Below are 126,064 nucleotides of genomic sequence, written 5' to 3' on the forward strand. Positions count from 1 at the left end.
AACTGGAAGAGACTTTGGAGGCCATCTGCTTCAGCCTCTTGTTTTACAGATGAGAAAACTGAGACCTCTGCAGGTGTGATTAGAAATGCTCTCACTTGGGAGTGAAGGTGGTGTTTGGGGAAGAAACAGCGTCGGTTATGGTCTGACCAGGGGTTCGGTGCCATCAGGGGAGTGGTGATCTGGCCCTCCCCCTCTGGTGGGTTGAGCAGTAAGAAAGGGGATGCTGGGGAATGATAATTGGGCGTGGCAGTCCAGATCCAAGTGCCCCCCAAACATGTTGTTGCCTTGAGGTGAAGACCCGATCTTACACCCTAGTTATGTCTGTGAAAACGATCTTTGTGTTTTCTATCTTGTCGAGTCACACATAGGACCACAGACTTAGAAATGGATGGGACCTTAGAGGTCAATGGGTCCAATCCCTTTCTTTTTATAGTTCAAGAATTGGAAGTCCACGGTGAGAAGCTTGCCTAAGGTCACAGAGAGGAAGTAGCAAAATCTAGACTCAGACCGGGGTCTTCTGGTCATGGCTTCGGCCCTCTTTCCATCACCTCAAGATACCTTCCATTTGGGAAGAAAATTGCATTATGATGATATATTAAAAGTTTGAGAAACACAATTTATGTGTAATTACTTTATTAATCATGCTAGTTGAAAATTAATAAAAGAGTCAGGGACATTCTCGATTGCCAAAGACTCCTCAGGAACCCATTCAAGATCTAGATGCCTTTGGAAGAATGGGTATTTTTGAGGGTGGCATTCAACTCCGATTAACAATGAATCAGGATGAATGAAGGGTTGGGGTGTGTGACTGAGCACTCTTCCTCCCAGATCACCCCCAGCCTGGACAATCTGGGCAATGGATCTACCTGCACTCAAGCCTGAATAGAACACAAAGGGTCAGAATGGCCTCAGATTAAATTTTGTAAGGTTCTCTAATTGGGTGGCTCCTCGGGATTGGGGCAATCTTATGCATCAACAACGTCCTTCAGTTCAAAGTCCTGAATGACTTACAGGTTTCTGAAGAAGTCTTGGTCCTAATTCAGTCATAATATACAAATAATTGTTTCTCTTATTACGGAAACGTGAGTCACTCTTTTTATTGTTTTCCATCGCCTCCACCTTCTTCTTGTTCTCTTTCCTCTCTGATCTCTCTTCTCAATCTTCTTCGATCATCACCCAAGACCTGCCTCCCAAGGACTTTGTCATGGACCCACTTCTGTCTTTGTGGATCTCATCAAAACTCGGTCTTGAAGCAGCTGAATCTCAGATTTATGTATTCTCCTTATAGGCTCCACCAGATGTACTCTCCCAGCTCTCATCAGACCCGATAGGCTGGATTTCCAGAAGGGCTGAGGCTCCCTCTGGTTCTGTCCATTCCTAACACTGCAGCTCATGGCCCCCACCAATCAGCTCTTGCTGGATAGGTAGTTCAGGTACTTGGGTGCACGGAGTATTCGAGAATTAGCACCTCTAGTGTAAGGACTGTGGGGGGGGGGAGGAGAAACTGTGTGGGTCAGAAACCATTAATAAAACAACTGGATAGATCTCTAGAAGCAAAGCAAAGTTTATTTACGTTCTCGAGAACTGGGGTCCCACCAATCGAGCAGACAATCGAAGGGAGGAGGCCCCATAGGGGGTAGGGTCGGCGCTTTTATCCCTGACGCAAATTCCCCCTCCCACCACTGACCCTCATCCTTATTGGCTGAGGATCTTACATTCTAAACGCGGGAACTATCCAAGAAATTGAACTTGGTCAACAAGTTGCCCATATTTGGCTGAAATAGGGAGGATAACAAGAAGGGGACTTAAGTATGCCCTTAGGGGGCTAACAGGGAGAGGATAGCAGGAAGACTTTAAGTATGTCCTTAAGATAGCAGGGAGGAGACACTTTGCAGGGAGGAGACACTAAGTATGCCCTTGACCTTAAAGTCCTTCAGGCCTACTCAAACTTTGAAATAGATGAAGCCTTACTCGATTTTCACAACTGTCTTGAAAGATCTCATTTTATCTCGTTCAAAAATGAGTAGAATGGTGTGTGAAGGGGTCAGATTTCCAAGTGGCATTTCCATGAGGCAGCAGAAATATGGAGTCCAACAACATTGAATTTAATCAAAAAATACTTGGGCTAGAACCCTCTGTTATTTGTGGCTGCCCAACTTTGAGCAAGCTGGGTCTTTCCAAAGCCTCAGTTTCCTTCTGTGTAGAATGAGGGTATTGGACGAGGTAGTTTTAAAGTTCCAAATCCTATGTTCCTCTGACTCCTTTCTGTGGCTTGAGATATTTCTATCTTGTTTTAAATTGTAATAATACAATTTAAAGCCTTTTCTTTTTCTAAATTTAATTTTTACCTTGAGAAATTCCCCTATACTCTTCTTGTACACACACACACACACACACACACACACACACACACACACACACACACTCTCCCATACATATACACATTCATACACGTACACACACGATTTAAAAAAAAGAGAGACTATAAAAACGGCCAAAAGGCCTTTTGCCTGGAACAACAAAGAGTCGGCGATCCACGTAGTGCATGTCCCATCTCAACTTGGGAAACTCCCTCCCTGCTCGGAAAGTTGTTGGCTCTCCCCCTTGGCCATCTCTCTTCGATGAGACCTTGCTCTCGGGCCTTTGTTACTTCAGGATGGGAGGAAAGATCCTGGCTTCCAGGGGGAAGATTCTCTTGGTGTTTTGGCAGAGTTCAGTCTATCGGCCTTGGATACTCCCCTGCAGGCAAGGATCAAGGTCTGTGTTAAGAAGGTCCCTCAATCATCCTTCAGGAATAGAATGGGTACACTCATGGACTTCTGGGAGGAATGCATCTGAAATCACAGGGCCTCCAAGCTGAAAGGTCCCACCCTTCCCTGACCAGGAGTCCCTTCTCTACATCCCCTACCACTGGCCAGCCAGCCTCTGCCTGAAGCCCATTAGTGAGGGAGAGCTCACGGCCTCCGAGGACAGCCCACCCTACTCTTGGATCGTTTTGTTAATAAGTCCCTTCTCCCCCCCATCAAGCTTAAATGTGACTGTAACTGATTCCTACCCATTCTCCCATGATCTCCCAACTCCAAGCCTTTGCTCAGTGTTCATTTCTACTTCCTGGCTTGCCAGGCTCCTTTCAAGGGTCTCCTGCAGCTTTCCCCCCCTCCTTCTCCACCCCCCCTTAGTTCTAGATCAGGGGTCCTCAAACTACGGCCCGCGGGCCAGATGCGGCAGCTGAGGACGTTTATCCCCCTCCCCCAGGGCTATGAAGTTTCTTTATTTAAAGGCCCACAAAACAAAGTTTTTGTTTTTACTCTAGTCCGGCCCTCCAACAGTCTGAGGGACAGTGAACTGGCCCCTTATTTAAAAAGTTTGAGAGCCTTTCCTCTAGCTAATCTCCAATTTATCTTGTCTTTATCTTGTTTATACTGAGTTACTTGCCCATCCTCTTCTGATGAGATTGCCGACTTCCGGAGGGAAGGAACTGCTTCTTGCCTCTCTTTACAATTCTTAAGGCACTAACTGGCTCCTAGTAGGTGCTTACTGCTTGTTGATAGGGTTTGAATTTAACGATGATCTCATTTGGGTCTAAAACTACAGGTGATCCTCGAAGGAAATGCATGATCTCAGGCCCTTTGAAACCCTCACTGGCTCTGGTTGGAAGCTCTCCCAGTTCATCAGGATCTCTCCCCAAAGGAGGCACCCCGACCTGAAACGGGCAACGATAACATCATGGCAAACCTTCCTGGATATCACTGCTCCCGGTCCAGTGGGATGAATTGTGGGACTTCAGCGCTTGTTATTGTTTAAGTCAGTTGGATGCCAGACAATACAAAATGAATTCGTTTACATTTCGAAGGTTATCTCTAGCACCAGAAGGGCCAGAAATCTCCTGGGTGGAGGGAGGTGGTGAGAGGGCCCGGGGGTAGCCAGCGCTGGGAGAACTCTGGGAGTCGGCAGCTTTGGAGATTTCTCACACAGATGGATTTCTGTTCGCCCCAAATGCCTTTCTGGACCTGTCCCCCACGTTTTTAAGTTCAGTATTTTCTCGGGATGGGGACAAGTGATCTGAATGAGACGGAGAGGTTATTTTAGTCCTTATTGAAAGGGACAGCAGCCGGAAGGAAATGGAAGACTGGGCTTTTTCCTGATATGCTAAGAGACAGAAGGATGAGAGGATACCTACCTCTTTGTAGATGTTTGCCAAGATCGTTTTTCCCCTCGTAGAGAAATTACTGTTCTCATTTATCTGAAACTTTTAAAAACTGAGGACATTAGTGATATATAATTAAATCGGTATCAAAATTAAACGCACCATCTTGGAGGGGAAGAAAGATTTACAGGAATCTTATAAATTCATTCATTTGTTCAAATATTTACAGATCACCTAACTGTGATCTCTCTCTCCTTTGGTTCTTAATGCTCAGGAACGATTTCCCACTGGTCCATAGCCACGTATCTTCTGCTCCTCACGGTGTGCACGTGGAACAAGCCCAGTTAATTCCATTTGTCCTGACCTGGAATGCCCCTTTCCTCTTCCATCCGCCGGATAAAAGTAAACCTGTCTTTAAAGTCTCCCCAACCTGCTCTCCCACCCCGATCCCTAGAAGTCAGTCAATAATTATCAAGCTCTACAAGGCCCATAGAAGTCAGTCCCTGACCTCAAGAAGCTTATATTTTAAAGGGGAAGACAACAAAAGGGAGCAGAGAGGATTATCTGCTTGCGAGTTAGATGAAGTCTGGAGCCGTGAATACCCTGGTGGGGTATGGGGACCGTGACATCTTTCAATGGAGCTTCTGGGGGGAGCCCTCCACTCCCCAATCAGAGGGAGGGGCTCTGGGATAGAGGGGACAAGTTTATTCCAAGTATGGAATTGTGGGAAGAATTCTGATGCAGACAGGAAGAGTCTGTGGGTTTGACAAGGCAAAAACACACAAATTATGCCTCAGTTTCTTCATCTGTAAAATGGCGGTTGTACTTAAGCTCCCTACCATATATTTGTAATATTGAGAACTGAATGTGACCTTACAGATCCTCATTAATCATCCCACTTTACAAAGGAGGAAACTGAGGCATTTTACAAAAGAGGAAACCGCCTTGCCCTTGCCCAACCCTTTCAATGATTGGCTTGGTGATTATATGACTTAATGTGCCAAGATAGATTTATATTCCTCTCTTCCCTCTCCCTCCCAGATTAAGTAAACAAGTGAGAAGTTCCTTCCTGGCTTCCGGACTTCGGAAAGAAGGAGGCTGGGTCCTAAACTTCCCAGATACCTTTGGGCCAGGGCCACTGGCCCCTCAATGGAGGGACTGGTGGGGGAGCGGGGCAGGGCAATGCTCAGTACTGGGAGGCACACTGCAGAGCAGCAAGAGATGTAGAGGAATTCAACACTCTGGCCATTTAAAAATGGTATTTGTTTGAGGGTCATTTTGGAAACTGCCCCAATATACTTTGTACAGATGAGTTGGAGGCATCCTGTCACTGGACTCTGGTGACTGGAGGAGTGAAGCTGGTGATTTTTCAGTCAGATGTACACCCACCCCTTTCTCTTTCCTCTCTTCAATTTTATTTAATTTTTAAAGTTTTCTGTTTTCAAAACATATGCCTAGATAATATTCAACATTCACCCTTTTGTTTTTTTTTAATAACTTTTTATTGACAGAATCCATGCCAGGGTAATTTTTTTTACAGCATTATCCCTTGCACTCACTCCTGTTCCGATTTTTCCCCTCCCTCCCTCCACCCCCTCCCCCAGATGGCAAGCAATCCTATACATGTGAAATAGGTTACAGTATATCCTAGATACAATCTATGTGTGCAGAACCGAGCAGTTCTGTTGTTGCACAGGGAGAATTGGATTCAGAAGGTAGAAATAACCCGGGAAGAAAAACAAAAATGCAAGCAGTTTCTATTCATTTCCCAGTGTTCTTTCTCTGGGTGTAGCTGCTTCTGTCCATTCTTGATCAATTGAAACTGAATTCGCTCTCTTTATCGAAGAGATCCACTTCCATCAGAATACATCCTCATACAGTATCGTTGTTGAGGTATATAATGATCTCCTGGTTCTGCTCATTTCACTCAGCATCAGTTCATGTAAGTCTCCCCAAGCCTCTCTGTATTCATCCTGCTGATCATTTCTTACAGAACAATAATATTCCATAATGTTCATATATTGATATATGGTGTATGAACATTACCACAATTTACCCAGCCATTCTCCAATGGATGGGCATCCATTCATTTTCCAGCTTCTAGCCATTACAAACAGGGCTGCCACAAACATTTTGGCACATACAGGTCCCTTTCCCTTCTTTAGTATCTCTTTGGGGTATAAGCCCAGTAGAAACACTGCTGGATCAAAGGGGATGCAGAGTTTGATAACTCTTTGAGCATAGTTCCAAATCGCTTTCCAGAATGGCTAGATGTGTTCACAATTCCACCCACAATGCATCAGTGTCCCTGTTTTCCCACATCCCTCCAACATTCATCATTATCTTTCCCTGTCATTCTAGTCAGTCTGACAGGTGTGTAGTGGTATCTCAGAGCTGTCTTAATTTGCATTTCTCTGATTAATAATGATTTGGAGCATATTTTCATGTGTCTATAATTTCAATTTCTTCATCTGAGAATTGTCTGTTCATATCCTATTCAACATTCACCTTGCAAAACTGTGTGTCCAAATATTTCTCCCTCCCTTCCTCCCCACCCTCCCCCCTAAATGACAAGTAATCCAATATAGGTTAACCATGTGCAACTCTTCTATATATATTTCCACAATTATGTTGCACAAGAAAAATCAGCTCAAAAAGGGAAAAAAAATGAAAAAGAAAATAAAATGCAAGTAAACAACAACAAAAAGAGTGAAAATGCTATGTTGTGCTCCACACTCAGTCCCCACAGTCTCCTCTGGGTGCAGACGGCTCTCTCCATCACAGAACCATTGGAACTGGCCTCAATCACCTCGCTGTGGAAAAGAACCCAGCCTATGGGAATTGATCATTGTATCATCTTCTTGTTGCTATGTGTAGTGTTCTGGCACTGCCTACTTCCCTCAGCATTAGTTCATGTCAGTCTCTCCAGGTCTCTCTGGAATCAGCCTGCTGCTCCTTTTTCTTTCTTTCTTTTTTTTTTTAATTAAATGATCATTTCCTAGAGAACAATAATATTCCATCACGTTCTACATCACACCTTATTCAGCCATTCCCCAGCTGCGGGGCAGCCGCTCAGTTCCCAGTTTCTGGTCACTACTGTGAGGAAAGGTGAAGAACTTACAGATGAAGCACATATGGATCAGAGACTGTGAACTAAAGCAGATCAGGCCTCTAGGCCCCAGTCACCTGATTTTAGAGGAGACCTGGACTGCATTCCATTGTCCAAAGAAGGAATTAAGTGGCCGAAGCTGTAGATCACCTTTTTCCCTACATTCCACTGATGGAATAGGGAGATAAAGGTTTATGTAGCCAATCACAGCCTGTACAGGGTGGGATTTGGGGGGTTCTTTGTCTGAAATGTAGAAAAGTTGTCAGAATCTTCAAGTGAATGACCCTCCTCCTGTAGGTATCCTTGCTGTCCTTTCGGGCCCACAGGCCAGGACCGGCCCCTTCTCCAGATTCTAATAAATTCTTTGTGTACATCATTTGGAGCGACTCCCCAGTAGTGGGTTTGGGGAGGTGCAATTGCCCCAAACACTACAAAAAGGGTTTGCACGAGGGTCCTTTCCCCTTTTTTATGATCTTTGCCATCCTCCCTTTTTTCTCTCCCCCTCCTCCTTCCTGCTCTCTCCTTTCCTTTTCCTCTTCTTCCTTCCTCCCCCTCCCCCCTTTCTTCTCTCTCTCCAGCATTTATTATTTACTGTATGCAAACTCTGGGGATGCGATGGAAAAGTCAACCGGTCTTTGTGGTCTTGGGGTTTTCACTCTTTTAAAGCATTAAAAAAAACTCTGCCCTTGTCAAACACCCACCCAAGTGGGGGCGGATAAAGAGGCTTGAGGACGTGGGGAAATGGCCGACTGCCTGGAGCTGGATGGTTTTACACGGACCATCCCCCCAGGAGTCCCCGGGCCTTCCCCGAGGCCCGGACTCCGCCTGGTCCCCGTTCTCTCTTGTCCCTGCTTGTCTCTCCATCTCTGGCCTCATGGACAGAGGGAGAAGCTGAGGAAGGGGCAGGGGCTCCAAACCTGGAGGCGACCCCCTGGCCCTGGGCTGGAGGGGTGGATACCTGCTCCAGTGAGGTGCTGAGAGGCTGTGGAGGGCCATGAGGGACGGTCCGGGCCCCTTCGGGGTCAGGGGTTTGCGGCTTTGGCTCCGGACCTGCCTCAGTTTCCCCGATGCCCATCACTCTGGGCACTTCCTCACCCCCCGCGGCTGGAGGTAAAACACCCTCAGTTTCCCCAGCAGCTGAGGGAGGGGCTGGGCTAACGGTCTGTCCCCTTCCCCCAGCTCCGAGAGTCCGGGGGGACTTCTGGGAGCAGGATGCACGGGCGGGGCGGGAGCTCCGGGCATCCGAGGGCCAGAGAAGGGGACGTGAGGCGCTGAGAGGGATGAGGGGAATGGGGGCGGGGGTCGTAGGTGAGCGGGGCCCTAGGGAGGAGCCACCGCCCGGACTGCCCGGCGCTTTGCCGAGGCGGGGGCGAGGCCGGGCGGCACGTGACGGGTTCTGGCGCAGGCGCTAGGCCGGCGCGTGCCCGACCGCTGTGGGGAGCGTGCGCGTGCGCGCTGCGAGGGCCGGCCGGGGAATTTGGCCCGGGTGCGCGCGGTGCTCTGTGGGAAGTTGGAGGAGCGGGCGGGCAGAGGGAGGCGCGGACTCCGGAGCCACCGCCCCCTGAGGAGCCGCAGCGGAGCCGAGAGAGGTGAGCTCCGGGGGGCAGGCGAGGGCGGCGTGGCGAGGCCTGGGCGGGCGCCGCTGTCCGGGGGGAGGGCCGCCGCCTGCGGGAAGGGGGTCCGGGCGCTCGCTGCCCCCCAGTAGCTCCCCGCCCCTTCCATCCCGGTTCCCGGCGGGGCGGGGCTCCGAGCGCCAGGTGAGCGCGAGGACGCACGAGGGCGGGGATGGGGGCACGGCCCGGGCAAAGGCGCGGCGGGCGGCTCCGAGCGGGCCCGGGACGAGGCTGCCCGTCCTCTCCTTGTTCCAGACGTGCGCCTCCCAGGCTGCCTCCGGCTGCGGGCTCCTGTGCCCAGCGCCGTGGGCCAGCTGTGTGCCCACCTCCCCCTCCTTCCTCCCTGCTCTATCCCCCTTTTGGTAACGCCTGGAGGTGGGCAGGGGCCAAGGGGCCCTTTCTCCCACATCCTGGGACCCAGAAGTTGCCACAGAGGGTCCTGAGACCCTTGCACCACTTGCTGCCCTCGTGGGTGGAAAAAGAGACTAGGGAAGCGGAACTGGGAGCTGCCCGTGCCTGTCGCCCTTGGGAGCCACTGACTCATGGAGTCCTGGCGTCAGGAGCAGCCCTTCTCTAGGATCATCCCCTGTGAAGGGGGGGAGGGGGCTGCCCCACCTCTGGATCCTGCCCCTTCCCTTGGCGCAGCTGCCCCAGCCCGATAACCTGGGGTCAGCAGGGGCAGGCCCCTCCCCCACGCCTTGGCCCATGAGGGTCCCATGAGGAGCCTGGGCCCCAGAGTGAGGCAGGCCCTGGCTGTTTGAGGGGCGCCGCCCCCCCTCAGTGCTTCTCCTGGGCTCAGTTTCCTTCTGTCTTAGAGGAAGAGTGATCAGAGGTGGTAGGCTCAGATAAATGGTGGCCTCTCACTTTAGTTGGGGGAAACTGAGGGTCATCGGCGACCCCAGGGTCATGCTTGCAGGGATGGCAAAGGTGAGAGTTGAATCTCGGTTGTCCTAAGAAACCGGGTTTCGATAAAGTGTTTGTCTTTGGGTTAAAAGAGATGCCAGATGACGGTTCTTTTTGAACGGTCTTGTTCTTGGCCTCGTTAATAAAATGATTAAATTGCTGAAAGAAAAAATATGGTATAATGAGAGGGTTTGACCGGGGTCTCTGGGGTCCCTTCCATTCCTCCCTCCCTCCCTCCTTTCCTTCCTTGGCAATTGGGGTTAAATGACTTGGCCAGGGTCACACAGCTAGAACATGTTAAGTGTCTGGGGTCATATTTGAACTCGGGTCTTCCTGACTTGAGGGCTGGTACTCTCTATTCACTGCGCCCCCTAGCTGCCCCCAGTCCCTTCCATTTCTAAAGCTCTCGGCTGTGCTCATTGCCTGGGCCAATAATGTCATTTCAGCGTGTCCCCTCTGGCTACAAACAAGCTTGGGTCTCCCCAGGCCTGTGTCCAGCCCCCCACCCATTCTGTCCTCAGCTCCTGCCTCTGCTGAGAAGCAGATCTCCCCCAAAGCCGCCGCCCGCCGCTCTGCACACAGCCAGTGCCTAATAAGTGTTTGGGGAGCAGCGCTGGCACGGGCGCCCACGGAAAGCCCGGGCCCGCAGGGGCTCGGCACAGCCGGGCGTGGTGGAAGCGCCGAGGACGCCTTACCTTCCTCCCCTGGCCGCCCTTTGTGCCAGTCAGCTGTTGTCTCAATCTTCCCTTATCAAGATGTGGCCTGGACACACCCACGTCCACATTCTGCCGCTGACCAGATCCAATTTCTCTTTAAAAACAATTTTGTCGCCAGCCTCTCTGTTTACATCAGCACCTCCATTTCCGAGCGTACCCTTCCCCCCTTCTCAGATTCTTATTGTTCGGTCACGTCTGTGCCCCCATTTGGTGTTTTCTGGGCAGAGATGCTAGAAGGGTTGGCTCATTTTACAGATGAGGAAACTGAGGCAGACTAGGCGAAGTGACCTGCGACTAATCATATAGCTAGTGGGGATCTGAGGCTGGATTTGAACTCCTGGCTTCCTGACTCTACATCTGGTGCTCTGTCCACTATACCACCAGCTGCCTGAGACTCAGACCTCACAGCAAAGCATCAAAAGGAGGGAGTGGAATCCACGCTACCTAGTGCGACAAGGTGTGCAGGGCCCCCGGGTGGGGCTGGGGAGTTGGAGAAAGAAAGCTGATTTTTAGGGACAGAAAAGAATGACAAGAAAATTTAGAAAAGTTTGTCTGTTTGTTTGGTTTTCTTGGTAGGGCTACTGCAGTGTTTCACCATTTTCTTCCCCGGGTCATTTTACAGATGAGGAAACTGAGGCAGACAGGGTGAAGTGACTTGTTCAGAATCACATGGGCTATATCCCTTGGCTCCTTTTCCCTAATTCTCATTCCTATAGAGCCTGGGAGGAAGGAGCCTCCAGGCCTACAGGGTAGATCCTTCCTGGGTCACAATCCTTTCTTTAGCACCTGGACATGTGGTGTCCGGCGTGGATGGGCATAAGGAGGTGCCAGCACCCCGGGCTGGTTCATCTGACCTCTTCATGGCTCTCAGCAGTAGCTGTACATCTCATTGAGCCCTTCTTGTTCTGTCCACTGGGGCAAAGAAACAAAAGACCAGAGTCTCGATGAACTGGGACCACAGCATCCTTCTCTCCCTGTTACATCCCTCTACATCCCTCAGAAAGAAAAGGAAGAGAAGCTGTTTGCCCAAGCTGGGTTGCTTCTTGGTAGTGGTCTCCTCTCTGTGTACCCGGTGATCCACTATCTCTCACCATCCACTCCAGGATTTCCCAGGAGAATCACTGGCTCACTGGCTCGGTGTTTTCCCTTTTTTGAAAATTGGAGCATTTGACCCCCAGTCTAGAGGCCCTGCCTCTTTTCCTCCGGGGTCTTTTCAGTAGCGTGGTAGTGTTTTGCCATCACATTGGCTCCATTTTCAATAGTCCAGGGTATGATTCATCCAGGCCAGGGGATATGACTTTAATAATCAGGCATTTTACAAGTGAGTCACTGAGGACAGCACAAAGACAAAAAGGAAAATAGTCCCTTTTCTGAAGAAATGTTATTTTTTTTAAATCCCTAATTAAAAACCTTTTTTGCAGTTGCATGAAAAAGTTTTTAATATTTGGTTTGAAGTTTTTGAGTTCCAAATTCTCTCCCTCCTTCATCCTCTCTCTACCTTCCTGAGAGGGGGAGCCATCCAATGTAGATTATATGTGTGCCATCATGCAGAACAGGTTGTGAAAGAAAATGCAGACCAAAAAAAACATGAAAAATGAAAAATTGCACGTTTCAACCTGCATTGAGATTTTCTCAATTCTTCCTAAGGAGGTGGATGGCTATTTTTCACCATGAGTTCTTTGGAATTTTCATTGCGTTGCAAACTTAATTCATTCATGGTTGATCACTTGTCGATCATGCCCATATATAACCCGATGATACAGTGTTTAACATTGTCCTGGGCTAATGATACAGTGTATAACATTCTCCTGGGCTGATACAGTGTGTAACATTGTCCTGGGCAGATACAGTGTATAAAACACTCTTCTGTGCCGATACATTGTATAAAACACTCTTCTGTGCTGATACAGTGTATAACATCGTCCTGGGATGATACAGAGTATAACACCCCTGGGCCAATACAGTATATAACACCCTTCTGTGCCGATACAGTGTATAACATTGTCCCAGGATGATACAGTGTAACACTCTTGGGCCCATATAATATATGACATTCTCCTGGACCAATAAGGTGTGTACCATTCTCCCAGGCCGATGATATAATGTATAACACTCTCCTGGTTCTGCTCACTTCAGTTCATCATGCAAGTCCTTCCATCACAGCAATCTGCCACGGCTTGTTCAGCTGTTTCCCAATTGGTGGACATCCCCTCAATTTCCAGTTGTTTGTTACCAAAAAGAGCTTCTGTAAATGTTTTTATACAAGTAGGTCCTTTTCCTTTGTTGGGTTCTCTTTAGGATACAGACCTAGAAGTGGTGTTGATGGGTCAAAGGTCATGCACAGTGCCAAACTCTCCTTTGCACACCGTTTCAAATTGCTTTCCACAAAGGTTGAAGCTAGAGATTCTAAGAGTTAGGGGGGAAGAGTCATAGACGGGGAGGCTTGTTTAACTGCACAGTCAATTGTGTGTTGGGGAGTATTGTGTAATGGGTCTGGGAAAGTAGGTGGAGGCCAAATGGGAGAGGTTAGGCCCTGGAATGATAGGGAGACTTTGTGTGTCTGAGCGACAGGACCAGACTTAGCTTTAGGAGAATCACTTGGGGGGCTATGTGGGGGAGGCCTTGGAGAGCTTAGAGGGCCGAAGACACGGGAGGAAGCGGGAGGTGGAGAGGGTGTGGGAGCATGGACTCAGGCATTTTGTGGGTTTGCTTGCTGTCTCCCCCTTTAAATTATAAGCTCCTTGAGGGGAGGGAGTGTGGCTTTTGTATCCCCAGGGCTTTGCAGTAGCCCAGATCCTAGCATAGAAGGTCCTTCATAAATCTTGATTAATGAATGAATGAATGTACTTTGGGCTGAGTCCCAGCCGGGTGCTGGGATACTAGAGAAAGGAAGCCTCAGCCTCGGCTTGCGGGGAATTTAGAGTCTCCTGAGAAAGCAGAGTTTGGTTGATGGATGTTGGAGGTGAGTGAGTGAGGAGGAAAGGACAGAGCTGAGATTGTTGATGTGGAAGGCTGAGGGATGGCAGTGCCAGTTAAATGAAGTGGTAGAAAAGGCGCCATCACAGAAGTGATGAAGAAAGGGGAGCTGGACGCCACCTGACTGAGGAAGAACTGGCCAGCCGTGGGTACCACTGGGACCATTACAGTGTCCAAAAGAAACAAAGGGGGTGGCACTGGAGGGTTCTCTTATTGAGATCACAGCCCATCCGACTCTGTGAAGGAAGAGGAGATGGCAGTCTGGGCTGGGGGAGAGTACTAGGGTTTGAGCTGGGGTGAAGCATCACAAATCCTGAGAGCATCCAAGACGGTGAAAGGCCTCATGTAATTCTCTCTAAATTGTAATCTTTTTGGGGAGCAGGTTTCTTGGGGGGGCTTCTGGGGGCAACCTTCCTTTCAGTTCAATAATTACCCCAAACGCAGCCAGGGATTAAGGTCCAAATCTTTTATTGTCTCTTTCCAAGTCTTATCTCCTTTCTGGGGGCCCTGTTAGCTTTCTTAGAGGCCTCTCTCTCCTTGGTTCCGAGAGCTTGAGCTCCCCGCCTGCCTTCTCTGGCTTCTGAATCTCCCCAACTGAATCCTGGCTGAGACTCCAAGAGCTTCTAGTTGGCGTGTCCTTTCTGGCCCTGAGAGCTTCTTGCTTATATGCCCCACACTGAGTACACACCACTCCTTATATCACTAGGAAACCATTCTTTGTTGTAGGATTAAATCAGTGCTAAACTAGATTTGACCATTATCTCCTCAATTCCACTTAGTGTCTTGTTTCAAGTTCTGGCCCCAAACATCTCCTTGTAGGATTAAATCGATCCTACTGAGCCTTGCTAAGTTAGGTAACTATTGTCTCTATCAATCCCACTGACTTAGTACCTTGTTTCAAGTTCTGGCCCCTAACAGCCTCAGGTTCACATCCTAGGAGCATTTTCTCCCAGAGAAGAGGTTTTTGTGGGGACAGAGGTGGCTTCATGTTCTTCTGAGGCCGTCATCGTGGGCAAGAGGGCTTAGACTTGGTCATCTTAGTGCCTGAGGACAGAATTAGGAGGGAGAGACAGAACTTCCAGAGAGGCAGATCTGGGCTCCCTTTGAGGAAAAACTCCCTGGCCGGAGAAGGTGGCCACGAGGGGAGGGGGTTGCTGGGGGAAGTGGGCAATTCTTTACTGGAGATTTTTCAATCCAAGGCTGGTGGTCAGGTGGAGCCGGGCCCCAGAGACTGCGGCTCTGGCCCTTTTGAGGCACAAAAGCACCATTTAGATGTCACTGTGTGGCCCTTCCTTCCCCGTGCAGCTTCTAACTTGGCCTTAATTTCCATGGACCCCCAGAGATAGGAGCACACCTTTGGGATCCTGGAATGGCGGGAATTTGGGCAGGATTGGACCCCAGCAGGAACAGGCTAATAAACGGTGAGCGTCATGGATCCGCCTTCAATTGCCACAAAACTGGTTCCCTAAAACCAGTTGGCATCCCTTCCCTGTACCGGACGTAGAGCAGAAGCACATGGGCCAGACAAGCCAGCGTCCCTCAGTCCCCCACCTTGACCACTGTCTGCCCTCCTGGAGTTCACTGCCCTCGGCCTTCACCCTGGGAGGCCCCCCTGCCACTGCTGCTGGAGATTCATAGAAGGGCAGGGGCGGGAAGAGCCGTTCCATACAGATGTCCATATTATTAAGCCCCTCCTGTATGCTGGGCACTAGGCTAAATGCCTAACAGACAGGCTCACACCAGCCTGGGAGATCCCGTGATAAATGCTACGCCCATTTTACACATGAGGCAGCTGAGGCAGACAGAGGAACTGGCTGTTTCAGGGACCCGGTTAGGAAGTATCTGAGGCTGCTTTTGACCTCGGCGCCTCTGGGTCTAGGCTCGTGTTTTACACGCTAGTCCTTGGTGCAGTCGGATGGGTCAGCATCAGGAGCTGGCGGGACTTTGACCAGTGGACTTGCTGCTCCAGAGAGGCCTGCCGTGAGGGCCGTGGGCCCGTCCCCTGACCTGCCGCTGAAATCTCGATATGTCGTCTCCCCCAGCAGCCTGTGGGCTCCTGGAAGGCAGGCCGGTCTGGCTTTTCTGTTTGTCTGCTCGGAAAGGTGCTGAATAAATGCCTCGTTCGTTCTGTCGTTCGTTCAGTCAGGGCGACGAGGGGCAGGAGGGTGTTGTAGAAAGGACACAAGTCTTGGGTACCGAGGAAGGCATCTCGGGGTGGTTTGGTTTGCCACTTCCTCCCCCCCCCCCCCCAGAGCTGCAGGCCCCGCAGGTAGGCCCTGACTCCCCCACAGTACCAGCTGTTCTGTAACTATGGGTCAGCCCCTTTCTCCCTTTGTTCCCTTGTTTGCCACTGAGGGCTTTGTCTTCCTCTGTCTGCGGGCAGTGATAAATGTCTGTTATGTGCCAGGCCCTGGCTGAGGCTCCGGGGTCACCAAGTCATAGTGAGATAATGGCAGCCTTCTGCAAGCTTTTGTCCTTGGGTCGGGCGGGGTGGGGGTGGGGAATAAGCGTATATCCAGACTATAAATACAGGCGGTGTACAAAATAAACCCCGAGCCATTTGTGGATGAGCCCTAAGCAGCAGCAGCCTGGGATATCAGCAAAGATGCACATTTCTAAGCAGGACCAGGAGTAAAAACATCATTGAGAAATCATGTGGCTGGAAAAAGAAGATGGGAGGGGATGATAAGGGAATGGGTGATGGGAGGGGTGGCCGACGTGTTCCAGCGTGTTCTGGAGACATGGAAGGAGGCCTTCAGCATGTGGGCGGACCCTTGCTGCTGAACAGGATGGGGGAAGGGCATAGACACATCCCCCAGGACAGGCCTTGTTGGAAGAACCCAAATCAGTGAACACAGAGATTCCCTGGAGCCTTTGGGTACAGCTTAAAAAGGGCATCGCCAAGTGTCGAATGCTTTGGAAATCCACTTGGTTTGGTCTCATTGAAAGGGGAACAAATAGAAGATGCAACTGGACAAACCAGTTTGGGAAAGTACGTTTTCTTTCTTCTGAAAGATAATCAGTTGAGCCCAAACACAGGTTACTGTTGTTCTAAGAAATGCATATTTAGCCCCCGGCATTATTATCTTGTCACATCCCCTTTTTGTAAAGAATGATGAGCTTGGGATCCATCGACATCGAAATTAACGGGAAGTCAGACAATTCTGTGTGAATATGGCATATCCACAGAACATTTAAAGGGTCATATAACAAATGGGAGTTAGTGTTCAGTGACTGTAATATTAAACGTTGGCCACGTGCGAGAAGGAGAGCTAGGCACGGGATGCCAAATCGTGCCAGGTCGGCAGCCTCCTTATGCTTCCTTCTTAACTTAGCAGCCCTCCACTGTGATCGGCTCACACCTAGGGTTCAGGTCACAGTCTCTGCTGCTGACGCAGCTGGGGGAGGGAAGAATGGCCTCTGGAAGGGGACGTCGGGGTTCTCGGCAGGTATAAATTAGGTGGTTTGTGGCTAAGGGAATTGGCAGACAGACAGAATTTCTTGTTCTTCCAAGCACTTCTGTCATCTCACACTTGATCTGTATTTGTTATCTGAGTGCCTGTTTTATGGGTCTAATTGGCCCATAAGCTCTTCCCCACTTGAGTTTTCCTTTTGTTTGAATCCCTTGAGTTCCTCTCCTGGCCTTGGCCAGGGTTCCATATTGAAGTGATGTTTTAGGAACATTGGTTGACTAACCCTGGACTGGGCTTGCTCACCCCCAAGGTTGCTTTAGGTACCTCTTGTCTCGTAATGGTTATTCTTCCCACCAGCTCCTCTGGGGAAGGAATTGACAAAAACCAACCAACTTATCTGATGGTACATGCACTATTCCAAACCCATCAGCCCTCACTTCTGCAGTGAAGGATGTTTCTCCGCTTGGTCTTGCTTTAGCTGGCTGTGCCTGATACTTTTGCTTAGCCAGTTGGAGAACGGCCTTTGCTATATCCCATTTAGTGGTGTGAACTTGAACACATTTCTTTTATTTCCTAGACTTAGTTTTCTTTCCTCTTGGATGGGCCTGATAATCTATGTCTCTTCACTGGCTGTTGTGAACATTGTCTTTTCTGAATCCTAAACTCTGTAGCATTGTTATCCTAATTACTTTAAGGCCTCTGACTACTCAGAATTGACACAGAGTCAGCCTTTGGAATCATTCCTTCCCTCCCTCCCTTCTTCCCTTCTTTCCTTCCTCCTCCTTTTCTCCCTTCCTCCCTCCCTCCCTCCCTCTCTTCCTCTCTTCCTTTCTCCTTTCCTTCCTCCATTACTCTCTTTCTCCCTCCCTCCCTTCCTTCCTTCCTTCCTTCCTTCTTTCTTTCCTTCCTTCCTTCTATCCATCCATCCATCCATCCATCCTTCCTTTCTATTTCCTTTTTTAAAATTTCTACAAATCATGTTGTAAAAGAAGAATAAGAAAAAATAAGGAATATGGAAGAAAAAACCAACAACAAAAGTAGAAATAATCTACTTTGATCTGCATCAATACTCCATAATTCTTTCTCTAGATATACTCAGCATTTTTCATCCTGAGTCTTTTAGAATTGTCTTAGATTCTTAAGAGTACTGAGGAGAGCAAGCCAATCAAAGGTGATTGGCCATAGGATGTTGCTGCTCCTATGTACAGTGTTTTCCTGGTTCTGTTCACTTCACTTTGCATCAGTTCATGTAAATCTTCCCAGATTTTTCTGAAGTCCACCTGCTCATCATTTCTTATAGAGTAATAGTATTTTATTATGTTCATACATGTTGAGCCATTCCCCAATTTCCGGTGCTTGTCCCAATTTTTTATGATCTTTTTGGGATACAGACCTGGCAGAGGTATTGCTGGGTCAAGGGGCTGCACAATTTTGGGCATAGTTTTTGGAGTGATTTTCGAAAATGTCTTCTCCTTCCCTCCCCCATTCTTTGCTCCCTTGAAATACTTTCTGTTGGGGCCATCCTCGGACATTTTCCATAATTGGTTTTGATTTGTGGTAGATGACATTAGGAAAATCCCACACTGGCCCTGAGAAGTTTACTTCTTGTATCCTGAAGGAAATGACCCATGTTCCTTCCTCCCTGATTTATTGGATGGGCTAGTTCAGAATAGTGGGTGATATGATGACAAGCTGCAGCCTTTGTGTTTGCGTAAGTGGGAGCTGTAATTAGCGTTGGGTTTTCTTCTCCAGAGGCCAATCAGATGATGAGTTAAGATAAGATTCCCTTGAGGGGAGGGGCCGTGGCAGTTTAGCACGTGTGGTAGCAGCTGAAGAGAAAACCCTGCATGTCATCCTGATGGCATGTGGAGTGCGTGGAAAACACTCATAAAAAACCCCTTTTGGCTCTAAAATGTGGAATTGTAAATGAATTCTTGCCTTGTGCCCTACTTGGAAGCGCCCCCTTGTTGTGGGAGTGACCCTGAAGGCTAGGCCGGTGGAGTGCCAGCCCCGCTGGTTCTACCAAGCCGGACCTGGCCGCGCCAGGCGGTCACCTACAGAGCAGCTCGGCCAGGGTGGAAGGGCTCCTCCCCCCACAAGACCCCACCTCGGCAGGTGGCCACATGGACTTGGGAGCGGGGCCTCCCAAGGGTCACAGGGCCTGGGAGCTGGGAGGATGCAAGAAGCAGGTGGAGAGCGCCCAGTGCTGCTGGAGGCCCCCGTTCTTTGGTTCCCCTCACCATGTGTCAGGTGTGTCTGGGTGCATTTGGGGATAGTCTCCAGGTGAGGTTTTCAGCAGTGGGAGCCGATCCCGGGAACGTGTCCCCCTGCTCACCGTCCTTCCCCCAGTCAGAGCCTTTCCCAACTGCCCTCACACGTCGCCCCTAATGCACTGACCCCGGTGTGTCCGCACGTTTCACATTCGAGCACCAGTGTCTGTTGGACTGTAAGCTTCAGGAAGGCAGGAGTCGTGCATTATCGAAAGGCGGTGACTTTCCAGTAGAGTGTTCCATATACACGGGGGGTTTAATAAATCATGGTTGAGGCCTTGAGTGAATACCATTCGAGGGAGATCTGCTTTTTCTTCTTTTTATCAGTGACGCGGTGGAGCTTAGGGGATAGGGGGCTGGCTTTGGAAACGGGACCCCAGAGTCTGAGTACTGCGAGTACTGAGGTGGCTGCTGAGCAATATGGCCCTGAACAGCTTCCTAAGACTAAGAGCTCTGGATCTGCACAGGGGGAAGGCGTTTTCACGCAGGGTGTTTTCTTCACAAATGAAATCATCCTTCCCCTTCACAAAAAGTTCCCACCTGATAAGTCCTGCGACATTTTTATTTAGCCCACGGCCTCTCTTCTCTCTGGAAAACAGATGCTATTTTGTTTTCCATCAGAATGAGGGCGCTGAACGCGGTGGCGCCCCATGACTAGGGTGCGGGCTTCGGGCACGATGGGATTGGTTGTCACCGCCACCAGCCATTCTCGCTTTTAGTCCGGCTTTGCAGGGGACTGATAACAGAGCCCAGGGGGAGGCTTCTGGTCCGAGAAGGTTGCACGGGTGGTTCAGCCAACTGGGTCACCGAATGAGGTGAATTTTTTCGTGATTGTTTCATATCGGGAAGGGTGTGACAATGCGTAATGAGAAACTGGGCCAGGAGCCAAATAACTTTACCACCTGAAATGTGAGGTAATTCCTTAGAAATACCATTCCTGGAGCTTTTCCTATCCGGTACTTTGTGAAACTGGATATGTAGGAAAACAAAGATGGGTAGCTGTGTGTAAAGCTGCCATGTGGGGGCCGTTTTGGCTCCTGGGCCCTCTCGACACCTGGAATCTGGAGAAGGCGAATCCCTCCTTTCGATACATATGCACATAGATTTCCTTTGGCTTTTTTTGTCTTCCTGCCTCACCCTTGTTCTGTTTCAAATTTTCAGTCACCACATGTTTTCTGGGGTCCTCAGAACTGAACATGAGTCCTTACTTATCTCACCAATAAGTGATTCCTTATTCCTTTTGCCCTCCAGAAATTCTGTGGGGATTGATCACCATTCATCCAAAGGTCTTTCATCATATCCTTTTTTTTTTTTTTTTAAATTATAGCTTTTCATTTATAAGATATATGCATGGGTAATTTTACTGCATTGACAATTGCTTTTTTTTCCTTTTTGTTCCAATTTTTCCCCTCCTTCCTCCCACCCCCTCCCCTAGATGGCAGGTTGACCAATACATGTCTCAAATATGTTAAAATGTAAGTTAAATACAATATAAACATACATGTCCTAACAGTTATTTTGTTGTACTAAAAGAATCAGGCTTTGAAATAGTGTACCATTAGCCTGGGAAGGAAATCCAAAATGCAGGAGGACAAAAATAGAGGATTGGGAATTCTATGCAATGGTTCATAGCCATCTCCCAGAGTTCTTTCGCTGGGTGTTGCTGGTTCAGTTCATTACTGCTCTATTGGAACTGATTTGGTTCATCTCATTGTTGAAGAGGGCCACGTCCATCAGAATTGATCATCATATAGTATTGTTGTTGAAGTAAATAATGATCTCCTGGTCCTGCTCATTTCCCTCAGCATCAGTTCCTGTCAGTCTCTCCAGGCCTCTCTGAAATCATCCTGTTGTACCATATGCTTTTAGAAGTCTAAGGTGTATGTCCTGACCCTTGGCACCTGATAAATGCCCAGCCAATTGAATCTCATCTCCTCCAAGCCAATGAGCGTTTATTCCTTATTGATTGTGTGATTTCTTCGAGGTTCTGGGGGTCCAAAGGTAGAAAGGAAGCAGCTGAGCCTTGAAGGGCCTACTGAGACACAGTCAGCCCTTGCCCTCACAGTGTAATAGAAAGTAAGACATAAGCCCAGGCTGCTGTTAGGTGGGAATTGTCCGTATTATCTCTGGATAAAGGCTAAGAAAGATCCAAACAACTGCCAGTTGGTGATCACTGTCTGCCTGGCTGCTGGCTGCTGATGGGCCAGGCTTCCTGCCCTCCCAGCCCAACTCTGCTCCGTCCTCCCGGCAGCCTTACCTCAATAGGGAACTTCTTTCCTTGACCCCCTTCCAGCATGGAACGTCTCTCCTTGGCCCTCCTGATTGCAGCCTGGTGCCATTTCTAGTGTTGGACACGCTGGGCAAAGATTGCACCCGTGTGCCAGCTCGCCTTTCTCTACTGTTTCCTGAGAGCCTGGGTGAGGACAAACCTGTATTAGGGCATTTCTACCCCTAGCATTTAGCACACTTTCTGGCACGTAGTAAGTGCTTCACAAATGCTATCTGTGTGAACCTATGTGAGGTTTGGGCCACTTCCCAGGTCCCCTGCAATGGCACATCCTTCCCAGACAGATTTATTTTGAAGCAAGAACGCTAGAGAGGTCCTAGTCCAGCTTCCTCCTGAGGAAACCGAGAGCTAGAGAGAAGGGAGTTGTCCAGCTCTGCTGGCTTGGGAAGCCAACTCTTTCCCGATGCTTGATACCCCAGGGAATGACCTTCTGCTTTGAAAATGAGGACTCCATCCCAGGATATTTGTCATGAGAGATCTTCATGTACCCACGATCGAGGTGATTCACCGAGCTTTGCCCGAGCCCAGGAAGCTCGATTAATTGCAGGAAGCTGGGCTCCTCATTGGATGAGACCAGGTGGGAGGCTGTGTCATCCCTTAGTTCAGGAAGTCTCTCTCACAGGGACCGGGAATAGGAATGATGGCCCCCTTCTCCCTCCCCAGCCTTACCCCAGTCATATGATCTCCATATCCAGGGATTTTCCCACTTTGTTTATTGGGTGGGCGGGCGGCTTGTCGCCCTCGGTTGCCTTGGCTTTGTGAACTTCTGGTGGCTTGCTTAGGAGCGCTCCCCTAGACTCGGTTCTTGGCCATCTCAGGGCTCTTGCCTTTTGATCATCTGCAGTCTCCCCGCTAACGTCCTGGGTTGGGAAGAGCAGAGGACGGAGGCGATTGCCCCGTGCTTGTCTGCAAAGCTCCTTCCCTCTCCTCAAGGAATCGCTGGTTCCCTCCAGGTTCCCTCCCTGTGTTGTACCAGCGGGTGGTCTCGCATCCTCTCCTGGAGACCCTGGTTTGGACCAGGAAAGCTCTGCCTCCCGTTTAGTCCTGGTGCATCGAACTAATGCGCCTGCCCAGGGATCTGATTGTCAGGCAGTGCGGAGCCTCTCCTCTCCTCACCCCTGCTTCCTTTCCCCTTCCCCCTTATTTGCCCTTTCTCCGGCTGAACAAGCAAGAAAGCAACAGGAGGCTGGAGGTCTCCTTGAGGAGGTGCAGGCCTGAAACTTGGAAAGGCCGTCAAGCATGTAATGAATAATTTAAAAGCACTTAGTGCGTGTTAGGCCTTGTGCTTGGCGCTGGGGGAGAAGGAGCGAACCTCTAGCTGGCAGATGAGATGGAGGCACATACTTACCATACAAATTGGAGTGAGGCAAAAGGCCACGTGGGGGTCGGAGGTCCTGCCTCCCCTTCCTTTTTGCCATCTACCCTCCCTTGAGTGGGGCCAGTTGTTGGGGATATTGTGGAGGAAATTTGTGTTGGGTGTGGACAGAATGGGGCTGGAGCTGGGGGGAGGTCTTCAAGGTTCTCCTAAATCCACAAAAACTATGGTGGGGGGAAAGGATCCCCCTCTAGCAAGGGTCGGCTTCAAGGTCAATCTCAAGAGGGACCATATTTATTCTTCTCAGTCGCACTACAGGAAAGTTTCAGGATTTCAGCTCAGTAGAAGGCCAAGACCTAAAAGCTTCCGTTAGAAGGGGGGCATTAGCCGGAGAGAACAGCTGCAGGAGCTGAGGTTCTGGGGTGAAGCCCGTCTGGCTCTGCCCCCAATGTGCTGTCCCTCTGATTTGTAACAAATCTGGCGTGGGGCGCAGCGTGTCCTCTCCCGAGCTAGCGGCCCTTCGGGGTCTCGGCAGCTTCCAGAGAAGTAACGGGAGGTCTTTCCCCTGGTCTGGGGCCGCTCGGCCTGGGAGCCCCTGCCCGGACTAGGTTGGGCACGTACTCCGGCTGCGGTCACTGACGGGAACTAGGCTTTCAGTCCTTGCTTTTGCTGGAGCGTCTGCCATCCAGCTTTGCTCCCAAGCCCAGTGGCGTCACTGGCTGTGCCCTTTTGGTCTTCCCTTGGTCTATCGGTGTTCCTGTCCAGTAGCAGTGGAGGGTGCTGCCCGCCGACCGCGGCCTGGCGCCATTTCTAGTGTTGGACTCGCTGGGCGAAGATTGTGCCCGTGTGCCAGGAGCTGTTGTTAAGGACAGGAGGGAGCAGCTCCCTCTGGGGTCCCAGGTGGAGGGGGGCCCAGGCTTGGCCACCCACCCTCCCATGTCTTAAAGCCATTGATGTGCTTGAGGACTGAGCTTGGGAGGTGAGGTGTCCACAGGGAGCTGCGGGTTATCGCCGCTTTTCCTTAGTGGGCTTTCCTTGTTTCAGCAGTTGGGCAGCGTGGGGGAAGGAGGCCGAGGGCCCGGGCTCTGCGCATGTGCCGGCTTCCTTTTCCATTTATGTCTCTGCAGCGTCCCTGTTTTCTAATTGCTGGGGAGCTACAAGGGGGCACTTGCGGTTGGGAAGACCTGAGTTCAAATTCAGCCTCAGATCTTGACTAGCCACACGGTCCTTAAACTCTGTTTCCTCATCTATAAAATAGGGACGTAAAAGTACTGGTGTCTCGGGTGATGCCTAGAAAGTGCAAACAGACCTTAGGGTGCTGTTAAACACGAGCCCTTGTTGTTAATAGTAAATGTTGTTGCTTCATATTTGGTAAATGAAATGTAAACCAGTCTGTTAGCTGGCGTTTCTATGGGCTGGGCACGTGCCAGGCTCTGGGGGCACAAAGAATGGCAAGAACCAGACCCTGCTCCGAGAAGGTTGATGATCTAATGGAGGGACATCTTGCAAAATGGGGTGGCACAAATGGTTGGAACTTGGCTGAGGAGGACTTGGCAAGGCTTCCTGCAGAAGATGGGATGTCTGCTGAGACTGGCAGCTGGAAGATGGGACCAAGAGGTGCCATGAGGAGGGAGGGCATCCTCTGTGTGGGAAGCCGCCAAAAGCAGGGACACAGGGAGAAGGGGCTCCGTGTTACGGGAGGGAAGGTGTGAGAAGCCTTTGAAAGCGACACAGGATTTCATGTTTGATCCTGGAGTGATAGGGTACGCTGTCTTATTGAAGTGGCTGTGGTCAGGTGGGTCTGCTGAGCAGAAGGTGGGCTGGAATGGGGAGGGATGGGGAGCAGCAGACCCCTTCCTCGGCAGCCTCTGCCATTCTTTAGGCCGGAGGGGATGGGGCTGTGGCAAAGGGGAGTGGCGAGGGATGGGGAAGCTTACAATGTGCCTACTGAGCAAATGTCAAGGGGTTTTTTGAGGAGCTGAGAGTGGGTAAGCGGGAGGATGGGGGAACCCTTGACAGTAACAGGGAGACTTGGATGAGGAGCTTTGGGGGAAAGATGAGGCTTTTGGACCTTAAGATTCCTCCAGGAATCCACTTGGAGATGTGAGCCTGGGGCCCGGAGATCTGAGAATCGTCAGCCATGGGCGCCGATGAGATCCCCGTGAGGCAGTCTGACGCTCAGGTTCATCTGAAAAGTTTTGAGTCCCAGGTTCTGTCCTTCCCTCCCTGAGGTGAGAACCCATCTGATAGAGGCTATCCCTGCGCCCTCATGTCTGACATTTGCCTTGCTCAGCATTCAGACTCCAGTGGGTGTGTCAGGAAACGGCATTAGTGAGGGAGTCCAAGGGAGAAGAGGAGGAGGCCCAGGATGGAGCCCTAAGGGGAGACCCAGCAAAGGGGCACAGGAGAGGTAGGAGAGGGAGTCCTTAGCACCTAGAGAGGAAGGCTGATTGGCAGGGTCCAAGGCTGCAGCAGGGCCCAGGGTGGAGGGGTGAGGGTGGACACAAGGATGGAACAGAAATGCACAGAAAGGCTCAAGGGGAGCCTCCTGCTAGTCTTCTCTCTCTCCACAAGGGCAGGGCTGTGGCTGAGGAGCTAGAAGGGACCTGACCCAGGGCTTTGGAGTCCAGGATGTCTGTTGAAAGCCCGCTTCTGGTGCGTGCTCCAAATCTGCCCTGAACAGTTCACGAGCACATCTGTGAAAGGAGGGAACTTGGGCTGTGGAGCTTCCCAGGTCTCCCGGCTCACGGTCGGTGATCTTCCGCCAGTGTGAGCAGCAGGATGGCTTACCGACAGAAGCCTGGCCCTGCTTCAGACACGTACCATTTGGGACCCTGTGACTTCTGGGCCAGAGGCATCAAACCCACGCTCACGGCCACAGGCAGCCAGTAACGCTCCTGAGTGACTCCAGAACCAGATTAAAACATTGTCAGGAAATATTTCACCAAATAAATGCAATAAAACAGCTAACATGCATTTAAAAATCAGGCCACGTGCGACCCACAGGAATCCTTAGGGCCTGAAGGTGCAAAGTTGTGCCCTGTGTTGGGAGAGGGAGTTCCCCAGAGTCGTGAAATTGTCAGCCTCGTCCCCAGTCCTGCCCGCCAGCACGGATGGGGAGCTGTCCCTGCAGTGGCCACATCCCCTTCGCTCTAGGGATGCTGTCTTCATGCTGCGGCTTCTGGGATGCTCAGTTTATGGATTGTTTACATTGTGGCTGATCGAGAATAGAGAGGCCCTGGACAAAGGAGCAGGAAGGCCTCTTAGGATACAGGCACAGGTGTCCTAAGAAAGCATTTCCTCCCTTTGCTGGCCAGTAGCTGAATTGTCAGAAAAAGAGTCCGGCTTACAGATGTTCTTCCTTTTTCATTTCCTGTCCCTGTTTTGTAGCTTTTGGGTTTTTTTTGGAGGGGCAGACAGCAGAGAAGGCCCTTTCCCCGATCCTTTAACATGTAGCATCTAGTTGTTGTGATTTGGATTTGTGGAAAGGGGAGGACCCTCTGCCGATTGCTGATGTCAGCTGCTTCGGAAAGCAGATGTTCCAGGGTTCTAGGAAATAACTCTGAGTAGTTGAATCTCACTTTTCTTCCTCCACCTCCTTCATTTTTGGTCTCGGGGTGGGGGGTGGGGGTGGGGAGGGGAATTTTCCTGGGTGATATAGTAGATGATGCCGAGAAGAAAGTTACGTCTTTTATTCCGGATGGATTCTCCATCCTCCTCCATGCTTGAGGTTCTTGGGTAGAATGGGTGGGAAGCAGCAACATGGCTTTGGAGGTGACTCATGGCTTTTCTCTTCCAGAACCCAAAGCTCAGAAGTGACTCAACATGTCCCAGTCGGGCGATAAAAAGGTAAAGTATTTTTGTTTTCTGGGTAAAGTGCATTCTGTCACTGCAAGGAAAGGACTTGTCCAGAGAAGCTCCCCACTAACTCACTAATTCTGTGAGGTCACGGTGATTCCGATGACAAAACATAGAACTTTCTGATGTATGCTGTGTCTGCAGATTATTAGAGTCATGGAGTTTCTTTTTTTCTTTAGCAGGAAGAGTTGGTGTAGGTTGGAAGATTGGGAAGATTAGGGAAAACATATTTCTTGTAGACATTTCTCAAAGAGAATGCAGGAAGCCTGGCGGTTTTTAATGAATTGATTATCTGTGTATATTGATAGCCACACACCTCTATTTGCTATTTTCAGTAATAAAGCATCCAGGTCTTTGCTCTCAGGCTGGAAGCTTCCGTCCCTATTGTTTCTGCATGGATTCCACAGGGGGGTGCAGGACCTTTTCAGTCTGAATTGGAGGAGGGAGTACAGGAAGACGGGGCTTCACATTCTGGCCCTGATGCTCAGGGGGCAGGGTGACTGGGAGCAGGCCTTTGACCCTTTCTCAGAGTCTCCTCATCTGTGACATGGAGCTTCTCATTGCCTTGCCTCCCTCAGAGAGTTGATTAAGGTGACCTTGACCCAAGGGAGAAATGCGAATCACCATTCATGTTACGGCCGCTTACCTTTGCGTGTCCCCCGTTGGGACTCGGACCAGCGGATTGCGGCTTATCAGTCGGCCATCTGTTAGAGATGACCTGGCTTCATGAAGCTGGCCCTTTTTGTTTGCAGTTTAATCACTAGAACCTCAGCAGATCTGCGATCCCTTTAAAGCCCGCTCTCCTCCACTTGGTTCCTCGGCCTTGTGGACAAAGGGCGGCTCCGGTCACATCTTCTCTCCTCAAATTGCCTTTGTTTGCTCAGGATCTGGAGGCTGTGGCCCCGAGAGGTTCACCTTCCAGCTGGGGGCAGCAGCCCAGTCCCTGAGGGTTCCTGCCTTCCCGGCTCTGTCCATGACGCCCTCCTGTCTGTCTCTCATGAGGGATTCTTGTAACCCCAGATCCTGCACCTTCACTTTTTGCAGGTGGACCCCGTAAGTGCAGTGGAGAGTTTAGATCGGGGCACCATGCCTTTATCTCCTGGGAGGAGATTGCCAGGATCCCCTTACCCGCTCACTGTTCTGGCTCCTTCACATCCAGCCAGCCGTGTCCTAGCACTCTCCTTCCTGGGTCTTGCCAGCCTCCCTCTGCTCCCCCATTGTGCCTCTGGAGCTCTTGTCGTCTTGGTGACAAATGGCATCTTCTCACTCTCCTCCATGAGCTCTCCCCGGTGGCCCTGCAGGCCCGACCATCTTGCCCTTTCTCTCTCAGCCCTGACGCTCTGGGCCAAGAGGGCCAGGAGGCGGCTGTCGCTCCCTGCCACGGCCAGCCCTCCTTCTCTGGGATGTGGTGCCCACACTTGCTGGCTCCCTCAGAGCTCTTTCATGATGTCCTGCTACACCGCATGAACTTGAGAACTCTGTGGCTGGTGTCCACATGCCCCCAGATTCTGTTTCCCCAGTGGCTCTACAGGCCATGTGGTGGTGGGATGAGTCGTGGTTGGTGAATGGAGCAGGGAGAGCTGGGGGTGGGCACTGAGGTGACTGGGGGTGGGGAGAGCCTTGGGAAGGCTGGCAGGGGAAGGTGGGCACGAGACAGGTGCGGCCCCTGGGCCGGAGCTTACGCCCCGCCCCCTCTGAGGGGCCCGGGCTTGGCTGGGGGGCTGCCCACTCACATGACAGGTGGAATGAGTGTCCCTAGGACCACTGTGACAGTCCCCCTCATCACTGACCTCCATGTGCCGGTACATCGTGTCCTCCTAATTAATTCAGAACCTTCTTTTCCAGCTTCCTTCGGAGACAGCGAGCTACGTGGGATTTGCTAATCTGCCCAACCAGGTGCACAGGAAGTCGGTCAAGAAGGGGTTTGAATTCACCCTCATGGTGGTCGGTGAGCAGCCTTCCTTATTTGACTCCAGGGGCTTCTGCTTTAAGTGAGAGTAAAAGTGCACACTTAGGTTCTGTCCTGATTAGAACAAAACTTAATGCGAGACTTGATAATGTCAGGGAGACTTTGCTGACACTGCTGAGCTGGGGCCGGTTTCCTTGAGGGTCTGGCCTTCCAGACGACTCCTTTATTCAACTGACACTTAGCCTGGGTCCTCTTACTCATCGAGAAACAAGTGTCGAGAAGCTTTAGTCATGCGTTAGGCCTTTGCTAAGGAGAAAGGTTGGGGAGTGGGGGGAAGCAGTGGCTGCCCTCAGGGGGCTTTCATCTGGATGGGGGAGACCACGTGTGCACACCCAGAATTCTAGGGGCCTCGGGGAAGGACAGCGCAGGCCCTGAGTGGGGGAGATGTCTGGGGGCCTGGGTGACCTTGGCCTGGGGGACAGAGCGACCTCGGTCTGGGGGCCTGGGCGACCTCGGTCTGGGGGCTAGAGCGACCTCGGTCTGGGGGCCAGGGCGACCTCAGTCTGGGAGTCAGAGTGACCTCGGTCTGGGGGCCAGAGCGACCTCAGTCTGGGAGTCAGAGTGACCTCGGTCTGGGGGCCAGAGCGACCTCAGTCTGGGAGTCAGAGCGACCTCGGTCTGGGGGCCAGGATGACCTCGGTCTGGGGGCCAGGGCGACCTCAGTCTGGGAGTCAGAGTGACCTCGGTCTGGGGGCCAGAGGGACCTCGGTCTGGGGGCCAGGGTGACCTTGGTCTGGGGGCCAGGGTGACCTCGGTCTGGGGGCCAGGGTGACCTCGGTCTGGGAGTCAGAGTGACCTCGGTCTGGGGGCCAGAGGGACCTCAATCTGGGAGTCAGAGTGACCTTGGTCTGGGGGCCAGGGTGACCTCGGTCTGGGGGCCAGAGGGACCTTGGTCTGGGGGTCAGGATGATCTCGGTCTGGGAGTCAGAGTGACCTCGGTCTGGGGGCCAGAGCGACCTTGGTCTAGGGGCCTGGCAGTGCAAACAGCGGGAGGTGAGAGATGGCAGCAAGCGCGCAGACAGGCTGAGAAGGCGAGAAGTGACCGATGCATTGGTGTAGGGTCCGGGGGCTCGTCTGACCTCGTCTCCACTGAGCGTCTCCCTTCATGCATGTGGTGGATTGGGGGTGCCTGGTGCCGCGTGGAGAGGCTCTGGGGACGCTTCACACAGGGAGGTTATGGCTGGTTCTCCGAGGGCCATCCTGGCTGACCAGGGAAGGGATGTGTCTGTTGTGAGGTGGGTCTCGGAGGGGTCCAGGAAAAGGGGCTGTGGGAAATTTAAGAAGAAGAGGGCAGGTTGCATGGAGGAGGCGCCATCGAGGGGAACCTTGACTGGAGGAGGCAGTTGGGGAGGGGGTGTTTATTCCAGGTGTGAGGGAGCAGAGGTAGAGAGAGGGGCTGGGAACAGAGAGAATGGCTTGACTGGGAGCCTGAAGATGGGGAAGGGGCTGGGGGAGGGAGGGCTGGTGCGCGGTTACTTGAGGAAGGTCTCGGATGTCGGGGCCAGGAGGGGACACGGCAGAGGAGGCCGGTGATGACGGGGCAGGGCTTGCAGAGTTGGTGCTGGAGCGGAGAGACAGGGCAGGCGGGAGGCCCAGACGTGCTGGGACCTCAGCGAGGCCGTTGTCTCCCCCTCGCCTGGGCCGGAGGGTCCGAAGGCAGAGTTAGGTCTGAAGCCCGACTACAGCTGAGGAGTCAGGGAGCTGGTTGGCCATTAACAATGGAATGATCACAGCCGCGAGATCCTTGGGGGGGACACAGCCTGGCCCCGCGCTCGATCCTGCAGGAGAAGAGTTCTCGCGGCCGAGGCCGCCTGGGCCGAGCCTTCGCTCTGCTTGATGTTGGGTGGGGGCCCCTCAGTCGGCTGTGGTGGCTCGGGAGACCCGGGGCCGGAGGGGCTGGGCGTCCGGCAGCCTTGTCTGACCTCTGACCGGTGACCCTGCGGCCACTGCTCTGCAGCTCGGCGTGGGGCCTTTATCTCCGTCCCAGCGGCTCTCCGAGCTCAGCGAAATAAAGGGAGAGTCCGGAGGAAGGGCACGGCGGGTGCTTCCATCTGTCCTGGCCACTGTGGGACGAGGGAGGGCGCTTTCCCCAGCTGACGGACGCCCAGAAGGGCCGGTGGGGCCGGGGTCGCGTTGGCTGCCCGGCCCTTTGGCTGCCTCTTGGCTGGATTCAGAGCCTTGTTTCCTGGGATGCCGGCCTGACTTTGTGCCCCCGCCCGAGCTGCCTTCTGGCCCTCCCACTGGCCCTGGCTCCTGGTAACCGGGGACTGTCAGGGACTGCCCGGCCCCTTGGGCCTCCTCCCTCCTGGAGCACCTTTCTCAGGTGAGGATCAGGGCGTCTCGCGAGGCCTCCTGGGCCGGGGGCTCCCAGTCTGTGCTTCGGGGATCTGGGGGGATTCTGCCCGTCTGGCCCGGCTTCCAGCCCTCGTGTCTCTGTGTGTGGGGGGGAGGGAAGGGGGGCCTGGGCGCCGGCGGAGAGAGCACCGAGAAATTCGGGGCAGGGGCCAGCTGGGGGACCTCGGGCTCTGCTTCCAGACAGGGAGTCGTCGGGGTCAGACCCCCAGAGCTCCCACGTGGATAGCTTGCTTCCCCTCAGCCACCCTGGGAGGGAGAGGCCGTCATTGTCCCCATTTTATGGAGGGCGAAGCTGAGGCAAACAGTGAGGTTGTTGGGGTCTAGCTTTGGGGAACCTAAATGAAATTAGGGTTAAGGTCTAGTGGCAGGTTTGGGTACAGATTCGGCGCAAGGGGGTCTAGTAGCGGCGCGAGTTCCCAATAAAAGCATTTACTGGCCCGGAGAGCTAGATTGATAAAAGAGGTTTATTATTGGATAAGCAAAGTTAAAGTGTAGGAGAAGGTAGAGATAAGGAGGGCACTGGACAGAGGGTCCAGTGGACAGAGGGTCCTCACATGGTAGCCATGTTTGGAATCTCTGCCAAGAGGGGTTCCCAGCGTGGCCTTTTTATAATAGGAGACTTAGCTCGAGGGGCTTTCGGGTGTAGCCCCAAAGTCGGCTCAGATCCGGGTGGGGCTGGGAACAGGTCAGATCTTCTATTGGAATTCAAAGGGACCAGGATTTGTGAGTTAAAGGGCAATTTACGTATTAACTAGGAGAGGCTGGGAATCTAGAAAGGAAGCTTTCCCGCATCATTGTGACTTGCTCAGGTCGTGCAGCCAGTAAGTGTCAGAGGCCAGACTTAAAGTCAGTTTTCCTGACCCCAAGCCCGGGGCCTGCAGCGTGTGGGCGAGACTGGCCCGAGCTGCCCTCGTGTCCCAGGCGTTCTCCCTTCACCTGGGGAGGCCCGCGGCAGATGGGCGGCACCGTGACGGCATCTCGTGCTCCCTGGCCAGGAGCGTTTATGAAGCACCTGCTGTGTGCGATGCCCGAGTGCTGGGGGAGCTTAAGCAGGCTCAGAGCCCTCCGAGGGGCCGCGGTCCCACCCCCCACCCTGGCTGCCGCCGGGGCACGGACCCGGAGCTCCCAGCGGTCTGCGTCTCTCTGGCCACAGCGCAGCCCAACGGGGAGGCGAGTCTGGCCCCCCTGAGGCTCTCGGGAGGTGCCATCCCCACACCAGACGCCTCGGGCAGGGCCTGCTGCCCTAGGGGAGACCCAGAGGGCCAGGCCCGGGGCGTTTATGCGGGTGCGTCCTGAGGACGTGGGGGCACGTGGAGAAGCCTCTCTGGGGCCATGAGCCTGAGCCAGACTGGGGCCTGCCAGGCCGAGGAGGCTGGGCACAGAGCCCCCGGGGGAGCAGCTGCTGGTTCTTTCTCGGGGGCCTTGCTTCGGAGACCAGGCAAACACGGCTCATCCCCAGTTCTGACAAACAGGCCGGGGGTCCCGGGCGAGCTCGCTGCCGGGGCGGCTCCAGGAGTGACGGACGCGCTTCCTCTGCCCCACGCGGGCTCCAGAGGCGGATCCCGGACATGTTTTGAGCCGAATTAGGGGGTGAGCTCGGCCCCGGGCCTGGGGAACCGGCGCCCGCCCTGCTCCCCAGAGAAAGCGAACGGACGAGGGCACCTCGGGGGCTCAGGCGGAGGAGAGCAGACAGCGGGTCCCAGGGCAGAGCGGGCCGGGCAGTGAGCTCCGCGTCCCCGGGAGCCCCAGGTCGGGGAGGACAGAGGGAGTTCCCGCTCAGGCCTGGCCCTTGGAACCCCCCCTCTGAGGTCCCTCCCGGCTCCGGGGGTCTGGGATCTGTTTGTACCTTGTCCTGAATCAGAGGAAGTCTGCGGCCCGTTTGTGTGAGGTGGTTTATAAAAAGCAATCAAAGCTGGGTTTGATTTCCTGCTGGGCAGAGCCGGGCAGGGAGACTTCAAAGCCCGCGGCGAGGGCGCACGTGAGAGATGGGGCTTCTGCGTGTGCTGGGACGGCCGGACTCCCCTCCCCCGGCCCGGGAGCCCCGCCCGGCGCTCTGCAGGGCCCAGCAGGGGCCCGGGGCTGGCCTTGGGCGCTTTGATCTCCCCCCTCGGTGCCGGGAAAGGCCCCTGTTGGCTCCCTGGGGCAGGGCTTGGGGGGCTACGCCGGGTCACTCGGGCTAGAGCAGCGCCCTGAAGCCCTGCTTTTACTTCCAGGTGAGTCTGGCTTGGGAAAGTCCACCTTGATCAACAGCCTCTTCTTGACGGATCTGTACCCGGAGCGGTACATTCCTGGCGCCGCAGGTACGTGGGGGGCCCGAGGGGAGGGCGGGGCTGAGCCCTTCCCGGCGCTGAGCTGGCCACTAGTCAGGCCAGGTCCCCACGTGTTCCTGCGTGCGCCTGGTGCGTGTGTGAGTGTGTGTGAGAGAGTGTGCACGTGCGCATGTGTGTGTGCGTGTGTGTATGTGCGTGTGTGTGTAAGAGTATGCGTGTGTGTGTGTGAGAGTGTGCGTGTGTGAGTGTGTGTATGTGCGTGTGTGTGTAAGAGTGTGCGTGTGTGCGTGTGTGTGTGAGAGTGTGCGTGTGTGTGAGTGAGTGTGTGTGAGAGTGTGCACGTGTATGTGTGTGTGTGAGTGTGTGTGAGAGTGTATGTGTGCGCATGTGTGTGTGTGAGAGTGTGTGTGAGAGAGTGTGCACGTGCACGTGTGTGTGTGTGTGTGTGAGAGTGTGTGTGTAAGAGTGTGCGTGTGTGTGTGTGAGTGTGTGTGTGTGCACGCTCCGGGGGACGGCCCACCGTGGGCAGAGGCTCCTGGCAGAGGCCCGGTGGGCACTGTTGGGCGCTGTCAGGGGAGCCCCTCAGGAGCACAGAACCCCGGACAGTCCAGAGGACACACCTTTGGCCTTTTTTTTTTTTTTTTTTTTTTAACAATTCACTAAGTGTCGAGACTGAACTTGAACTCCCTGGCCCCCCATGCCCTCTGCTCTTGAGGAGCTGGCAAGACCCCCCCCTCCCCTTCCCCTGGTGGTCTGCTAGAAAGGCTGGGGCCTGCAAAGGGGCGTGTCTGGGTGGGCTTCCTGCAGCGGCTGAGCAGAGCGACCCCCGCTCCTGGAGCACTGGCCGACCATCATGCTCGGTCCCTGCTCCGTCGCCTCTTGTGATGCTCCCGCTCCCACCGAGCAGACGGTACACCCGGGTCACCAGGATGTGCAGTAGAGAGGGGGCCTGGAGGCTGTAAGGCCTGAATTCCAATCCTGGATGACCGTGCACTGATCTTCCCCTCTCTGGGCCTCAGTTTCCCCATCTGTCTATGGCTTGGCGAGGATCCAGCGAGTGCTCATGGAGCACTCTGCACCCTTAAAGAAACCTTCCCCCTGCGGGGATCAGTGGGGCTCTCGGGCTCAGCCTGAAGTGGGCAGGGCCGTCGGCCTCCCGCTCCCGGAGGCTCTGCCCGCTCGGCCGGTCTGGAGGCCGGACTCCTTCAGGGCCCCTTGTTTCCTGCTGAGGCTCTGGGGCCGGGGCCCACCCTGGGGCTCTGCCGGGGCCTGCGGGGATCGGCTCTCAGCCCCTTCGTCTTGGCGGGGAAGCGAGACTTGGGCTGTTTTCTTTTCAGAAAAAATTGAGAGAACGGTTGAGATCGAAGCGTCCACGGTGGAGATCGAGGAGCGAGGAGTGAAACTCCGGCTGACGGTGGTCGACACGCCGGGATACGGAGACGCCATTAACAGTCAGGACTGGTACGTGTGCTGGGGCTCGGGGGCGCCCGTCCCGGCCGCAGAGAGTCCGGCTTCCCCGGGGCAGAGCGCGCCGGCTTTGGGGCCCGGGCTCGGCGGCTCCCGGCCCACCTGGACCCCCTCGGCCTCTCCCCCGAGCTCTCCTTCCGCCAGATGGGCGGCCCGGCCATGGCGCCCAACTAGCGAGTGGGTGAAGAGCAATCGCTGATGAAAGTGGAGACTCAGGGGGCCTCTGTCAGGTGGCGGCCTTCGGAGCCCTCCCCGGGGCTCGCCAGGGGCTGTGGGGGCTGCCGGCCTGGGGGCCTGCGGCGCTCGGGAGACAGTGGCAGCGTTGGGCCCAGGACCAGCCAGTCAGACAAGCTGCTCTGAGCTTTTATTAAGTGCCCACTGTATGCCAGGCGTAGTGCGGGAGGTACAGGAACAGAAACGGAGCAGGCTCTGCTCTGCAGGAGGACGTGCACACAAACACTCACACATGCACTCACACTCTCACATACACCCACAGACACACACACACTCACACACACACACACTCTCACACACTCACACCCTCACTCACAGATAGTTCTGTACCCACTGCAGAGCAGTCCGGCCCAGAGCAGCCATGGCAGGGAAGGCATGAACAGCCCGCGGCTCCCGAGGCCCCCGTGCCAGGGGCCCCTGCGCTCAGTGCGTCAGGAAGCAGGGGGCCCCAGAGGGAGGGGGAGGGGGTGGCCGGCGTGTCACAGGGAGCGCCGGGCACGTGATCCCCACTTGAGTTCCCAGCGGCCTGGGAGGGGCTCTCACTGTGCCCATTGTACAGGGGAGGGAAGGAGACCCAGGGGGGAAAGGCTCGCTAGGTCTCCTGGCCTGGGGCTCTGTGCCACGAGCTGCCCCACACAGGAATTAGTCGTCAATGCCAGAGAAGGACCTAGAGACAAGAGCTCCCTGACCTTGACCCCGATGGGTCAGCCTTGCACCACGACCGCCGGGTGGGGCCGGGGAGACGGGGAGGCCATGGACGGGCTCCGTGAAGGCAGAGTGAGGGAGACGGAGTCCAGGAGAGGCCCAGGGCTGCCTCCACTGCGGCAGGGAAGCCTGGAGGGACGTCCTGGGGCCTTGGGGTGCGGGCCGTGAGGGCCGGACAAGCTCGGCCCTGAGGGGGACGGCTGGCGCTTCTGCAGCTGCTCCCAGCAGGCCTCGGGGCGGGCAGGGCAGCATTGCCTCTGAGGACCACAGGCCTTGGGCCCCTCGCGTGGAAGGACCGGAGCCAGCTCCTTGTGGCCTCTCACCGCTCCCTGTCATCTTAGAGCCAGGGGCGCTGCCAGGAGGGTGGCCTTTGGAAGTGGGGAGTGAGGGGAAGGGAGAGGAGGGCACAGGATGGCACTGCCCACCTGGCACCAGCCGTTTAACCAGCCTACGGGCCACTAGTCGCCATCTCAGGCGGCTCCCGCTGCTGCTGAAGGGGCTGACCCGGATTATTTCCTAATAACGAGGGTGGCTCGGTGGCCTGGGGGCTTTAATTTCTGCTTGGAAAGTGAGTCCCTGCCCAGCTGCCCCCGGACAGGCCGCTTCCCCACGTGCTGGGCGGTCCCTCAGGCAGGAATGGCCCGGCCCGGGCCTGCAGCGTCAGCACTGGGAGCGCGTCCAAGGGCCGGGGGGGCCGCGAGCCCGTGACCTCTCTGCCTCTCTGTTTGCCGCGGCAGCTTCCTCTGAAGCAGATGTCTGCGCTGGGGGAGAGGGGCCGGGCAGGAAAATGTGGGGAGGGTCAGGGGGAAGGGCAGCCTTGTGGCTCTGGGGGTCCGAGCAGCGCGCCCGCTCTCCCGCGCCTCTGTCCTGGGCCTCCCGGCGCCTTGAGCCACCAGTGCCAGGCTGAGCAGGGCCCGACAAGGCCGTCGCCGCATCCCGAGAGCCCCTTCCCTAAGTGCCCCCGCGGGTCCCCGGCCTTCAGAGGGCGCCGGGAGGGGAGAAGGCTCTCGGGGCTGACCGGGACCCCGTGAGCCACGGCACCCCCTGCTTAGCGGCAGCTGTGGGGGCAGTGCCTCCGAGCCCCCCTGTGCGAATAAGGGGGCGTCTCTCGGGGCTGGCTTGTGTCCTTAGGGCCCCAGGCCGAGCTTCCCCCTCAGCAGGGCCTTAGCGGGGTTCTCACAGGCGGTCAGCGGCCGTGATCGTCGGGGCCTCAGTCACACTTATTTTTCGTTGGGAAATTTAACTCCTGAAAGTGCGTCCCCGTGGCCGCTCTCCCCGTCCCCTCTCAGCGGCCCGTGTGTCGGCGTCACTTTGCGCCTGGTACGGCTGGGACAAGGACGCCCTTGTTTCCTCGTCTCTGGTCCTCTAGAAGGGGCACTCGTGGCCCCAGCTCTGCACTGTCTGTTCCATCCTCTCCTCTGCGTGTCGGACACCTGGGGTGAGGACAGCTGTCCTCCAAGCACCCGTCTGTGCTCCTGCAGGGAGGATGCATCCCATCACCTCCTCCGGGAGCATTCCTCCCTCCTCCCTTTGTCCATCTGTGCTCCTGCAGTGAGGGCTCATCTCATCACCCGCCCCAGGAGCACTCCCCTGCCATGTCCATCTGTGCTCCTGCAGTGAGGGCACATCTTGTCACCTACCCCGGGAGCACTGCTCCCTGTGTCTGTCCATACTCCTGCAGTGAGGGTGCATCCCATCACCCGCCCCAGGAGCACTCCCCTGCCATGTCTGTCTGTGCTCCTGCAGTGAGGGCACATCTTGTCACCTACCCCGGGAGCACTGCTCCCTGTGTCTGTCCGTACTCCTGCAGTGAGGGTGCATCCCATCACCCGCCCTGGGAGCACTCCTCCCTCCTCCCTGTGTCCATCTGTGCTCCTGCAGTGAGAGCATCTCCCATCACCCGCCCTGGAAGCACTCCTCCCTCCTTCCTGTGTCCATCTGTGCTCCTGCAGTGAGGGCTCGTCCCATCACCCGCCCTGGAAGCACTCCTCCCTCCTTCCTGTGTCCATCTGTGCTCCTGCAGTGAGAGCACCTCCCATCACCCACCCTGGGAGCACTCCTCCCTCCTTCCTGTGTCCATCGGTGCTCCTGCAGTGAGGATGTGTCCCATCACCCGCTCTGGGAGCACTCCCCCGTGTCCATCCGTGCTCCTGCGTGAGGGCTCATCCTTCACCGCCCCGGGAGCACCCGGCTGTCTCTCTCCTCCCCATCTCCTACAGTGTCAGGCAGGTGGTGATGGGCTTCCCGAGGCTGGGCCTGGGATGGCGGTCAGTCAGCAAGCACTTATTAAGCGCCTAGTGGGAAAGCAAACGCAGGCAAAGAGAAAGCCAGTCCCTGCCCTCGAGGAGCTTCCGTTCCAATGGGGAGACGGTGCAGAAAGGGGCTGGGGGCTGGGCTGGGGGCCCCCCTTCAGGGGTGGTTCCCAGGGGCTGCGGGGACTTCCGTGGTGTGAGTTCCAGGCCATGAGGGGACGTCTGCAGGAGGGCGTAGGTCTGGGCCGTTCCCTGGGCCGGGCCCATCGCCTCCCTCGGGGAGAGGACACAGGTCGGCGGGGGCTGCTTGTTGTCAGGTTGTTCTCACTGAACCCCCTGGTCTCCTGGCCGCCCTGGCCCACGTGTGGCCACCTCTCAGGGGTAGGACCCCAACATTAGGGCAGCTTCCTGGGAGGGGTCGGTGTGGCGCAGACGGGCCTGGTGGGTCTCCCATGGCTCTGGGAAGGCTGAGCGCTGGGAGAAGAGTCCCCGGGGGGCGTTTCATTGGCCCCTGGAGCTGGCGAGGGCCCACGCCACCGATTTCAGAGCAGGAGGTGGCCTGGGGAACGTGGCCCGGGCTGTAGGTGCGGCCCTGGGTTCTCTTTTACTGATGGACGCGGCTTCTGGGCTGGGGGAGCTCGGCGGGGATGGGCCCAGAGCTTGGGGCATTTCTTTGTGGGAATGGGTGCCTCCTGCCCTTTGAACTCCTCCCGCCCGCAGTCTGAATGGGCCCCTGGCCAGCTCCCTCCCTTGTCGGCATTCAGCCCGCTTCCTCCCTCTCAGGGGTCACAGCTGCCCCCGTCCTGCTCCTCGGGTGCCCTCGATTGAGAACTGGCTGCTTTGTGGCCTGCGACCGTCGCCGCTTAGTGAACGATGGGATCCCTCGGTGGGAGGGCCTGGGAAATGGGGGTGTGGAAAAGCACTGGGCGTCTGAGCTCGCTCCGCGGTACCCTGGCCCTTTTCTCTCAGTCGTACGGTCCCGCTCTTCTCTGAAGTTCCTCCTGGGGCTCTGGTGCCGCCCGTGCCCACCCAGCCCATGCCTCTCTCTCGCCCCCCAGCTGACTTCCGCTCTCGCTCTGAGGGGGCCGCGCTGCTGCGGAGCGCCCCGGGGGATGCCTACGCTGAAAAGATGGCTCTGCCATTGGGGGCCAGCCGTCGTGGTCCTCCTCAGCCGCGGGCCCTGAGACATCCCTGCTGTCGTCTCCATCAGGGCTCGTGAGGGTCACCTCCCCACCTCCCCACCTCCCCAAATCCTCAGCACTTTCATCAATTGGAGAATAAACTGCAGCTGAATCAGAATTGTTTTTTAAAACCCCAATGAGTGCTTCATGTTAACTGAAGAGCTGAGCTTTTGTGGGGCTGATGCTGGTTATTTCTAGCTGACCCTCCTGGGCCTGACCCCCAGTGACCTTCCCTGCAGCACAGCCTCATTATCTGGGCAGAAGAGGTGCTTCATCAGTGCTGATTGCATAGGGAGTGCCTGTGGCATCCCTATTTTACAGATGAGGAAACTGAGGCTGGAGAGGAGATGGCTGGGACTCGCGGCCAGTCACGCCACCTCTCAGTCTCAGGCTCTTCCTGTGTGTGATGGGCGCAGGGACCAGCTCCTCTCGGAGCTGCCGGGACAAGCGTGACGGTGCCGGGCCAGGGTTGAAGGCTCCTGCCTCTGAGCCCGGCTCCGCCTTTGTGAGCCCGTCTGCGTCCGGATTCGGCTGCAGCTGCCCTTTAGCCTCCACATCAGCGGCCTGTGGGACCCGGCTGGTAATGAGGGGATGCTCGGATTTGTCATCGTCAGAGCTGGTCCGGTTTCCCCCCCACCTCTCCCCTCACTGTGTTGTCTCGGCACGGAGCTGATCTCTCTCCCCACGGAGACGCCCGCCTGTTACTGCCCCGCAGCCCCGTGGTGGTAGGAGGCTCTGGCCCAATGGGCAGCGCTCCAGTTCACCAGCTGAGGCGTGGGCCGGAGGGCTTTTAATCCTGGGCCTGTGGCTCCATGATGCTGTGCCAATGGAATGCAATTTGGGGGCTGGTGGTTCTGAGCGTTCATTTTTCCTCCAAGAGTTTTTGTTTCCCTTTCTCCCCAGCATTATGACCCCCATTTTACGGATGAGAATTAGAGTTATTCCTTTGGGGGCTGATATTTTTCTTCTCTCACCCCACAGCTTCAAAACCATCATTTACTACATCGATAATCAGTTTGAACGGTACCTTCATGACGAGAGCGGGTTGAACAGGCGCCATATTGTGGACAACCGTGTCCACTGCTGCTTTTATTTCATCTCCCCTTTTGGTCACGGGTAAGTACGGATGGCGGAGACTTTGATCGGAGGCATTTCCTGGATTTAGTTTCCCAGCTGCCCCCCTTCCCCCCCTCCGAATGCAGAGGCAAACCCTTCTTTTCGAGAACTAGGTCATTGCAGCCGTCTGCGGCCGGCTCGAAAGCATCCTTGGGATCAGTGCCGCCTTCTGTTTGTCTGCATTCTTGGAGGAATTTGATTTCACTCTAGAGCGGGCATTGAATTATTGCTGGAATGGATGAAAATCGACAGGAAATGAGTAGTTCCTCCCAGAATCCTTTCAGCCGTGACTTAACCGTCTGAATGAATGCTTGTTGCCACCATGTGCATTTTTATCCTTTGTGGCGACCTTGAGAATGGCCCTCGCTGCTTCTGACTCTGTTAGAGCCGGGTGTCCCTCACCGGCCAAACCGCTGACATCAGTTCTTGGTTTCCTTCCAGGTTGAAGCCCTTGGATGTGGAGTTCATGAGAGCACTTCACGGCAAAGTGAACATTGTGCCAGTGATTGCCAAGGCAGACACCCTGACGCTGAAGGAGCGTGAGAGGCTGAAGCACAGGGTAGGTGCCGCGTGTGGGAAGCTGCAGGCCCGCGGCCAGCCTGGGGGCCGGAACCGTCAGCAATGGTCAGGCGGGCAGTTGGTTTCAGAGAAGATTTTAGAAATTCAATGCAGGATCACTCATAGGGAAAGTTTTATAATGAGGCCCACTGTGAGACTGAGTCGGACCCAGCTCTTTTTCAGATGCAGGTAAGATGTAGGAGTTTAATGATCCATTTAAAGAATTGGCGAGTTGTTGGATCAGTGTCTCATTGGCCATTGAGGATGTAGAAGTGGACAGTTTGATGGAAAACCTTCACGTTGGAATTGAATCTTTTCAAATGGTCAATAGTGAACTCCACGTCCACTTTTTAAATTCAGTTACATGTCAAGAAAAATTTTAGTATTCATTTTTACAAGATTTTGAATTCCAAATATGGCCCCATCCCCTCTTCTCTTCCAAAGAAGGCAGGTTGTTTGATCTAGTACTTGTGCTGTCATGTAAAACATGTTAGTCACAGTTGTTGTTTTTTTCTTTTTTTTTTTTTTAATTTTTTTTTTTTAACTTTTTATTGACAGAACCCATGCCAGGGTAATTTTTTACAGCATTATCCCTTGCATTCACTTCTGTTCTGGTTTTTCCCCTCCCTCCCTCCACCCCCTCCCCCAGATGGCAAGCAGTCCTATACATGTTAAATAGGTTACAGTATATCCTAGATACAATATATGTGTGCAGAACCGAACAGTTCTCTTGTTGCACAGGGAGAATTGAATTCAGAAGGTAGAAATAACCTGGGAAAAAAAACAAAAATGAGAGCAGTTTATATTCATTTCCCAATGTTCTTTCTTTGGGTGTAGCTGCTTCTGTCCATCCTTGATCAATTGAAATTAACTCTCTTTATCGAAGAGATCCACTTCCATCAGATACATCCTCAAACAGTATCATTGTTGAGGTATATAATGATCTCCTGGTTCTGCTCATTTCACTTAGCATCAGTTCATTTAAGTCTCACCAGTCCTCTCTGTATTCATCCCGCTGGTCATTCCTTACAGAACAATAATATTCCATAACGTTCATATACCACAATTTACCCAACCATTCTCCAATGGATGGGCATCCATTCATTTTCCAGCTTCTAGCCACTACCAACAGGGCTGCCACAAACATTTTGGCACATACAGGTTCCTTTCCCTTCTTTAGTATCTCTTTGGGGTATAAGCCCAGTAGAAACACTGCTGGATCAAAGGGGATGCACAGTTTGATAACTTTTTGAGCATAATTCCAAATCATTCTCCAGAATGGCTGGATGTGTTCACAATTCCACCAACAATGTATCAGTGTCCCAGTTTTCCCACATCCCCTCCAACATTCATCACCATCTTTTCCTGTCATCTTAGCCAGTCTGACATGTGTGTAGTGATATCTCAGAGTTGTCTTAATTTGCATTTCTCTGACCAATAATGATTTGGAACACCTTTTCATATAGGTAGGAATAGTTTCAATTTCATCATCTGAAAATTGTCTGTTTATATCCTTTGACCATTTATCAATTGGAAAAGGGCTTGATTTCTTATAAATTTGAGTCACTTCTCTATATATTTTGGAAATGAGGCCTTTATCAGAACCTTTGACTGTAAAAATGTTATTGTTTCCCTTATAATCTCGTCTGCATTTGTTTTGTTTGTACAAAAACTTTTCAATTTGATATAATCAAATTTTCTATTTTGTGGTCAATAGTGATCTCTAGTTCTTCTTTGGTCAGAAATTTCTCCCTCTTCCACAGGTCTGAGAGGTAAACTATCCTATGCTCTTCCAATTTTTTTATAATTTCATTCTTTATGCCGAGGTCATGAACCCATTTTGACCTTATCTTGGTGTATGGTGTTAAGTGTAGGTCAATGCCTAGTTTCTGCCATACTAATTATCAATTTTCCCAGCAATTTTTGTCAAATAATGCATTCTTATCCCAAAAACTGGGGTCTTTGGGTTTGTCAAACACTAGATTATTAAAGTTATTGGCTGTTTTGTCCTTTGAACCTAACCTGTTCCATTGATCAACTAGTCCATTTCTTAGCCAATACCAGATGGTTTTAGTAACTGCTGCTTTATAATATAATTTTAGATCTGGTACAGCTATGTTAGTCACAGTTGTGAAAGAAGTGACAGCAAAAAGGTGAAAATTCCATGAGAAAGATTAAAATAAGCGAGGAAAAAAACTGCTTCAATCTGCATCGCAAGTCCGTCAGTTCTCTATCTGATTGTGGAAAGCATTTTCCTTTGTGCATCCTTTGTACGTGTCTTGGGTGACCATGTGACTGAGAAGAGTTGAGTCAATCACGGTTGAGTCACGTATGGTGTCGTTGTACCTGTGTACGGTGTTTTCCTGATTCTGCTCACGTCACTTTGCAGCAGTTCGCATCCGTGTCCATTTCTTCATTTTGATTTTGTGTGGTGGAGGTGGCCTGGAGGTTGGGTTTTAAATAGATTGGGATGGGGAGGAAGGGTTTCCCGGGCCTTGGGTGTGTGTGAGCAAAGGGTCGGCAGCAGGGGACCTGGGTGTGACGCCTTGTTGCCGTGACACGTTGGGCGGGAATCTCGGCTCAGCTCGGCCCGAGTTTCCTTCTCTATCAGTTGAATGGGATGCTACATTACAGACTACCTCACGAAGGAGCCGGGGATAAAGAATCTAAAGTGCGACAGAAATAGAAGATATTAATGTGATAACATTGCTCGACGGCTCTTATTTACAAAATTTTTTACAGGAAATAATCTGTTACAATCGGCTTCCTTCTCTGTTCACATCAATCCTTCGTGATGCCTTGATTAGGCTGCTAGACCTCCTGGTGGATGGAGCTCTGGATGAGGAGTCAGGAAAATCCAAGGTCCACTCTTGCCTCTGGCACTCTGTAGCCCTGTGCCCCTGGGCATCTGACCTTTCTCAGACCCAATGTCTTCATTTGTAGACCATCATCTCGCTTACAGGCTTGTTGTGAGTTAATAAGCATAGAGCACTTTGCTCACTCTCGTGATTATTAATATCTCATTGTAACCTATAAGTAGATAAATTTTTACCTGCTAATTTGTTATTAAAGTTATCAGTAAGAGATCCCAGGGGACACTCTGGTATACTATTTACACTTTGCATCAGTGAAATGGGGTGTTTTTTCCTCAACCAAATTAAAAACAAAACAAAAGTAACGCCTCCCATCCCCAGTACCCAGCTCTCCTAATCCGAAGCGTACCCTGCCACCCTTCCCAGAGTCACAATTCACCAGAGAAAACAGACGCTCGGACGGCTGGAGGCACATGGCAGGTCCTCTTTACTTCTACCATCTTTGGAGGGTTTACTTTCCCTTGCTAACTCAACTTAGGCAGAGTTGGGCACGGGACTTTGTCACCCCAACTCCTTACAAAATGGTAGTGGGCATTTAGGGTTGTGGGACTGCTCCCCCCCAAGATAATGATCCCCTCCAGACTTGCCTGCCCCTTCTGTATGACTCTGTTCATTTCCTACTGGGGCCTTCCTCCATTTCCCTTGACGTGACTTACGTGCTGTAGACTATACAGACCGTCTGACCATGAGTCATCTCTTATTCTGCACAGATGGCTGCCCATCTCTTTGGATCACACATCTCCTTGATGGATCCCTTGTCAGTCTATCGTTGGCTATAAAAACATTTTTGATTCAGTACCATTGCCTTATGGGTAAAAGGTCTTAACGTGGGATTTGGAAATTTGCTTTTTAACTGTTTTGATAACTATTTCAGTAGAATTGGTTTCTTTAGTAATCCTGTGTATTTTATGTATTTGCAAATGTGATTCTGAGAAGGGGCTCGTGGGTTTCTCCAGATTCACAAGGGAGTCTAGCCCTAGCAGAGATGAAGAAGCCCTGCTTTATGGGGAAAACCAGGAAGCAGACTGACGGAAGCTAGACAAGTCCAACTTATATACCAAGATCAGCTCAAATGGGTCCATGGTTTAGACATGATGATCATATAAACAAATTAGAGAGGAACATGGGGAAAATGACCTGTCAGAGCTATAATAAGAGAAGAGTTTATTTCTTGTTTTTTAAAAAAAATTTAAATTTAATTTTCATTTTCCAGTTTATGATCAAGCAAGAGATAAGATCATGGGAGGTAAAATGGACAATTTTGATAGTGTGGAATTAGTGAATTTTTGCACAAACAATACAAATGGTGCCAAAATTAGGAAGGAAATGGGACACAGGGAAAAAATTTTTATAGCAAGCTTCTGATAAAGGCCTCATTTCTCAAATATATAGGAAACTGAGCCAAATTTATAAAAAATGAGCCATTTCCTAATTGATTTGGTTAAAGGACACACACAGCTTTCAGAAGAAACCAAAACTATCTGCAGTTCTATTAAAAAAAAAGCTCTCAATCACTGTTGATTAGGGAAATGCAAATTAAAACAACTCTGAGATACCACCTTATACCCATCAGATTGGCTGACATGACAGCAAAGAAAAATGACAAATGCTGGAGATGTGGGAAACCAGGGACATGAATGCACAGTGGGTGGAGCGTCCTGGCTGGCCGGCCAAAACTTAAGAGAGGGCAAAGGTAACGTGTAAGGGCACACCTCGGGTCTGTAGGTTGGAGTATGTTCCAAAAGCCGAGGTATACCTGAGAAGAGGGAGGTGGAGCTCAGAAACGTGGGTGACTGGGAAAGGACCAGCCTCCAGTGTGCTGCAAAGGCCGCTCTCTCATTTGTGACACTTTGGGGGGTCCTGAGGAGGATCACTCTTGCTGCCACTGGAGTTGCTCTAGATGAGGAGGGATTGCCCAGGGTGCTAGTCAAGAGCGCTGCGATCCTTGAAAGAGTCTTCTCTAAAGATCTATTTCAGGCAAGACTAGAATTCTTGTCTTGATAAGTCAAGGCCTGGTGAGGCCTTAAAGGATGCTTTGCTTAAGATCAATGAAATGGGGGCATTTTTTCCTCAACCAAAATTTTTAAAAAACAAACAAAACTAGCTTTTCTTTTTTTCTCCCTTTGCATCTTACTCTTTTTTCAAAATAAGTTATTAACGCCTTTTGTTTTTACATCTGCATTTCCCATTGGGTTCTGCCTCTCATCCTTTCCCCAAAGAACCATCCTTTATAATAAAAAATCTAAAGAGGGGGAAAAGTTGAGGAAAATGAAAATGCCTCTTGAAGAGCTCAGAGGAGGAGAGCTGTGTCTGACTCTGGTGGCCTCTGCTATGGGGCCAGACTCGGGGTTTGGCAGCCCTCTGGCTCGGCTCTGGTGGTGCTGTTGTTCCCATTTCTGTAGAGGCCGGAGTGGTGGCCGCGGTTTGTCCTGGCTCCGCTTACTTCCCTCTGTATCAGTTCCCAGCGAGCTTTTCCACCCTCCTCCACCCGGTTTCTGGCAGCTTCCCGTATCCCAGCTTGTTTAGCCATTCCCAGACAAAGGGCCTCTGCCTGGTTCCTAGGCCTCTACTGCAGCCGAGTGTTGCTGTGGACGTCGGGAGGCCGGGAGGCCTTTCTTTCTGCTCTCTTGCTGAGATACTGGCCTCACCTCCACATCTTATTGGTTAACGTTGTGTCTCGAGAGCGCGCTGACATTCGCAGTGGTCGTGGATTTTCTGCTTTAAAGTGCCACTCTCTCCCTACAGATCAGCCTTTCAGGACCCACAAGTCGGCATAATCTTTGAGTGGGTGCGTTTCTTAGTAAAATGCCACTTAATCCTGCCCTTTGATGTCTCAGGCCGTTGGCACCCATTCAATTTCAGTTTGAAACAGAGAAAAGGAAAGATTAACTTAATGTCAAGGATCCGACCCACCTCCGGGGTCCTGCAGGCGCCTCTTGTGGGGCAGGGGAGGCCGCCGTTTTCTGGAGGGATCTGAGCCCAGGTCATGGAGCCGATGGACACGGAGTGCTGTGACACCGAGCTCCTTCCTGTCGGCTGGAGGAGTGGGAAGGAGGGGAGTCATCTCCGTCCTTGGGCCGCGGTGAGGAAAGACTCACCTCATTTGGGTGAGGAAAGACGTGTGTTAGGTCGTTCCAAGCGTCCGTTGCTTCGTGGAGGAGCGTGTCAAGTCGTTCCAAGAAAGCCGCGGGCATGTTTTCTCTGGGGAAATGACTGTATATTATTCCAGCTCCGAGCGTCTCGGTGAGAAGGTGACTAATCAGCTGTGAGAGTCGCGGTCTTGGCCGCCATGATCACAGGGCCTGATAGGTTTTAGAAGTCGCTGCCATTTGGCGGCCAATCTGAGGCCGGGACTTTTTGTTTTGCTTTTTCAGAGCAGGCATCGAGTCCTTGAGAAGGAAGCCAGGCCCGGGGCCGTTCCTGTTTGGCCTTGCTGGCCTGGCGAGCCCTCTCCCCCGAGCCCCCCCACTCGAATGGGAAGCTCTGGAGGAAGCCCGCCCGCAGGCATGACTTCATGAGAGGGAGCGGGCACTGGGTGTTGGCGTGAGTCCTTTCTTGTTCACGTTTCCCAGGGGAAGCTAATCTTCAGAAACACAGAACCTCTGGAGACCAATAAAGCGGACGCGAGGAGAAGCAAAAGGGTTTCATTGTTGAACCATGAAATAGAGTTTGTTTTTATTGCTTCTCTTTTATCCTTCAGGAAGGCCCAGGCTTGAACAGCTGCGATGTGTTGTTATCTCGCACCCCTGCCTTTGCCTTTCCCTCCATTGTTTCTGCTGCCTTTTTATCCCGGCCACTGCTGACAAGTTAAATGGGCTTCGTGTTTCATGTGCTCACCTCCTGTTCCCTCAGAGACAGCAGCGCTGCCGAGCGAGCATCCCCCCCGAGGACGGCGGCTCCGGCTGGGAGCCGAGCTTTGTGTCCCTTCCCTGCTCGGCTCTCTCTGGTTTCTGAGAAAAAGCCTGTTTTCCTGGTTGGGCATTCGTTAGGTGTATACTGATACATAGGTTTCTCGAGCTGAAAAGCAGCCTGGGAGAGCATCTGGTCCAACTCTTTGTCTTTCGGCACTAACTGTCATCCAGTAAAATCCAGTAAAACGACTGTTTGTCCTGCATCTGCCCCCGTTGTGCCCTGGGAAGCTTTCGCCCTCCTCTTTCACAACCTCCTGAGGCCCTTCCCCTCGGACTTGGGTGGGCTGCACTGTAACTCCCAGGATGCCCGGGTGATATTTTTCACAGGCATTCGGTGGCTGGTTTCAGCCACGGGGGTCCTTGTGCTCTCACCACTTGTGCTCAGGCCCCGGTTGGTGACTGGCTACCTCCTGTGGGTGCTCCTTGGGGCCTGTTTCTTTGTCTCCTTTGAGGCTGCTCCTGGTGCTTAGTTTACGTGCCATCCACAACGTCTTCCTTATGTCTAGTCAAAGCTGTTCATGGCCAAAAGGAGGCTCCTGGATGGTTCAGGGAATGGAGCACTTGGCCTGCAAGACATGGGTTCAAATCTGCCTTCAGAGCCTGACTAGCTGTGTGATCCTGAGCAACTCAAGTAACCCTTAATCCACTGGAGAAGGAAATGGTCAACTACCTCACAGGCTTTGCCGAGAAAACCCTATGGATAGCATTGGTGTGCTGTGATCCACCGGGTTGTGAAGAATCAGACACTGAACTGAGTCCCACCATCAACAGGTTGTTATCCAAGATGGTTATGTCTTGGTCGGGATCATCTATGATAAAACCTCAGGAATTGTTTTGTTTGACTGTTTATTCTTGTCCCCAGGGTTTTCTTTTTCTTTTCTCAGTAAAGGGAGGGTAAGAGAAAGGAAGAAGAAATTTTAATAAAAATGAAAAAAAAAAAAAAGCTATTGCCAAGAAGGAAAAATGAACACTTAGGAAATGACCCTTGTTAATGCGGGCTAGTTGGAGAGAGAGCTAGGGCAAATCTTTGTTCTTTTAGTCTGAGTAAATGAACATTTTCAAGAAAATAATTATTTTTAATTAATTTCAAGAAACACTTATTAAATGTGTAGGATGGGCAGCCCCATGCTCATTAATGAGAACATGCAGACAAAAAAGAAATATTTAATGCTCTCTAAGAAGCTTACATTAAGTATAGGAGTGTGTATATTTGAAGGTAGAACATGTCGATAGAGAATCAAAAGCAAACTATCTTGGGTCATTTCCAAATTGGGAAGGCAGTACTAGGAATCAAGGAATTCAGACACGTCAGAATGCTAGTGCCAAAAAAAAGCAGGAGGTGGGTAGCAGTGTCTCTACTGGGTCTTTATCCCAAAGGGAGCATAAAAGACGGAAAAGGGTCCACATGTGCAAAATGTTTGTAGCAGCTCTTTTTGTAGTGGCCAAGAAGGAAATTGAGGGAATGCTCCTCACCTGGAAATGGCTGAATAAGTCACGGCATATGAATGTAATGGAATATTATTATTCTATGAGAACTGATGAGCAGGCTGATTTCAGAAAAGCCTAGAAAGATACCCACAAACTGATGCTAAATGAAGTGAGGAGAACCAGGAGAACATTGTACACAATGAGATTATGTGATCAACTCTGATAGACGTGACTCTTTTCAACAGTGAGGGGATTCAAGGCAATTCCAATTTTTTTTTTCATGACTATTTTTATTTTTATTTTTTAAAATAACTTTTTATTGACAAAATCCATGCCAGGGTAATTTTTTACAACATTATCCCTTGCATTCACTTCTGTTCCGGTTTTTCCCCTCCCTCCCTCCACCCCCTCCCCCAGATGGCAAGCAGTCCTTTACAAGTTGAATAGGTTACAGTATATCCTGGATACAATATATGTGTGCAGGACTGAACAGTTCTCTTGTTGCACAGGGAGAATTGGATTCAGAAAGTAGAAATAACCCGGGAAGAGAAACAAAAATGCAAGCAGTTTATATTCATTTCCCAGTGTTCTTTCTTTGGGTGTAGCTGCTTCTGTCCATCTTTGATCAATTAAGGCTCTCTTTATCGAAGAGATCCACTTCCATCAGAATACATCCTCATACAGTATCACTGTTGAGGTATATAATGATCTCCTGGTTCTGCTCATTTCACTCAGCATCAGTTCATGTCAGTCTTGCCAAGCCTCTCTATATTCATCCCGCTGGTCATTCCTTACAGAACAATAATATTCCATAACGTTCATATACCACAATTTACCCAGCCATTCTCCAATGGATGGACATCCATTCATTTTCCAGCTTCTAGCCACTACAAACAGGCTGCAAGGCAGTTCCAATTGACTTGGGATGGAAAGTGCCATCTGCATCCAGAGGAGAGCCATGGAAACTGAATATGGATCAAAATATAGCATTTTCACCTTTGGGGGGGATTGTTTGCTTTGGGGGGATTTTTTTTCCTTTCTCCTGTGTTTTCCTCCTTTGATCTGATTTTTCTTATACAGCTGACAAATACGGAAATATGTTTAAAAGAATTGTACATATTTAATCTGTATCAGATTGCTTACTGTTTTAGGGAGGGAGAAAATTTTGGAACATAAAGCTTTACAAAAATGAAAAATAAAATACTGTTGGAAAAAAAATCAGGAGGTGGGCCTCTGAGTAGGCCAAATTGGATGAAATATAAAGTATGAAGATGCGTGATATGTCACTTATGACAGGCTGGAGTCTTTAAAGTCAGGTAGAAGACTATTTTGTGTTTGGTTCTAGAGGTGATAGGGAGCCATTGGAGCTTCTTGAGGAGGGGAATAATATGAACAGCTAAATATTTTACGAATATCACTTTGACACTCGTGTAGAATGGAGGGAGGCCTTGGTTAGGAGGTGACAAGGGTCAGATCTAGGATGCTTGTGCTGTGAATGGAGAGAAGGGGAGGTGGCAGGTAGAGACAAATATAGAAATAGAATTGACAAGACTTATTGGAATAGGAATCGTGTGTGTGAAGGAGAGTGATAAGTTGAGAGTAACCCAAATTGTGGACCTGGGTGAGTGGCAGAGTCATGGTGGTCATAATGAAAATACAAATTCACATCAGTTTTTGAGATTTCCTCTGTGGACGTTCTGTCCTTGTCTGAGTTTGTGTTTTGGTCTTTCCTGTCACCATAGTAGTTTTCTATGGTCAAGGGTCTTTTCTGTTTCTTGTTCATTTTCTTTCCTTTTCTTTTGATATTTCCTTTTTTTTTTTTAAAGCTTTTAAGGTCAAGCTCTGCTCTTGGACTAGAAGTCCCAGCCTTCCTTTGAACCTCTGAGCTACGCCTTTGAGCACAGAGGCCCCTTGTGTTTGCAGGGGAAAGGGGGTAGTTTTGCCTACTCTTTTCAGGAAACAGTCTGGTTTCCCACAGTTTGCCTTCTGAGCTGGAACTAGAAGTTCCCCTACTGTTTTACTCCTCTATTGAGTCAGTACTGAAGGTGCTGATTTGCTATGATTAAGACCCTGTCACTGGCTTTTCCACAATCTATCTGAGCTGGGCCGAACATCTTTTTCACCCCAGCAAGACTGACCTTTTTTGAAGTTCTTTCAGTCCATCTTGAGCTGGAGAGTAGGTTTCATTCCATCGGATTCTATTCAAAGTTTTGATTTCATGTGGTTTTTGAGGAGTGGTCATAATAAAAATAACAAATTTAGGGAGAGGGGTGGATTTGAGGAGAAAAATAATGAATTTGTTTTGGAGATGTTGAGCTTGAATATCTCAAAAGATAAAATATTTTTAAAAATCTAGTGTTTAAAAAAAGCATAAAATTCCTTTATGTGCCTTAATTCATTTCTCTGATCATGCTGGATAAGTAAGGACTAGACCAGTCCCTTCTGATGTCTCCATATGGTAGACCCAAGCTTTCCCAGGCTGATAAAAAGGTCTGGTGAAACCTCTCTGCACCTCTCCAAGGTAGGCCAGGCTGTTCCTGATAGGACCCAGTATAACCTCTCCTCACCTCTCCAAGGTAGGCCAGGCTGTTCCTGATAGGACCCAGTATAACCTCTCCTCACCTCTCCAAGGTAGGCCAGGCTGTTCCTGATAGGACCCAGTATAACCTCTCCTCACCTCTCCAAGGTAGGCCAGGCTGTTCCTGATAGGACCCAGTATAACCTCTACTCACCTCTCCAAGGTAGGTCAGGTCACCTTTGATAAGGGCGGGCCTTTCTCTGGGTCCTCTCTTGGAAATGGCTGCATAAGTCATGGTATATGAATGTAATGGAATATTATTATTCTGTAAGAAGTGATGATCCATTTCCACTCCTGCTGTGTAGCACTCGAGTCTCGGCTCCTCTGTAGTTTTCAGCTGCAGTCCGGTGTTTCTTTGGGGGGGAGAGAGCCCTGGCGGGAGGTGAGGCTTGGGGCCGGCTTCCAAGCCCCCGCTGGTGCTCTCTGTCTCTGCTGCTCTGTCATGATGCCATTTCTCTTTCTCCTCCCCTGTAGATCCTCGACGAAATCTCTGAACACGGCATTCGCATTTATCAGTTGCCCGATGCAGACTCTGACGAAGATGAGGAGTTCAAAGAACAAACCAGAGACCTGAAGGTGGGTTTGTCTTTGACTCTTGGTGGGGGTTTTTGTGGACCGTATTTACCGGCTTCTACGTGACCAAATCACGGCCGTGAATCGAGGGATTTTATTCTTTGAAGACCTGGTTCGGGAAGAAAATGGATGAATTCATGGTAAAATCCATAGGCTTTTATGGCGTGGCATGAGTAGGTGTGGCGTGGCTTGTCTTATTCTCCCTTTGGGTGCTGGCCCAGGAGAGGTTTAGAAAATAACCACTATTTCTAGGGGCCTCAGATCCTGGCTCTGCCATTTCCTTCCTGGGTGAACTCAGACAGGTGATTACAGGGCTACCGGCCTTACTTTTGCTCATCTGTAAAATGAGGTTCACCAGATGATTCTCGATCTTTGGGCTTGACTTTGTGCTTCTCTCGTGAGAAGCACAAAAAACTCAGTGTGGTAGCACAGTTTCAGGATGATTATCCTCATTTCATATTAAGGAAATGGAGACTCAGAAATCTGGAACTGGAAGGGACAATGTCCTCTTCGATAAAACCAGAATTCCCAAGAAGTTAAAGGAAGACAAGTTAAGTGGGAATTTGTGCCCAGGTTCTCCACAGGTTGGCCTTCAGTATCTCGTCCTTGGGACTCTGTGATGGCGGCGGCAGCAGGTTGAGCCTCCCTCTCTTCCATCAGCTCCCCTGTGCTTTTTTTGATATTTATTTTTTAAAATTTTGAGTTCCAGATTTTCTCCTCTTCCTTCTCCTGATAAGGCCAGCTGTTTGATACAGAGCCCAACGTGCAAAGCATATTTCCATATTAGCCATGTTGTGAAAGGAAAAAACAGACTAAAAAGACCCCGTCTCCCTCCCCCCCCCCAAAAAAAAAAAAAACAAACAAGAAAAATAAGGAAAGTTTAAAAAGTCTGCTCCAATCCACATTCAAAGGGCAGTTCTTTTTCTGAAGGCTGATCGCATTTTTCATCAAAAGTCCTTTGATCATTGTGTTGATCAGAACATCTACATCATTCTCCTGCTTCTGCTCACTTCAGTCTGCATCAGTTCATGTAAATCTGTTCAGGTCTTTCCTGCTCATCATTTGTTATAGCACCGGAGTGTTCCGTCACAGTCACGTACCACCGCGTGTGCAGCCATTCCCCAGGACATGGGGAATCCAGCCAAACCAGCCAAAACGCTGCTAGACATAGTTTTGTAAATCTAGGTCCTTTTCCTTTTGATTTTTTAAATCTCTTTGGGATATAGACCCAAATATATATAGATATATATAGATATAGATAGAGTGGTATTACTTTGTCAAGGGATATATCCAGTTTTATAACTCTTTGGGCACAGTCGCAAATTGTTCTCTATAATGATTGCATCAGTTCACAACTCCCTCAACAGGGCATTGTTGTCTGGATTTTTCCACATTTTCTCTAGCATTTGCCATTTTCCCTTTCTGTCTTATTATTCAATATGCTTGATGTGAGGTAGAACGTAAGAGTTGTTTTTTTTTTTTTTATTTTTTCAATAACTTGTTATTGCCAGAACCCATGCCAGGGTAATTTTTTACAGCATTATCCCTTGCACTCGCTTCTGTTCCGATTTTTCCCCTCCCTCCCTCCACCCCTCCCTCAGATGGCAAGCAGCCCTTTATATGTTAAATAGGTTACAGTATATCCTAGATACAATATATGTGTGCAGAACCGAACAGTTCTCTTGTTGCACAGGGAGAATTGGATTCAGAAGGTAGAAATAACCCGGGAAGAAAAACAAAAATGCAAACAGTTTATATTCATCTCCCAGTGTTCTTTCTTTGGGTGTAGCTGCTTCTGTCCATCCTTGATCAATTGAAACTGAGTTAGCTCTCTTTAGCGAAGAGATCCACTTCCATCAAAATACATCCTCAAAAGTATCATTGTAGAGGTATCTAATGATCTCCGGTTCTGCGTAAGAGTTGTTTTAATTTGCATTTCCTTACTCATTGATTTAGAGCATGTTTTCATATGACTATATATGTATATATGGCTATCTATAGCTTTGATTTCTTCTGCAAACTGCCCGTCCATATCCTTGGATCATTTGTCAATCGGGAAATGATTATTTTCTTATAGATTTGACACAGTTCTTGGGAAAGGCCTTATTTCTCAAATATACAAAGAAACTTGCTATAAAAATTGTCCCCTCTGTCCTCCCACCACCCAGTTTTCTGCTTTCCTTCTAATCTTGGCTGCATGGATTGGCTGGGAAATTCCAGAGCACTTTAACAAACATTATTTGATGTGACGATCATTTTATTCTCCCCTTGAGAAGTAGTGGCAATCGTTGGAGCCCCGAGTAGTGGTGATTGTTGGAGCCCCCAAGAAGGGGGTGATTGTTGGAGCCCCCCGAGAAGTAGGGGTGATCGTTGGAACCCCCAAGAAGTAGTGGTTATCTATGAGCACCAGCTCGTAGATTAAGCAGCTGAGGCTCAGTGAGCGTGGCTACTCACTCAGTGAAGGTCGCAGGCTGAGAAGGGAGCCCATCCCTCCTGATTGGTTGACTGGAACACTCCCCATGTCACTGGGGCCTATTTTCCTGAAGCGGGGCCATAATAAAGAGAGGCTCATTCAGAAACCCTCGGCGTGTTTGCAGCGAAGGTTTGAAAACCCTGAGCATGGTATTGAGGCATGTGTACTCGTGGAGCCAGAAGAGGGAGCAGGGCGGTCCTGCCGGGCGCCTGCAGGAAGAGAAGGCCCCGCTGGGCAGGTGGAGAGCGTTTCTCTGCCCAAGCAGTGGGGACAGTGAGCGCCTCTCATTCTGTCGAAACCCAGTTTTTAGGCTTGGATTTTGTTCTCTGGGCCTCAGGGGTCACCAGGCACACTAGTGCTTTTCTCAAGCTGGGATTCCTTGGAGCCACTGAGGCTGGATGACCCAATTTCCCAAGGTCCTTTGGTGATGGCTGATTGTGGGCGGTGTGGATGGAGTGACCCGGCTTTGGCTGTTTCCCAAGACTCCCCTCCTTTCCACTTAGCTCTGATACCAGCTTGGCTGTGAAGCTGGAAGGGTTAGAGCCCCAGAGCCAAACATCAGCCAGGACGCCCTTCTGGGCAGCAGGGGCAGGCAGAGTGACCCCCTGGGAGGCTCCTGCTCTCAGTCCCTTACATCAGGTAGCACTAACTGCCTTGTATAAGATTCGCTCCTTCCTTTTTAATATTGGCCATGGCCCTTCCCTAGTGCCTGGTTGGGGGATGGGGGGGAAGGTTTCTTTAAGGACCCTGCTGGCTCTCAGGGCCCTCAGCCTGTGATCAAACAGGGGCAGCTTTTGTGCCTTGCTTCCTGTGCCCTTCTGTCCATCCCTGTGGAGGATCCGGCCGCCGGGCCAGAGGCCTTCTCTGCATCTGCCACCGGTGTCCCCTCTCCTGGCCTTGTCGGGCCTGCCCTGAGCGACAGCACTTCTGCGATTGCTCGTGCTGCAGCCTCCCGGCCAGCTTGGCCCCCGCTGCTTCCTGGCTTTTCCCGAGCCCAGCTCAGTCCTCTCTTGGCTATTGATCCCTGTGATTCTGCCCTCTCTGGGGACTTTGCCTTTATTCTTCCCCTTCTCTTGCTCACAGCTTCAGTCTCTGTCAGCCGACTTCCCTCTTCTGCCTACAAGCCTTGGGTTATTGCTTACTGTGTGCCAAGTGCTGTGCCAGGCCCTGAGGGCGCTAATACAGGAGTGAGAGCATCCCTGTCTCCGAGCAACTTAGTCAGTCTGTGATCTCAGAAAAGTAAATGAGGATGGATGAGAGAGACAGACAGAGACAGAGAGAGAGAGAGAGAGACAGAGAGACAGAGACACAGTGAGAGAGAGTGTGTGTGTGTGTGTGTGTGTGTGTGTGTGTGTGTGTTGGGCAGGAAAAGGACAACTTAGGACAAATGTTTGGTTGGTTGTTGCCCTTCGTTTTCGAAGAGGACCAAGATGACGTCACTATGTCAGAGTCGAGTCACGGCCTGTCCGACCTGGATCAGACCAGAGTGAGCTCGGATGCTCCGCCACAGGTCGGACACAGATAGTCCCTATGAACATTTGGGGCGGCTTCTCTGATTTTGCGCATTTAGCGTTTTCTTTGAGCTCCTTCAGCTCTGGGACATGGGGAGACCTCTCTGGAAGGAGGCGCGTTTGTGCCGATCCTGCAGGGAGCTCGGGGGCATGTCACGTGCAGGTGATGGGCAGCCAGGCAGTAAGTGCCACTAAAAGCTGCCTCCTACAGGAGGTCTGTGCCTCTCGGTGCCGCCTCGCATTCATTATTTCCTATTTATCCCCCGTCAGCTCCCGGTGTGCGTTTGTGTGTTGTCTCCCCCTTAGGGTGAGAACTCTCTGAAGGCAGGGATGCAGGGTGTGAACTCTCTGAAGGCAGGGATGCCTCGTGCTGCTTTTTCATATCCCCAGCACTTGGCACAATGCCTGGCGCACAGTAGGCGCTTCATAAGTTTATTAGTTGATTGAATGTGGAACGGGTAAGGGGCCAGTGTGTCACCCGGAGAGGTCAGCGGCAGCCGGATGTGCCGGACAGACAGGTGTGTGTTTTGTCCCGGTGGCTCTGGGGATCCGCTGAGGACCGACACGGTCTGGTGGGACTGACCGATCCGCTCCGATTCCCTCGGCAGCTTGTGGAAGGGCAGGATAGAGGGACCCGCTGGGGCCGGCTTTTGAAACGGTGACAGCTTGGATGGGCGCTGCTGGAAACAAGAGACAGAGGAGAGATGTGGAGGAGGAGACAGCCGGGGGAGGGGGCAGCGGGGAGGAAGGGAGGGCAGGGCGAGGGAACATCCTTGCTGCAAAGCTGGGTGGCCGGAAGAACGCTAGTAGCCCTCATGACAGTTGGGAAGGCCCGAGTCTCCTCCATCCTTAGACTGCCTTGACCGCTCCATTTCCTCTCAACCCATTGTGCCCTCTTTCTTTTCCCTCTCAGAGCCAATTGTTCAGTTGAGCATCCTCTCATTTTCTTTAGGTCCTTTTTTCCTTTTGATCTCAACACTTGGCCCCCTTCCCTGCTATATCCTCTGGCTTTTTTATTCCTCCTATTTTGCCTTGCCTGGCTGCTCCTCCCATTCCCCTGATGGATCTCTTGTCCAGTCTCTTATCTAAAATGATCTTTCTTCAAGATATGCAGCCCTTGGTCACCTGGCCTTTACTTAAAGACCTTCAGTGAAGGGACTGGTGGACTTACTGCTGCCAGCCAAGAAAACCCAGGAGGATTATGGACATTTCAGAGTTTTAGCCAACTTCCTTAACAAGCTCGGGGGCCAGGATGCTGGAGTAAAGACCCAGCATTCGGTCAAAAGCTGCATATGGGCACAGAACTGCCAACCAGTGCCAGCTACACCCGGTGCCTTCTCAGTGAGTAGGAAAAGGGTGGGAAGGAGAGAATTTGGAACTCCAAACAAAAAAAAAAGTTTAAAATAAATCAATAATATTTTTAAAGATAAAATTAAAATATAGTCATAAAATTTAGGCTAAAAAGAAGCAGCAGCTTATTAAAATTTGTCTCTTTGCCACGCCCACCTCTCATTCTGTCCTCGTAGAGTACAGGTGATGCTCCTTAGTGACTTAGAGGCAGCTTTTATATCCTCTAGCTGGGAATATAAATATAAACATATATAATAAATCTAATAAGACCCTAGCTGGTGTTATTCCTTGACCAGCCACGCCCAGCTCTTTCACCCGATTCCTGGGTGAGTTTCCCTCACTACCCTGGCTGGGCTGCCTCTGTTTCTCAACCTGGGGCTTGTGAATTTGATGACATACAACATTTTGAAAGTTGTGTTCCAGTATAATTGGTTTTCTGGAAACTCCTCAGTATTTCATGGCGGGCACTAAAAGTCTCCTTCACTGAGAAGTGACCGGATTTCACCAGCCTCACCGGCCCAGGGTCTCCAAGAGGTTAAGACTGTGAGATTAGCCTGTTTGTCTCGCTCTCGTTTGTATATAGTTGTTTTCTGTTGTTTCCCCTTCAGAATTGTGAGCTCCAAGAGGGTGGCGACCGCTTTTTCCTCTCTCTGTGTTCCTAGCTTAGCCCGGTGCCTGGCACACAGTAAGCACTTAAAATGCCTTTCAGCTTAGCCACGTCCTTCCTAAAACGTGGTGCCTTGAATGGAACACCGTGGAGCTGCTTTGGTCTGCCCAGGGCACGGGCCAGGAGCCCCGGCACCTCCTTATTCCTGGAAGCTGTGCCCCAGATGGCATCAGCCGTGGCCTCGTGAGCTCCCGCCCAGCCCTGCCTTCCCATTGTGTCCTGGGAAAGTTCCTTCGTTCTGACTCTCTCAGTCTCCTTTGGACTGGTCGCCCTGGCCCGGCGCATACAGTAGGCACTTAATGCTCGTTGGCTTTTTGGTGTGTTGGATCATCCTTAGTCTCTGTCTCTGACTAACCTCTATCTTGGGTCCTTTTTGTTTCTTTTTTACATTTGTTCTCTTGGCAATCTTAGGATCTCTCATAGGAAGCTTATTTGTCACACACACATATGTGTAATTTGTCACCTTCATATGTATAATTTTCCAATTCAAATATTCCTCCCAAAATCTAGGCCATTTTTTAGCTATATCTATGTCTGTCTGTCTGTCTAACCATCTGTCCTTGGGCTGAACTACCTGGATTTCCTCTTAGAATCTTAACTGCAACATGAGCAAAACAAAAACGATTTCCCACTTTCTAAACTAGGCCGTTTGCTGTTGTTGATAATGATAATGGTTCCCATTTGTAGAGTACTTTAAGCTTTTGTGAAGTCCTTTATAAATATCTCATTTTATCCCCACAACTCTCATGATGTGAGGGCTGTTATCAGCCCCATTTTACAGGGAAGGAAACTGAGGCAAACAGTGCAATGACTTGGCCAGAGTCAGGAAGTGCTTGGAAATGTCTGAGTCCAGTGCTCTGGCCTCTGTGCCTCCAGGAGCCTCATTTCTTCTGAGGAGATTTTCGTGCCGGTCACGCAGCTTCAGGCCGGGCAGAAGGATCCTTCTGGCTTTGCTGCCCTTTCTTCCGGAGGCCCTTGCCGTCTGGCACATCCTCACCTGGCCGGCCCTTGGCGCTGCTGCAGCAGCTCCCTCAGGCCTCCGGCCCTTTCTGCCCTCGCTTAGTGGCCGAAGCATCTTCCCCCGGCCCAGGCTGGCCGGCACCTCTCTTGCTCGGGAGCCTGCAGAGGAGCCTTCTGGCCTTATGGTCAGTCACAGAGTCCCCCTCCTGTCAGTCTGACCCCGGCCATGTCCACATATTAGAGCCTTGGTTTGGATCTTGCCTTTGGATGCTTTCTTCCTGGGTGACCCTGGACAAGTCACTTCTCTGTGCCTCAGTTTGCTCTTCTGTAAAAGGGGGTTGAACTCCGTTCCTTCTGCCTGCAACTCATTTCCTGTTGGCTTCCTTCCCGAGGCTGCACTTTCTGTTTCTGGTCCTTTCGCTGGCGGCTCCTGTGCCTGCGGTGCGCCCCATCCCTGCCTCCTCCTCCCCCAGAACCTTCTTGGCCTTCTCTCCCTCCTGCCCAGCAGACGCTTGGGGCCGCTTAGCTTCGCCTTCTGTTCAAGGGAACATGAGCTCCTCGAGGACAGGGACCAGTTTCCTTCTTGTCTGCCCAGGGCCTGTGCTCTTTGTTGAACCAAAAAAGATGGCAGCCGGTTACAGGTAGAGAGTTCTGGGCTCCAGCCTCAGCCCGGCCACTCGCGCCTCTCAGGGCCCTGAGCTCCTGCATCCTTCTCTCTACGACGAGGGACCGAGGCTCCGTCCAGCCTGAATCTGACCAGCTTGGACACTTGTGTGAGAGCAGCTCACGGAAGGGCCACAGGTTCCCAGTCTTCCGGCCTCTCGTCTCGCTCACCGTCTGGCTGGAGCCAGGTTCCTGGGGGCATTGACTGCCTTCCCCTCATGGGGTTCTCCCATAATACTCTTTTGTTGTTGTTCATTCATTTCAGTCACGTCCAACTCCTTATGATCTCAATTGGGATTTTTTGGCAGAGACCCTGGAGGGGTCGGCCATTTTCTTCACCAGCTCATTTTACAGATGAGGAGATGGAGGCAAGCAGGGTGACGTGACTTGTCCAGGGTCATACAACTAATAAGGGTCTGGGGCCCGAACTCGGGAGCTTTCTGGACTGCAGGCCTGGCACCCTGTCCATTAGGGCGTCATCTATGATCCCCATTCTACAGTTTAATGACAGGAAACTGTTATTTTGACATTTCCCTTGGCCATTTGTCCCCGACACTCCTTACTCACTTGGGTTCTGGCATATGGATTTTCACTGGCCTTTCCTGAGCGTGCTTTCCTCTGTTAAAACTGTTGTTAGAGTATCTGCGAGCTCCTGTGCTGCCTAATGTTTTTCTATTTTAAAATCGAAATTGATTCGTGTAACTTCTAAATAACTCACCTTTTACAGTCGAAATTTATCTTTTAACATTAGTGGATTTGAATCCACAGACCTGCCCTGGAACCCTGGCTGAGCTGCCTTCTCTGGACCTCATTTTCGTCCTCTGTAAAGAGGCTCGATCAGGGTTGTCAGACGTACAGCCTGTGGCCCCCAACATCTGAGTGTGGCCGGAGCCACATGAAAATATCCGTGGGAGATATTTTAACACCACGGATAATGACTAAAACAAGTCAGTAGGTGGGGATCCTCGAGGGTGATTGAGTGACCTCCATTTCTAGTAGAATCTGACCTTACTGGGCTAGGGATCTCATAGGTCCCATCTGACCGAGGCCTTCAGATACGCCCAGTGCAGATGACCCTCAGAACTGATTTGGATTTTTCCCTTCTTTTAGGCCAGCATCCCGTTTGCTGTTATTGGCTCTAACCAACTCATTGAGGTCAAAGGGAAAAAGATCCGAGGCCGCCTGTACCCTTGGGGTGTGGTGGAGGTGGAGAACCCGGAACACAACGACTTCCTGAAGCTGCGCACTATGTTGGTGTAAGTAAGACGGCCCCCAAGGCGAGTTGGGTTTTTGGGGGTGAACATTTTCTTTGAGGGGCCTTTGAAACATTAGGTCTCCCTTTTTTTTTACCGTGATGTCTGGTGGGTGTTTTTCCCTTCCACATGTGTAAGAAGGAAAGTCACTTAATTATAGGAAGGAGGAGTAAGTCCTGACGAGACGGTTGCAGGCTCCTGGAGGGCAGCCGGGCTGAGGTTTCCCATGATCCAGCATCATTGTTGGGGGTCCCGGCTGGTGGTTGCCAAAGTTTTGTTCTTCCCGGTGGGAGAAGGAGCCAGGCAAGGCACTGAAGAAGGAAGGCCGTGCCGTGGGTGAGAGGGAACCGATGAGAGCATTAAAAAAAATTTTAATAGCATTTTCCCCCCAATTATATGTAAAGATAATTTTCAAAATTCATTTTTCGAAAGATTTTGAGTTCCAATGTCCCCCCTCCCCAAGAGGGTAAGCCGGCCGATTCTGGTTAGACACGTGCAGGTCGGAAACATGTATTTCCACATTAGTCAGAATTAGAAACAGAACCAAAGGAAAAACGCGAAAAAGCCCAAAAAGCAAAGGGAGTCTGTTTGCTCTGCGTTCGGACCCTTCTTTCTGTGGATGTGGAGGGCGTGCTCCACGAGGAGTCCTGGGGAATTGTGGGAAGGCCTTCTAAGCGAGAACGGTGAGAATCTCCTCTGAGAGGGAGAACACCTTTCCCAGCATCGCCGGCTGAGAGATGGGAGTATGGACGAACTTTTGGGGTCTCTGTATATGTGGAAAGAGGCTTCATTAAGTAGACACGTCTAGCGGGCCCGGGGGGTGGCGCCAGTGGGAGAGGCCCCCGGGCCTGGGCCCCTCTTGGGACCTTGGTTTCCTCTTCTGGACGAGGGAGGGGCCCAGGTGAGATGATCCGCCCTCCTGTTGGGCACCAGTGGGCTCTGAGAGCGCTCTGATTCTGGGAAGGCCGCAGTCGTGGGCGGAAGGGGAGATGCCCCCGAAGGTCACCTCCCTTGGTCTGACTCTGCTTCCACCTGCCCGGGAGAAAAGCTGGGAGACCGTGCTCCCGTGGGTGGGAAGGGAGCACGCCCAGCGCTTCTGGGAAGCACACTGTGACCCTCTGCTGCCCTCTAGTGGTGGCCCGAGGACACGCCAGCTGCTGTTACCGACCTGCCCTGGCAGAATGGTTGAGGAGCCATGGGGTCCTCCCTTTACAGAAGGGGAAACTAAGGCACCAGGAGGGGAAGGAAGCAGCATGTAGAAGTGATTCCGGTGCTCCGCTCACTGCTGCAGGGAGCACTGGATGGGGGAGCACTGAGATGGGGGAGCACTGGGATGGGGGAGCACTGGATGGGGGAGCACTGGGATGGGGGAGCACTGGATGGGAGAGCACTGGGATACAGTGCTGCCTCTGCGTCCGTCTGAAAGGGAGGACTTTGGGCAGGCCTAGCAAGGCTGCTCACTTCCGAACTTAGTTTGGTGACTCAGAGCCCGGGTCTCGGTTTGCTGGCCCAGGATGAGGGGCTGCAGGGGGTGAGAGCTCGCGAGCCCCTTTCAGGGCCGATCGTCTGCTTTTGGCAGCAGCTTTTTACCCAGCTCTCCTCCGGTTCCAGGGACCTGGGCCGCAGCGGTCACACCCTGTTGGAATCTTTACAAACCGCCGACTCATTAGAGTTGATAGATTATTGATCTGCTCTGACAAGAAGATGTTTTGGGCCAGAACCTGACACAAGGCACTAAGTAGAACTAATCGATACAAGGCTTGTGTTCACACCTTTATTCATTGGAGTTCCCACGTTTGGGAAATTTCAGGGTTTAGTATGAGATAGCGGAATTCTCACCTCCCTTGAAGCTCTTTGGGCCAGAGAGCACTATGGGAGAAACCCATAATCCCACTCTCTCAGAAGACTCATATAAGCCAGTGAAGAGGGATTCATTCCGGGATGTTTTTCCACTTGGCTGCTGGTGGCGGAAGGAGAATTCTCAGAGGAAGAAGCTACGAGTCGAGAGTTGAGCAGAAGATTGAGAAGGCTCTCTCAGAGGCACAACCAGATTCATCTTCATCTCACAGCGCTGTGGGGGCTGGGCTCCTGCACTTCCCCCACTGAGACCAAGCTGGTCTGAAAGACTCGCCAGAAAGCTGCCGAGCTCCAGGCAAGGAGACAAGAGATCCGTTCCGTCTTTGTGCTGGCTGGAGGCTGAAGAAAGCAGAGGCAGAGGCTGAAGGACAAAACCCTAGGATTTGGCGACCTTCGGAGGGAGCCCTTGGAACCGAGCAGAGAGAGGCCTCTAAGAATCTAGCTCTCCGGGCCCAAGGAAAGAGACAAGACTTGGAAGGAGAGATAAACGTTTGTATTTTTACTTGCAGCTGCTGCATTTGGGGTAATTATTGATCCGAACTGATACTAAGGCTGCCTCCAGAAAACCTCCCCGAGAAACCTGCACCTCTCCCAGAGAGAGCTATTCTACTTATTTTAAAGAACAAAAATACCCACAACACCCGTGGGGCTCGGCAGATGGGCCGAACCAGGCTGAGGGTAACCAGTGGGCCCCAGACCTGTCAGCGAGAGGGGAATATCCAAGGTTCCCCCGGGGAGTGGGTGGATGAGGATACTTGGTGGCTGAGGGGGCGCTGTGGTGGCCTTGCAGCTTGGTGGACCCCGGAGCCCCCTGGGCCCGGGACCATCCCCGAGGCTGAGGCCGATGAGGCTGCAGCCCTGCCTTACGGGCAAGCGAGGCTGGACAGCTCCGGGAGTCCCTGAGGAGGAGCTGTGGGAGAGGCTCATAACCGGGGCCCGTGGGGGGGAAGGGCTTCTAGGAGACGTCGGTGTGGCCGGTGTCAGTGAGACCTCCTGCTTTAGCCTGCTGCGAGGGCGAGGGGCTGGGGGCCGAGGGTCGGGCCTGCGCCCCGGAGTAGCTGAGGCCTCGGCAGGACTCGGCAGGAGTGCTCCCGGCGGCAGTGCAGCCTCAGCCAGGACTGCGGCTTGATCCCCTCCCCCATGCTGACCCGGCCGGGCTGGACCGAGGGCCCGATGGAGGAAAGAAGTTTGTGGGCCCCAGAGCCGGCCCAGCTTCCGCAGCCTTCCCAGGCCCCCGGGCTCTAGGACCCGGCTTCCTGTCCCTTTTCCCTCCTTCCCAGCTCCGCGTCCCAGCCCTGCTTCAAGCCCCCAGCCAAGGCTGAGGCCGGGCGTCTCAGACAAAAAAGTCCTTGAGAGGCCCCTCGGGTGGTAGTGCAGGCCCCCCCCTCCCCCTCCCGGTCTCTCCCAGGGTCTTGTAAAGGGGCTTCCTGCCGGGAGCAGGGAGAGGCTCTTGTAAAAATGGGGATTTGGACCGAGTCCTGAGAAGGCTTGGAGAGAGAACCTGGGGCGGGGGCAGCAAGTGCCGAGATGGATGGTTGGGAGATGGGGGGTGAGGGGCAGGAGATGGGGGGTGAGGGGCGGGAGATGGAGGGTGAGGGGCGGGAGATGGGGGGTGAGGGGCGGGAGATGGGGGGTGAGGGGCGGGAGATGGAGGGCGAGGGGCGGGAGATGGGGGGTGAGGGGCGGGAGATGGGGGGTGAGGGGCGGGAGATGGGGGGTGAGGGGCGGGAGATGGGCACACGGTCGCCCACATCACTTTCAGGACTTTGGACCTTGGACTGGGGATGACCATGTGGGCAGAGAGACGGGCGCGCACCTGAGGGATGCTGGGAGAGGGGGCAGAGCGGACGGGCCCGGCTGGGGCGGCCCTGGGGTTTCCAGTGCCCTCCATGGCAACAGCACAACGGGGGGAGGGCCAGGAGAGGGTCTGACGGGCATCAGGCTCAGGTAGGCCCTGGTCCCCACAAGCCTCGTTGGCTTAGGCAACGACCAGCTTGCACGGTCTGTGTTGTTTTGGTTTTTTCGTGGTCCGGGAGCGACTTGAGCGTGCGTTGGACGCCTGGCTCTCCCCTGCCCCCGGCCCTCGGCCCCCTCCGCGGGTTGGCGAGCGCCACGTCCCCCGTTCTAGGCAGCGGGCGGGGCTCGGCCGAAGGGGCGCAGCCATTCTGAACGGCACCGGAGGGACGCGGGCCCGGTTACCCATCTGCCCACGCCCGGGACTCAGACCCCCCTGGAGGCCCCCGGGAAACCTGGCAGAGGTCCCTGAGCCGCGGCAGAGAGCCCTCTGGTAGGGGAACGAGGGGAGCCAGGCTGCCACTAGGTGGTGCCAGAGGGCCTGGAGCACGGGCTCCCGGGCAGGAGGACCCGGGTTCAGATGCAGCCCGAGAGGCTCCCAGCTGCGGGAGCCTTAGCTCGGGAGTTCCCGCAGCTGTACAGTGGGGGAGCCCTCCCTCCCTGGGGTGTGAGGGTCAAATGGGATAATGACTGTGCCGCACTCGGCGCGGAGCCTGGGGGGCAGTGCTTGTTCCCCTCCCCTCCCCAACTGGAAAATGGCGGAGATCGATGGGACGCCTGTGCCGAGAAAAATGATGGGGGGAGAAAACCGGAGAAACACGGGAACCTGCGGGACCCGAGGCAGCCGCGGGACGAGGATCAGCCGCGAGAAACCACTAATAACCCAACGGAACCAGCGCAGCCGCAGATATTATCTCTCGGGCTCTTGCTGACCGCCCCGGAGGGAAGGCGCAGTTGTGATCCCCATTTTACAGATCAGGAGACCGAGGCAGATGGTGGGAAAGTGACGTGCCCAGGTTCACACGGCTGGGAACGTGGCCCCCCCAGCTCCAGGCCCGGCGCCGTCTCCCCTGATCTCCCCGGCGCCATGAGAACCAGGGAAGGCCCTGGTGGCGAAGCTCCCGCCCCCCTCAGGGCAGAGATGGAGGCCGTGGGGGTCTGTTCTCAGCATGGGCCGCTTCCTTTTGGTTTTGCCTTTCCTTGTTTGGTTTGGGCTGAGGCGAGTTGATGAGATGACTTGGTGTCCGGGCAGCGGCGCCCATAAAATCCGGGTGTGGTCTGTTCGGTGTTTTGGGAGGTGACACCTGGGGGAGAAATCTAGACTGCGGTTTCACCTCTCACTGACTACACTCCCCTTCTCTGAGCCTCAGTTTCCTCTTCTGTGAATCGGGCGCAGTGATCTCTGCTGCCCCCTACCTCCCGGCCGGGGATGAGGAGCTGCATATGAAGCTTTTGGCACAGCTGGAAGGGCTCTTGTAGCCAGAGGTCTCTCAATGTGTTTTGTTTTTAAATCCAATTTTACTTTCAGGTCTGAATTTCCTCCCCCTCTTTCCCACCTTGAGAAAACCAGAGTATCAGAAACCTGGGCATTTAGGACATTCCGCCCAAAAGGCATTTCTTGAACCTCCTGTGGGCCGGGCGCCCGGCCCCTGCTGGATGGTGGGAAGCCGTCCCCCGAGTTGGAAGAGGATTTGGGAGGCGGGAAATCTAGTCCGGATGCCGCTAGTCAGTCAGCGCCCGTGACGGGGCCGGGGTGGGCCTCGCTGCCCTGGTGCTGGTGCCCAGTGTGGGGCGGGCACCCGCGGGACGGACTGGCACGGGCTGAGAGGGAAAGCGCCCTGACGCGGCCTGTGCTGTGGGCTCTCCTTAGGACGCACATGCAGGATCTCCAAGAGGTGACCCAGGATCTGCACTACGAGAACTTCCGCTCGGAGAGGCTGAAGCGGAGCGGCGGGTGAGTGCGCCTGGGCCCGGGCTGGGACCGCGGGATGGCGGGAACGGGGGCGCTGGGCAGAGCCCTGGCCCGAGGCCAGCGGCTGCTCTCCTGGCTTCCCTCCAGGCCCCGGTATCTCCTCTCTGGCCCTGCTGGCTCCCTCTGCTCGGTTCTGGCCCCGAAGAACCCCCCCCCCCCCAAGGACGCCGAGTTTAGGGGATTCTCTTCTGTGCCATGGGGGGGGTCCTTTCTGCCTCAGCTTGCTAAGACTGACATTTTTGTTTGGTTTTTAGCAAATCTAGACTAGAAAAGCAAATCGAGGGGAAAGAAACTCCCATTTATATCAAGCTTTAAAGTTTACAGAGTATTTTCCTGGGACTTGGATAGGGTAGGGACCGTTATTCCTCTTTCCTCATGGGGAAACCGAGGTCCCAGGAAGACAGATATGGTCCCAACTGGGCAGTGTTAGGGCAGGGATTTGAACTCGGGGCCCAGCAGCTCGTGCGCTTCCTCCTGACAAGGAGATGAATGAGTCTTGGCAGTGTCAGCCCCGCCCCCCTGGAGGAAGGAGCCGGAGCACGGAAGGCGGCTTTATGTGGCGGGGAGCGGGGGTGGGGGGGTTGGGGGGGTGGGGGGGGTGGGGAGGTGGGGGGGGGAGTGGGGGGGGTGGGGGCGGCCTTCTCCGGGAGGCTCCCGGCCGCGTCTGACCAGGCCGGGACTTGTCTTTCAGGCCAGACGGGGAGGAGGTGGTGGACAAGGACCGGATCCTTCAGCAGAAGGAGGCTGAGGTAAGGAGCCCCCCCGACCCGGCTCTGGGGACCCGGCTGGGCTGAAGGGAAACGAGGCGGTTTCTGCGCCCGCCTTCCCACGGAATGGGGATTGTTACAGACTCAGCAGAGAGAGGAGGCTGCAGGCCTGGGCCAGGCCTCGGGACCCCCTGTCCCCATCAGCCGGGTGCCCCTCCCAGGACTCCTCCCTCGGTCCTCCTTCCCGGGGATCCCAAGCAGAGAGCCCTGGTCCTCTCCGTGCTCCCAGGAGGACCCGAGGGGCTGCGGCAGGGCCGAGGAGGGGGCTTTTGGTCAGTGAGCACCTCAAGGTGAGGAAGGCGCAGAAAGTCACCCCCGTGTTACTCCCCAGCATGGGGGACAGTGTGTGCCTGGGGTCCAGATAAACACGCTCAGGCCCACCCTGCGCCCTCATGCACACGTGCACCGCTCGCTCTTTCAGTGACGTCTCGGTGTAAACACCCCGCGGGCAGCCCCTCCCCCGGGCCTGGGACGCCTCCCCCCTGCCCCCCATGTCCCCCGTAAGGCTGCTCGGATGCACTTCTCTCCCCGGAGGGCCGGCGGGTCCCTGGCCAGGCCGGTGTCCCCCGGAGGGCGCTTAGTCGGTGCTTGTGGAGCCGACGCTTCCCCAGGGGGCGCCCTCGCTCAGGAGAGGCTTCTGTCCGTCTGAACCGAACCTGTCCCTCGTGTGGGGCTCAGGGTGTGGCCCCGGGGAGTGGGCCCAGGGCGCGGACCCGTAACCTCCTCGAGGGGGTGCAGGCCACGTCCCCGCAAACCTTCCATCGTGGGCTCTCCGTGCTGGGGGTCAGAGATAATCCCCCCTCCTACCCCCCCGACCTTCGATGGAGAACGACACTCAGTGTCCGGTCTTGGGGCCCACAGAGTAACCAGCAGGGCTGGGGCTCGCAGCCATTCCCCGGACCACGCCTGGGCTCATTCCCACTGAAGCGCCCTGCCCCTGCCCCTGGCCCTGGCCCTGCCCCTGCCCCTGCCTCTGGCCCTGGCCCTGGCCCTGGAACATTTTCTTGAAGAACTTCTGTCCAGGCGAGTGCTGGGCCCCTAGCCAGGAAGACCGGAGCTCAGTGTGTCCTGGGACACTTGCCAGCTGTGTGACCCTGTAGTTCACTAAAGTGCCGCCTGCCTCAGTTTCCTCACCTGTAAAATGGGGACAAGCCCTTCCCTGCCAGGGCGGGTGTGAAATTTATGAAGCACCTGGCACGGTGCGTGGCACATAGTAGGCACTGTATTCTCTTCTTCCTTATTAAGCTTCTTGGAGACTCTCTTCTCTGCCCTGGGCTTTGGGCAGGTTACCAGGTAGCTCTGGGGCTGCTCTTTTGTCTCTTCTTGCCCTCATACATGTCCCTGAGATTTTTTTTTTTTAAATAATAGCTTATTTTCAAAATATTTGCAAAGATAGTTTCCAACATTCACCCTCGTGCTGCAATTTTTTTCCTCCCTGCCTTCCCCCACTCCCTCCCCTAGATGGCAAGGGATCCGCTCTATGTCAAACGCACAATTCTGTACCTATTCCCACACGTGTCACGCTGCACAAGAAAAGTCAGATCAGAAAGAAAAAAATGAGAAAGAAAAAAAGGCAAGCAAACAACAGCAAAAACGGCGAGGAGGCTGTTTTTGGGATCCAGTCCCCACAGTGCTCCGGTGCAGACGGCTCTCTCCATAACCGTCTGTTGGGATGGCCTGAATCCCCTCATTGTCGAGAAGAGCCACGTCCGTCTGAGTTGATCATCACGTAGTCTTGCTTTGCTGTGTCTGTCCTGGTTCTGCTCATTTCTTTTTCGTTTGTTTGGTTTTTTGGCTGAGGCAGTTGGGGTTTAAGTGTCTGAGGCCAGCTTTGCACTCAGGGCCTCCCGACTCTATCCCCTGGTGCTCTCTCCCCGGCGCCTCCGGCTGCCCTGGTCCTGCTCACTTCCCTCAGCCTCGGTTCCTGTCGGTCTCCCCAGGCCTCAATGAACCCTCCTGCCGGTCATTTCTTACTGAACACTAATGTTCTATAACTTTTATAGACCATAACAGCCGTTCTCCCACTGATGGGCGGCCCCTCGGTTTCCAGTTCCTCACCACCACAAACATGTTTGCCCATGTGGGTCCCTTTCCCTCCTTTGAGGTCCCTTTGGGACACAGGCCCAGCAGAGCCACTGCTGGGCCAGGGGGACGCACAGTTTGAGAGCCCCCGAGGAGGTCTCCGACCCGTTTCTCCCCTGCCACTCCTCGTTGGTCTCCGGCCGCGTACAGCCCCCACGCGCCCTCTGTGCGGCTCTCCCTCGCTCTGGCTCACCTGCCATTTGGGTTCTTCTGAGGTCGTGGGATCCCATGATTCGCAGCCACGGAGCCTCCTCGCCAGAACAGGGCTGAGCGTTGGAGGGGCTTTTGTAGCCAGGAACAGATTGAGATACTTACAATCCTGCCTGGTTTCCCACATACAGCCCGGCCCCCTTCCCTTCTCGTCGGCTCCGGGCCCTGCTCATTGTCCCTCTGCGGCTGTGTCCCCGTGAGGTTCCAAATAATAATAAATTGTTTTCAGATTGGCTCCGAGACGGAACACGATTCCTGCTTGGAATAGAGCAGCCCCTTTCATTCTTTGTCGGTTCCCGATGGGGTGTTTCTCTGGCGCGGGGCCCTCCGAGACGGACGTGCGCCCCTGGGGGCCGTCTGTCCCCTTGCATACTTTGCTGGTGGGTGGTCTCTTTAACGAAGGGGACTAAAGCAGGCGGCCGGTCTCCCCTCAGGGGGCCGCAGGAGGGCTCCAGCCCCTCATCCCCGCTTGCCATTTTCCCCCCGGCTGTCACCACCATGAGAAGTCTGGAGCGTGACCCCCCCACCCCCGACCCCAGCCGCTTCCCACGGTCCTGACTGCCTTCATCCAGTGGACTGGACTGATGCTGTTCCGTAGGAACACGGGGCTTGCCCGCTAACACCTCGCTTGTGCTGATGCAGCCCCATCCAGGCTGCTGATGGCCAGCCTGCCCCAAACTACCCTGATTTTTCTTTTTTGTCTAATTGTAGTAAGTTTATTTATTTTAATACATATTTTTTATGAATCATGTTGGGAGAAAAAAAATCAGAGCAAAAAGGAAAAAAGGAAAAACCTGAGAGAGGGGAAAAACCCCAAACAAAAAAGAAGTGAACATAGTATATGTTGACTTATATTCAGTCTCCTTTGATCTTTTTCTGGATCCAGAAGGTATTTTCTGTCCAAAGTCTATTGGATTGCCTTGGATCATGGAACCGCTGACAAGAATCGCTTCTTTCATAGTTGATCATGGCACGATCTTCTCGACGCCGTGTACAATGTTTTCCTGGTTCTGTGTACTTCCCTCAGCATCAGTTCATCGAAATCTGTCCAGGCCTTTCTAAAATCAGCCTGTTCATCATTTTTTACAGAACAATAATATCCCATAACATTCGTAGACCAGAACTTATTCAGCCACTCCCCAGCTGACGGGCATCCCCTCGGTTCCCAGTTCTTTGCCACCACAAAAAGAGCTTTTTGCCCATGTGGGTCCTTTTCCCTCCTTTATGATTTCCTTGGGATACAGACCCAGTCATGGGCCAAACTATCTTGAGAGGATGTTCTGTAAAAAGAGCCTGTCGGGATTGCAGGATCTGGGCGGTTGTGGAGAGTCAGGTCCTTGCTTCTGCAGTTTTGTGATTCTGAACAGTGAATGTCCTTCTGGGACAGAAAAACTGGGGCTAAACCTGCTAGGGCGTCAGCTTGGACAAAATGGCCGAGAGATTATTGTCACTTGCCTTTTCTGTATGTGGACAGCAAGGAGTGAGGCTGGGGCTCTGTCATCTATTGGTGATCTCACTAGCTAGGACTGTAGTCTTTATAGGCAGTAACAATAGCTAGTGATCTATTAACTGTGGTAGTAAAAGCATCTCATCTAGCTAGGGCTCTAGCATCCACAGGTAGTAATGTCTCCTGTGGCTAGGGCTCTATCATCTGTTGGCAATAATAGCATCTCCCCTAGCGAGGGCTCTAGCATCCACAGGTAGCAATATCTCCTGCAGCTAGGGCTCTATCATCTGTTGGCAATAATAGCATCTCACCTAGCGAGGGCTCTAGCATCCATTGGCAGTCACCATGTCTTGTATAACTAGGGTTGTAACATCCATTGGTAATATCATCTCACTTAGCTAGAGCTCTAGCATCCATGGGAATAATGTCTCCTACAGCTAGGGCTCTATCATCTATTGGCAGTAACAGCACCTCCCCTAGCGAGGGCTCTAGCATCCACAGGTATTTGTCTCCCGTTTCTGGTGTGTGCCCTTTGCTTTTGGCGATTTGCGTGTGTAAGGTGCGTGCCGTGTCCCCGTGTTGGCAGAACAGCGGGTTGGGAAGGGCGGCTGGCCTGGGCTCCGCCCCAGCGTCTCCGTAACCAGGACAAAGCCTTCTCGGCCGCCTTCACTCCGAGCTGGCGACGGTGGCCTAGCCCCTGCCTCACAGGGAGAGGATGAGCCGAGGCCTTAGGGAGCCGGAAAGTCCCGGGTGAGGGAGTCGGGCTGCAGGGGGCGGCTCATTGCTTGGGGGCAGATTGGGGCCTCCTTGGGCCTCATCTGTCCACCCTGGGCCTCCTCTCAGTTCACGGTGGAAGAGTCGCCTCTTCCAAGCGACATCGTGGTGTTGTGCCAATGGTGACTTCATCCGTTCTTCTCCACTTGGACTACGCCACCGTCCGCCACCGTCCCATCTCTTTTCATGATACATTTTATGGACAATATCCTTTATTCTGGTCTTTTTGCGAGATTCCTTATCGCTTCTGTGTTACCGCCACTAAAGATAAGAAACTGTAAGAATGATGTGATAATTATCTCCTAGCCACAAGACCCATGACCTCTGAGACTCAACTTTTTCATCTTTAAAATGGGCTGTTATCCTTGTACTACCTCCCAACCGTGTGGCAAAGTCCTACAAGACTCCTCGAAAGACATCCCCAGAGAGTGTGTGATCCTGCCAGTGTGGAGAAGGGACCAGGAAGTGGATGCCCCCCAAAGGCGCTGGTTACGGTCACGGAGACTGTCCAGTGCCGGAGAGGAGATCCCCTCCGTGCCCTTGCTCAGATTTCGCCGAGCCTGCCCGGTGAGGGCCGTGATTACGTTCAAAAGGGGAAAATCAAGCGGATGGAAAGGACCTGAGAAGTACCTGGGCTCCGACAGGAGCGCGTCTCTCGTCTGTATCCCGGCCCACGGTTCGAGAATTAACAGCTTTGTCGTAATTGCTCTGGAGAGACAGTGCAAACATTTAATTCGGAAGGAGAAAGGAGCTTCTGCCCAAGCCCCGGGGAGAAGGAGATCAGCGGCCTTGGCCTCTCGGAGGAGCCGGGCCCGGAGTCCGGCTTTGTGTTTGCTCACCCTGACTCGGGCTTGGTGCGTGACCCAAAATGGGGCGAGCTTCCTTATGGGTCCGAGTCCCTCCGCCCACTCGGAGGCGAAGGTTAAGTTAGCACAGTTAGCCGGGGAAAGTGTTGAAAGAGGGGATGGCTGAGGCAGCAGGCCTCTGGGCCACACCTGGAGAAGGCTGCCCAGCTAGCTGCTGATAAACGGGGGAGGCTTCTGGGGGAGTGGCGGGCCTGAGGGGAAGACTCTGTTCTGTGTTTGCTTAGGGTCCCTTGGAATGCCTCCCCCCGCCGTAGGACATGGGCCACCGTGTGGGTCGGAGTCCTGGGGTCCCCACGTTTCCCCGACGGCCTCGGAGTCGGGGCGTCGGGGAAGGTGGGCCTGTGGGGATGGAGTCCCCCCGGCTGAGCCCCATCTCCCGACTGCCCAGGGCCCATGACGGACGTTTTGGGGCTTGAGATCTTGTGTGGTATGTGGGGTGGGGCAGGAGGAAATGGGCCCGCATTCCTTGGCTTGGGCCGAGAAAATAAACAGCCGATTCCCTTCTGTTCTGTGTTCCGGCCAGTCCGGGCGCTCCACCTCCTAGCTGTGGCTCCTCCGGGGAGGATTCGGGGGGGAGCCAGAGACCGTCGTTGTCGGAGCATCACCTCCGCTTTTCCCCTCCCAGACCCTGTCTGTGCCTCTTGGTGGCATCTGGCCCCGTCTCAGCTCCTCGGAGGGGACGCGTTGTGGGGGCTCCCCTGAACGTGGTGGGAGAGGCGGCGGGGGTGCAGAAACCGCTGTCCCGGGGCACGGAGGGAGCATCCTGCTGCTGACAGGCCCCCGCTCTGACTGCGGCCGGCAATAATCTTCTTTCAGAGTGATCTCTTGGTGGTCTTCCCTGCCCCCGTGACCCTGGGCCCCTCCCCAGGGGCCTGAAAAGTGGGGGAAATCTCATGCCGAGCTCAAAGTGCCCAGGACAGAGTGGAAGTAGCGTTCGATAGCGGATCGCCGGCCCCCAGTGTGTTAGGGAGGAACCTCAGCCGTGGGCCGCGCGCTGTGAGGGGGCCGCACGCTGTGAGGGGGCCGCGCGCTGTGAGGGTCCATCCAGGTCATCCAGGTGGGAGATGCCAAGCAGAAGAATCACTCCCTTCCGGCTCTGAGGCCTGAGGCTGTTGGGAGTGACCCGGCTCTGCGGGCATTTGCGGAATGCACTTGGGAGAGGGTGTGGAGAGCCTGGGGGTCACAGGGGCACGGCGGGGGCCAGAGGGGGAGAGAAAGGAGAGGGACAGGAGGCAAACCGGCCCAATTTGGCAGCTGGGATCAGGGCCGGCTCCCGGCACTGCCCGTGGTGTCTGTGCCTTGGCTTCCTGGAACAAGGGGCTACCCAAGGGAGCCCCTTCCAGTCGGGCCCCAGAGAGCAGCTTCAGGTGGCAACAGCCCCGGGGGCAGCACTGCAGACGCTAGGAAGCCTTTCTTCTGTCGGGGCCCCGTCACCCCAGGCTGCACGTGGCATTGGGGGAGGGACCTCCCCCCAGAGAATCTTAGGCTCATGGGCCGGACCGTGGGCAGCCTCTCCTGCTCCTGACCCAGGAGCGTCCTTGCCCGAAACGTCTCCCAAGTGATTCTCCACGGCTGGGGCTGCCCTGGGGTCCTCTCTGCCTCTGCCTCAGGACCGTCTCCTGCCCTGGGGGCCACACGAGGCTGGGCTAACACCCCCTCCCCCTTCTGGTCCTTCTCTTTGTGTTTTGCTCTCTTTCCCTTGGATGATCCTCAGGTGTCACAGTTTTGACTCTTCCTGCCGTCCAGTTTTCTCTGATCGTTCTGTTTATCTGTAATGTAGCAACTACCTAGAACTAGAAACTGGTGGGTCGGGAACAGAGCGGAACTAGAACCCCCTTCCCTCGGCTCGGGCTGCGGTTCGCATCGTCATAGACCGAGTCTGAGGTCCATTTAAATCCCTGGCTCTTTTTCAAAAAAACTTGTCTGGCCGCACCTGCATCTTTTGCTTCTGCAGTTGCTTTTTTGAGCCAAAATGTGGAACTTTGCTTTTTTTGCTTTTTAAATGTCAGATTGTTAGTCGGTAGTCAGCCAACATTTACCAAGGGCCCAACAGTCAGCGATTATGAAGCGCCTACTGTGTGCCAGCCACTGGGCATACAAAAGGGCCACAAGCCAGGCCCTGCCCTTAGGAGATGCCAGTCTAATGCTCGCCAGCAGATGGGTGCAAAGGAAGCGCCATGCGAGAGAAATGATCAGCCCGGGGAAGGCGCTGAGGCCCCAGAATTAGAGGGGGGGATTTAATGGAAGTCAGTAGACAGAAGTGAGGAAGAGGAGGAGTGTGGGAGAGGCCAGAAGTGCCCGGGCTGAAGGGTCCTGGTCAGGGAACAGCCGGGAGGCCAGTGAAGGGTGGGAGCGCTGGGAAGGTGGGAGGGGCTGCACCAGGGGAGCTTTGGAGGCAACCGGAGCATTTTGTGTTTGAGCCTGGGAGCCATGGGGAGTGTGTGTGTGTGACAGAGACAGAGACAGAGACAGACAGAGAGAGAGGTCGGGATGATGTGGTCACACCTGAGCTTTGGGAGGGTCACTTGGTGGCTGAATGAGGCCGGCTGACTGTGGGGAGAGACTGGATCCCTGCCCACGAGCGGCTTCTGGCAGTGATGGGCTGTGAGGGGATGCCGGCACAAGTGTGGGCAGTGTCAGAGGGGGCGGGGGCTGTAGTGGTCAGGACAACAGTTTGTCAAGTGGGGGGGAGTCCATGGCGACCCCTCAGTTGTGAGCCTGAGGGACTGGAGGGAGGCTGCCTCTGCAGTAATAAGGGAAGTGTGTGGGGGCAAGAGAACGGTTCCGTTTTGGACACAGTGACCCATTGGCTGTGTTTGGACCTCCGGCTGCAGATGTTGGAAGGGGGGGGGGTGCAAGGTGGTGGTGGGCAGAGAAACTGGAGGCAGAACAGGTCAGACTGTCTGCAGAGATGGAATAAAGTTCCAGCTGCTGAGAGCACCAAGGGAACTCCTGAGGGAGAAGAGGAGGGCCCGGGCAAAGCCCTTGCAGAGGGCGGCCCAGAGGGGGAGGATCCCGCGGAAGGAGGCTCAGAGAGGGGGGAGGAGAGCGTCTGGGAGGGAGGCTCCCGAGTTCTGAGCCCCCGTTCCTGCCAGCCAGCCCTCCACACTTGCGCTGTCGGGAACCGCACGGGCTGTTCTTCCTCAGAGCCTCTGATTCAAAAGAGACATGACTTATACCGGGTGTTGCTCACTTATGTTTATACCAGACGTTGCTCACTTATGTGTATAACAGACTTTGCTCACTTATACCGGGCGTTGCTCACTTGCCGTAGGACTTGCTTTCTGCTGGGGACGGGCCGGGGGCAGATTCCCCAGACGCACCAAAGTAAACAGTCATTCGGGCCGGGAAGACGGCTAACAGCTGGCTCCGACTGACTCAAGTGGGAGCCCCACCTGAGCGGGGCCTGGAATGGCCTGGGACGCCAAGAAGTGCAGGGGAGGAGAGCGTTCCCGGCGTGGGGATGAGTGAGGGACGCGAATGTCCGGGGAAATTCTAGAGGAAACAGTTCAGTCTGCCTGGTGTTTGACATAGGAAACCGGTCTGCAAAGAGATGGGAGACAAACTGTGAAGGCTTCAGAGGCCCCAAAGAGAACTTGTATTTTTCCCGAGCGGAGAGGTGGAAGCTTCTCGAAGGAGAGTCCAGCTCTGTGATTTGGGAAGCCCGCTTTGGTGAGGGGCTGGTGTAGGCGCTCGAAGAGACAGTAAGTTTGGGAGCCGTTTCTGAAAAATAATTCCAAACTGCACCCGAAAATTTGACCCAGTGATACTGATATTTGGTCTATACCTGAAAGAGATCAGAGAAAGATTTAAAAGTACCCACGCGTACCAAAAACATGTAGAGCACCTTTTTTTCTTCTAATTTTATTTGATTTTTTATTATAGTTTTTTATTTACAAGTTATATGCACGGGTAATTTTTCAGCATTGACCCTTGGAAACACCTTCTGTTCCAACTTTTCCCCTCCTTCCCCCCATTCTCTCCCCGAGATGGCAGGTAGTCCCATACATGTTAAATATGTTAAAGTATATCTTAAATACAATACATGTAGACATATTTATACAGTTGTCTCACTGCACAAGAAAAATCAGATTTAGAAGAAAGATGAAAATAACCTGGGGAAGAAAAACAAAAATACAAGTAGACAATAATAGGAGTGCAAATTTATGGTCCACATTCATCTCCCAGAGCAATTTCTCTGGGTGTGGCTGGTTCTGTTCATTACCGCACAGTTGGAACTGGTTTGGATCCTCTCAATGGTGAAGAGAGTCACGTTTAGTCTTGTTGTTGCCGTGTATAATGATCTCCTGGTTCTTCTCGCTTCCCTCAGCATCAGTTCCTGTGAGAATCTCTGAAATCATCCTGCCGATCATTTCTAATAGGAAAAATTGTTCCATCACATTCATCTCCCCCTAGTTCAGCCATTCCCCCACTGATGGGCATCCGCTCGGTTCCCTGCCACCACAAAGAGGGCCGCCACAGACATTTCTGCACACGCGGGTCCCTTTCCCTCCTTTAAGGTCTCCCTGGGATACAGGCCCAGTAGGAACACCGTATAGCACCTTTTTATGGTGGCAGAGAACTGGAAACTAAGGGACTACCCATCAACTGGGGAACGGCAGAACAAGTTGTGGTAGAGGACTGGGTTGGAACACTGTTGTGCTGGAAGAAATGGTGAGTGGGAGGGCTTCGGAGAACCGGCACAAAGCGGAGCGTGCAGAACCAGCAGAATAAGGTCTACAATCCTGTAAATTCAGTCAGTTCTGAAAGACCGGGGGACTCTCGTCAACATAGCGAGCAACCGTAATGCCAAAGCACTCATGGTATCTGATGCTTCCACCTCCAGATGGAGAAGCGAGAGAATCAGTGTATCGTGAAGCATACTTTTTCCTTTTTTTCCTTTCTCTTTTCTTGTCTTTCTCTTCTCCAAGGCAGATTTTTGCAGCGGGCCTCGTTTTCCTTGCTTTCTCGAGGAGGGAGAGAGAGGGAGTACTAGAAGGATTGCAGGCCTTGGGAAGCACACATTAGAGTGAAATTTGTGGCGGACCCAGTTGCACGATCGCGTGACTTTATCTGCATTTCTGAGGGCTCTGATTAGATAGAAGGTGCTCACTGAAGATAATCCAGGTTTGGGACTTGGGAAGAGGCACATCAGGACTGGGGGGGGGGGGGGAGGAGAGGGGGGAAGGAGCTCCAGAGAAGAGGCCCAAGTCCAAATAAGGAACCGACTCTCAGTTGTGTCCAGATTCTTACAGAGAAGAAGGTAACTTCAAACCAGGATTTATGGCTCAAGAAAAGCCAAGGAGGGGCAGGGGGTTTGGAGGTTGTGCTGAGGTTACAGGATGCTTGTAGGAAGGAGAAGGACCAGGGAGCTATGGAAGGATAGGGAGCGATGGACACACAAGCATTTCCTCATTGGTTTGAGGACTTGGAGCTGTTGCAGGTGATGACAAAGATCAAGGCCTTGGTCACCCCTTTGGGCAGCAGAGGTGGAGGGAGGCCATGCTAAGCGAACTGGGGGACCAGGGTGCCTGAGGAATGGACTGTGCTCCTAAGGGCGAGGTGGGGAAGGGAAAGGCGTGAGCCACAGACTTCATTCGCTTAGTGACCCGTAGTTACCTGCTGCCAGGTTCCAGAGAGAGCAGTGGGACTGGATGCCCTTGACCTCTAGGGGGAAAAGCTGCTGGGAGATAGCATCGAGGGGAAGACCTGGAAAGGGCCATGAAAAACCAGGCCGGAGGGGAACGGAGGCAGGGAGGCTGGCCTTTGTCTTCTTGGGGGGCCAGGTTTCTGTGAGCACAAAGTGAAGGAGTATGAAAGGAAGGGGAGAGAGAGACAGAGACAGAGTGACAGAGAGAGAGAGAGAGACAGTGACAGAGACAGAGAGAAACAGAGAATGTGAGAGTGTGTGTGTGTGTGTGTGTGTGTGTGTGTGTGTGCGCGTGCGCGCGCACATGCACATTGTTATGGATGTCTTTCAAAGAGCTAAAAGATACTGGGGGTTACAGTGACTAATGGTCAGTGCCGTGTCCCATGCTGAGAAGCTTCTAAGAATGTGTCCTCCTATTTGAGGGGAAAACCTTAGATTGGGGGGTTGGGAGGCTCGCTCTAGAGTAACTGGATTTCCCAGAACAAAAATCTCCCTGGTCCTAGGGGAGGGATCCCGATATTCCCCAGGAAGAAGCGCTGACCTAATTGGCTTCAGTGCTCGAGCGGGAGCCTGGATGTGCCGTTGAGAAAGGCCCCGAGAGTCAGGGATCCTGACCCTCCCAAACTGAAAGTCCAGAGACCGATGGGAACTGGTGGGTCGGCTGCGAATGTTTTCCTAGGAGTTCAGCTCTCACGGGCTTCCTTCGGCCAGGCTCGTGGCCGCAGCGGCGCGGCAACAGTTAAAAACTTGGGGAAAATATAGTATTTCCAGTGCCAATATACGCGGTGAAGAAACCAGTGACACATTTCTTTTCTTGATGGAAGGGCCTCTGTTGGGGCTGGGTAATGGCTCGGCCTCGGATGTATTTTTCTTGGCTTTAATTAACAGGATTAGTTGCACCCTTTGTCATTTTTGGTATTGAAGGTATTTTTAACACACACAGTGAGTATCGTGGGAACATCCTGAAGTTCCCGGCATGTCTGTGGTCCAAGCTCAGCCCTTTTTCCCACCATCCCCCAGCCTTCCTTTTCAGAGAGGCTAAAGCATTTGATTGGGGTCTGCCTATTTTTGTCCACTTGTGTTTAAAATTAAAACCTAGATAAAGCTGGAAAAAGTCAGTGTTCAGTTACAGTTCCCCTTTCCATGGTTCCGTTATCAGCTGTCTTGAATAACTGTGTTAGCCGGAGAGGGCGATGACAGGGATAGGGGGGCTATTGACCACAGCACGGGAACGGTGTCGTTCTCTAGTCACCATAGAAAGTCTAGTTAGAGACGAGGAAAAAGGGGGATCTTCCCAGGAGCCCAGAGACACCCTTCTTTCTAGGGGGAGGGGGATTCTCCTTGGGAAAGCGCCCGATTTGTTCCTTCTTTAATGAGGGTTCCTCAGTTTTATGAGAAATACATAGTATCTGGAATTATTATAATTAATAACAATTAGCTCTAGCCGAGATGAGAAGACAGTAATGGAGAAGAGAAGGGTGATGAGAAGGCAGAAAACTTTGGGGCTTTATAAGGATTCTACAAAAAAATCATCCCAAGTCTTATAATACTGTGAACTTATAGTGAAAGTGTCATTATCCCTATTTTATAGGTAAAGAAAGTGAGGTTCATAAAACTGTGTATCCCCTTTGATCAGCACTTGTCTCTACTATAATCCCAAAGAGAGCATAAAAAAGGAAAAAAGAAGCCACATGTGCAAAAATATCTGTGGCGGCCCTTTTTGTGGTGGCGAGGAACTGGAAGGTGAGCGGATGCCCATCGGTGGGAGAATGGCCGAAGAAGTTATGAGTGTTATGGGATATTATTGTTCTGTAAGAAACCATCAGCAGGAGGATTTCAGAGAGGCCTGGGGAGACCTACATAGGCTGATGCTGAGGGAAAGGAGCAGAACCAGGAGATCATTGGACACGGCAACAAGATTATTTGATGATCAATTCCGATGGACATGGCTCTCTTCTACAATGCGATGATTCGGGCCAGTTCTAATGGTCTTGCGGTGGAGAGAGCCGTCCGTACCCAGAGAGGACTATGGGAACTGAGTGTGGATCACAACAGAGCATTTTCACTCTTGTAGTTTGCTTGCATTTTGTTTCCTTTTTCATTTTTTTCCTTTTTTCTTGTACAGCATGATAAATATGGGAATATATGTAGAAGAATCGCACATGTTTAACCTATATTGGATCACTTGGTGTCTAGGGGAGGGGAGATGGGGAGAGAGGGGGAAAATCTGTAACAAGGTTTTGTGAGGGTGAATGTTGAAAACTATCCGTATGTGTTTTTGGAATTAAAAAAAAAAAAAAAAACTTGTTAAAAAAGAAAAGAAATGAAAGAAACAGAAGCCTCCAAAGGTAGCTGCTTAAGCTCATGATGGGCAGATCAGGATCCAAATCTAGGTCAGAGAATTGTAGGAGTAGTGCTAGAAGAGGTCTGAGAACTCATACCAGTTGAATCCCTTCATTTCTCAAATGACAGGAGGGAACAAGTATATATTAAGCACCTACTACTATGTGCCAGGTACTGTGCCAAGTGCTGCACAGACATCTCATTTGGTCCATATAACCTCCTGGGAGGTGGGTGCTAAGAGATCCCCCATTCTGTAGAGGAGGGAACGGAGACAGAGCTGTACGTAGCTCGACATGTTGGAGGCTCAACTATTCCTGCCTCTGAGCCCAGCTCTTGGAGCCTCCGTGGATGAGGACTGAGCAGCCCCTGGAGTCTTGCATCTTCAGGTAGAAGGACCCCAGAGGGGAAGGCCCTGCCTAAGGTCACCCAGGTGGAAGGGTCAGAGACAGGACTTGAATCCCCAGGACTCCCTCCAGAGCAGTGCTCATCCCCCTGCACCACTCCACCCTGACAGGGCAGGTTTGTTCTGTAAAGGAAGAGCCTTTTACTTGCCAAGGGCTGGCACCCATTGCCCAGGAGGTGAGGGCAGATCCAGAGCCTCCTCTCCCATTCATCCAACTTACCCTTGATCTGAAGCAGCGGCGAGATTGGAGGACATGGCAGGGGTCCAGGCCTTGGTCAGCAAGGAGTCCACTCTAGTGCAAAGTGGAGGGGAGGAGGATAAGCCCAGAGAGGGAAGATGAAGCCAGATCTTGGAGGCCTTTCCATGTCTGGGGAGTGTGTTTTATCCCTGGAGGAACTGGGAGACATGGAAATTACTTGAGCAGAGGAATAGCTTGGGTCAGAACTGGGTTTTTGGAACACTAGTTCTATACTTGTGTGGAGAGAAAAGGGAAGAATCCGGACGCCAGTTATGTGGCTGTTGCCTCCTCTGGTTGCTTAGTTGGGGGAAGTCACTAAGCTGTGTCCCCTCATTCTACTTAATTCCACCCTCCACCTTGCCCTCCACGTAAAAGCTTTTTCCTGCCTCTTCTATATTTCTAATTTATACCTCCTTTTCCCTTTCTCCCAGTGTATCCCTTTCTCACCTCCATAATTTCATTTTTAAAGATAATATTCCTTTATATTCAATTCATACCTATGTACTTTATATATATTCCTTCTAACTTTCTTAAAAATAAGGTCCAATGCAAACAATTTTACCTTATTAAGTCCCTTCTGATTTCCCTTTCCTGTTTACCTTTTTATGTTTCTCTTCAGTCTTGTATTTAAAAGTCAGATTTTCTATTCATCTCTGGTCTTTTGATCAAGAATGTTTGTCCATTTTGCTTGAAATGCCCGTCTTCTCTTTTGAAGGATTCTATTCAGTTTTTCTGACTCTTGGTTGTAATCCTAATTCCTTTGAGCTCTGGAATCCCCCAGAAGCTTTATAATAGAAGCTGCTAAATCTTGTGTTTTTCTGACATTGGCTCCATGATATTCGAATTGGTTCTTTCTGGCCACTTGTAATATTTTCTCCTTGCCTGAGAGCTCTGGAATTTGATGCTGATCTTCCTGGGAACACTTTCAAGAGGTGACCTGTGGATTCTTTTGATTTCTATTTTCTTCTGATTCTAGAATATCAGGACAGTTTTCCTTCATAATTTCTTTTTTTTTAATAGTAGTTTTTTTATTTTCAAAATACATGCAAAAATAGTTTTCAACATTTACCTTTGCAAAACCTTGTGTTTCAGCTTTATCTCCCTCCCTTTTCCCCCACTCCCCTCCCTAGACAGCAAGTAAGTGAGTGTATGTTAAACATGGGCCATTCTTCTATATGTATTTCCACATTTATCTTGCTGTGCAAGAAAAATCAGATCAAAAAGGAAAAGAAATGAGAGAAAAAAACAAAGCAAGCAAACAACAATCAAAGGTGAAAATCCGGTGCTTTGATCCACATTCAGTCTCCATGATGCAGACGGCTCTCTCCATCACACCTCTTTTGGAATTAGGCTGAATGACCTCATTGTTGAAAAGAGCCTCGTCCATCAGAATTGATCATCATATAGTATTGTTGTTGCCCTGTACAATGATCTCCTGGTTCTGCTCATTTACCTCAGCAGCAGTTCATGTCAGTCTCTCCAGGTCTTTCTGAAATCGTCCTGCTGGTCATTTCTTACTGAACAATAATATTCCATCACATTCATGGACCATAACTTATTCAGCTATTCCCCAACTGTTGGGCATCCTCTCAGTTTCCAGTTCTTTGCCACTACAAACATCCTTCATAATTTCTTGAAAGATAATATCTAGTTTTTTTTTTTTGATCATGGCTTTCAGGTAGTCCAATAAGTCTTAAATTATCTCTTCTAGATCTAGGTCAGTTGTTTTTTTCCTTTTGGTGGGGCAGCTAGGTGGCACAGTGGATAGAGCACCAGCCCTGAAATCAGGAAAACCTGAGTTCAAATCTGGCCTCAGATACTTAACACTTCTTAGACCTTGTGCAAGTCACTTAACCCCAGTTGCCTCAATTAAAAAAAAAAAAAAACCACCACCAACAGCAACAAAATTTTTAAAAATTATTAATATTATCCTATTTATATTATTATTTTCAACATTATTTTTCATAAGATTCTGATTTCTATTCGGTTGTTTTTCCAGTGAGATATTTTATATTTTCTTCTATTTTTCATTCTTTTGATTTTGTTTGATTGCTTCTTGATTTCTGATTCATTTACTCAATTCTAATTTTTAAGGAATTATTTTCTTCTGAGAGTTTTTGTACTTCCTTTTCCATGTACCCAATTCTACTTTTTAAAGAGTTTTATTTTCCTTCAGTGCGTTTTTGGTACCTCTTTTTCTATTTAGCCAATTCTACTTTTTTTTTTTTAATAGCATTCTTCTCATTGGCTTTTTGTATTTCCTTTACCATTTAGCATCCCTCATTCCTCTTCCCAATTTTTCCTCCATCTCTATTACTTAATTTTCAGAAAATGTTTTGAACTCTTCCAATTGATATTTTTTTGGGAGGCTTTGAATGTAGGAGCTTTGACTTTGTTATCTTCTTCTGAGTGTGTTTTTTTTATCTTTCTTGTCACCATAGTTTTTCTTCCTTCCTTCCTTCCTTCCTTCCTTCCTTCCTTCCTTCCTTCCTTTTTTCTTCCTTCCTTCCTTCCTTCTTTCCTTCCTTCCTTTCTTTCTTTTTTTTCTTTCTTTCCTGAGACAATTGGGGTTATGTGATTTGCCCAGGGTCACAGAGCTAGAAAGTGTTAAGTGTTTGAGGCCAGATTTGAACTCAGGTCTTCCTGACTTCAGAGCTGGTGCTCTATCCCCTAAGCACCTAGCTGCCCCACTATAGTTACTTTCTATGGTCAGAATTTTTTTTTCTGTTGTTTGCTCATTTTCCCAACCTTTTACTTGATTTTTTTTTTTAATCTCTTTATTAAAGTAGGACTCTGCTTCCATGGTAGAAGGAACACTGTCCCCAACTTCAGAATTTTTGTGCAACTGTTTTCAGAGATACTTCTAGGGATGTCTAAGTTTTCAGTTCTTCCAAGACCGTACGATCTAAGGAAAGATGTTTACTACTTTTCTTTCCTGTGTTCCACCCTGTGGTCCCATGTGACCACGGATGCTCTTTCCTGTCCTGCATTTGCAAGGAGTCTTCACTACACTGTGGCCACAGGCTCTGGTGTGTTAGTGCTCCTCCTCACCCTGCAGTCTCCTTCTGAGCACTTTGTTTCACCATCTCACCGTTGTCTGTGGGCGGAGAGTTCCAAAAACAGTTTTTGCCACTGATGCTGCTGATTTAGTGGTTCCCAAGGCCCGCTTCCTTTTGCTGGGGTCAGGCTGTGCTGGTGCAGTTTGGGCTGGACTCTGCACACTCTCACCCTGTTGGGACAAACCTTTCCTGCCAACCTTCTAAATTTCTTGGGCTAGAAAATTGTTTTTGTGGATTTTGCTGCTCTAGAATTTGTTTAGAATCATTGTCTAAAATTATTTGGAGGGGTTTGGAGGAGAGCTCAAGCAAATCCTTGCCTTTACTCCATCATCTTGGCTCTGCCCTTTCCAAGCTCTGTTTTTCATCTCAACTGGGCTCTCACCGCAGCAAGGCAAATCTTTTGTTTCTGCCTAATTGATTCTCTGCTTCACTCTGGTCCTTCAGAGCAGGGGCCTTACAAACCTTCTTTTCTCTCCACCCTCCCACTGAATTCCTGTCCCCTTAAACCCTTCCCATCTCCTTCTTTCTCTATTTTTGTGGCAAACAACAGCAAGAGAATACTTTTTGCCTCTTTTTGTATTTCTAGAGCTTAGCTCAATATCTGGGTCAAAAGTTATGGACATTTGAATTCAAATTGCTTTTCAAGCTGGTTATACTGTTCGGCAGCTCCACCGACAATGTATCAGTGTGCTTTATCTTCCCCCAACTCTTCCAGCTTGACTAGTTTCATGATTTTTCTTCTTGAAGAAACCTGACTCATACTAGCCATTTAGTAGCTGTTTATTGATTGAATGAAATATCTATGAAAAACAGCAGAAATAAGGGTCAGTCTACACAGATTGAGAGAACGCTTTGTTCTCAGAATCCTCAAGAAGTTGAAGGGTTATCATTATAGTATCTTCTGTATAGTTATGTAATTAACTTTTTTTTTTAGTGATAGAGAAGTCGCGTGGGAGGCAGAGAGATCCTAGCTCAAGTCTTTTTTCCTCCCAGCTCAGGAAGGTCTCTAGGCCTATGGCAGATTCTTCTTCTTCCCATTTTCTCAGGGAAGTGCAAGGGGAGACCTTCATCTGAGGGGATCGGAGGAGAGAAGAGGCTGGGCTGTATTTGAGAGATGGGAGTGGGTCTTGACTTTAGCTGGAACCCTGAGGAGAGAGGAGGGGGCCTAGATTGTGAGCCTGGAAGATTGGGAAAAGGCTTTGTTTGCCATAGTAAGAAAGGAGGAGGTGGGAGGGGAAATCACTGGTCACTTCGGAGAGAGCAGTTTCGGTGAGTGGCGATGTCAGAAGCCAGATGTCGGGAGTTAAGCAGAGGACAGGTGGAGGCCCCTCTTGTAGACGTCTTTCAGCCTTTTGAAAGAGTTTAGCGACGAAGGGCAGGAGAATAGAAGATAGGGAGGTGGCAGGGGTGGAAGGTGACTGAGGATTTGTTTGGAATCTCAGAAACAGAATCAGGACTAAAATTGTCCCAGCATCCTCCAGTGCTTTCCTCGCCCAGTGGGGAGCAGTCGGTAGTGCAGCAGCTATTGTTCCATTTACAAATATTAGGCCATTGAGGCTCGGAGGAAGTGACTTACATGTGGGTCAAAAAGCTGCAAGTGTCAGCTAAGGTTTTCATACAATTGATCCAAGACGTATTTATTAAGCACCGACTGTGTGTGAGAAACCGGACTGAGTACTGGAGACACAAAGGCTTTGTTTTCAAGAAGCTTACATTCACACAAGAAGGTGACAGCACGTGAGGAGGTGGATATGATATGTCATAAGGAGTGCGGGGTACATGCAGTCCGTGTGCACTTCTACCAGATCCTTCTCATGTGTGACTGGTTAATCAGGTTATCCCTGATTGTGTCCCATCCCCCAACCTGTCCTTGTATATAGTTGTTTTTATGTTATTTCCCTCTTACACTGTGACTTCTTGAGCAGGGACTACCTTTGCCTCTTTTTAAATTATGCCTTTGGAAACAAGATCTATTTCTAGATCTTAGCTCAATACCCGGATCAAAAGTCATGGACATTTTAGTTAGTTTAGTTCAAATTGCTTTTCAAGATGGTTGTGCGGTTCAGCAGCTCCACCAACAATGTATCAGTGTGCTTTATCTTCCCACAGCTCTTCCAACTTGACTAATCTTATGATTATTCTTCTTGCTCAATCTGTAATCTGTACAACCTCGGTGGTTTTGGTTAGTATTTCTTTCTGGTGACTTGGAGTATTCTTTCACGTGCTGGGTAATAGTTTACAATTCTTTTGAGAGGTCTTGTGCTTATCTACTGGAGAATGGTTTTTTATTTTCCATTTTTTCTTTTTATTATTATGAACTTGACACAGATCAACAAACATGACTATCTCCCCGGGCAAAGGGCAGCAAGAGCAGATTGCTTGTGGTCCCATGAATCTCTGCCACACATAAATTTTATTTGGCGTGCTTCGGACTTCGCGGAGTAGCTGCCAGCACGACCCGCTTGTCTGTGGGACTGAGTTCTTTGGGAACTCTCTACATCTCCTGCTGTTGCATAATTTTGTTCACAGTAGGGACTTAATAAATGTTTCCAGAATTTAGATAGTCATTGGAAGTCTCTGATGATGGGAGAAGGAGGACTGTGGGGGCCAAGCAGGGAAGCAGTGTTTGCTTCTGCAGGTTTACAGGATAGAAAAAGGGTCCTCTCGAGCTGGTAAAGAAGCACGGAAGCTGCTCTGCCAGGAGAAGAAGCTCAATGGAGCTGAGTTGCACAAACACCCATTATCTTCTGCTGTTGCTTGTCCCAAGCGCACACGGATATTTTTGGCAGCCTTCCCTTGGATGCCGGGAGCGGCCGCGCTCCCGATTCCCGGCTCCCTTGGGATGAGACTCTCAGCCGAGCGTGGGTCTCATGTATCTCTGGAACGTGATTCGGGTCGGGCTGGGCCTCTGGTTCTCACTGCTCGGGGCTGGCAGCCTCTACCTGGGAGAGGAAGTAGTGCCCGGCCCACCTGCAGGGACCAAGTGATAACAAATCATGAATCATGCTGACGGCTGGGCGCTTCTTCATGATTGTGCTTTTCTTCTCTGAAGAAAGCCATTAATCCTCTCTCAGCAGAGTAACTGACGCTGAGCATGGGCAGCAGGAGCAGAAAACCTGGACTGAGCTCCGGGCTCTGCCGCTTACCGACCCCCTGCCCAGAATCTGGAGCGCCATTTTCTCATCTGTAACATTCTGAGTCTGAAGCAGTTGGTCCTTCCAGTTCTATTCTTAATGCTGTCATCTGGGTTTGGGTTTTATATTGGAAGCTTTTCCTCTGCATTTCCCAATTCCATTTCACCCTTCTTCAGGCCACTGTCAGGGTAACTTTGTACGTACAGCTCTTTTAATGTTTGTCCCCTGCTCAGAAAGCTTCCCCGCCTCCCAGCGGAGCCAATGGGCTGCTTTTCTCCCTGGCGTCCCGAGGCCCTCGCCCTCTGCCACCAGACCTTTGTCTGTTGAGTCCCAGACTTGGGAGGGAACCTCAGCGGCCTTAAGGCTCTCCCCGCCTGAACAGGGATGCCTTCCGCCACATCCCCAGCATGGGGCTCTGCAGCCCTTGCTTGGAGACCTGCTTTCCCCTGTGAGTGAGAGCAGGAAAGACCGATGGCCACCCTTCTAGGAGAGAAGAGAAGGCTCTGACTGAGGGATGGAGCTCAGCCCAAGTCCCATGATGCCCGGTGTGAGAGGCGGGCATCCCCCCCAGTCCTGCGGGCTTCGCCTCCAGCCATCTCTCCGTCCGTGGTTCTCTCTGTCCTTGTGGCTTTCCTGTCTTTGTCTCTTCGCACAGTGTGTTCTGAATTCCTGGAAGGGCCTCTCTTTGCCCATTTAAATGCTGAATTCCTGTTGAACCTTTGAGACCCAACTCAAGTGGGCATCCTCTCCCCGAAGGCTTCCCCGCTGCCCTCAGGCCTCCCGGCAGGCCGTGCTGTGTAGCGGAGTTACCTGTGTCTTGTCCCACAGCTGGCTTGTAACCTCCAGGGATGCAGGGGCCACGAGTCACTTAAATGGGATCTCTCTGCCAGCACTTAAGTCAATCCCTGGGCCACGTAAGTGTGCCGTAGACTCGTAATCACACGTAAGACTGCAAAGGGTTGCCGGGCTGTCCGGACAGCAGATGGGGAGGGGGTTTCCAAGTATGCCCTAATTACGTGGAGTGGTGCTCCCCTGGAGCTAGCTGGTGGGTATGGTGATGCCCCTAAAAGAGATGATTTGGTGATTCCCTGCTCGTGAGACTTACTTGGTGGCTGGTGGAGCCATCCCACTAAAGCATGAAACCTCAGCGATCATCCCGTGTTTCGGGGGGGGCCGTCTGGTGTGGGCTCCTCGCCGCTGAGCCCCTGGGAGATGAGAAAGGAGCCCTCCTCTCCACCAGTTCCCATCTCTGAGGGAACCTCCTTCCGAGCATCATGTCCTTCTCAATAACATTTCCATCTTCATCAGGCTACAAGAAAAATCAGATCAAAAGGAGAAAAGAGAAAGAAGGGGGGGAAAAAAAGCAAAGAAACAACAAAAAGGTGAAAATCCTAGGCTTCGATCCACATTCGGTCTCCATGGTTTTCTCTCAGGATGCGGATGGCACTTTCCAGCCCAAGTCTAATGGAATTGCCCCAAACTTTAGCCTCCTTCTGGCCGTCCTCATGGCAAATTAATCTCCTTAAAATAGCCATCTGATCGGGCAACTTGTCCCGGTTAGAGCTCCCAGAACCCACAGGGTGAAGCCTCAGTCCTTTGGGGTCACATTCTTGCTTTGTCTGAGTCTAGTTCCAAGAGCTCTCTCGAGTTCCCATCTCCGTACCCCTCTAAACAGCCCCTTGGGACTCCCCATCCTTGCAAGCTCAAACCCTCGGCTCTCTTATTTCTCTGCCTTTGCTTAGGCCTCTTGCCCCATCTGGATTGTGTTTCCCCTTCTTCGCTGCCTCATGGGATCCCGCCCGTGTCTCAGAGCCCGCCTCAGCCCCTCTTTGCCCCCCGAGCCGAGCCGGAGCAAGCTCGCTGTTTGTGTATGTGCGCCTTATCTGTCCAGCCAGTTTCTACACCCAGAGACTGTTCACTCTACAAATATTTATTTCCCTGTAAGAGCAAAGCAAAGTGGAGGCTGTGGAGGAGCTCGGAGCCGAGATTAGACACCGAGATAGGGCCTCGGGGAGCCGAGGAGGAAAGCCAGAGAAATGCCGAGAATTAGGATGTGCTCTCTTACGTAATCAGGGAGGTGCAAGGCTGGGAGCTTAATGAGCTCCTAGGGGCTTTCTGCGGAGGAAGCGTTTTTTTTTTTGTCTGGCTCTAAAAATAGCTGGACCCGGAGACTGAGGGAAAGGCCAGAGGTGGGAGGGCGCAGGCCAGCGTGGGGAGAGGCAGGCGGGAGGCGAGAGGGGGTTGGAGCGGTCGCCAGGGCCGGGTTGGAGCAGTCTCACCTTGGAGCGAGCTCCTGGGCCGACATGTACTTGTCACAGTGCCCAACACATAGTAGGTCTTCAGCAGAGATTTGCTGAATAAAACAGAGTTCATTTTGAAAGGTTTGTTTGAGCCGCTGCCTTTTCCTCGCCACCATCTTATTTCTCTTAGTTCCTAAGTTCATCAACCGAATATTCCGTGCCCACTGTCTGGCCCATTTCTCGCTTGATTGGTCCAGCCTGGCTCCTGTCCCCGGCGGGCTCCTCGGATGGCCCACTTTTCAGGTGGAAGTAACCTCAAGTCTCCAGGCATTTTTATGTGTGCCTGACACTGTGATAGGCGCCGGGGGTAGACAGGAAGGGGGAGAACAGCAGCCCCGGCCCCCCGATCCTTGCTCTCGGGGAGCTCACAGTCCATGACGGCTACAAGCTTCAGTCAGAGAAAGTGGGAAACTGGCAGAGGGAAGGCAGTGGCAGTGAGGGGGCCGGGAAGGGCTTCCTGGAGGAGGCGGTGACATGTGAAGGGAGAAGGGAAGCTGGGAGGGGTGAACTGGGGTGGGACGGGAGACTCTCCGAAGCTCCTTTGGGACCACTACCTTAGAATTAACCCCATACGAAGTCCTGTTTGTTTTTTAAAATATGTTATTTAACAAGTAAGTCAGGAAAATGTTCTTCCTATTCTTATGGGATGGGGCTGCTCTCACCCACTCTCTGAGGGCCCCAGGTTCTCCAGTGTGCTAAGGGACATCAGGGAGTCTGCAGGTTCTTCAGAGCACTGAGGGACCTCAGGGATCTTGTGGGTTCTCCAGTGCGCCGAGGGACCGCGGGGAGTCTGTCTTTGCCACCGGCACCATTTGTATCTTTCCATTTTTAAGGGCCCCAGTGCCATGTGTCTGCTTAATGTCAACTTCACTTTGACAGTGACTTCCAAGCTATGGTGAGAACGAAAGTACTTTGGGGGCGTCATCCTGGACCACCTGGGTCTCTGGGAGGGCGAGAAGGAGGAGGCTCCCGGCTGAGTCAGTTTGGACCCAGCCTGCACCCCTCAATTTCAGGTTCTGTGACCCCATCGAGGTGCCGCCTCCATCCGTCCTCATCCACCTTAGAGCTTGTTTCCATGGTTTCCCCGTGAACTTGGTGGTTCCTGGAAGGGCGCTTCACCGGCCCAACTGCTTGCCCGGGGGGGCTGGGGGGCCCCAGAGGTGACGAGCCCCTAGGACAGGACCTTCACTCGCCTTGTCCAGGAGCGGGCTTCAGCTGCTTAGCAGTCTGCTGTTCCCACCCCCGCCCTCCCAGAGGGGGACCAGAGCTCTCAGCAGCCTCTAGACAGAGCCATGAATTGGGGGTTGGATCGTTTGCTTCTTATCATGAGTGATGGGGGAGCCCCAGGCCCGATGATGCTCGAGGACCTGCTCTGCTCTCAGAGCTGGGAGCCAGATCCCGGGTTGGTTTGGACACTAGCTCTTGCATGGAGTCACTCCTGCTTTGTTCTGTGTAACCCGGAGGCCCTGGGGAAGCGCAGAACCAGTTTATTCCAGCTGCTCTCTTTTGTTCGAGGAGAAGGCTGGGGCCCCAAAGCCACAGGGGGATTTGTCCAAGGTCTCAGAGCAAATTAGAGCTGGGTTTTGTGATGGAGACGTGAGCGTGGGGCTCCAAGGTTCCAGCCCGGACCTCAGTCCAGTCCAGGGGGGCGGGGTCTGAGGGCCCATGGGTCCCATGGAGCAGCAGAACTCCCCGGGGGCTCATTTCAAGCTTCCCGAGGATTCTCCTCCTCCTCCTCGCACGTGTCTTGGTTACCATGACAAGTCCCCCTGATGGGCCCAGCAGGCCAAGCTTGTCCCGGGGATGGCCGCTGCTCCACAAGTGGCATTCAAGGCTTTTTTGGAAAAGGAGATGGGCAGATGGTCATGTAGTGGGAATCAGAGGCAGCAGATGGCATCCCCGAGGGTTGCCCTGGCACTCCAGAGAGCGGGCGCCAGCATTCTGGGAGAATTCTTTGTGTCGGGCTTTTGGAAAGAAGCAAACCGGGACTTAAGGGGATAAGGGCGAGTGGAGGAGTGGCCGGCTGCGGGGGCTTTCCTCCTCCAGCCAAGGGGCTCCATCGCCAGCTCTGGGAGCTGTGCCCGCGGCCCTAGGAGGGCGGCAGGGAGAGGGCGTCGGTCGGCGGGATGCTCACGGCGCGTCCAGCTTCCCAGCAAAGAATGAAGGTGGGACAGAGTCTGGAAGCCCACGTGTGTGGGGGCTGATGGGAGACAAAAGCAGCCCCTCTGCCCTTAGGGTCGGAGGATTCTGGTACGGAGCCCGAGTGCCGTGTCCGTGTCCCTGGCAGCCTCCAGGGAGTCGAGAGCTGAAGGTCTTTCACAAGAGTTCCCTTAAAGTACTTCAACTTCTGAGTTTCCCTTTGTGCTGACCTCATCCTTTTCTGTTACAGCTCCGAAGGATGCAGGAGATGATTGCGCAGATGCAGGCCCAGATGCGGATGAAGCCTGGGGATGAGTGAGAGCCTCTGGGACGGCAGCATGAGGTAGCTTGCTTTCCTCCTCCTCCTCCTCCTCCTCCTCCTCCTCCTCCTCCTCTTCCTCCTCTTCCTCCTCTTTTTATTTTTTGCCAAGCTGGGAGTGCTGGAGCTTTATGATTATTGAACCAGGGGTTTGGTCTCCGTCCTGGACTTGTGAAAAAGAAATATTCTCAGTAATAGAGTATGTAGCAGGCAGGACTTCACTTTCTGTAAATGCTTTTTAAAAAAGCAAGCTTCTCACGTCCTGGAGGGGCTGGACAAGGAAGCGCCCTCGTGCGTCTGAATCCTGGGGTGCTGATGGTGTGGCGGGGGCTGGGAAGGTGCAGGAAGCCTCCAAACAGGCCCTGACCTGGCAGCCCCCACCGCGAGTGCGTAAGAGCTAGAAAGAGAAAAAATGGGAACGAGGTGTTTGTAGCTGCACGTCAGGAACGGCGATCTGTGACTCCACTGGCCAAAAATAGGAAAGGACAAGGGACAGACCCAGGGAGGGGATCCGGGATGTGCTCAGGGAAGCAAGGGAGACTGAGGCTGACGCCGGTGAAAACTAACCCCTCCCTCATTGCAGCCCGAGTCCAAAGGGCCTCGAGAGGGAGCTTCAGTTCTCTGCTAAATGTCTGGCCTTGGTTGTCATGACCAACGCAGGCGTCCTCTGGTCGAGAGCTGTCACCCGAGTCCCCGGGCGTGAGTTAGGTGCCCGGGCAGAGCCCATCTGCCCCCGGCCGTGGGCCCGAGCTCTCTGCAGCTGGCATTGCCACTCATGGGCCCGAGCTCTCTGCAGCTGGCACTGCCACTGGTGGGCCGCTCCCAGCCGCGGACAACGTGGGAAGTTTGGTGAGAGGGAAAAGAGCAGAGCGGGCTTCGTTGGGCCCCCTCGGGCACGACTGGGGTTTTTCCTACAGACTAATTGTGTAGAACAGAAAGTCACAGAGCTTGAAGGGCGTCGCTGCTGGCAGCACGTTAGCTTCCTTTTATTTTAAAAGATTTAGAGTTGGTTGTTCATGCGGCGATTTTTCTGTGACGTCACTTCAGACACTGGCGGGATTCCGCGTCCCATCCCTGCGCAGGAACAGCTCCGGCCTGGCAGGATGGTGGAGGCAGCAGGGAGCTCCGGCTGCAGCCCTGCTGCCCCCGTCCCCTGCTCGGCCCCTGCTTGGGAGCACTCTGCTAGCGGGGTTGGGGTGGGGGGGGTGGGGGGGTTAGGCCCCCTAGTGTGACCTTCGAGGGCTGTGGAGGACACTACAGATAATATCATAGGTGGATAAATGGACAAAATCGAGCAGAGCCTTGCCGAGAACATTCGAGGAGGGTCCTCCCCTCCCCATTGCATGTATCCCAGGGGGGCAGAAGTAAGAGAAGCCAAATAATCACGGCCCCAGGGTTTCCAGCTAAAAGCTCCAGGTGAGCCCTCGCACAGTTTCTATGCTAGTATCGCCCCAGGCCAGTGGGAGGATCACAGGTGGGGCTGGGCGCAGAGACCCTGTGGAGGCTCCCCTGGGGCCAAAAGCTGCTGCCGTGAATGACAGTCTCCGCTGTCATGGGGCTGATGCCCGGTGATTGCTTTCCTTGCTCCCGGACCCCACTCTCGGAGGCCAGGCTTCCGCCATGTTCTCGCTCACTATTGGCTGACGGCCTGGTGCCCAGAGCGGGGGAAGCTGGCCCAGGCTTAGGCACACGGCCCACGGGGCAGCCCCTCCCCTGGTGGGCATTCTGGGGTAGCCAGGCTCGAAGGATGGGGCGCGGGGGCGTGATTGCGCCTGGGAAGCGGTACGGTGCCGTGCTAGTCACTCTCTCAAACCTGGGCCTCCTGATGGTGGCCTGCCAGTCAGGGCGCTGGGAACACAGACACCAGCTGTCCTCAAGGAGCTTCCATTCCCACGGGCTGAGGCGGATAAAGGAAGCCGGAAAGGGGTGCGGGCTCCCAGAAGTACCCCCCGAGTGGGACCTGGGCATCCTCCTGAAAGGGACGCTCTGAGAAGGACCAGCGGCGGCAGGGAGGGGCTGCCGGGGGGTGGGGGGTCAGGTCCGGCCCGACACAGCGGGGCCCCTCTCTAAGCTGGAGGACCCTCATCCTCCTGTCTCCTTGGCCCGAATCTCGTTTGTGTCGAAGACCTGGGTACCGAGGGGAGGGAGGAGGAAGGCAGAACCCAGGGCTGAGACTGCCCCCAGCGGCTGTCGGGCCTTCTCTGCAGCCTTCAGCTCCTCTGCCACGTTGGCCCCCCCGGGGGGTGGGAAACCCGCTGCCCACCCCAGCTGCCCTGGAACCGTTTGCTACACGGAGCAGCCCCCGGCTCAGGCTTCCTAGAGGACGGTGGCCGGAGGCCCTGAGGTAATCCTGCTGGGGGCAGGGCCTGCAGCACTCCTGTCCTTGTCTCGCTGGCCCGGGGCAGGGCCTCCCGAGGTAGGGAGCAGTCAGAATGTCCAAGCTTCCCACCCTCCCTCACCCATAGTCACAGTAGCTTGTTGCTGTTCCTCCTTCGATCGCTTTGTGCCACTGTTGTCACGTGCACATGGCGCCTCTGCACTTGGGCAGGTCACGGCTGCTCGTTAGGCCTCCGTTTCCCCTCCCTTCCCAGTGAGCGAGGTGGGCTCCCCTGCTGCTGAGACCCTTCTGGGCCCCCGTGGGGGCTGCCGAGCCCGGGCTCCTGCGTGCGGTCGCCCGGGGCTCTCGTCCCCCTTCCCGGCACTTGGCGCCCGTCTCCCTTCGCTTTGCAGACTTTTCCCCACTTGTCACTTTAGTGGCACCTGGGTGCTCTGTCAGGGAGAGAGGGCAGTCTCATCAGCCACGCCCAGGACTCTGAGCACGTCCCCCATTTTCTGCTGGTTCAGATAAAGTCACCGGCTTCCATTCCCGGCAGATCAGTCCCTTTTTAGTGATTTAGGATTTAGTGAGAGCACCAAGATTGCTCGGTGACAGGGTCCGTTTCCCCACAGCCCAGCCGGGATAAAATTTTTATTTATTCAGCCAATTCTAAGTTTAAAAAAATTTTTTTTTCTCTAGAGGAATGATGGGAGCAAAGAAAGGTGATCAAATTTAATTTGGGCCTTCTCTCTGCTGCCATGAGTATCACTGAGTCCTGAGGCTTTTGGTTGTTTAAATTAAAAAACAATTTTTTTTATTTCAATAGTATTTTATTTTTCCAATTACATATAAAGATAGATTTTAACATTTGCTTTTGTAAGCTTTTGAGTTCCATTTTTTTTCTCCCTTCCAAACAGCAAGAAATCTAAGGTGGGTTATATGTGTACAATCAATTTTAACTTATTTCCATATGAGTCACGTTAGGAAAGAAAAATCAGAACAAAAGTGAAAAATCACAAGAAAAGAAAAAACAAAACAAAAAAGATGAAAATACTATGTTTTGATTCACATTCGCTCTCCATAGTTCTCTGTGCCATTTTCCATCCCAAATCTGTTAAAATTGTCTTGGATCGCCGAGAAGAACTATTGATCGTCATATCATTTTGTTGTTGCCGCGTCCAGTGTTCTTTTGGTTCCGCTCACTTCACTCAGCATCAGTTCATGTGGGTCTCTCCAGGTTTCTTATAGGACTATAGTTACGTTCAGATACGTTCACGCACCATAACTTATTCTGAACATCCTTGGCTACCGATTTAATTTCTTTTTTAGTTGCTATGTGTTTCCCAGGAGTTTCAATAACGTGCCATCCATTCCCCAGCTCTTGGGTATCTGAAGTGGTCTTTGGTGCACGTCAGATGACCTGCGCCTCCCTGGGTGGCGTTCGGCATCCGGGTGACTTGGGCGCACGTTCTCGGTCTCGCCGGGCAGGCCGCGGACACCTCGGTGCTGGCGATCTCACCTGGGCCACCTGAAGATGTTTCCTTCCCCACATCAGCTTCCTGGGGCGCAGGCCCCGATGAACGTCATTTAGGGACCTGTGCAAACAGTCCCATGCCCACGGGAAGAGCAGGCCACATTCTTTCACCGAAGGAAGCGTGGGAAATTCCTATATTCTTGCCCGTCTTCTCTCTCTAGGAAAAAATATGCTGACCGGCAGCCGGTTTCCTGACTCAGAAGGGCTTATTGGGTGTCACCGATTTCCGAATAGGGCCTGATTCGAGAAGTTGTTCTTTTTCTGCCCTACACTTAAAATTTTGTTTAAAAAATTGGTTCTCAGTCTTATGAACAGAGAAACAAGAAGAAATCCCATAAGCTTTTCCGTGCTTCTGTTTCTCCCTGGTCGTGTTGTCAATTTTGGGTTCTTCTGGAATGTAAATCCTGATCAGATGGATTCTCTTCTGCCAGACGACCTTGGGACAGCTGCCCACATTCCTGCTGGGAAAGTGGAAGCGTTCTGTAGCTTCCTCTCGGACCCTCCTTCTGGCCTCGGCCTGCCATCTTGGGGCTCGACTGACATTCCACTTCATCCCACAGACATTTGCAGGCCAGGGGAGCTCTTTGGATTATTTTTCCTCTTGGGGATAGATGGAGTGGCTTCCTGTTAGGGTTTGTGATGAGAACCCTTATTTCTCTAACACTTTGGAGTTCCCAATGGCTGTCCTCCCAACAAGCCTGTAGAGTAAAATGTACACGTATTATTTCCATTTTTGGTTATTTAGTCATTTTCAGTTATGTGCGACTCAGTGACCCCATTTGGGGTTTTCTTTCTTTCTTTTTCTTTTTCTTTTTTTTTTTTTGATAATAGCTTTTTCTTCTCTTTTTAAAAATTCTTCTTATTTTTTTATTACAGCTTTTTATTTTCAAGACTCAAGTGTGGACAGTCCCTCAACACTGACCCTTGCAAAATTTTGTGTTCCAAATTCTTCCCTCCCTTCCCTCCACCTCCTCCCTGAGACAGCAAGAAATCCAACACATGTCAAACATATTTTTAAAAGTGTTTAAATCCAATAAATCCAATATTTGTGTACATATTTGTACAGTTATCTTGTTGCATAAGAAAAATCAGATCAAAAAGGGAAAAATGAGAAAGAAAATAAAATACAAATAAACAACACCAAAAAGAGTGAAAACACGATGTTGTGCTCCACACTCAGTTCCCACAGGCCTCTCTCTGGGTGCAGATGGTTTTCTCCATCACAAGACCTTTGGAAGTGGCCTGAATCATCATATCCATTAGAACTGATCATTGTATAATCTTGTTGCCATGTACAATATTCTCCTGGTTCTGCTCTCTTCCCTCAGCATCAGTTCCTGTCAGTCTCTCCAGGCCTCTCTGAAATCATCCTGCTGAGCGTTTCTTACAGAACAATCATATTCCATAACCTTCATATACCACAATTTATCCAGCCGTTCTCCACCTGGTGGGCGTCTGCTCAGTTTCCAGTTTGTAGCCGCTACAAAAGGCTGGCCCGGGGTCCGCTCCTCTCTCTCCCTCTGTCTCCTTCCTCGTCTGCTTTCTCCCTGTTTGGGATGTTTGGGATGGACATCTGGTGAGAGAGTGCAGGGAACTTGAGAAGGTTTGGTGCAGCTACTGAGGGGAGTGGGACGGAGAATGATGAGGGTTTACCATTCCCCGGCGAGGGCCCAAATGGAAATAGGCAACATGAACTTGTTTTTAGTAATTCGAGAGAAAGACCGCAGGGTGAAGGAGGAAAGATGGGTGAGACCAGAGCAGGAGAAATGGGCCCTGACAACAGGGAGGGCGCAGGAGTCAGGCAAGGAAGACATGAAAGGACAGGAGATTTTAATGACGAGATGGTACCGTTATGGGTGCTGAGGAGACCATCCTTACGAAGTGGATGAAGCTGTGAGTCATGGAAACTGGGGCTGACGGACTGGGGAGCCGTGGTGTGGGGGGGAGCCTGAGCTCTCCACAAACAAGGGTTTGGGCTGGATTGTGGAGAAATGAGAGAAAAGAGGCAGAGCCGCCCACAGGAGCGGGATCTGGGCTGGGTGACCATGACCACTCTGAACAAAAGGAGGTCACCACTGACTTAATCTCTACAAGCCTCCCCTGCCCCTGCACACTTGCTCCTTCTCCACCTTCCTCTCTGATCTCATTCCCCTCTGAGCCCCACATGACACAAGGCTTACCCCTCGTGTTTTCAGGTACATTTATGTATCGTAGTTGTTTTCAAACATCTTTTCTCCCCTTGTATTATAAAGCCCAGGCAGCCAGGGGCTGTCTTACTAAAACTGTTTACCTGTCTGGTGCCTAGCAACGTGTTGTACACAATAGCTGCTTAATAAATATTTATCGAATTGGAAAATATGGCACATCTGAACCTCTGGCTTGTGGCTAACAGTGACATCAATGCTGCGCTCTCTGTGTCTGAAATTTGGGATGGTCAGAAAGCTGGGATCCCTCTAGGCTCCAGGCACTCCGAGAGGGGTAGCAGAACCACGAGGGTCATAGGATTTGGGGTTGTCCTGACCTCCAAACACCTCCTTTTACAGAAGGAGAAATTGAGGCACAGAGAGGGAAGTCATTTACCCTGGACCATATGGGCTTTGAGTAGCAGAGCCAGAAGTAGAACTGGCCAGCTTCTTTGACTCCTCTTTTTGGAGAAATGAATGGACATGTTCCCTCGGTACCTCCATTCGATCGGTGTCCTCAGCCAGTCTCTGCGTAGATTCCTTAACTTAAAAGACGTCACCAAATCCCAGGGGTCGAGGTTTCCAGTGTCCGTGTTATTGTGTTGGTTTGAATTTGAATTCTACTATTCTGGGTGTTACTCACCTTTACGTTATGTATTATTTTGAAAAAGTTTTTCTGAGTTTCTCAAATTCATTGTTTCTCATTCATTTCTTTAGTGAGCATCTGTGCCAGACATTGAACCACATTCTGGGGATCCAAAAAAAGCTCTGCCTTTAGGGAGTTTACAGCGGGGACAGGGAGATAATCCATACCCAGAAGTAAGTCCCCCAAAGTAAATACAAAATCGTGGACGGGAGGGACTCCGGAAGACCTTGTTCTTGACCTGAGCTTTGCCAGGACGTTCGGAAGCCCCCGAGCCAGAGGTGAGGAGGGGTGCTGTCCGTCCCTGGCCCACAGAGATTTGACTCATTCGAAGGCACTGGGCAGGAGTCAGAATTTTGTGGCAGAGCAATAAGAAACGTAGTCTGTCTGTCGGGACTCGTGCGGGGAAGGGAAAGTAACATGCGGCCAACCGTGAAAGTTCGGGGAAAGGTTTCAGTGCCCTTGACAGAGTGGGTGTTTTATGCTGGGGGCAGCGGGGAGTGGCGTGGGCAGGCCCGAGCTGGAGGAGGAGCCATTTGGCAGCTGTGCGGGCACAGGGTGGATTGGATGGAAGGAGGCCAGTTAGAAAAAACCCAGTGCTGGGAATAAAAAAGGAAAAGGGGTTTCTTACAGCACACAGTCATCTGTTTCACTTCTGTCTCGGAGGCTGGCTCTGGGTGGGTTTTTCTAGCACAAATGGTGCGGCTGTGGATCCTTTGGCGCACGGGAGACCTTTGCTTCATCTCTGGCTTGGGGTCAATGCCTGCTGTTAACATTGCGGGATCAGGGGGGATGAGTCACTTTTCTCCCCATTTCCAAACGTTACGCGCTGGTGAGACAAGTTCACAGCTCTGCCAGCCGAGGGCAACGCCAGCATGAATGGCAGCCTTGTTTCTCATTCCTGCTCCGAAAGGAGACCTCTTGTTTGTCTCCCCGGCACCAGTGACCATGTAGAGCAGTCCAGAACCAAGGACAGATCCTGGGGGGCTGCTCCCCTGGCAGCCTCCTCCCGAGCCCGAGCCATCTGGCTGCTGCTTCTCCAGGGCCAGCCAATCAGCCTGCTCTGCGTCTCCCCCCATCTTTTCCTCTTTCCCACAAAAATAGCTTCAATTAACAACAATTTACAAAGTGCTGAGAGGCTGTAAATTTGGGTCTGCTGCGGTCCTTCCATCCGCCATCTTGTTGCCCTCTGTGAAACGGAACAAGGAGAGACCAGCCGGACAAGGGCTTCACGAAGCTGCTTTGGCTCCCTAGGATCCCTATTCCTTTAATAAGAAGGAATAAACAAACTTAATAGCATAGCTTGGAGATTCAATTCCTTCCTTCCTCCCTTTTTTTTTTTTTTTAAATGGGGACTTGTCCATTTTCTACACCCAATTTTAGAGTCCTGGCAGTATCTCAGTGGCCGTATTGGCCAGTTTTTCCAGCCTCTCCAGGATGTTTATCCGGGTGAGCGAACTGAACTCACCAAGGGCGGCCAGATGTTATCTTGTCTCCTTCCCTTCCTTCTTGTCTCACCGTCACTTTCCCCCAAATTCCCGCCAGTCCAAACTCAATCAGGGCAAAGCCACATGACTCCAGCTACCATTTGGAATGACAAGAGTCACCCCCGAATCCTTCTGGAGAGACGGAACCCTATCAGGTCTCTCATTTGCCTCTCCAATGTGCTAAGTACCGAGGCTTCACGCTCTGGTCTGCCTCTGCCCGCCGCACACCTGGGCACTGCTCTCTGAGCCATTCTCAAGACCGAACCTTGCTGTGCCCGTCGCTACTGAACTCTGAAACAATCTCGTCTTTTCTATTTGTATCCACAGTCCTTAGCATGGGGATCAGCACATAGTAAACCTATAATCTACTTTTTAATTTTATTTCTTCATTTTTGATCAGCCATTTCAAAAGTTTTGGGGAGACATTGAAGGGAAAAAAGAGGCATCACGCTCCCAAACACAATTTGCTTTCTTTGATCTTCCTCTTTTTGCCAACATCACCTTTTAATTTTAATTTTAATTTTTTTTAGGTTATACACATAATACATTTTTTTTTTTTACCATATTTCCATATGAATTATGTTGGGAGAGAAAAATCAGAGCAAAGGAAAAAACCACAAACAAAAAAAAGGGGGAGAAAAAGGTGAAAATCACATGTGTTGACCCACATTTAGTCTCCATAGTTCTCCGTAAGAATGTGGATGGCATTTTCCACACCTTGGAATTGCCTTGGATCACCCTATTGGCCTTTAGCTTATTCTAAGCTTTAGTTCTTGTCATGCTGCAGGACCGTGCCACATTTAAATTGTCATCCTGCTGACAAGTCTTAAGTCAGTCAGTCACTAAGCATTTATTCTGTGCTTACTGTATGTCAGACACCGTGCTAACTTCTGGGAATACCAAGCCAGACGAAAACCAGTCCCTTCCATTAGGTAGTTTACATTCTGATGGAGGAGATCTTGTAAATAAGTAGGGACATAGAAGATGTAAACAGAGCAGAGGAAGGTCATCTAGAGCTGGGAGACGTGGTAAGGGAGGGGCCCAGAAGGCCTCCTGTGGAAGCTGGGCTTGGGGCTGAGTCTCTCCCCCCTCCCTAGTCCCCTCCCTCCCCCTGCCCCATTGCAATGATCCCAGTGGTGTCTCTTGGCCAGATCCCTGAGGCTGTGGGGTCTGTTCCTGGCCTGCTTTTATAGCACCAGTAAATTATGGAAACGGTCCTTTTGGCTGTGTCTGCCTCTCAGGTTGTTGTAAGGAGACTGCTGGGTAAACCGTAGGCCAGCACAGAAATAGGATGTGGATTAATCTCATTATTGGTATTGTTTGTTATTTTTACACAGCATCATGCTTGTCCCTGGGGGAATCACCCCTCTGAGCGTCAGAGAGAGCTAGTTATCTGCCAGAAATGGCCCAGCAGGGACCACTTGCATTTGTAGTTCTGGAAGACTGAAGGGGAGGAGTCTGCCCTCGGTGTGACAGCTGTGACCAGTAGGGAGACTGGAGTCATGTCCCTGGGTCTGCGTCCAGTGGTCACCTTTCAGCCCTGTGAGCGAGGCGGTCCAAGATCGGCCGCCCTGTTTTATAGACGGTGAGACTGTAGTGGAGCAGGGATTGCTCGCGGGGCCTGTCAGAGCTGGGGTCGGAAATCCAACCGTCTGGCTCCCAGCAGCCCCTCTCGGGAACATTCAGCATCTAGTATGTCGTAGTATGTGAGTGAAAAGTGGACAGTGGAGGACGATTGTCTCCCCTCTAAAATGGGAACTAGCAGAAGGCCTTCCCCGCAGTGAATGTTCTGAGAGTAAATGAGTGATTGTCCCTCACGACAGTCATAGGGTTCAAATGAGGTGATGCACTTGTGAGACCTTTTTATTAAAGGGCCGCTCTGTACAAACTGATGTTCATTCTAAGGGCCCCGTCTTCATCATCATCATCGGCAACAAGGGCTTCCCGGGAGAGGATGGAGATGTAGACGATGGCTGCATCTGACAAGGGCAGGGGTGACGTCTCGGACTTGGCGTGCAAACACTCTTTGGTCCACACGGGGATGGGGACGGGGATGGGGACGGGGATGGGAACGGGGATGGGGACGGGGATGGGAACAGGGACGGAGACAGGACAGGGTCTAGCCAGCAGTGCACGTGAGGATGTTCAGTGCTCTGCAGACTCATTCCAGTCTGCGAGTGACATGGCTTCCAGTCATGGTGGCGTGTTATAGGCTACATGGTCCAGGGGCCAGGGTGGAGGGGCCACTGGGGGAAGAGGGGGGTCCTTTGACATCCCAGCCTTGGTTCCCTCCTCTCTAAAATGAGGGGGATGGATTAGGTGAGCTCTCAAAGCCCTCCCAGCTTCAAGTTCTTTGCCCCTGGTCTCGTCCAACCCTTGGACATGGCCCCAGAATGGCGGAGCCCGGACTGGGCTCTGGATCCTGGGCGTCCCGCCCTCCTTTTCCTTTCTCCTGCGCCTGCAGAGGAGTCAGCAGATCGGCATTGGAAGGCCGTTTGTTTCCTTTCCCTGCTTCCTCCTAACTTACGAGGGAGTTTTTCAAGGGAAAACACAAAGTGTGGGTTTCTCAGACAGCCTTAGAGCTGAATGATTTTTACAAGATTTATGGAGTCGTTATGACAACCAGAGCTGTCGAGTTGTGGCTGGTGCCCGGGAGTTGTGATGAATGACGTCAGGCTTGGGGCAGAGGGATTGTGCCAAGGCTCAGACTGGGGCAGCCCATGTGGGCTTCCGGGAGGCCGAGCCTGGGAGGCCGAGCCCAGGAGGCAGAATCCAGGAGGCAAAGCCCAAGAGGCAGAGCCCAGGAGGCCATCTGGTCACCAGCGAGGCTGGCGACATTTCTGGTCCTCTTTATGGCACAGAAAGGACTTGGTGCCTTTTGGTCTTCACAAGTAACACTTGGAGGCATGTGGTGTTTATAGATGAGGAACCTGGAGCTCCGAGGGGGTGTCCACGTCCATGATTATGCTGCCAGTAAGTGCTTGAGGCAGAATTTGAACCCGAGTCCTTTCCTGATTCCCAAATCCAGAATCCCTAAAATTCCACTTCATTTCACCCAGTACTGATGAGGGTCTGCCATTAACAGGATACTGGGCTTGGAACTGGACCTGCAAACACGAAAAATAACCGGGACAACGTGATGCTTACATATAAATGGGATGGGATGGGAACAAAGGGAAGATTGTTGGATCACAGGATTTTTAACTTACTTAATTTTTTGGTGTGAAAGGGAATTTGGGATTCTCCTGAGACCAGGAGAGGTAATCCAAAGCCACCTGGGCAGCAAGCAAAGTTTCAGGTCAGTGACTATAGGAAAGCTTGAGGGGTCAAGATCTCTTTGTGTTGGAGAGAACAGGGAGTGAACCAAAGTTGAATACTAGAAGAATACAGAGATTTCCACAACAGAGACAAAGAGAAGTGCTGTGGAGTATGGCCGGCAAGAATTGAGAGCTGACAAAGGATGGAGCAGGGTCCCCGGACAAAGTCTAGTCCAGCTTATATATCACAGCGTGTAAGCTAGTGCATCAATATGCATTTATTAAGCACTAATGTGAAATAAGGCTGGACTTTCCAGTCGTATTATGAGCATTAAAAGAAATGTGTTCTTAGAGAGCATAAAACCTGGCTCTGATTATTGGGACAAAGCAATGAAAGATTGTCAAAGAAGAGAAGCAAAAAGCAATAACGTGAAAGCCTGATCTTCATTCAAGCCAAAGATATTGAGCTCGAAGATGGGATGCAGAGTCAATTTAAAGATTAAAGTTGTCCCGGAAACACTCCATGAGCCAAGAACCCTGAACACACATAAAGCAAGAAATAATACAAGAAAGCTCTTTCGGCTTTCTGGACACAGAAAACAGGAAAAAGACAAAAGCAGACCCGTGCTGCAAACTGCAGGATGCTCTGTGGTTAAACTGAACAATTCCAGCGACAAACGACAAGTTCTGCAAGCAACCGGGAGAGTCACCCTCCCAAACCGGGGAAAGGAAATTCAAATGACACAAGACTATTCTACAACCACCAGAGCCCTCAGGAAGGAATGGAGTAATGTGTTCCCAAGAGCAGAGGCATTCAAAATGCAGCTCAAGATGATCTCCCTGCAAAGCTGAGCTAACCATGAAGGAAAAAAGTACTTTAAAAAGAGGCTTTGAAAAAGCATTCCAAGAAAGAAAGTTAGAGCTCAAAGAATTACTTAATATTCACATTAATATTTGAACAGAAATACGAGAAAGATAAACACAGCAATCAAGGACCATTACAACAAAACAAAACAATAGCAGAGAAACCTTTCAGAAACTTCTTTCTAAAAGTACATCAAGAGACAAGGGTAAAAGCAGAAGTCCCATAAAGATGATGATGATGGAGAAATAGCCCTGAAACACCATGCTCTAAACTTCACAACACCCTGTCTACAGGGGAAATCCTTATTTTTATGGGACTACATTTCAGAATGGAAGGGTCCTTTATTATTATTTACTATAGTTCTGGAAATGTTGGCAATAGCAGTAAGACAAGAAAAGGAAATTAAAAGAAGAAAAAAAAAGTAGGTAAAAAAGGAGATAAAATTATTCCTATTTGCTGATGAGATGATAGTTTATAGTTTATTGTAAAAATCCTGGGGATTCAGAAGAGGTATTTCTTGAGATAATGGAGTCAGCAAAGTTATAGACTACAAAAATGCACCCTCAAAAAATCAACAACTTTTTCAATAGAATATTAACAAAATCTAAAAGGCTAATAATAAATAGAAAGGAAAATCTCATTGCAAATAATTACAAAATATGTAAAATACTAGTTTATCAGTCTATCAAAGCACACAAAATAGTTGTTTAGATTACAAACAACAGCTTAAATAAATTGCTACTGTTCTGGGAATATACGGTGCTCATGGCTGGGTTGTACCAATATAACAATAACAGTTTTACCAAAGTTAGTTTACACTTTTTTTAAAATTATAGCTTTTTATTGACAGAACATATGCATGGGTAATTTTTACAACATTGTCTCTTTTTTTATTATAGCTTTTTATTTACAAGATATGCGCATGGGTAATTTTTCAGCATTGACAATTGCAAGACCTTTTGTTCCAATTTTTCCCCTCCTTCCTCCACCACCTCCCCCAAATGGCAGGTTGACCGATACATGTTAAATATGTTGAAATATAAGTTAAATACAATATATGTATACATGTCCAAACAGTTATTTTGCTGTACAAAAAGAGGCGGGCTTTGAAATAGTGTACAATTAAACTGTGAAGGAAATAAAAAATGTAAAGGGATTGGGAATTCTATGTAGTGGTTCTTAGTCATCTCCCAGAGTTCTTTTGCTGGGTGTAGCTGGTTCAGTTCATTACTGCTCTATTGGAACTGATTTGCTTCATCTCATCGTACAACATTGTCTCTTGCACTCTCTTCTGTTCCAACTTATCCCTTCCCTCCCCTAGATGGCAGGCAGTCTTATATATGTTATAGTTTACACTTTTAATACTATACCAGATTTTCATTTTATTTAATTGAGAATAAATTCATTTGAAAAAAAATGGTTAGAAATGAAAAAAAAAATTAGAAAAGTGGGGGCATAATACTTCCAGCCTCAAATTATATTATAAACCAACAATCATCAAAATCATTTGTTATTCATATAAAAAGAGAGAAATAGATCAATAGAACTCAGTAATACAATACCTAATAAGGCAGACAGCATAATTTACTTAGGAAAGAATTTCCTTTTTCATAAAAACAGATTTTATGTCTCTCACAGTAATATGATATATTCTTAACTGAAAAAGAGAATCACAAAAGATAAAATAGATAGCTTTGATTATAGAAAACTGACACAAAATTAATACAGCTCGGGTAAGAAGGGAAGTGGTTGAATGGGAAAAAACATTTTGTGGCAAATTTCTCTGATCAGAGTTTATCTTAAGGTATGTAAACAATATACCCATATCCAGGTGTACATTATATGCATGATATAATTAATACAGTATATAACTAGGTATGTTACAAGAAACCATTCTTCAGTCAATAAATGCTAAAAGGATATGGACGTAAGATGATAAAAGAAGGATGGCAAACTATTAACGAACATGTGAAAGGACACACTAACTCACTAATAATAAAAGAAAAACAAATTAAAACAACTCAGAGGTTTCAAGGTGGCAAAGTTAACAGTAGCATTTTTATATAATACCTCCAGATTTGCAACGCTCTTTACAAACATCTCACTTGAACCTCCCAATAACCCTTGTTTGTTGCTGTTTTTAATTCTATTTTATAGATGAGGGAACTGAGACAGTTACGGGCCTAAGACCACACAGCTATTAAGTAACTAAAGCCAGATTTTTACCTCAAACCTTCCTGATCCCAGATTTATTGATGGATGGATCCACTGGACCACCCCGCTGCCTCAAAAGAAGAAAAGTTGTCAAAAAGATGATTAAAAAAAGGAAATAGTTAATGTTAGAGGGATTATGGGAAGATAAACATTGCATTGTTAGCGGAGCTGTGAATCAGTGCAGCCATTTTGGAAAACAGTTTGGAATTATGCAAATAAAATGACTAAAATATTCAGACCTTTTGACCCAGAAAGTCAATACTAGGTTTGTCCCCCAAATTTGTCATTGATAAGAAGAAAATCCTTATAGCTTAGAGAGACTTGCATGAACTCATGCTAAGTGAAGTGAACAGAAGCAAGAGAACAGTGTACACAGCAACATCTAGATTATGTGATGATCAACTCTGGTGGATGTAGCTCTTTTCAACAATGAGGTGATTCAAGCCAGTTCCAGTGGTCCTGTGATGGAGAGAGCCATCTGCACCCATGTGGGGACTGAATGTGGATCAAAGCATAGGATTATCACCTTTGTTGTTGTTATTTGCTTGTTTTTTGTTTTCTTCCTTTTTATCTAATTTTTCTTGTGCAGCATGATAAATGTGGAAATTAGTATAGAAGAACTGCACATTTAATATATCATTGGATTATTTGCTTTCTAGAGTAGGGAGTGGGAAGAAGGGGGAGAGAAAAATTTGGAACACATGGTTTTCCAAGGGTGAATGTTGAAAACTATCTTTGCATATATTTTGAAAATAAAAAGCTATTATTTACATTAAAAAAAAAAAAAGTCCCTGTAGACCCCTGTATACTCCCTCTCCCTCTCTTTCTCTCTCTCACACACACATCAATTCTTTTTGTGATGGCAAAGACTTGGAAGCAGAATAAATCGCCATCATTTCTCCCATTTGATTGTAAGCTCCTGGAGGGCAGGGACTGGATTTTTGCCTTTTTCTATATCCTCAGTGCTTACCACAGTGCCTTACCCATAATGGCACTTAATAAATGTTTATTGTTTGATTGGGGAAAGGGTTAACAAATTGTAATACATGAAGGTTAGGAAATATTTCTGTGCTATAATAAATGTGAAGAATACAGAGAAGCATGGAAAGAGCTCCACGGCTACTGCAGGATGAAGTAAACAGAGCCCCCAAAATAATATACACAATGACTACAACATTGTAAATGGGGAAAAAAAAAAAACAACTACTACAGAAATAAAGTGAATGTTGCAAAATTACAAAGACCAAGCAAGGTTGAGAAATGAGAGATGAGAAGATGCCTTCGCTCAACACTTTTCAGCAAGGGGGGAAGTCCATGAGTATTGTCCATTGCATATATTTTCAGATTTTTTGGATGTAATTATCAGTTTGCTGATTTCTTCCCTGTTGTGGGTCAGAACTTGAAACAAGGTGCTAAGTCACCAATCAAACACTGGGATTGATAGAGACAATGCTTATGTATTTAGTTCATACCTTTAAGAGAGTTCACATATTAGAGTTCACACCTTTAAGAGATCATATATAAGGAGGGGCTCCCTCAAGCTAACTTGGGACTTTGGGAGATTCACAAGTCAGAAGCCCAGAAGCCCACTCTCTTGGAGGCGGAGTCAATTCCCTATTCGGCCTTTGTGCTGGCTGGAGGCTTTGGATTCAGAGAGAAGTAGAGGCAGAAGTTGGAAGAGACAAAGGACTAGCGGCCAGAGCTCTCGGAACCAAGGAGAGAGATAGGCCCTAAGAAAGCTAACTGGGCTATTTGGAAGGAGACACTAAAGGACTGGACTTTAACAGCCGGCTGCATTTGAGGTGTTATTACTCTGAACTGAAACTAAGGCTGCCTCTAGAAGCTCCCCAAGAAACCTGCTCCCAGAGGACATTATAATTTAGAGAAGAGAACATTACATTTTGGCGCCCGAACGTGGGACAGACACGATCCTGATTTCAGTGGAAAAGTCTTCAACACAGAAATTAGGGTGAGTACAAAAATAAACAAGGAAACTTTGTTAAAGGGCTAAAATAGTATTTCAGCTAAAATGGGACAGATGTTTAGAAAACAGCCTTCTGTTTCCCTTCACTCCCCCTCCTTCCCCCTTTTTGTTTTCCTTTTGGCCTTAAAAATATTATTTGCTGAATGAGATGGCTCTGTGAAGAATACTGAGGAAGGTCCAATTTTAAAAAAAAGACAGAGGGGCAGCTAGGTGGTGCAGTGGATAGAGCACCAGCCCTGAAGTCAGGAGGACCTGGTTCAAATTTGGCCTCAGACCCTTAACACTTCCTAGCTGTGTGACCCTGAGCAAGTCACTTAACCCCAATTGCCTCAGGAAAAAAAACAAAAACAAAAACAAACATGAGCAATTAAAAAAAAAAATCAACCTGGTTCTAAAACATACAGAGCTGTGAGTTCAGATCCCTTCTCTTCAGGGTCCTTCAGGCCGGCAGGCCTAGTAGACGGGTAACCGACCTTTAAACCAGAAACTTCTTGGCTCTGGGTCACCCCTGGCACACCTGGGCCAGAGCAACACTGTGTAATACTGGGAAAATAATCTCTCTTCTGAGGGTGTTTGGCAGCCTCTTAGATCAGACGCTGCAGAGGCCACGCCAACCTGCATTGGGAAAGAGTTTCTTCACCTGGGAATTGCCTGTAACAATTAAGTCCCAGGTCTGGGCCCCGTTCCTTGGTAGCACCTTCCGTTCCTGGAACATTCTGGGGTTGTTGGACACTCCCTTCCCCACAGTGAGGCAGAATGAAATGTTCTCCTCTTCACGCTTGGCAGTGAGAGAGCCTTGGGTACGGTGTGAGGGGCCGTGAGGAGGCCGGGAGCCCGCCCGGCCCCCCCTTCCCTCCCCCGCCCTGAGGGTCCCGTCGCTGCACCTCCCTGGAGCTGGTGGGATGTAGGGGCCATTCTGCAGAGCAGGAACCTGGTCTTGCCCAGGGTCGTACAGGTCATAAGCAGACTGTGACCCCAGCAGGGCAGTCACTCCCTTAGGGACAGGTGTATGTTCTTACAGAATAGGAAGCTGCGATGAAAGTTTGGGAAAGTGAAAATTCTGAGACTCAGGGACAGCTTTCTTGAGAGAGACAGTGCCCAAGATCCCGCCGCCTCTGATTGGAGGAGACGGCAGAGCTAATCCCCGGGAGATCTGCCAGGCCCTTGGTGGGGAAAATGGCTCCGAGAACATGCTCCTTTTCCCAGGGCATGTTGTAGGGGCAAAGGTCATGGGCCTGGCTAATTATGCATTCCCTCTTGGACCTTGAGTGTTTCTCTTCAAGCTTTGCTCCCTGTCCCAGTTAAAGCTGCTCTAAGGCTGGGAACAGCCTCGGCTGGAGACTGAGCCCGTACTAGGAGCCTGTACTTGGCCCCCTCCCGTTCACTGGTACATGGCAGAGGGGCTGTTTGTGCCGCCCCTGACTCAGCTTTTTCTAGGTCCCACAACCAGTTAAGCCAGCCTCACCTCCTCGGACTGCAGGTCTGGGCCTAATGGTGCCCTCCGCTCGTCTGGGAAAAGCGGACCCCCAGCAGCCGTCGGATGACAAGCCTGGCTCGTCACCAGACAACTGGTCCCTGGGTCTTAGTGCTTTAAAATGATGGCGAGCCATGAGTCAGGTAAAAATACGGACTGGCCCCGGGCCCTGGGCACTCTCCCACCTCCCTGGGGACAACCATGGAGTGAGGAAAGGCAGCGGGCCGAGATCCCCCCTCGTCAGACGACAAACGTGAGTCTCGTTGTCCGGCCCTAAGTGTGAGCCTTTTTGTACTCCCCGGCCAGCAGCTACTCTCTGAGAGCACCTGAACCCATCCCTGGCCTCCTTGTTGCAGACGCAAGCAGACGATGCAAAGCAGTTAGTTTGTGACAGAATGGCTCCCGCTCCTCTCCCAGGAAGCCCCTAGAGGCTCCTGCTCCGAGGAAACGAGAAGCTTCCTTTTGCAGGATTCTCGGTCATCTTGCCCGGCCGCACTCCCAGCAGACATAAGCGGACTGGCCGCCGTGTACGGGCAGCATCGGCTTTGGGGATGAGGAAGGGCTGAAATCCCCCCAAGCGAGCTGCCTCTGGTGGGAACGCCTCCGGAAGGGGAGGGGGCCTGGCAAAATGCAGGAAAACTCGCTGGGGATGGGAACGAGGGAGCCCTGGGCCCCGAGGAGTTTCACTTCTGTCCGCCGTGGCTCGGTGACAGAGTAAGCAGCCAATGGTGGCAGGCGCCAGGACGGAACAACGTGACAATGAGATTTGATTGATTCTGACTTAAACAGGAAACGGGAAAGCCATCCCAGAATCCATTGTGTGGGTGCAGTCAGATCCTCACTGGCTGGTACAGGGCCTGAAGAGGGAAGAAGTCTGAGGCATTTGCGGTGGAGGATGGCTCAGGTTATAGAACATAAACTTGCGGCGGGCCCAGCCAGCATCGATCCATGACTCCCCCATTAGCATTCGATAAGGATGCGGAGCAGAGATGTACGGGCAGCATCGGTCGGGGGAGCTCATTCGGGACTGGGACTTGGGAGGGCGGCAGGACGAGGAGGGATGCAGCAAGAGCGGCCTGCAAAGGCTTTGCAAACTGCTTTCTCCAGCAGGCCTCGTCTTCCAACCTCCCAACTGACAGTTCCTTGAGATATAAAAAAGCCCGTGGGACTTAGTGGCAAATGCCCACGATCCCGGTCGTTGCTGCCCTGGGAGGGGCTGAGGGGCCACAAGCTCTGGAGTTCTGAAGCCAGCAGACATACAGAGAGGCAGCATGGTTAGGGTGGGAGCCTGGAGACCCAGACTGACTCTCGGCTGTAGCACAGACAAACCGTGTGGCCCTGGGCAAGTCCTCTTCCCTGAGCAACAGTTTTCTTATCAAAGTGTAGACTGATGAATTTATGAGGAACAGTAAAACAGAATCAAAAAGTTTAAAAAATAAAGAAAATGCAAAATGTCTCATTGGAAAAAAAAAAAAAACTGATCTGGAAAATAGATCCAGGAAAGATAACGTAAGATTTATTGGCTACCTGAAAGCCAAGATCAAAAAAAGAGCCTAGACATCATCATTCAAGAAATTATTCTAGAACCAAAGGATAAAAAGAAATCGAAAAACTCTACTTATCGTCTTTGGGAAAGAGATCCCAAATGAAAACCTCCAGGAATATCACAGCCAATTCCAGGTCTCCCAGATTGAGGAGAAGGTATTGCAAGCAGCCAGAAAGAAACAAGTCAAATATCGTGGAACCACAGTCAGGACAACACCAGAATTAGCAGCTTTTACAGTGAAGAGATCCTTCTGGAGAGATTGGAATATACTATTCCAGAAGGCAAAAGAGCTAGAATTACAACCAAAAACCATCTAGCAAAACAGTCGTCAGGGAGAAGACATAGATATTTAATGAAATAGAGGAGACCAGAGCTGAATAGAAATTTGATTTTCAAACATGAAACTCGAGAGAAGCATAAAAACGTAAACAGGAAAGAGAAAATCCTAAGGGATTCAGTAAGAGGAAACTGTTTCCCTTTCTCCCTGGGGAAAAGGATACTTGTAACTCGTAAAAACTTTCTCATTTTGAGGCGGTTAGAAGGAGTATACGAATGGTGAGAAGACTGAAAAACAGATTCCAGGGGAAAAAGAGGATAGGACTGTGAGAAGGGGGGAGGGAGACGTAGAATGGGGTAAAAAGGTGTGAACGTTTTCAGTGAAGTGGAAGATGAGGAAAGGGGGCAAGGGAGTAGTGTCCGAACCTCACTCTTAGCGGAATTGCCTCAAAGAAGGAATGACCTACACGCTCAGTTCAGTATAGAAATCGCTCCTACCCTACGGGACAGCAGGGTCATGAGACTGATAGGAGAGAGGGCAGATCAAGGGCGATGAAAGTCAGAAGCAAAACACTTTTGAGGATGGACAATGAAAGGAGATAGAGCGGCTAATGGAGAAAATTAGGGTAGAGGGAAACACATCATAATCATAACGGCCAGAAAAAAACTTATGTCGGGTTTCTCGGATAAAGACCTCATTTCTCAAATATCTAGAGAGCGAGTCGATATGAAAGTGAGTTGGTCCTCAAATGATAAATAGTCACAGGATACGAAGAGGCGACTCCTCTGTGGTCATATGAGTAGAGAAATTCAAATTAAAGCCTCTCTGAGCTTCCACCCTGTACTGATCAGCTTGACTAATATGACAGAAAAGGAAAATGATCAATGTTGGGGGATTGTGAGAAAATGGCCTCCACCACAGTGTGTGTGACTGTTATGGAATAGCGTTGGGTTATAACGATGAGCAGGAAAAATCTGGAAAGACTTATTTGAATTGACATAAAGTGAAATGTGCAGAGCCAGGAAAACATTGTCCATGGGAGCAGCAATATTGTGTGATCTATTATGAATAATTTAGCTGTTCTCAGCGATGATCCAAGGTAGTTCGAAGGACTTAGGGTGAAAAATGCTCATAAATGACCCTCTAATGGGATTTCTACACCTATTCTGTCTTATATTTTTCGTTATTTATTTATTTTTTTGCTGAGGCAATTAGGGTCAAGTGACTCACCCAGGGTCACAAAGCTAGGAAGTGTAAAGTGTCTGAGGTCAGATTTGAACTCAGGTCCTCCTGACTTCAGGGCTGGTGCTCTATCCACTGCGCCACCCAGCTGCCCCCTATTCCATTAAAAAAAAAAAAAAAACACCGAAGAAGAGATACTTTTTTTGGTCATAATAATCTAAAGATGGGAGAACTAAAGGTGACGGAAATAATTTTTACTAATGAAACTTGTTTTCTCATTCAAAACCAACTTGCGATTGAGATAAATGTATTTCACTGGCCCAGGAGACCCTCCCCATGTAACTCCTTTGAAAACCTTTGAGCTACAATCAAGGAAAGATTTGGAAAGTAGTAATAATAGCATCAGTGAGAATAACAAGCACTTTAAAATATCTCATTTGGTCTTCAGCTTCAGAAGGAAGGGCTCTTATTAGTCCCGTTTTACAAGAGAAGCAACTGAGGCAGGGAGTGTTAAGTGACTTGCCCAGGATCACATGTCGAGGCACTGTAGAACCACTGAGCCTGATATACTTCATGTGCGATGGGATGGGGGTTTCACGAAGAGGGGGCGGGATTTTGTGAACTTAGTGCCAGTCTTGACAAACAAGGGATTGTGGCAAAAGAGCCCAGGCCCGCTCAGGGAGGGTTTTCAGGCTGGAGAGTTTAACGCGGGAGCTCATCGGGATAAATCACTGCCTTTAATTGTTTCCCTTCTCTGGGCCCCTGACCCACCCGGGCCCACCACCCGCTGTGGAGCTTCTCCTCGGGCAGGGCCCAGTGGAGTGAACGGAGGAGACAAGCCGTGCCCCTCGGCCGACTCCGGGATCTGTGATTTCCTTGAGTTCTGCCCCGCTCTCTTCAGCAAGTTGCCTTCGTCCTGCTCTTAGCCTGGTGGGCCCGGTTCTCGGCAGGCTCCCAGAGCTTGGCTTTTACCGGCATTGACTGGGCGGGTCCACGCCGGGGTGGAGCACGTGAGGGATCCAGGGAAGCTCCGGAGGAGGGAGCCCAGAGAAGGCCCCGGGCCTCAGTGTGGCGCTTGTCCTGCTTTGTCCGACTCGCCCCGGCGGCTTTCTAGGTCGGCGTGTTTCCCATCGGCCGGTCTCGTCTCTGGCTCGTCTGCAGCTTGTTTGCAGCCTCCAGCTTTCGCCGAGGAGCTTAGTGTGTTTTGCTTTGACTTTGATGCATGATGGGAGACTCGCCCCCGAGTCAGGCTCGTGGTGGGACCTTTTCTGAGTTCTCGGGGCCACCTTGTGCTTTTGAAAAGCAGCAAGTCAGCGAGCGTCCTTCCCTTTGGGCGCGCTCTGCTCTGGCTGGTGGCGGGCAGAGGAGAGAGCCCCGGGAGTCGCTTAGAGGCCTGGCTGGAGGAAGTTTGGGTCTTTGGCGAGCAGGTACGGGGCGGCCTCCCTCCCCAGGGATCCCATGCAGGGGCACCTCCCATACGGGGAGCCGGAGTCACTTCTTGGTTCCCGGGTTCTCCTGGCTTACAGGGGCGGCTTGGGAGCTTCAGTCGTGGGGAAAACAGCCCAATCGATGGGATTACAACCTGACTGAGCGTGTGCAGTTCTGTCTATTTTTAGAAAATAGAATCTTAATCCAAGTTGTAAAAGGCCACGTAAACTCGAAATAACATTTAATTCCATCGTCCACAGAGAGCGGCCCGCTGGTACAGAAGTGCCATGATGGGGGAGGATCATTAGGAAGTTGTAATAGTGCAGGTGAATTGTCCCCATTTCTCAGAGGAGAAAATCAAGGCTTCAAATGATGGGAACTGGCCGGAGTCCCAGAGCCAGGCCAAGCTCTTATATATCTCTGTCTCTGTCTCTCTTTCTCCCCATCTTTCTTTCTATCTCTCTCTTTCTCTGTCTCTGTGTCTCCATTTCTCCTCTTCTCTTTTTTTTTCTCTTTCTGTTTTTATCTCTCTGTCTCTGTCTCTTACTCTCTGTATCTCTCTGTGTGTTTCTCTGTCTCTCTGTCTCTCTCTATATATATATCTGTAGCTCTCTGTCTCTCTGTCTCTGTCTCTCTGTCTCTGTCTGTCTGTCTCTCTCTCTCTCTGTCTCCCTCTCCCTCTGCGAGGGTCCCCCGAAGCCGGCCCACACCGGGGATCAGGTCCTCTCCCCACATCTCCCAGGTAACTTGAGCAGCAGGGAATGGCCGGAGACAGCGGTCACTGAGCATCGTGTGCCAGGTGCTGTGCTGAGCACCGGAGAATCAAGGCCGGCGCTCTGCCTTCGGGGCCCTCCCGGCCGTAGCACTTCCAGTTGAGAGGAGGGACTTCCTCCTCACCCGCAGGTTTGGGGTCCCGTCAGAGGGGCCGATGAGCGGGGGCGCCGCGGCTGCCGGGATCCTGCCGGACGTTTTCCGACGACGAGCGTCCTGAGGCACGGGGGGCAGTCAGAGGTGGCGTTGGAGCCCAGGGGCCCGGCCTGCTAGGGGGGGCTCCCGTGAGGTCAGACGTGCGCTGAGCCATGGAGTCACAGAGTCACGGAGAGGGGCAGTGGTTGGGGGAAGGCGCGCATCTGTGACCGGGGAGGGCCCTGAGCGTGAGGAGGGGGAGCTCTGACCCGTGGGCTCTCGGGAACTTCTGGTGTCCCTGCTTGGGCTCTGTAGGAGGGAGTGCAGCGCTGCTCTGCCTGGGGGGAATCCCAGTCTCACTCTGAGCCGGGTTCACTCCTAGGCTCCCTGTAAAAGGGTCCTCATTGTCCCATGAAACGCTCGCTGCTCCTCCGCTGCGGGGCAAGGCTAACGACTCCTGCACGTGGTGGCCCTGGGTCCTCCCTGGGACGGGCGGCTCCCACTGTGTGGTCTGACAACCCCCCCTCCCCCCCTCCCCCGTGGCGCGGGGACCGTCCGTGGCTTTCCTGAACAGCCTTTGTCTCCTTTCTCTGTCTCCCCTGTTCCTGCAGGTCCGGACGCTGCCGCTCTGTGAGGCGTTAACAGCACCGGTCACCCAGCAGACACGCCACCTCCCGGGGAGCCGCTGGACGAGGGGACGGAGCCTGCCCGACGGGCCAGGGAGCACGGCCGGTCCTGGGGATCCTCTAACCCAGCCCGGGCCCCCCCTTCCTCTGCCGTTTGCTAACCGCTGCCTCGCTTTCCTAACGGGCCTCTCCCTTCCTCCTTGCGGACGCCTCTTTTCTCTGAAGCCCTGGCTCGCTCCGCACGAGCTCCTATGGTGAACTCCCAGGAAAACGGCTGCTCGTTCCCGAGGGAGCCGGGCCCCTCCCTGCCCGCTCCGTCCCACGCGTCCATTCGTGATGTTTTTCCAAACAAATGGACAGATCCAAAAGTGCCTGGACGTCCGTGGATAGAGATCGACAGAAATATCCGCAGTGTCCTTCCGCCCGTCTGGGGCCAGCGTCCCTCCCTCGGGCCTGGGAGCCTCAGGCAGGCTGGCTCCCAACGCCGCCCCTAGTGCCTTGGGTGCAAACCCCCGTGGGTGGGCGGGCCGCCCACCTTGCCCTGGTGCCTTCTTTCCCTCGGGTGCCTTCTCCCTCAGCGAGCTCTTTATAGGAACGGTGCTGCCCAAACCAGCCCTACGGCCGCGGCCCAGGGGCCGGCCCCCCTCGCCCCGCCTGCAGACGCTTGGGGATCTCGTCTGCTTGAACCGGACCGTTTAAAAACCTCCCCGGGGACCACACTCTAGTCTTGCCACCTCCCAGTCCCTCAGTCACAGGCCCACTGCCCTTCTGCCGTTTCCTCTTCCCCCACTCTCCCTGACCCGGGGAACAGGCTGTGCCCGCACATCCCCGCTGAGGGAACCAGGGCCCCCTCCCACAATAAGCCGGACCGGCCTTTAGCCCTCAGGGAGTCGGGGGGCGGGGGAACTGCTGCTTCCTGGGAGCGTGTCCGCCCGGGTTGTTGGGACCTGCTGTGGCAGAGGGTCCGAGCCCGGGGCGGGCCAGCTTTGTGCCCTCCCGCTTTCCCGCTCCTCCTTCCGCCTTTCCTTCAGCCTCTGCTCTGGGACGGTACTTGGAGGATCCCCCAGCAGGGGCCGCGGTACGCGTCGTGCCCCGGGAATCCGTGGTGCTCTAACCCCGACTTGCGTGTAACCAGGCCCGCCTTCTGCGTCTTGTGACTCCGCGGAATATACTTAACCTCATTAAAAGTTGCTGTCTCACGGTGCGTCCGCTGCTTCTCTCTTCCTCGGCTTCCCTTTCCCCGCGTAGGTCTCCCGCCGGTCAGCGGCCCACTCAGACCTCCAGCTCTTCGAGGACCGGGGCTGGCAAGGACTCTGTGCCGTTGATGGCAGGGGACGGGGGGGAGGGACTCCGTTATCCAAGAAAACAGAGGTCACAGTTCCCTTCCTCCAGCATTAGTGAAGCATTTTCTGTGTCCTGAGCGAGTGAGCGCACAGAGAAAACCATAGACGCTCCTGCCCCCAGGGAGAGAGGGACAGCAAAGGCCACTTACCCGTAGGAAAGACAAACTCTACAGTCATCTGGAGGGGGAGGGGAGGGGGCATCCACCAACAAAGTTTTATTTAGCACCTACTGTGTGCAAGGAGATACAAAGAAAATACAGAACAGAACCTGTCTCTGAGGAGCTCTAGGGGGACCGTCTACAGGTGGCACCTGAGAGAGAAGGATGGGGGTTTGATGGGCGTGGATTTGTGGGGTTGGACCTAAACCTTGTAGAAAGTCAGGGAAACTGAGGGGCGGAGAGAGAGGAGGGGGCAGAGCATCCGGGGGGAGGGCAGGGCAGTGGGGCCCGCTGGGGCCGAGATCCACAGCCGGGACGGCGTGCCATGGGAAGGGGGCAGCCAGGGGACCAGTCACCGCAGGAGGGAGGTGTGGCAAAGGCAGCGAGGGCCGGCTCCGGAAGGTCATCGATGCCTGCCAGTAAGAGGGGCCACCCGAGGGCGCTGAGTTGGTCTCACGTGGTCAGACCGTTTTAGAAAATCCCTCTGGCAGCTGAAAGGGGCCAGGATCGCGGTGGGAAAGGCCCGGAGGCCGGGGAGCCGTTAGCCAGCAGCTGCTGGGCACGGAGAGAGACATCAGGAGAGGGAGGGTTAGAGGGCAAGTCAAGACCAAAATGGCAAGGATTCCACAAGGCGCAGGAGAGACGCAGGAGAGACGCAGGGCATGGATGTGGCATGACCGGGGAGCCCCCAGCAATGACCCAGCAGGCACTGATGAGACCGCCAATAAAGGGAGGCCCCAGGAGAGGGCCCGGTGTAGCAGAGCTGGGAGGGGCACTGGGGTACTGGGCCCAAAGGGGCTGGTGTGGGGGTGGGGGAGGCTAGTGGGCAGCACATGCATGAAGAAATGGCCAAAGAGTCTCAAGAAGGGTCTGGACAGATGGGAAGAGAACCAGGAAAGAACAAGAAAGGAGAGAACCCAGGAGGAAGCCGACCAACAGGGTCAAAGGCTGCAGGAAGGTTAGGAAGGAAGATTGAGAAAAGACCCATCAATCAAATGAAAGAGGGTTTGGGGTTTTGGTTCCTTCCTTCCTTCCTTCCTTCCTTCCTTCCTTCCTTCCTTCCTTCCTTCCTTCCTTCCTTCCTTCCTTCCTTCCTTCCTTCCTTCCTTCCTTCCTCCCTCCCTCCCTCTCTCCCTCCCTTACTCCTTTCCTTCCTCCCTTCCTTCCTCCCTTTTCTGTCTTTCTCTCCCTCCCTCCCTTCCCTTTCTGTCTTTCCCTCCCTCCCTCCCTCCCTCCCTCCCTCCCTCCCTCCCTCCCTTCCTTCTCTTTCTGTCTCTCTCCTCCCTCTCTCCTTCCTTCCTTCCTTTTTTTCTTTCTAAAAGCTTTTTATTTTCAAAATGTATGCCTGGATAATTTGTCACCATGGACCCTTGCACATCTTGTGTTTCAGATTTTCTCCTCTTTCCCCCACCCCCTCCTCTAGTAAGCAATCTGATATATGTTAAACATGTTAAACTAGATGTTAAATCCAATATAAGTACACATACCTATATAGTTCTCTTGCTGCACAAGAAAAATCAGATCAAAAAGGAAAGAAAATGAGAAAGAAAACAAAACGCAAGCGAACGACAACAGAGAGAGCGAGAACGCTCTGTTGTGCTCCACCCTCAGTTCCCACAGTCCTCCCTCTGGGTGCAGACGGCTCTCCTCCTCACAGAACAAACGGAACTGGCCTGAATCACCCAGCAGTTGACGAGAGCCTCGTCCATCACCGTTGACCATCCCAGTCTTGTTGCCGTGTACACTGATCTGGTCCTGCTCGCTTCCCTTAGTCTCGGTTCACATCAGTCTCTCCCGGCTTCCAAATGAACATTTTTGAGAAGGAAGAAGGTGGGACGGACACTTGCAGGCGTCAGGGCGGGATCCAAGAGAAAGAGAGAACGAAGAGAAAAGGTGGAATGGGGGCGATTTGTGGAGAAACTGGGAGGAAGACGGTGCTCGTGGGGAGGGAAGGGCTGGCCTTGACAGGGCAGGGCCGCCTCTTCACCCAAGACAAGAGTGAGAGACGATCCAGCGGGGAGAGACGTCAGATGGCGGGAGACTGGGGAGCGGAGTCTTAGCCCACGGCCTAATTTGTCTTTCCTTTGGAGAACTAGGAGATGAGGGCTTCCTTCAGCCAAGAAGCTGTGGGGGGGAGATGCTAGGGGAGTTTGGAGGGGAGAGTAGCAGGTTCCGAACAGCAGCTGTAGAAACTGGAACAACTAGTTAATTGGGGAGGGAAGAACAGAGCCTTGTTGCAGTGAGAACCCATTGTGGTGACCTCAATTTACCTAGTCCAGAGCATGGGAGAATGGGAGAAGTTACTGAGGGGGTTGGGGCCTGGCAAGGTACAATGGGTTGGACAAGGGGCAAGAGTACAATACTGTAAATTAAATAGATTGACCATGGATCGAGACAGGAAAAGGTGTGTGTGTGTGTGTGTGTGTGTGTGTGTGTGTGATATTCAATTTTTTTTTATTAAAGCTTTCTATTTTTAAAACAAATGCAAGGATAATTTTTCAACATTGACCCTTGCGAAATCCTGTGTTCTAAACCCCGCCTTCCCCCACCAATACACATTAAACAGGAAAAGGTTTTAAGAAGACTTGTCTGCTATTGTGACCTGGGTGCTCTTTTGAGGATGGGCTCAAGGGCCTGGCCCGCCTCCACGTGCAGCCTCTTTATCCCATGTCATACCGTGCGCTCTCTCAGAGCCGGCAGAGAGCGTCCGGCTCCACCCACTGCCCTCCTAAATTCTTACAATCTGCCTCTTTCTTGTCCTTGAGGGCCCGGCCATTCAGTCACAAAGATTTCACACCTGGGTCATGGTTTTTCTCCTCTTCCTCCCCTCCCGAATTTCACCTGCCTCGCCTCCATGTCCTTCTCTCCACTGAGTTCAGGTCCTCCCCGCTGCCCCATCGCAGCAGCCTCCTAATTGACCTCCCGGCCTCTGATCTTTTCCCGGCCCTCGTAGCCGTCACCCTGAAATTCCTGAAGACCAAGTCTGATCGTTTTTCCCCCAGACTAAACATTCTGCGGTTCCCTTTTCCTCTGGGAAAACACGAGGCACAAACTTCTGGGCCGGACATTCGGAGCCCTCCACGGCCTTTCCCTCCAGACCTTTCACATGAGTCCCCTGCCCACACTGTACAAGCGAGCCACTGGCCGACCCCTAGGCGCATCTCATCTCCCGCCTCCTCGCCTGGGAAGCTCTCCTTCCTCACCTCCGCCCTTCTGGATTCCTAGTTACTTCCAGACTCGACTCAGAGGATCATGAGCTCCCAGGTGCAGGGACCACTGGATCCAAGCCAGAAAGCTTAAATTATTTGCCCAAAGTCACATAGAAAGAGGTGAGATTTGCACCCAGTTTTCTGACTCCTCCCCCAGCTCCTGGTATCCCCGGCTTCTACCTCAGCAATCATCTTCTATCTGCTCTGCTTCCACCTTGTATGTACCTTGCTATTTATGCATGTATACCCCCCCTCGCCTCATTAGATTGGGGGTCCTTGAAGGAAGGAGCTTTCTTCGTATGCCCAGTGCTTAGTACCATGCCTGGCATACAGTCGGTGTTTAATAGATGCTCGGCACACAGTCGCTGCTTAATAGATGCTCGAGTTTTGGTTTATATCACATCAGTTTCCCTCTGTCTCCTTTTCCACCTCCTCGAGAGCCATCCCCTAGAACACAGCCACTTCCTAAGTACTTGCTGGCTGACTCATTTTCCCAAGAACGACACCGTTTTCTCGGAAGAGCCAGTTTTTCTGTGTAAGCCCCTTAAGGTTTCTGGACGGGAGGGACTCTTCACTGCAAAGGAATGGAAAGTGGGCTTGGCCACCTGACTGTGCGGGGCTGAGGGGGATGGAGGAGCTTTGGGGGCTTGTGGGGACGGGGCCAGAGGTCAAAGGCAAGAGGTCATTGAAGAGTGCAAAGCCGCCTCGATCCCCCGAGAGCCCCCGAAGCCCCCCATGGGCCCCAAGCAGCCATGACCAAAACGTCCGTTTTGTAGATGGAGTTGACCACAGAGCAGCACGAGATGGAGGAGCTTGTGGTTCGGGCTGCAACGATTCCAAAGGGAGACGGGCTCTGGCTTAAGGTTTTCTACGGAAACCGCAGCGAAGGACGCTGGGCCCGAGAAGGGAAGGCCGGAGACGTGACCTCCGCGGTCAGGGGTCGGAAAGGCCATCAGAGGGACCACCTGGGAGTCAGAAACACCGGTTTCCGAAAAGGCGGAATCGGGCGTTGTGGAAGGGAAAAGCGGCGAATAATCAGAGACGCCCAAACGCGGAGCTGACTTTCTTGGAAGTAATGATCTCCCTGTCGTGGCCAGGGATGTGCAGGAAGAGGCTGCTCGTTGCACGGGTTACAGTTACATGGTCATTGTTCAGAAAGCTCCAGGCTGCAGGTGGCACCGGGAAGTAACCATTTCTAAACTTCCTGCCCAGCAGGGCTGCCGGGGAGCCAGATGGCACAGTGGCCAGAGCACCAGCCCCGAAGTCAGGAGGACCTGGGTTCAAATCTGATCTCAGACACTTAACACTCCCTGGCTGTGGGACCCTGGGCAAGTCACTTACCCTTAATTGCCTCAGGAAAAAAAAAAAAAGCAGTTGCCTCATTTCAAGAATGGAAGGAAAAGGAAAGGCCGGTGTCCCAGTGGAGCCACATCATTGCAAGAGCAGCCATTGTGGAAACTGGTGAGAGGAGGTCATGGGAGATTCCTGGCAAAATCCACCAGAGAAAATGGCTCAGTAGCAAGGGAGATTATTTAAAGGCTGAGAAACTAAAGCAAAGGGTTCAAACTCAGCCTGGGCTTGTTTTAGGTAAGATGCACATCAATCAATCAATAATCATTTACTAAGCACCTACTGTGTGCCAGGCACTGTGCTAAGCACCAGGGATACAAAAAGAGGCAAAATTCAATCGCTGGCTTCTAGGAGTTTATATTAGGAAGACAACATGGATACATATTCTATTCAATTCAATAAACGTTTATTAAGCACCTATTGTGTGCCAGCCCTAGAGACAGACAGTCCCTGCCCTCTAGAAGCTTAGAGTCTTATAGGGAGAGAATGTGCAGACTAGCCTGTACAAAGCAAGTTTTGCATAGGTTAAATAGGAGACGATTGAAAGGAGACTCCCAGGCGCTCCCATTGGCAGATGGTCTTGCTCTGGGGCTGCGTGAGTCTCAGGGTATTATTAGGGCTTCTCAGCAATATCAACAACCTATCAGCAGGCGTTTTTGAGCACCTACTGTGTGCCAGGTAGTGTACCACACCGCACAAAAATGGATTAAATGTATACATGGAGAATAAACACCTGGGCTGTTCTCCCAGAAACACAGACACCTTGATATCAGAGTGGGGCAAGCTCCAAGGAGTCACCGTCGCAGAGGAACCCAAGGTCCGTGGGGGATCCAAAGGTCCGCGGGGATCCAAAGGACGGCTCAGGATCCAAAGGACCACAGCGGGCTGCATGTTGGGTTGGAGCAGATAGGGGCGTTTGGCCAGTGATGACCTTTGAGCAAGAGGTTGTAGAAAGGACCAAAATACAGGAAGGATCCATGACGGCCTCACTGTGGCTGGGGAGGGGGAGGAGCCCCTTCCAGCAGCTCACCACACAGTTATAACTCATGGGAGAAAGTGGAAAGAATTATGGGAAATCCATAATCCCGGGTCACTCATCTCGTGATGGCCCTAGAGGAGCCTCCGGTCCGGTGGGAAGGGGCCACACGGCAAGGAGGGTCTCCACACGCTTGAGGAAGGCAAAGGATGCGGAAAGCACGAGGAGGGCCTGGCTCTCATTGGGAGGAGTGGGAGGGGCCCCTGGAAAAAAAGCAGTCCCCGAGCTGGTTCAGAAAAGGCCACAGGGGGCACCGGGCCATCCAGCCTCGGGCCTTCCCTCTGGAGCCCACCAGGACACTTTCCCCCTCCTTCCAGGAGCCCTTGAGCTTCCACTTTGTGTTCCTAGTGCGCGTTCAGGCATTTTTCAGGCCTGTCTACTCCTCCTGGCCCCATTTGGGGGTTTCCTTGGCAGTGATTTGCTATTTCCTTCTTCAGCTCCTGTGACAGATAAGGAAACTGAGGCACACGGGGTGAAGGGTCTCGACCAGACATCTTCTGATACCTGGAGACAGTGATCACACCCGTGCAATCTTTAACCCAGACCCCAGTCCCTTCATCTGTTCCTTCTGACACAGATTAAAAGGTTCCACCTCATTCTAGGACTTCTCCTCAGGAGAACTCAGTGCACTGGGAACTGAAAAGAAATGAGCCTCTTAGCCAGCAGAGGAGCTTTCCCTAAACATGGTGTCTTCTCTGACAGCCAGCCAGTGGTTTGCATTCAGCAGGTGCCTAATAAATGTTGGTTGGGTTTTAACAGCACTGGGCCAGACATGGGAGACAAGCCTATCCCAGCAGCTGAGCCCCATGATGATAATCATGGGTCCTGTTTCCAGAGCTCGAAGACCTCCTGTAGTCTACCCCCCCCACTTCTTTCCCCCCCAGAGACAATTGGGGTTAAGTGACCTGCCTAGGGTCACACAGTCAGGAAGTGTTAAGTGTCTGAGACCAGATTTGAACTCAGGTCCTTCTGACTTAAGGGCTGGTGCTCTACCCACTGGGCCACCTAGCTCCCCCCTACCCCTTGTTTTTTAACTGAGACCCAGAGAAAGAAAGGGACATGACCAATGGAACACAGTGGTTAGTGTCCCGATGGGATCATTGGTCAGACTTTGGGGTCTGGTATCTGTATGAGGTGTGACAGGGGATATTAAGATCAGACCCTGCCCCAAGGACCAGCCCGTCTAGCTGGAGAGGAGATGGATAAATGAGAAGGGGAGAGCGCTGGGGTCAGCTGGGAGCACCAGGAAGTTCAGACCCTGCAACAGAGCTGGAGGAGTCTGGGAAGGCTGGGATGGACGGGATTTGGGGAGGGCGTGAGAAGGAGTATCCTACCCAGTGGAGTAACAACAGAAGAATGAAGGTAAGAACGCAGCCCAAAGGGCTGCTGGGAGCTGGTATAGAACAGAAGCTTGTTGAGAGCAGCTTTTTGTCTCGGTGGCCCCAGCCCCCATCTGGCCGCTGTCACACCCCCCACCCCCACCCCCCAGGGCTTCTCGCCTTGGCTGGGCTCGAACCTTATCCGCGACAGGGAGAGCCCCCACCTGGCCAGACTCCACCCTGGTCAGGACCTAACCTGTCCGCAGCGGATCAAACACCGGACCCTTTCCACTGTGTGATGCTGGACAAGTCGCTGCTGCCAAGAGTCCTTCTCCGCAAAATAATGGCCATCCCTGTGGTACTGCCTCACACGGTCGTTTCAAGGCTCAGAGCACAGAAAGGGGGTGGGGGGGTGTTGGACATAGAGGGCCTTGAAGTTCCCAAAAGCTTGGGTTCAAATACCCCTTTTGACCCATTGTGTCAAAGGCTGTAAGTGGCTACCTGCACTGGTAAAGGGGGTTCCCTCACCTGGAAGTGCCCCATCCCCATGTTCCAGTTCCCATCCCACAGGATCTACTAATCACGTGTGTTTCTCCGCATTGGTGGAGGAAATGATGGGTCCTGGAACAGTGAGATTAGTAACAATTATTCCCATGAGTGATGAAGATTTCAGGAGCAGGTGCCCCCGACGAGGGAGCTGCTGTCAGGGCTGCGACGATTGTTGGCGGACACGACCTGTGCGGCGCTGACGAGGAGCCGGGTGAACCCGTCCTGTCCTTCCAGTTCATCGGATCACGGGATCTCCCAAATGCAAGGGAACTCCCTGGCCAGCCAGTCCGACCTGTACCTCAGCAAGAACTCCCAGAGCTCGCTATGTCGGGTTAATGGGAACCTTCCAAGGGTGGGGACCCGGCAGCAGAAGCAGCGTGGTCCAGGGGGCAGAGTCAGGAGCACCGAGTTCAAATTCAGCCCTAGCCGTGCACTAACTGGTGACCCTTCGACACTCACTCACGTGTGACCGTTAATTACCCTGGTGACCTCATTTTTTATATCTATAAAGTTGGGATAATAATAGTACTTACCAACCAGGGTGGTTGTGAGGAGCAAATGAGATAATGTCCATATAATGCTTTTCAAATTTTATAGCTCTGTCTCTGTCTCTGTCTCTCTGTCTCTGTTTCTCTGTGTCTGTGTCCATCTCCCTCCCTCCTCCCTCCTCTCTCTCTCTCTCTCTCTCTCTCTCTCTCTCTCTCTCTCTCTCTCTCTCTCCACCTTCCTTCTCTCTTCTTTTTTCCCCCTCTTTTTCTCTATATAGGTGCGTTGTTGTTATCGCTGTTCAGTCATTCAGTCGTTTATTACCCTGTGTGTTTGTTTCTTCCTTGATCCTCTCTCTCCCCCTCATCCTCCACCATCCCCTT

The 126,064-nt window shown here is 51.7% G+C and overlaps 1 protein-coding gene across 2 annotated transcripts; it reads left to right on the forward strand.

Annotated features, from left to right (window-relative positions):
- Positions 1–8,732: 8,732 nt before the first annotated feature.
- LOC127545738 (septin-2) lies at positions 8,733–117,435 on the forward strand. 2 transcript variants are annotated; one of them, XM_051973207.1, is made up of 13 exons: positions 8,733–8,845; positions 26,549–26,598; positions 28,453–28,555; positions 33,145–33,231; positions 34,539–34,662; positions 40,022–40,156; positions 40,598–40,715; positions 51,979–52,080; positions 60,812–60,957; positions 66,476–66,559; positions 67,269–67,326; positions 92,240–92,332; positions 97,036–97,646. In XM_051973207.1, exons 2-12 carry the CDS (start codon positions 26,575–26,577, stop codon positions 92,306–92,308), a joined length of 1,050 nt encoding a protein of 349 aa, XP_051829167.1. In that variant the 5' UTR covers positions 8,733–8,845; positions 26,549–26,574; the 3' UTR covers positions 92,309–92,332; positions 97,036–97,646. The 2 variants fall into 2 exon arrangements, with proteins under 2 accessions (XP_051829167.1, XP_051829166.1); XM_051973206.1 differs by lacking the exon at positions 97,036–97,646 and adding an exon at positions 116,217–117,435 and having other exon boundaries at positions 8,734–8,845.
- The last annotated feature ends 8,629 nt before the right edge of the window (positions 117,436–126,064 follow it).

The sequence above is a fragment of the Antechinus flavipes genome, chromosome 1 (assembly GCF_016432865.1).
Source record: "Antechinus flavipes isolate AdamAnt ecotype Samford, QLD, Australia chromosome 1, AdamAnt_v2, whole genome shotgun sequence".
Lineage (NCBI taxonomy): Eukaryota > Metazoa > Chordata > Mammalia > Dasyuromorphia > Dasyuridae > Antechinus > Antechinus flavipes.

What these genes read in the sequence shown, in the direction of transcription:
- LOC127545738 (XM_051973207.1), top strand. Translation starts at nt 26,575, where the DNA reads ATGTCCCAGTCGGGCGATAAAAAG. An exon ending in GTACATTCCTGGCGCCGCAG is followed by an intron (nt 33,232 to 34,538) that starts GTACGTGGGGGG and finishes TTTTCTTTTCAG; the next exon opens with AAAAAATTGAGAGAACGGTT. An exon ending in GCCATTAACAGTCAGGACTG is followed by an intron (nt 34,663 to 40,021) that starts GTACGTGTGCTG and finishes CTCACCCCACAG; the next exon opens with CTTCAAAACCATCATTTACT.